Genomic DNA, 127,248 nt, shown 5'->3' on the forward strand with positions numbered 1-127,248 from the left:
CTTTTTCAATACGGAAGCCAACCAACATGCTGTTCTACCCCATTTACCAGAGGCTCACTATTACGACCCCGACAACATGCGTACCGAACAACGAGAAGCTTTCTACGCTTGGTACCAGGCTCACGCCTCTGACCCCTTTGACTTTCAGGAAGAAATGCTAAAGTATTGTCGTTCCGACGTGGACATTTTACGGCGTTGCTGTGGAAAATTTCGAGAACTGTTCATGGAACACGGAAGGGTCGATCCTTTGAAAGAAGCTTGCACCATTGCCAAAGCGTGTTCCTTAGTGTACCGCCAACGATTCATGCCTGAAAACACCGTGGCTGTCATCAGTCCTCAAACGACCCACTATGTCAAACGTCAATACTCGGTCAAAGCCCTAGGTTGGTTACATTACTTGTGCGACAAGGAAGACAAGTGGATTCAGCATGCCCGCAACGGAGGGGGCGAAAAGACCATCGGAACGTATTCGGTCGATGGCTGGGACTTAGAAAACCCCAAGATCGTGTACGAGTTTAACGGTTGCTTATTTCACGGATGTCCCGTCTGTTACCCTGACCGTGACACTAAAAATCAGTTTTTACAACGGACCATGGAAGACTTGTACCAGGACAATTGTCAGCGACGCTTGAAGTTAGAACAGCAAGGATACCAAGTGGTGGAAATGTGGGAACACGAATACGATCACCGTATAAAAACCGATCCCGAGTTTAAACGTGCCGTGGAAAGTTACAAGCTGATGGACCCCCTAAACCCGAGGGATAGTTTGTACGGAGGAAGGACCAATGCCACCTGTTTGCTGTACCAAGCCGACGAAGAGAAAGGAGAAGAAATCAAATACTTGGACGTGTGTTCGCTGTATCCCTACGTGTGCAAATATTGTCGCTTTCCTGTAGGGCACCCGCAATTGCTGACGGAACACATCGACCTGAAAAACATTCGACAATACGAAGGCTTGATCAAGTGTAAAGTTTTGCCTCCCACGAACCTATACCATCCCGTCTTACCTCACCATTGCCAAGGCAAACTGATGTTTCCATTGTGCCGTACTTGTGCCGAAACGTGCAACCAGGACCAACCTTGCCATCACAGCCAGGAAGAACGGGCCTCGACGGGAACCTGGGTCAGCGTAGAATTGTTCAAAGCTCTGGACATGGGATACCAACTGTTAGAAGTGTACGAAATTTGCCACTTTCCCAAGACACAACAATACCACAAGGGTGACCCTACTCAGAAAGGCATTTTCGCCGACTACGTGGATGCCTTTTTGAAACTGAAGCAAGAAGCCAGCGGCTATCCTTCCTGGTGTCACACTCCCGAAGACCAAATACAATTCAAAGAGAAATACTATGAACAAGAAGGCATCACTTTAGACCACATCGAGAAAAACGAAGGCAGGCGATCGTTTGCCAAAGTGATGTTAAATTGCTTGTGGGGTAAAATGGCACAACGACCGTGTTTACCCAAGACGGAATATTTGACAGAACCTTCCCGCTACTTCCAGATGATTCACGACAAAACCAAATACATGAAACACGTGGACGTCGTTCGAGAGAATTTGATCTTGGTCAATTACGAAGAAGATCTGGACTTTGTACAAGACGACCATTTTGGAAATGTCATCATTGTGGCTTACGTGACAGCTCATGCTCGCTTAAAATTGTACGAAGCTTTAGAACTGTTAGGGGAACGCGTCCTGTACTTTGACACGGACAGTTGCATTTACATCCATCACCCGATTCAACATCACCCTGACATCGAAGGAGACCGTTTAGGAGCCTGGACAGACGAGCATCCCGACGACAAGATTCTAAGTTTCGTCAGTGGCGGTCCCAAAAATTACGGCTACGAATACCGGGACAAACAAGGAGAAGTGCACACGACGTGCAAAGTGAAAGGACTGACTCTGAATCATCGTACCAGTCGAGTAGTCAACTTTGGGGTATTGAAAGAAGCCTTGCAATCGGGAGAGGATGGAAACTTTAAAGTGACCACTCACCAACCGAACAAGATTGTACGTTTACCCACTCACCACATCGTCAGTCGACCTTTGGAAAAAGTTTATCAAATCGTGTACCAGAAGCGAGTTCGACTTCCCAATCATTTTACCTTACCGTATGGACACGTTGGTATAAAACATTGGTTGTAAGAGGATAGTCACCCACCAGAAAGATGACTTCGCCACAGCAAGAATCGAGTGAGAAACCCGATGAGAACTCCAAGTTCAAACCCTACCATTTTCCAGTCTTCTTACCTGACTATTGTGATTGTGCCCGTCGATTGGACACGTTTCAGAAATGGCCTACGGATAGGGAAGGATTACCTTCTTCGCATGTTTTAGCTAGAACAGGATTTGTCTACTTGGGACCTGAGTCAGGATTGGGATACGAGGTACAGTGTTTCGCTTGCGGACTGAAGTTACGAATGGATCTATGTATCTATAAAGATTCAGCTATTCTGGAACATACTCGATGGTCTCCGCACTGCCCTTACCTTTCTATGGCCTTTCCACCCATCACACTACGGTACAATGTTGACGGTACCTTAGAGACGGTACCTTCCAGAACAGGACATAAAAAACGTAAAAAAGGAAAGATGTACAAGCTGGAGATTGCATTGCGACTAGTATAAAAAGGGGGGCTATGGTCAAGATCGATAGTTCATTGTGACTACCAAGACCGAACGAACAAGATGAGTACTTTCAGAGAAACACAGAACAAGTTGTTTAGAAGGGCACAATTCAAGTGTGAGGCTTCGGAAGTGGAATGCGATTGTGAGCCTTGCGATGGGTACGATGCTGTACGTTGTGATCTGAGCGATGCCGTAAAGCATCATGGGAACTTTAGTGTCCCTACCCCTATCATGGAAAGTGATGCTGTGCGTGTCAAACCTGTGGGATGCGAAAGTGATGCCGCTCGTCCTCTTGGACATTTTACTGGGTTTCGTTTTAAAGGGGAATGTTCACCTTCACGTCTACCCCCCTACGGATGTCATCCAGCCCTGAGCAAACTCCTGCCCATGTCACTCAACCCTCATCGTAACGAACCTGTGAAAGACGAATATTCGTTCCCTGTGCGTTTGTCGGAATACTGCGACTTTGAAAATCGTCTTCAATCGTTCAAAGGAAAATGGCCAAAGTATCTGGGAGGACCGACCCCCGAAGAATTAGCCAGAGCCGGATTTTTCTACTTGGGCGAAGGAGATAAAGTCAAGTGCTTCAGTTGCGGTGTGTCACTTCACCACTGGGAACCGCAAGATTCGGCCTACGTAGAACATGCTCGATGGTCACCGAATTGTCATTACTTACCCTTAGTGGGACCGAGACATTGAAGTAACTTCTTACCATAATAATCTGTTCATGGATACTTTACAAGAGAACATTCGTGCTTTGCCTGTGGAGTTGAGAGAACGCATTTACCGAGAGCTGGTCAAAATACAAGTGAAACGTAAAGAACAATTGCATCCGTTACGTCACCGGTGTTTGAACCACTGGTACCTGAAGGCTATACAAGGATTGATTCAATTGAAAGTGTTCCATCGGACAGACATTGATCAACGATCCTCTAGTTTTAAAAAGGATTGGTTTGGTATGGACGATTGTAGTTACCTCATTGTAAACGTACTGCATCGAATTCCAGAGGAAGAGTTAACGAATTACCAACATCTTGAACACAATGTCAACTTAGTGAAAGAGGAAACTTCTGAACGAATTGTAATGTGTAGATTAGTGACTCAACGATTTAAATTCGACACTGAAGTGAAACCATGTTTGTGCAAAGAGTACATTTCGTGTGTCAGACCAAAGAGGATTTAGTATGACCTATTCATGGATACTTTGCTAGAGAACATTCGTGCTTTGCCTGTGGAGTTGAGAGAACGCATTTACCGAGAGCTTGTGAAAATACAAGTGAAACGTAAAGAACAACTGCATCCGTTACGTCACCAGATCTTTAACCACTGGTACCTGAATGGTATAAGAGAACTGATTCGTCAGAAATTGTTTCAGTGGTCAGACCTTGTTCAATACTTCCAGGCCCCCGATGATTCACGTGTTGATCATTTTGGTTACTTCGAGATTCACCTAGAGCAACCCATTGAGGAAGACAAGGTAAAGGATTACCAACATTTGTTACGTGGAATCTACTTAGCGGAAGAGGAAACACCTAAACGAACTCTGACGTTTCGGTTACAGTATGCAAGATTTACATTCCCAACTGGAAAACGAAGATCTCTGGCTAGAAAGTACGTGTATTCTTTTCGAAACAAAGAGACTATAAAAACAGGCTGTTATGCCACGACTTATGTCGTATGTAATCCAACAGATTCCGTGGAAGGAACTCAATGACCATATTCAAACCGTGGATCATTATCATCAATTATTACAAGAATTTTATCCATTCAATTTTGGACGACAAGTGGTGTGTGTCTTAGTGACTTGTTTTTTGGGATTTCGTTTACCAGCCGATTCTTTGTGGACTCTTTACGATCAGTACTTACCACCTCAATGGCCTTAAATGGTCACGAAAAACTCCTTTTGCTCAAAGCCTTGCGTTTTCATCTGGATACTTCTCGACCTCAACAGGAAAAAAAGATTCGTCAACTTTTAGCTACCCAAGACGTGTATGACGATGTGTGTGTAGCTTGTGACTTACATCCCCATTGGACAGATGTCCGTGCTTGGAAAGAATGGGGTTTTGAGGCTTGGACCCAAGAAGTGGCCCAGTATGCACGAGAGTTGTTCAAGAAAAAAAGTTACTTTTCAACCCGTGTTAGTGACGGTGCCAGAAGAACCCGTCACCCAGGACGGGACTGTCGTGGACAGGCCTGAAAGACCCTTTCGGGAGGACACTTGTGTGACCTTACCCCCTACTATAGAACTGGTTAGAACATTACCCAAAACATGTGATTGTTGTACAGACACTTGTGTTTATTCCACGTTCATCGTTATCATGTGCCTTTTATTGTTGTACTTAAGCCTTTGGCTTTTATGTATTTTTGTCTTTCGTATTCATGTTTGAAAAAAAAAAACATTCAATAAACGTGTTCTGAAAAAGTATATAAACTCTTGTCTTGTTTGTTTTTCGTGTCACAAGTGACATTTCTCACACCATGGCTACCTCTGCTGTCTCTGCTCCCTCTTCCTCTACTGTCAAAGTCATCGACGAACACTTAGATCGTGCCAGTTGGGAGGCTTTGTATCTTCGCCATCCCTTTAACATGCTCATTGCTGGACCTAGCGGTTCAGGCAAAACCGAATTCGTCAAACGTTTGATCGAACATAAACATCATTTGATCGATCGGCCACCTCAACGGATTGTGTGGTGTTACAAAGAGTGGCAATCGGCGTACAGCCTCTTGCGAGAAAGTCAAGGCGATTCCATCGTGTTTGTGGAAGGCATTCCTAAAGAAGACGACGGCATCGTCTCTGACTCCCGTCAAACCCATTTGGTCATTTTCGACGACATGTTAGGAGAAGACGAAGAAGAAATTAAATTGTGGTTCACGCGCAAAGGGCATCACCGTAATGCCAGTGTCGTTTACATCACCCAAAATTTGTTTCAACAAAGTAAAGCCCATCGCACCATCAGTCTCAATGCGCATTACGTGGTCTTGTTTAAAAGCCCTCGAGATAAATCGCAAGTGCAAGTCTTAGCCAAACAGTTAAGAACGCCTTGGCTGACTCAGGCGTACGACGATGCCACTCAAACGCCACACGCCTATTTACTCGTCGATTTGAAACCTACGACCCCCGAGGATTTGCGATTTCGTACCCACTTGTTTCACCACTGGTGCCAAGATGGAGGGCCTGTCCTGTACACGTCTCCGTCCTCGACTTCATTTCACTCCCCATGAAAAAATCTATAAAAACCTCAAACCCTTTTTCGTCTGTCTCACACAGTGTGAACATGACGTCCCTTCAGTCGCATCTTCCCGTCAAATTGATTCGTGCCTTGTATGGCATCAGTCGAGAAAAAAATCCACAAACACGAGCTCGTGTCTTAGAAGCTAGTCTCAAAGAAGTCTTACGATGGTTCACGGTGACGGCACGTCAAATACTCCAAGGAATCATTCAGATTCCTCATCAAACCCAACGCTTTTTCGATCGAAACAAAGTCGCTTTGGTCCAACTGGCCGATCCCCGCATCGACACTCAAACCAAAAAACAAATCATTTTGAAACCTGGAGGGAGCGGTACTCTAGGAGGGGTCATCATTCGCTCACTCTTAAGATGGGATCCTAATGCCCCCAAAGTTGTCCCCAAGACAAAAGTCCAACGAAGCCCCAAGAAGAAAAAGACCAGGTCCCCAAAGAGAAGAACTTCTCCAGTGGCGGGACCCTCCTCTTACCAGACACCACCCCGGAAAAAGAAAAGAAGCCCCCAGAAAAAGAAAAGTCCACAGAAGAAAACTAGTCGCAAGAGAGGCACTTCGGCCAGGACGCAACCTTACACTCGCAAACCACGACCTGCCACAGCGGTGACTGCGTCTCCGGCAGCCTCACGTTTATCCACTTCTCCGTTGATGTCACCAGGAACTGAAGAGTACTTGGAGACGTTGATCACACCAAGAACTTCTCCGTTGATGACCCCCAAAAGAACTTCCCCAGTGGCAGGACCTTCCAATTTAGCGGCAGTGGCTGCTGCTCACAAAGTACCTTCTCCCAAAATCAAAGTCCATGAAAGATCGGGCATGTTACAAAGTTTACTGGATTTGTCCAAGCAAGAACTGGCTCGATTTAGTCCGTTACGTACCCCTGCACGACGTGTCATGCCTGTCCTCAAACTAATACGCCGTAAAGACAATCAGTGGCGACGCGTTCCAGTATAAAAAAGGCCTGTGACCGAGTAGGGTATCAGTGTTTTTAGGTGCTCCTAAAGACTCAAAGATGTCACCCTCCAGAAAACCCCAAGGAAAGAAAAGGAAAGGACTGCCACCACGTTTAGCCAAACATGGGGACATGTTATCTGTCCTGTCCAAAGCTTCTCCACCCCTACGAAAAAAACTCATTCAAACGGCCTCCAAAGAGGTCATCGATACCGTGTGCGAATGTTGTTTGAACGTTTTGAAAGGCACGATCCCTTTGTCCAAACACCAGAAACAATGCTTAGGCAAACATCGTCACGTTCTTCGGAAAATGGTTCAAAAGAAAATTCCCATTCGTCAAAAAAAGAAGATGTTGGTCCAACGTGGAGGCATTTTACCTCTCTTGTTAGGCCCCATACTGAAAGGAGTCTTGGGAACCATGTTGGGAGGACTGGTGGGAGCAAGATAAAAAGGCCCTCGGAAGTCCCAAGATCTCAGAATTCACCCCTGACAACCCCATGGAAGGATGAAAACTAGCTTTAGTGCCTTACAAACGATGGATGGAATACCATCGGTGGCAAGAACAACGCACCCCGCATTTACCTCCCAATCCCCATTTGAGCGACATGTCCCAGTTACAACACGAATTGCAGTCCTTGATGGATCGCCAAGATTTGTCCGAAACAGAAAAATCGCAAAAGTACGGTCAACTCTTGCAACGACTACAACTCTTTCACCAGAAAGCTTTAGACGAAACAGCTCTACCCACTCTGAAAGATTTTAAGACCTTGATGAAAAGTCCAGCACCATCACCAGTACCAGTACCACTACCAGTACCACCAGTACCCGTGACCAAGACAGAAAAAGGAGAAGAAGAGGAAGGGTTTCAAACTCCACCAGAAAAAGTACGCAAGTTAACAACACCACCTACCTCCAGAATTGGATGGACGAAAAAGATGATGGCCACCCCTTCTTCCTCACAAGAGAAAAAGAAAGTGAAGACAGAAGTGAAGACAGAAATAAAACAAGAACCGATATCCCCTGCTCAGACATCCTCCTCCTCTTCGACACCTATTGCCGGTCGCACACGCAAAGCCTTGCAATCCAAGAAAATACCCCAAGAGAAAAAGAGTAGCCTCTTCCAAGAGTGGGTGCCTTATTAAGACACCAATCAACACAAAAAATGGAAAAAGTCTTAGCCAGCATTTACTACGATCCCTCCCATCCTGCAGGTTACGCAGGAGTTCAAAAATTGTATCGTGCTGCCAAAACGCGACTGAAAAGTCTCCGTTTACCTCAAGTGCAACGATGGTTACAAGAACAAGCTACCTACACTTTGCACAAACCCATTCGACGCAAGTTTGCCAGAAGTCGCACCCGAGTGGAAGGCATCGATCATCAATGGCAAGCCGATTTAGCCGATGTCTCTCATTTGGCCAGCTACAATCGTGGCTACAAATATTTGTTCTGTGTCATCGACGTCTTTTCCAAATTTGCCTGGGTCGTGCCCTTGACTTCCAAATCGAGCAGCGAGTTAGTGCGAGCCCTGCAACGGGTGTTGAAACAAAGCGGTCGTCACCCTCTTCGATGGCAAACGGACAAAGGCACCGAATTTCTGAACCAAGCTTTCCAAAAAGAATTAAAGAAACGTGACATTCATTTTTTTACCACCGAGAATCCCGAAACCAAAGCCAGCATCGTGGAACGTTTTCAACGCACTTTGAAAGAACGCATGTGGAAATATTTTACGCATCACCACACTCTGAAGTACATCGACATCTTACCGCACCTGGTGCAAGCGTACAACCAATCTTACCATCGAAGCATCGGACGTGCCCCGCAAGACGTGACTCCCGACAACGAAGTGCTGGTGTTTGAGCGCCTGTTTGGTACGTCCCCGACTAGGGCTGTCCCCAAGAAAAGTGGAGAGTTGGCCGTAGGAGATTGGGTGCGCATTGGCAAAACCAAACGCACTTTCGACAAAGGTTACTTACCTAATTGGACGACCGAATTGTTTCGCGTCACTGGACGAGTGCATGGCCGTCATCCAACCGTCTATAAATTGGAAGACATGAACGGAGAAGTACTCAAAGGAACGTTTTATTTGCCCGAGTTACAACGTGTCACCAAAAAAGAAGACGACGTGTACGACATCGAAAGCATTCTCGAACGCAGAACCCGTAAAGTGGGCAAACGACGTGTCAAAGAAGTCAAAGTACGTTGGAAAGGATATCCACCCAGTTTCGATTCTTGGATCGACGCTTCGCAAGTCATCGACTATAAAAAGAAGAAGTGACTATCATGCCCTTTCACACAGCAGACGCAGCTACGTCGACCAGTCCTTCAACCCCTAGTTCTTCTGTGCAAGATTTAGAAAAACAACCCTTGTGGGTGTGGTGTGGAGAACGTGTGCCTAAAACGCAAATCGTCTTTTTCTGCCAAATCTTCGTGGTGTATTGTGTCATCGGAGCAGCCATTGCCAATTTGAGTTTGCAACAAGGAGACAAACAATTGTGGACCATTTTATTGAGCAGTTGCATCGGTTACCTGCTTCCCAATCCCTCCCTGAAATTCTCCTCGAACGGGAACGTTGTGTCCAGTGCCAGTGTCAGTGCCAGTCACCACTCCAACCACAATCAGAACCCCATTTTGGGCGGAGACACGCCTCTGACGTCCACTAACCCCTCGGACAGCCACAGAACTCTGGAATTATGAGTCACCAAAACCAATTTTACTTAACCTTACCCAGTGACAGTTCCATGGAGGTGTTTCCCAATAACACGTTGTGCTGTTACACAGCCAAATTACCTCAAGCCATCCCCTTAGATCACGAAGCCCATTGGGAAGTGGCTTTGGTAGAAATGATTCACCCGACCCAAGTCCTCAATGTCATTACCCAGCAAAATTATTTTACGGTGGAAGTTCATGACTCACATTTGCAACAAGAGTTGGATAAGACTAGTAGCACATATACCAATAAAACCTATAATGACAAAACTAAAACGTGGACCTACAACGTGCTGATTCCCGCAGGCTATTATTTCAGCGGTCAACATTTGGTCAACACCATAGCTACCAAGTTTAATGGTGTGTTTGGGGAAGCTTTTAAGAAGGATAATATCAATATCAAGAACAAAAGTGTCACCATGGAGTACCACAAAGTAGCTCGTCGCTTCTTAATAAAATTTGAGCGAAGTAAAGTCGTCTCCATTGTATTTTGTCCTGAATTGTTTGACATGTTGGGTGGAGACATGATCATGAGAAAGACCATGATCAATAATGGCGAATCACCCAGCGTTTACGACAACGAGACTTTTAGCAAGTTATTTCGTACCCCGGTAGAACTGAACCAAGGACTGAATTTGATGTTTGTGTATTCCGATGTGGTGGAGTACAACGTGGTGGGACACACCTCCGTGCCGTTACTGCGTGTCATTCCTTTCAAAGTGGATTCTGCCGCAAACGCTGACGAGGAAGGTGGAAAAACTTACCACGTTCACCGCGAATTTGTCCATCCTCACTATTTGCCTGTTAGCAAGTCGTATTTGGACACCGTCAACATTATATAAAAGGAGATCTGGGACAAAATATTCCATTCACCAAAGGAAAAGTCACGGTGAAACTCCATTTTCGAAAACGGTTCTCTCACGACTCGTAAGTAAGTAAGTCATGTATCCAGTGTACCGAGGAGTTGCACGACAGCGAGGACACAGTTTAGGAGACATGTTAAAATCGGCCTTTCGTTCGGTGGCCCCGGTGTTGAAACCGATGGTGACACGCGGATTGCACGCCTTGAAAGATGCGGCACTGACGCAAGGCAAAGAATTTCTCCAAAATGTCATCATCGACAAACAAAACCCTAAAGAAGCCTTCATGAGGGCAGGCAAAAATGTCTTGCTGCAAACGGGTAAAGACATTTTGGGCCGACGAGACACACCTATAAATGCCCTGCATGCTACCGAGTCAGGCATTCAGCAAGGACAAGGCAGAAAGAGACGACGAAGAAAACACCCTTTCAAGAGACTTCAAGCTAGAAAGGCCAAGAAAAGAAGAACCGTTCGAGACTTAGACGTTTTCGATTATTGAGAAAGAGAAAAAAAATGATGCACCGAGAGTCTTGCGCTTGTTCCTTGGATCTGTTTGCCATGCCCCCCACCATGATGACGATGCAAGAATCCCAATGGGTGGAATTTAACCCCATCTCCTCATTGACCGATTCCGCTCCCATTGAATTTGAAATCAAAGGACAGCCCGAAGATTACATCGATCTGAATAGCAGTTACTTGTACTTGAAAGTCCAAGTTCTAAAAAAAGATGATAAAGGAGTAGAAGAGGATGATAATATAGCTCCCGTCAACAATTTCATGCATTCCTTGTTCAGCTCAGTGGATTTGTACTTGAATAACAAACTAGTCAGCAGCAGCATGGATACATACCCTTACCGTGCCTACTTGGAAAATCTCTTGACGTACGGAACAGATGCCAAGGATAGTCATCTCAATGCCTGTGTGCTGTGGATACCTGACACAGCGACCAAGTTCGACGAAATAGATCCAAGCAATTCCGGCTTTGAGGCAAGAGAAGACAAAATCCTAGGTAAAAAGAGTTTAGAACTGATGGATCGTTTGCATTTGGACATGTGGTTGCAAGAGAAATATTTGCTGAACGGGGTCAATGTTCGCTTGAGACTGAATCGCAGCAGTGCCGCTTTCCATTTGCAGGCTAATGATTTTACTAAGGGTCCTAAAAGCATAATCCATGAGGCCAAACTCTACGTACGACGCGTGGAAGTGTTACCCAAAGTGGGTAACGACATCAGTCAAACGTTGAGCAGAACGACCGCCAAATATCCCATACGACGCGTGGAAGTGAAAACGTTCACCATTCCCGCTAGCCATCATTCCATGATCGAAGATCATCTGTTTCAAGGACAGTTACCCAAGCGTTTAATCCTTGGTATGGTCCTGAATTCAGCCTTCAACGGAGCCATCAAAGAAAATCCTTACAACTTTCAACACTTCGACGTGAAGAAAATCGAAGTCAGTCGCGATGGCAAGACCTTGTGTACCCGACCTTTCGAACCTGACTTTGCCAACAAAAAATTACTTGAGGTCGTACTTGTCCCTGTACGAAGCCACCGGCCAGTTAGGAACCAACACCAGTCACGGCATTGAGTACGAAGATTACGCAGGAGGCTACGCTTTGTGGGCTTTCGATTTCACTCCAGACCAAGGCAGCGACGAGGGACATTTCCACCCTATAAAATCTGGCCAGATTCGTGTGGAACTTCAGTTTGCAAATCCTCTGCCAGCGACAGTGAACGTCATCCTGTATGCAGAATTCGATAATACGATAGAAATCAACAGTTTGAGAGAAGTCATCCTAGATTATTAGAAGCCATGGAAGACTGTTATCCCTCTTTACCTAGTGGAGAAACTTTGGACATGGAATGTGAGGAGACCGTGGAAGGAGAAGAATCTCAAGACAAAGACGAAGAAGATATCATAATGAAGTCAAGATGGCCAGAACAAGAAGCCCATTTAGTCTGCTGTTTTGCCAAACAATTGGTCGACAAAATGACGGAATTGATCAAGAAAAATTGTTATGGATGTCAAAACGATCATCCCAGTCAAATTCAACACGATAAATGCCTGATGTTAAGTCAAGAAGAAAAATTGGACGAGTATCTGGACGAAGCTTGGAGTCTCATCTCGAACAAAGACGTGTTGCATCAGTGGTATAAAGACTTGCGTGAACATTCTTGTCCACCATTAACCACTCAAGAGATCCATCGTATCGAAACTCTCCTGAATCAGAGTGAGGAAACAGAACGAATAACCGTTTATTCGTCAGACATTTTCAAGCAAAAAGTCAGGATCGAATTGACAACGTATTATTACCTGTGAAGAAAAAAAACCACACAAATCAATGGATACCTGGGAACTTTATTACCTTTTGAACCACAGTTCGTATACGGCTTCTTGGAATCCTGTCGTCTGTGCTAAAGATGAACTCCCTCATCGCAAACCTAAAGACCATCAAGCTTACGTGATCAACACGGACGACAGTCATCTCCCAGGAACCCACTGGGTAGCCGTCTACTTTCCTCAAGAAGGATGTGTGGAATATTTCGATTCGTACGGATTGCCCCCTTTGGAAGACGATATCATCGACTTTATGAGAAGAAATGCTCAAACCACCCGATTCAATAACGTGAAATTACAAGGCACAGATTCTTTGGTGTGTGGACAATACTGTGTGTATTTTCTGCATCATCGCAGCCTGGGCTATTCCTTAGAACATTTAGTGACTCATTTTGATCCTCGTTCTTCTGCTAGAAACGATGTGAAAGTAGATCGATGGTTTTGTGACCATTATGCTTATCTTTTGTCTCAAGCTAGGAAACGTAGTGTCCATCAATGGCCTAATGATTTCCAAAAGTGGAAATCACAATTTCATTCACAACGTTGTCAGCCCTGTTCAAAGTAGATTGTCTATTGAGAAAAAAAAATGTTTGTGATTTGAAAAAAAAAATTGTTTGATGTTATAGTGTTGGATTATTGTTAAAAAATGTTAGAAATGTTGTTGTTTAGTGTTAAGTGATTTTTGAATAAAAAATGTTGTGTTTTGAAAAAAAAATGCCTTTGTGGTTTGTTTAGCTATAAGAATGTTGGATTGATGCTCTTTCATTTCTTACTATCCCTCTTATGACACTCACTAAACGTTGCGACTCAAAAACCGTGTGGGGATGTTTTCCTTCACGTCCGCGCTTTGACTTTAAGAACCGGGTTGTTTCCAGTCTAACCATCCATTGTCGACTCATCCTCCTAAGAAGGTGTGCTCCAAACTAGCTAAACTCAACGAAGCCTACGTGAATTTGCATAGGGTCAGACACAGTCTGATACCGAAGCCAGAAGAAATAGAGAATGTGAGAATGTTAAAAATCACTGAAGACCTGATAGAAGAGCTCTTCAGAGAAGAAATGAACAGGGAAAAAGAAGAATGGACAGAGAAGTACAGACTTCAGAGACAGCAGCAACAGCAACAGCAGCAACAACAACAGCAGCAGCAACCTGAAGCTGACAGAGGCTTTGTCGATTGTCGTATCGACACCAAAGAGTTCTTCTTCTCTTTCCGAAGAAGCAGACCTATCGCCAGAAAGTCTATCCTCAGAGGACATCGCATTCTTAGAAACTAAAAAAGAATGCCATAGCAAAACAAAAAAAAAACAGCCCTTTTCAGGGCTACCCAATACTCTAGAAAAGAAATAACCATCAATTTGCCAATGCGTGTAGGTAGAGTAGTGTGAAAATAAACACTAACTCTTTTTTAAAAAATTGTGAGGGTATGTGTTTGTGTGTTAGTGTTAGTAAGTGCTTAAGTAAGTTGGTATGGATAGTAGATTAAAAATGATGTTTGTTTTTTTTGGCTGTTAGAGGTGTATATTTAGGGTTAGATTGGATTGCTTTGCGTATGTGGATAGTCTATTGAAGTGATTTATAAAAAATTTTAAAATAGTGATGGGTAGCATAAAAAAAGTGAGTGAGTGTTTCTTTTAGGTCAACGCGTTGTTGTTTTTTTTTTTTGGTCATGATCTAGGTAAGATTAATTTTATGTTATTAGGGGGATGTTTTCCGTCACGTCCGCGCTTTCACTATAAATTGAAACTCGCTGGGCAGTCTAGCTACCCTTGTTGATTGATCAACACAGCCAGAAGAATGAATAGCAGAATAGTGAAACTGTTAGAACTCCAGATGCACCTGGAATATGCCAGGCGCATAGTAAACGAACTATCAGCGGAGGCTATAGTAGAAGAAGCAAGAGTAAAGAAGGAAGAGGAGGAGAGAAGAGAGAGGGAAGAAGAGGAAAAGAAAAGAGAAGAGAGGATGTCGTTCAATATTTCCGAGACAGAGGATTGGGGTGTTGAAGCGAATCATCCTCCCTCTGCGCTCCCCAGAAGAAAGGTGAAAGAAGACTGGGGAAGAAGATGCGTGTGTGGCGCCAGGCCAGGAAGGTGCAACCATTAGATAGGTGCATCAGGAGTTCAAAAAAAACCAACAGCCCTTTTCAGGGCTACCCCAATACTCTAGAAAAGAAATAACGATCGATTTGCCAATGTGTGTAGGTAGAGTAGTGTAAATATAAACACTAACTCTTTATTAATAGTGGAAGTGAATGTGTTAGTGTGTTTGTGTTTGTAAATGCTGAAGTAGGTTGGTGTGAATAGCAGATTATGGGTTTATTTATTGATTCTTAGCGTATGTAGAGAGTATAGTTAGGGTTATATTATATGAAATGAGAAAGTAGGGGATGTTTTCCTTCACGTCCGCGCGTTGTTGGGTCATGATCTAGGTAAGATCAATTTTATGTTTTAGGGGGATGTTTTCCTTCACGTACGCGCTTTCAGTATAAAACTAACAGTGTTGGCCATTGGAACCCATTCTACGGAATAAGCAAACAAGAAGATGCCAGCAGCTTCAGCTTTATACAACGATCTTATGGGAAGTTGGTATTGGATGGTAGATGGATTGAGTGTAGTAGAAAGGGTTGAACAGGAATGGAGGTATGCAGTGACAAAAGACTTCGTCTCAAGACAAGTAACCAGCCTCCACTTATCCGTAAATATTGTAAAAGAAATGATAGAGGATGAGGAGAAGAGAATCAGAGGTTTAATTAACCCACCGTATGTCAAAGTGGGTAAGTTAAAAGAAGCGATAGATCATGTGACGAGTGCAAGGTGCTTTCTAGAAGACATAGTAGAATGGACAGATTGGTGTTTCGCGAAGTGGGGGTTAGAAAAACTTAAGAAAGCTGAAGAACTAATGAGGAATGTGCTGACCGAAGAGGTCAAGAAGATCAAAGAAAAGTGGTCAAAGGAAAGAAAAGAAGAAGAAAATAGAAAAAAAAGGATGAATTCGAAAAACTGAACACAAACTGGATGAAAATCCAAGAGAAGTTCCGGGCCATGGGCCACCCGGACTGGTTGCCGGAAACAGAAAAGAAAAAGAAGAAAGGAATGATGGACAAAATAAGAGGATGGTGGAAGAAGTTAAGAAGTTAAAAGAAGAAGAAGAAAAACCCAAAGGCCCTTTTCAGGGCCAGCCATATATCTCGAAAAGAGATAGCCTTTCCATTGCCTACCCCTTTTTTTTAAAAAAAAAAATAAAAAAAAATCCCATGTTCAATTTCCCTTGTCGCTAATCAGACCCAAGATTTTTTCTCCATATTAATTTCCCTTGACGCTAATCAGACCCAAGATTTTTTCTCCATGTTAATTTCCCTTGTCGCTAATCTGACCCACGATTTTTCTCCATGTTAAATTTCCCTTGTCGCTAATCTGACCCAAGGGTGTTTTTAATGCTAATTCCCATTGTCGCTAATCCTACCCTCTTTACTACTTAAAGAACAAATAGTATTGTGAATTAAATCCCAAATAGTCATATAGGTTCTATCACATGTCGAAAATAATAAAGTATTCCGAATGAATTCAAGTGGTATTCCGGAAGAATTCCAATCTTAAATTGCCGATTTACCAATAGCATGGAATAGTGTTGATGTGCTAGCAGTCTTGATGGCTCACAGTCATATTATCCAAAATTTTGGTAAATGTATTCACAATAACCTGAAAACAGCGATTTGGTCCGAATGTACTGCTGAGAACTTTGTAATTAGAAGGAAAAAAAATTAATCCTCTCAAATAAAAACTGAACACAACTAAAGAACCGATTCCACTAGTTAAAGTAGGAATGTATACTGACTATAGAAAGTTAACAATGTCGCATAAACACAGATAAAACTCGATCGCAAAATAACTCCAAAGAAATAAATTAAAGTACGTTAATGCAGGACACACAATATCGCTTATGAAAACACCGAATAAACATATACTGCTAACGTATGATGAAACATAACACTGAATTTCGTTTGTGCAAAAAAGGAGCATACTTTTTCAATTATGGAGAGTAGACAAAAAGATCTGTATATAAATATGACCTCTCCCTTATGAGCAAGGTGGGTTTTTTTTTCCTATATACATATCCACAGAAAAAAGGCGTTTGGAAATGAGGTGTGCACTTTGGCCCCTCACGCGAAACGTTTACCCCTGGTCTATTTTAAAGTATAGTGGGCAGAAATATCCCACGTATGTGGGCCTAACCGTTCCGTTTGGCATAGTGTGCGTAACAGGCCCCTTCAGAAATTTTTAGAGGCATGGGCCACTTCGAGATCATGAGGGACTTTAGCCCTATTTATATTGAAAATTAAAATTAATCAAATGCCAAAACAGGCCCATATACTTTACTATATAAAGATTTAAAGACAACTAAGTACGCAGCGAAGTATATTTATATTTTTTATTGTCAGAATTGTTTATTCAATAGACGTTTTTAGAGTTCCCTTAGGAGTTATGGCCCAGGTCATATGGATCCCTGCCCCCTCCACCCCCCAATTGTGCCTGGGGCCGCGACATCACGACCTCATCATGCAAGGACGAAATGGTTTTTGGCCGAAACGATCTGTACCTGTCCATAAACAAATTTTCCAAAATGACACCTATAGCTGCTAAAAGTGACTCAGATGGCGTACATGAAATATGTGTGTTCGATTATAAACCTTAAAACTAGGACCTTTGAAGGTGTACATCCAGTTTATGTTAGATAAGAAAATGTTGCGGTAAAAGTATATATTCAGTAGAGAAGACAAAATTATATTCTCAGCAGAGAATATAAAATTAACATGTCAAAGTGATATTTGTTGTTATGTTCGGATAACAAGACCCAAGACTCAAACGGTCCGCATTGTTGCCTTGTCGGCTATTCACATTGTTGTTTTAGTTAATCACGTGATCGTTGTAGAGGCGGAAGTTGGAAGCTGTACGAGCAAAATACGGAAGTTTTCGAGCAGCGTTTATTCTGAGGTAATTGTTAAAATTATATTTTCACAAGAGTATCATGAATATTATATAGTTTTCTTCCAGCGAATACAAGTGACTGATATAAATTGAAATGAGTAATTTAGTCCAACGAGCAACGAAAATTTCCAGATACTATAACATAGGAAGTGATCTTGTTCAATTTCATGTTCCTGTGTTTTGAACCTGCAGTTTTTACATTTTTTAAAACTATTTTGATAAGATTTAAAATACTAAAATAATATATACGATCGGTCGATCGATATTTTACTCTTTGCGACGTGTTTTTGTTGTTATAGTTTTTTTTGTGGGTGGTGGTGTAATGGAATATGTATATACTCAATACAGTATATTGTTATTTTTATTATCTGGAGGGGGTACTGACAGTACAGACAAACGGTATAGTTTGAAAATACTTTAATCAACAACTTCTTTATCGTAGCAAGTTTTCTCATTTCTTTAAGAATTTTATTTCTTGGGAACTTAGCTTTTGACGTAAATACCAAAGTGACAGATGATTAATAGCAGTGATGGAAGGATAGGGGAGTTAACTGACAGAATTCAGCACTTTTCCAATGTCAGCCCTGGTGTGAATTACTTTAAATGAATGTAATTTATCAAATTATATTAATTTTTGACAATTTTGATCACAGTTACAATTTAAGTTACATTTCAACACTTAAATTGATTGAAGTCCCAATGCTGCAGTTACATAACAAAAGTTGTATATGAAAAATCATCTGAATAATACTGAATCTTTGAAAGATATTGGTCCTAAACATCAATGGGTTTAATTAAAACCAGATAGTATTATAAGCCATGTAATTTCTCCCTCAGACTCAGAAACCTGGCATTTCTCTTGTGTACAAATCAATCCAGCTTGATCAGTGACATCCATGGGTGAACTGATTTAATTTCAAAGCTGGAACACAATATTTGATGATGTCACCATTGTAAACATAAGATCATACCACACTGTGTTGGATTATCATGAGCACCACGCTATGTCAGATTGTCATGAGTCCAAGTTTGTGCTTTACTGTATATTCTAGTGTCCCAACTGGTCACCAATATTCACCTGAGCATTATTTTTATTTATTGCATGTTTCTTCTTGTCAGATCTGCTTAAAAAAAGCCAGCATGCCTCACTTTATTTGCTCTTGATTCAGCATGCAAATGATGTTGTTATTAGGTTAGTCACTAACAGAATTCATTGAATGTATCACGCCACAACTTTTGGAGCACTCTGGATAAAAGTTTGGTTGTTGTTGTTGTTCTTTGGTTTAACGACATTTTTCAGCACAAGATAGGCTATACATGGCGACCAGTATAACTGTTGGAGGAAGAACCCTGGAAAACCCAGGGAAGAACCACCGACCCACGAGAAGCTACTGGCAGGCTTTCCCATGTACCCATGTTAGCCGAGTCTTGGACCCGCAGACAGAGGTGAGATGGCAGTGATCCGGAATGGTGAGTGCTTTAGACCACTTGGCCACTCTGGGCCCCTGATAAAAGTTTGGAATTACATGCGACTTTGATGACTGAATTATAGGGTGGTACCTTTTAATTCTAAACTGAATATTTGAACGTCGGTTAAACCTAACATCTTGAATATTTCAGAGAACGGTTCATGTGAGATAGCTTTTTTTTAAGAAATCATTTCCTTCTTTCCAAACTGTAATTACATTGGAAGAATGGTGAAATTTATTAATAAACGGCACCAGTGGGGCTTTAAGTTACATTGCATTATGTATGGCAAGATAAATTTTATAAAAGCCATTTGCCCTTAGGGCAAGTTGACAGAAATTGTATTGCCCTTTCAATAATTGAGATTTTTCACAAAATTTGACAACATAATGTCATAATTAAAGAAAAAATAAAGGTAGAACAAAATAAGGGGAGTTAGGTTGACATTGTATTATGCATCTTTTACTAATGTCCTTTTTGGTTTTTTATCTCAGTTTCTGATTGAAAAACTTGTATCAGTAATTATAGTTATATAAAAGAATATATTTAAAAGTATGTGCAAACAGATATGTTTGAGGGGCTTGGATTTAATTTTGGAAAATGTAACACATAGATAGAAGACCCAGGGTATTTTGCAGAATTGTACTGGCTATTTTTCTTTGCATCAGATTCACTGCATTTGTTTGTGGAAACTTTGTGAAGTTTCTACTTTTTACCTAGATATGCCAAGAGACTTATTATTTGCATCATCAACAATGATGATAGCTTGACTTGAAAATGAGAGTGGTTTTGTAATGATTTATTATGCTAGACAGTTGAATGATTTTAAATTCATTCATGTAATTATTGCTAAACGGCAAGTTTACAATGGTCTTTGCACAAATAATGGCTGATAAGGACTGCTTGTGAACATTAGATTTTTGACAGCAGTTGTGCTTTTTGAAAGTCTGTGTGACTAATCATTAGCAGTGGGTATCTTTTATATCCAAACATGATTATAACAAATCTTGTGAATTATTTCACCAAAAATATCAGTGACATGCAGTAAACATTATTGACAGTTATACTTTTGAAGGTTAAAATTTCTCAATAGATTTCAAAATTAAAGTTTTTTTTACCCTTTACCCCATAATCTCAAGAGTCAAAATGTAAATCTCATTTAGACTGAAATTTCAATAGTTATTAGTTTATGACAGTCATTAGCTCATAGCTGGGATTGTTTATTATTTATATTTAACATGTTATGTCTGATGTTGAATAAAGAGGAACAGTACAGTACAGTATTTTGCAAGAAACCGACATTCAGATACATGTAGTATGACTAACATGGTCCATACTAATTTTTGTACAAGTGTTCCTCTTTCTAATTATGTATGAATGTGTGCATGTTTATGACTTGAAAGGCCTTTTGTGGCAAGCAGTTTTAATTTTCCAGCATCCTCAAACCAAGTCACCTTTCAATGTATTTCCATCTTTCAGAACATCTTTAACCCATGAAAAATCACTTTTCCACTCTTCCTTAAATTTTGTTACAACTTTAGGAGATTTTTTTTTGTTTCTCTTTAGAATTGTTATTAACTTCCTCTTTCTTCAGTGTCTGAGAATCAGTATGATCATCACTGGCAGGTCATTTCTGAGACTTAGGCAAAAAAGAAAATATACTTATTTAAACCATTGTGATTCAACAGTTCACAAATTCATGCAATGCAACAAAAATCTATTCTATCTCATTGTACAGTCGTGAGTAATACCAAATTTTTTGAATGATAGATTAATTAAAAACAAGCTTTTTAATGTTTTGCTGACTGATTTTTTGCCTATAAAACACATTTATCATCTTACCTCGGACTATTGACTTTATGAGTCACAATATTGGTGTTTTGTCTGATTGACAATTTATCCCCAAGGGGTGCAAGATTGAGAGTAAAAAGTCCCCTTGGTGTCAAAACTGGGAGTATAAAACAAAATTTTGGAATCAAGACTGGGTCAGATTAAAAATTTGGGGGTCACTGATGCACAAAAGAGGATAAAGGGAAACACTTGATTAATTATAATTTGATTGGTAATCAAACATATTCTGATAGTTGATCAAAAGTAATTCCAATAAAGTCATAATTGATTCCCTCTACTTCTATCATAAATGTCAATGATGATACGAAAGCAATCAAATCTTGATCAAATTATACACACCCAAGCATGACATCATTGACCTGTTAGTTGTGCCCAGCTCATATAGATTTTACATTGGTGCAACATTATTGGCCAATAAAGTGTAAGTGAATGTTGATCACTTAATATAGTAAATTTCTTATGGACAGGGCATGCTTGGTAGGGAGTTTTGCCAGAGGCAAAGCATGGGTCATTGATACTTGTGCTCAGACCCAATTCGGTATGCACAGGTTGGAATTTTCATGTGTCACTCATGGGTCACATTTGAATTCTATGTGTCAAACCTGAGGGCACACATCTATTGAGAACCTTGTATTTGGCATTTGTTACATTTTATTTGACCATAAACTTGGTCAGTCAGTTTTGTTGGCCAGGATAAGGATTAAAGAAGGATTAAGGAAGAGCCCACTCATTTCCTATGGCTGGGTTAGAAATGAAAAATATTCAGCAGATCATATACTTAGAAATATTATGACTAAAATGTAACTGATAAATATAAATATTGATTCATTTGCTCAAAACCTGCTTCAAGATAGCAGTCTTTATCATGTTTGTGTGAGAAAATGTGAGACTGATGGTATCAGTGACTTAAGGTGGAATTGACAGGCTTTGACAGAGTATCATGAAATACACATTGGAATGCTGAATGAAATTGTGGGCATTTATGCAAGAGAAGAGTGTTGTACATGGTACTGAATTGAGTACCATAAAATAAACATGTCTGTAATAAATGCCAGTATTTCTCAAACAAGTCCACAAACTTAAAGCATGTGTTTATGTCATATTGATGTGTATTTATTTGGTTATTGCTGTGTTTGTGTTTCTTTAATTTTTAACAGTTTTAGTCATATTGCTGCAATGTTTGTAGTGTTGCAGTTTATGATGATTCCTAGCAATGGGGCATCATGTCGCAAACATTTAGCATTATGTTCCACCCAGTCATATTATCCTGACACCAGGTCAACCAGTCCTAACACTAACCTCTTAATACAGAGTGCCAAGTGAGGCAGCTTCTAGTAACATTGGTATGGCTTAGCCAGGGTTCATACCCACAACCTCCCAAATCTGAGGTGGATGCATTAACCACTTAGCTACCAGAGCGGTTATTACTAAAATATTCCCAAGTTTTATTGTGACAGCATTGAGCATAAGATGAATAATTGTCATCATAATGCCCAGCTGTTCTTTAAGTCAGCTGTAATTGGCATTCAGTTTACTGTCATAATGCCAGGCTGTAAGACCATTTTAACTGGCATTCAGTTTACTGTCATCATAATGCCCAGCTGTTCTTTAAGTCAGCTGTAATTGGCATTCAGTTTGGTGTCATAATGCCAGGCTGTAAGACCGTTTAAACTGGCATTCAGTTTACTGTCATCTTGATGCTCAGCTTTTCATTAAGACAGTCATAATTGGATTCATTTTATTGAAAATATATTGCTATTCACATTTGAAACTATGCAGAGATCCTCAGAAGAAAATAAATGACAAGTGATCAAGTTGTTTTTCACCATGTTTGGATGTAACATTTGTGTTATAAGTGTTCTGTTCCAAAATCAGATACATATTATGCCTATTTAGCCATACGTACATTCCATAATAAAGGTCATACAAAAATAGCAGATGTAGAATTTCCAACTTTTTTTTCTGAATTTTGTAAATCAGTGTGATGCCAGAATGTTGCTTTTGTATTCCTATGTAATATATTGGCAGCAGCTGGAAAAGTAGTCTTTATTAAGCATTGTATATTTTATGACATCTTTGATATCTATTTACAATAGCCTGATGCCATACAAAAGCACATGCTTTTTGCTGACTTGCGAATAAAAGAGGAAGTGTGCCAACTTTCTTGCCAAAGTTGCATGTACAGTGTATGTAAACAACCATTTGTGAATGGAAATTTTTCTCTGTAAAGACAGGAAAATTGCATAAATAGTTATAAATTGGTGATTGAGTTCAAGTGTTGCCTCGGGGTTTTTAAGAACATTTTATTTTTTTTGTAAGAAAAGCAGTAAATGGAAAACTGGCCCATCTTTCATTAATATTATCACATAGAGTAATAAGATAAAGAGCAATTTTTAAAAGGTCCAATAGAAATGAAAAATCATATCAGTTTAAATATGCAAAGTTAATGATTATCAATTCGGTGAGCATTCACATGTGTTTCAAAATCTTTGAAAAGCACAAAATGCGATCCTGTTATGTCTCCAATAATGGATTACATGATAGATAAACTGATCTTAAATTTAATATTCAATATACATGTAGTGTAGGATTGTTTTTTATATGATGATCAAAGTTGGATATTTTCAATATGTTGAGACAATTGTGGGACAAAGATCAAATTGGTATCCTGTTGCCATTAACACTAGTTTTGTCATTGCTATACCTCCTAAATTGCCTGAAGGATTGCAGTGAAACTTTACACTCAATTTGTCCAATGGTATACTTGGTTTTAAGTGAAAATGGTGATGCTGGGGCAGCCAGTTTGTCCGCTAGAGTGGCTATTTTAAAGATTTGATTACACGTCCTCCTGAGTGGATGGTGTTATATATATTCAGATTGTACTGGTTGGTGGCTTTTTACGAATTTTTATATGTTATTACATTTCTCTTTTTTTTTAATTGACCTTAGTCCAAAATCAAGTTCATAGTCAATCTGACCAGTGACATTTATTTTGTAAACAACATAATACATTGCAAAGACTTCTCTATGATTATAGATTAAATATTTAAATGATTATGAATGTAGGCTTTTAGTTTTTCACTTGGAAATTCTTGAACTTGTTAATAACTTTGAATGTTTTAGAGAAGAGACTGACCTACATCCTCTGTTATTGTTTTATCTTTTTATGTCAATGTCGTTTACTTGAAAAATTACTCAGTCCTGCCTTAACATCTGATGTGGAATCAGTCTTACTGTTACATTCAGTTTTTAATTTGGGTTGATTTATTTATTCAGATTATTATTCAGTGGAATTACAAAGCGCTCAATAATATTTTCGGTCTAAACAGGGCTTTCATTAAATTTATATTTTATGGAGTCCCAAGGACCCCCACATGTGAATTTTATAGGATCCTTTCAAGATGTTAAATGGTCCCACTTTATAGTTTCTGCAGTAAGGGGAGTGTGTGTGTGTGTGTGTGTGAGAGAGAGAGAGAGCTCTCACAAGAATTTTGGTGAAAATATGAGTTCCACCAGCTCAAGTTGCAATCCCCTCTCAAAAACATGTTGGGCATACAAGAAGTGGATAAATGTCCGTTATAATGCCAGGAATAAAGAGATGCGAAACCATATCAGTTTTACTTATTTGTAATTCTTTCAATATTCATGTATTAAAATTGATATCCCATCAGTCAACTTGGGTAACGTTACACAAAGCCGTTTTTTAGACATTAATACATCTTTCCCTTCAAAACAAAAATATCGGGCGAGGCGTCTTAATTACAGAACTGGATCATCACAAATTAATTTTAAATTTTGCAGTGAGCATTCATGTGCTCAATCCTGAGTGCTGTATTACAATACTCTCATATTCTTATTTAAAGTTTGTAAAATGGTGTTGATTTGTTTTTTTCTTCTGATTTGACATGTTTGAAGTTTGCAAGATCCATCTGCTCTAACATTTGTTGTATAACATCCACAAGTCACACCGTAGAGCATCTTGCTTATAATCTGGCTCCATTTTCTATAAAACCATAGTCTGGTCCAGAACCTAATTTTATTATGAATATAATGAATCTGTGAGGCAAAGTTCAAATTGATGAAACCCTTCTGTTTTCTTGTAAATAAAATGGGTCATATAGTTGCTATAAATAGAAAACAAGGGAAATTCTTATGCAGTAGTGATGTTTTTAAAGCAGATTCTCAAATTTATACGAGAGAAATTGAAGAGATGATACTAAACATGATAAACACAACTTTTTATTGATGTTTATTTATTATTTTTTTAATTTACCAAAACAGCATTATCAAAATACTGGAGAACATAAAATGTAATTTGTTGAAAAAAAGCTAATGATTAGGACAAAAACATAATGGCGGTCATGTATGCTTTTAAACCCAAAAATACTTATCCATATTTACAAATGGCATTTTATCCAAATCTCAATGTGAAAGCAACAAATGGTAGTAATATTTATTATCATACGGTTTATCATCTAATTTAATTTGAATTCTTTGTATGTTGTCCTTTCAAGATCACATGTACTACACTCAGAAATGAACACAATGCATAATTAACGAATATGACCTCAACAGGTGGAGTAGAAAATCCTTGGGACCTGTTTTTGAGAAATCTTGACTTTTTCTGCAGTGTGGAAATTGACTTGGTCAGCAGTTTTTATTGTGTCCTTCGGGACTCTTAGGCTGGGGTTTTAATGCAACATTTTTAATTTTATTGTGTAAGGGATGCACATTTGTGCATTATTGGAAGCCCTGCTGAATGATTAATTTGGAATTATAGTGAATTCAGTCAGTGATATTTTTTATGACTCTGTGGTCATAAAATAAGGGATAGAAAAGAGTGAGAAGCAACAAGCTTTGTAAACTTCAACAGGTTATTTATTTCCCTAGAATACAGCGTGTAAATATAAAAAAAACCCATAGTTTTGCAAATGAAATCCCAATCAATCCTAGAATTACAGACACAGCTCCTCATGAGTAATGTTCTGAATAAACTCTAATGGAAATCCAATGCTGAAAGTGTTGATGTGCCTGTGGTGGCCTGTGCAGTGATGATGTTCCAATATTCTCTTGTTGTATCACAATAATACAATGCAAGAATATTTCCTTATTTAAAATGTCAGTATAAATTCAAGTCTATGTTTCAATGAATTTTATTTTTGAAGAGTACTTTGTATTCACATAGATGAATCACTTGAATTAAAATATTTAAAATAAATGAATTACTGGATACAACAATAATACAATTTATTCTGCTAAGATCTTAGAGCATGAATGGATAATTTCTAGAAAAAGAAGATTGTAAAGTCCTCAACTTGACCTCAGGTGACTATTAGCATTTTCTAAATTAAACTTTTACCTAATGGAAAATAACCTTCTCGAAGCTTCTTAATGTTTAGTAGATACAAAATCTCAGTTATACATGTAATTAGATTATAATATGTGATAAACACAATGACCCTGACTTAGACAAAGATAATAATCCTGATAACTAACCAATAAACGTAGAGAACATATTTAATCATGTATTATCTGTTTACAGAATTTTTAAAAATCAATGATTCAGGTGAAGCAGAAAATGAATTTGATTTTGGACAAGGTTAAGTCCAACATACAATGATACATTATTAATGGCATATAATGAAATTTAAAAGAAACTTTAAAAAAAAAATCTAACTAACAATGCAAATTAAATATACATAACACATTTCAGATTATATTTTTATGTTGCATCAAAACACACTTAGCACATCACCACATTCCAGGCCATTGGAAGATTAGCACATTTAAGTCTATACATGCACATCATTACATTCAGTGTTGGAATTTAGAACACCATTGGATTCAGTTGGAACTTAATAAATTTGGACTTGTGATAGAATGTTTAGGACTGTTTGGGATTTAATTCACAATACTATAATTTCTTTTTAAATTTTCATTTTGTATTCTGGGGAAATAAACTATTCTGCTACTTAGTTTAAGACCACAGAGTTGTAACAATGGTCAGTAGTCACTTCAGCATCACATTTTGGGCAGAAACACTTGTTAATACTTCTTGTTGGTCCTAGGTAAAAATGGTGCCTGTATAATCTTTTGTGTGGCCACCATGGCAAACATTATTGCTACTCATACTGAACAGAAAGTAATAATATTGACCTTTGGTTTTCATCATAATGCTTTTTGTGATGTCTGGTTGTTAATAAGCGAAAATGGTGACAATCAAACCTGCAAATGGTCACTAAGACAGCCATCTTGAAAACCATGTTATTGCTACTCCACCATCAATAACCATGGAGTTTCACAAAAATACTTTTTGTGATATCTAGTTGGTCCTAAATAAAAATAGGAATAAAAAAAATGGTTCTGATCAGACATCCAGTATGGCTACCATATCAGCTATCTTGAAAATCTTGTTATTGCAATGCAACAGATATAGTAAGTCATAACAGCTTGGGGGTTACACAAGAAGACTTATGATATCTAGATGATTCTCAATTACACTGGTGCTGATCTGACTACCATTATGGTTGCCATGGTGACCATTTGGTAAATCTTGTTCTTCCTTCTCCTAGGAGGAAGGTCAAATCATTATGGGGGTTTGTGTAAAACAATTTCTCAAAGTTGGAATCTTGTTTTTGAAAATTAACAACCTTTTACAAAATTGGAAGAAAAAATAACTGTATTTTTATGTGTTTTATCCAACTAGATCCAGAAATTGTTCCAACAGTCGTTACAACTGTTGCAGTGATGCATGCTTTTGTAATAGCATTAACGCTATCCAATACATGCAAGTACACACATACACACAAGAAGCTGTTAATTGATTTACCTTATTGTTTTAATCACATATTAAATGAAAAATATTTGGTTTGATGAGGGTACACAAAGTGTGTAGAGGTCATCATTAGAGAGAGACCGACTCTAAGGATCACGTGAGTGCAGAGAAAATGATTTTGAGTATGAACATAAACAGTAAGTATGATGAAACTGTAACATGAGGTACAGTACATGTCTGTGACCATGATATATTTTTGTTAAGAACTAATTTGTTACCAAGTCATCAGAATTTAGTTATTACTTGCATTCTACAGGAATTTATTGATAGGTCTTTCTGCTTTGTAAAATATTAACAATAACAGTCTGATTAAAATCAGATCTGCTCTGTCCTACATAAAGATCTGACAGCGACCGCTTCGAGTCATGTTCTGGTGACCTGTGTTATCATAATTGCTGATTTTATTAACCAGTCAGATAAAGTTTGGGAGACTGTACAGAATGGCTGAAGAACATCAATATGTGTTAAATGATTTGATTCACTTTAAAATTTCTGAATGCTGTATTTCCATTGGCTAATTCAAAGGTCACCACACATAACCCCTATGCAGTCCCTGTCAGATCTTCATTTAGGACATTGAAGTTCTGATTTTAATCAGATTGAGAATAATAATAATAACAAAATTACTTGTTTTTGAAAATGTTTGTCAAATTGATGACATGAAATATTGCTGATGTATGAACAAAAATGAATTAAAATCTTTTCTACACCGTAGAGCTTCACCCTCTAAGGTCCCAAACAGACCTTGTAACAGTCATGTGTTCCATTGGAAGCTCTGCTAATTAATGCATTTACAGGAATAACCCATTGCATAATGATCAATGGTTTGTTGTATGAGACAAGGATCCATGATGAGAGAGAATTTGAGATGACGACTTACCTGTTTTATTCTAGCATTTAAAGTATTGAAATACCTGCAGGAATCTTGTCAGATATCTTGCAATATTTATTTTTTCCAGACTGCCATGAGGCATTCACCCTGAAAAACATGTCTAAAGGCCAGTCTGAAATTTGCATGTATATTCCACTTTATAAAAATTGGGTTCCAGAGCTACTTTATTACCTTTTTTTGGTGATTTTGTACTGGACTACACCATACAGCAAACAAGTAAAGAATAAAGTTGTAAATTAACCTCTCTTCCATCAAACCAAAATAGTTAAAATTATGCATGGGCACAGTGAGTGCACAGCATTGATTAAAAAAATACTAATTTCACATGTCTTTCACTATAATAAAAGAGTATTATAGATGCCTGTACACCAAGGACAGTGTTTATCACAGAGTGGCATTTATAAACGGGTTTCACTGTATCCAAGTACTAAAGCCATCTTTTGAGGACATGAGCAGAGACCAAAAGGTCACACAATCCATAGCGCTAATTTTGTATGCATTTGCTGCCCTCGGCATTCTGCATATTTTTGCCTTGTAGTCTCTGATATCCTTGGTAGACAAAATTACTTAAAGAAATATGAAAAAACAAAAGATTACGAAAAATTGCAGAGTATGAGGGGAAATTATGGAAGTAATGCAAATGAACAGAAAAAGTCAGTACAAGGCAGAATGTTTAGGTACATACATGTATTCATACATGGTTTATCATTTGTATAAAGTAGCAAAAATGATGTAATCAGTGCTGTTGAAAAAGAAAATTGCCTTTAAATGAATGCATATCTGACCTTTGTAGGAACTATGTTCATACAAGATGTCACAAATCAACACCACAAAAGTAGTCTAATCTTTAGTCTGAGATTCCTCTCACCTTTCCCTCCCCATTTTAGATATTTTTACATTTATGTTGGAGTGTGGTGAAATAGCCAATAGCCTGTTATTGGCTTACCAGAGGGCCTAGCAAACTGAAATGCCCTCACATTGAGCCGTACCTGCATGGAATCAAAAAGATGATCTATTTTCTCAATAATTACAGTTATAACATTTGTTGTGTATTTAATCCACTGACAAAACTACAGCGATGATGAAATTTGACCTGGTACTTGGAATTTGCATTGCTTGTCACTGGCAAAGAGTTCACTTGTAAATAATTAAGGTTTTTACATGCACCACATAAAATGTTAGAGTCACAGTCTTTAACTTCATTGCCAGTAGCTTCTCTTGGGCCGGTGGTTCTTCCCTGTGTTTTCCAGGGTTCTTCCTCCACCAGTTATACTGGCCGCCATGTAAAGCCTATCTTGTGCTGAAAAATGGTGTTAAACCCTAGAACAACAACAACAACTTTAGCTTCAGCATGACTTATAAAAAATCACAACTTGCAGACATCCATAACCAAGCCAGTCCCTCAGCAAACAAACATGGTTGTTAATTTGTTTTTAACATGAAGCAGAAATAGGGTGTTTTATGTTTTTTTGCTTTGCACACCAATACCAGTAATTAGTCACAAACTAAACAACCAGAAGGAGTGCTGGCTTATCACATTGATGGTTTCATGCATTGTTTTGACAGCAACTACACATCATTAAACTGACCACTAAGCTCCCTCACTTGCTAACCTGCATCTCCTATCCAGCACTATGTTTCAGTAATTTGTTAACCAGGAGAACTCTAGCCTTAACTGTAAGTTGTCTTCTTTAACTCATTAACCCCTTGAAGTTTTTGTCGTTTTCACCTGAAATGCGAGTAGGAAACTCATTTTGTGGGCTATTTGTGAATACATCCTTCCAAGTGATTTCCCATTAACCTAATACCTAGTTGTGTTAGAAACATCATTTTTCATTGGCTATTTAGCTCGTGCATGAGCAGAAGGGTAAAAGATGGAGTTCTTTTTTTTTCTTTCTTTTATTTTGCTTAACAGACCCATCATTTTCGTATCGAGACCACTCTTTATTCCAAATGTCCTCTTATCCTACTTTTTGCAAAGGTTCATCTATCTGTATGCAGTTCAGATTGGTCTTCCTTGGATCTGAGGCTCAAGGGTCTAAAATCTGGACACAAAATCAGATTTCGACCCTGGGCAAATTTTGGGTGGGAAAAAAATTGGGTCCAAAAAATTATGTTTTTCTCTCTGTATTGTGTAGTGTAACTAGAACATCCAGATTATTTGATATCATTGTAGAGCTACATCTGTCTACCTTTCTATAATACTAACCACTTTTGTGTATCGTACATGATTTTGACGCTACAGAGCTCGGCAGTAGGCTACTACCTCCTGTCACATAAACGTGGCACCAGGGGTTAATGAGTTAAAAGATTAGAGAGGCAGAATTACATCATATGTATACTGTATACCATTGTGCCACCACAGTAAATCAAAGGGCTACACTGTTCCTCTGGTGCTGTGTTGTTGTCAATCACTGATCAAAGTTGACTGCTGGGATATGGGACTACAATTGCATGAAAAGAATAGATTGGCTTCTGACACAAATTGACATTGAAACAGTGACATTTTAAGACTTAAAACATTTACTGTTTGTACACCAATACCAAGAGTCAAATATTTTCTTGGTACAGCTAGACATTTTATCAGTAAAAACTGGCATATACCAGTGTAATGGAATCTCTGGTTGAAAGATGTAAAAATTTCAGGAAACGTCAACCTGGTACCCGTCAATCCTACTGATCAGTTACCTGGGTACCTGATTAAAGGGAAATTACATTAAATGTGAGCTGAAATGCTTTGTTGTAAGTTCATACATGTCAACCTCTTGAGAGGTATAAATGTAATTATTACTAATATGAGTGGCAAAAAAGTGCAATCCAAGCATAAAAAGAGTAATCTGTATATTACATGGCATAATTACAGAAAACCCTATAAGAAATGTACATTTATTTTTGCTTTTTCCTGCATCTGAAGTTTGTTGAAATTCTTGTCACAAATCGGATTAGCATGAAAATACAGGCACAAAACAAAAAGATAAATTATTTGTACACAACATTCAACATCCATTTGAACTAGTCTACATCACATGTTTAACTGTCACTTAAAGATTGTTGTTGTTGTAGGGTTTAACACCATTTTTCAGCACGTGATAGGGTATACATGGCGACCAGTATTAATAGTGGAGGAAGAACCCGGGAAAACCCCGGAAAGAACAACCGACCCATGGGAAGCTACTGGCAAGCTTTCTCACATACCCACGTTGACTGAATTCTGAATGCTGTATTAAATCACTGTCAAATTCTTCTTCTAAAATTTGTAAAGCACCGTTGATCCTTTTTCTGATGCAACGTGTTCTTCAGTTTAACAGAATCCCTGTCCTTTGACATTTTAGTCATATAACATCCACAAGTCACATCGATTCTCACTTAATATTTGGTGCCATGTTGTTTTTCTTAAATGTAGACTGGTCTGCAACTTTAGTGTGCATCAGATGATAATGAATCTGTGATACATGGTTTCAAATTCAAGGAAACTGTTCAACATACATAGCCAAATGGTCATACACATTGAAAATGTAAGATCAGTTAATGGAGGTCTATGATGAATAAATGTACAGCAGCCAATATTTACATGACGTGAACCTTGAACTGTAGTTGTTATTATGTGTCTCACTGGTTCCTGATGTTGCCAGATATAATCTTTGATCTGAACTTGGAATCATGGAATTGTTTACTATTTTTGTTGCATGAAATAAATGGGTACCCTATAGCTAATTTTATTACCCAGGTAATGATGAACATGTTGGTACCAGTGGACCTGTTGACACCTTTACTCAGGTTAATGATGTGTAATGACTTGAGCTGAATATATCCAGAGTGGAAAATTTCATAAGGAAGCCTTTTTCTGGCACACAAGAAAATCGTAAATGTACACGTCAATACTTTTCAGGGCAGAATTTAGTGACTACTTTGAAAGTTTGTGTGTCATCCTAGACAAAAGACTGCATTATGCCAGCACCTGAGATATCAAAAGTGCTTCAGATAGCTAGTGAAATCTTTTAAAATTGGTGCAAAACTAAACTTCAGTGTTAGTACACCAAAAGAAAAAATAGGTGCAGTATATGACAGTGTTTGATCCATAGGATACAGATGTACTGGTAATAGTGGGATGGACTTAGCCCCCACTTCCATAACCAGTCTGAAATGTCAGCCTGTATAATTTTTGTTTTATTCTCAGGTTCCTCGTTTGATTTTGTGTCTCATCTCCATTGCTATGTGGAAGGCAACTGCAGGTGCAAATGTCAAGGTGGCTGCCCCTCCCTCAGGAGGTGATGATGACTGGGAGACAGAACCTGATTTTGTGGTATGTACTAAACTCTGGCCATACATGTTTCTTGACAATAATTTCTTCACAATCATGCTGTCTGATGGAAAGGTGTTATTGAATGCAAGGCTTATGCAGGAAAAGTTCCCATCTTATTGTAACATAAACTTGGCTTGCTGCTGAGTCTTTTAAATATGACATTTTTGCAGTTAGTAAACTAAATCCAGTACATAGTTCTGCATAATGAATGCAAATGACTTCCAATTCATCTGAACACGTAAAAGGTTCCTGTGATACTTGGAAATCAGGAAAAGACCAGGAAAAATATAGCTTTGTTCCTGACCTGGAAAAACCCTTTAATTTTTCAAATTGTCGCAGAATAGAAACCATGTGGGTTTTTGGACTAAATGAATAAGGCAAACACAGTGTGAGAAAGATGGAAATTTATGAATGAATTAATAAAGAAAAATATATGATGTAAAAATACAATGATTCTCTCATGCTCTCAACATACGATTTACTCAAATCACTCTACACAACATTCACACATCGAAAATAAACCAAAAATATTAAATCAATATGAAGTACAGATCCAAGAAACCTCATGGACTGCAGTTACGCTTCAAACAGTATTTTACACTATAAGAGAGATTCACATAATCTCGAATATGAATTCTATTAAGATTCAAAATAATCTTATGAACACAACTAAGATTCAAAATAATCTTATGAACATGACGAAGATTCAAAATAATCTTATGGATATAAAAATGCAATGGAACAACAATTGATCCATACATATGCTTCTAGACCCCTTGTACAGTCGCACGATTCCTTGGGTTGGCCCACAATCTTATCGACTGCTCGCACCCTTTATGAATCCACCAAGAGTACAGTCATACGTTACACGTACAGACAGCATACAGCACTTTTTAAAATTTGCTACGTCTACGTCCGTGGCACAGACATATGTACATACATACATACGTATCGACAGCACGCAGCATTAAATATTCTGGAAACTCCAGACAGCTCTAAACAACTTTAGACGGCTTCGGACAGCTTCAGACAGCTCTAGTCATATTCACAGTCACCTTGACAATCACACTTCATAGCGACAGACACAATCACAGCGACAGTCACAATCAGCTACAATAACAGTCAGCTACAATAAAACCAAATTGGTCATAATAATAGTTTCTGTATAATCCCTAGATATATAATAATACTTTAACCTCTAGCAGTGACTTGTAATTCAAAGTTCAAATCTGCGTTGTGATAAATGCATTATTACACGATAAGACATTACAAACCGTATAAGCTTCACATATCAAATGAAAATGTAAATTTAACACTTACCCCTATGGCTGGAGAACAATGGAGAGTGTACACTCCTTGACGTGATCCAAAAATGACCAGTGTCGGTTTTAGAAATTGATCTTACTTAAATCCATAGGAGAGTGAGTACAAGTCGGGGTAGAATACCCGTGCATATCATGTTAGTAATGTTACCTCGTCGCAAGTAATCTATGGCTAGGTACATGTTAATACAGTCTCTTACCTGGAAAAACACATTCATCCTAGATAATGTTGTACGCATGTACAACGAGAAATAGTCAAATAGTTTTAAGACAAAACCAAGTTATTTCTTTGCCTAATTCTCTGACACAAATATTGATGAAAGTCAGGGAAAAAGGTGAATTTTCAGTTGCTACATAATCATATAACAAATACATAATTGAGTCACAACTAACAGTTAAATTTATTGAGTTCTTGTGAGTTAAATTATTTTGAGGTCTTAGTGGAATTTTTGAAGGTTGCAGAACTCTTCAGTCAGTTGAGGTACAGTTGGTGTAAAAATCATTTGGTTGCATAAAAACATATTTGTATAGTTAATCCAATTGCTCGTGTGATCTTATTAATATTAATAATCATATTAAACAGACCCTCAGAAATAAAAAATTCTCACAACCAGTCATGGAGAGAATTGCTCAAGCAAGAAGGCCCCAGTTCTGAAAGTGTATGAAGGTAAATGGAAATTTGTTACCTGGAGGTGTACACAAGAACACTAGTAATTGTAGAAATCTATACCTGAAATAACTAACTTCCAACTCTGGCTGTTCGACAAAATGCAGTTAAGACAAGCACCATCAGAGGTTGCTGTTCCATGATCATTGACTGGTACCTTCTTTCATCATAATGGAAGATTATATTGGATAAAACAAAATGTTTACCAACTTCCTCTCCAACTTTTATATACTGCCAAAAATGTTGGCTCTGCGCCCAATGCGGAACCTATCATGGGGTACTAGCTTGTTTGAAAAAAACTCCATTTAAAAACCACTGCTTTCAGGAGCATCTTTGGCTTACCTTTCATACAAGAACTGCTTCCTTATCACATTAATAAATGGCAGGCAGAGTCAGTGAAATACATGCCCTTTCAGTGTCCCCAAATTACATGCAGTTCCAACAAGACAGGTCAGTTTTACTTATGATGGTTCCCTCTATTATTGCCAAAAATAGACTACCGCCCATGGGTAACCAGACCTTTGTACCTAAATCATTGTCTGTTCTGAACATTTCCATTTAAGGCCACTTACAAGATCTTGTATGAACCTTGAAGTGGTATCGTAAAAAGACAGTCATTCTGTCAAAGGAGATCATGCCATCATGCCTCTTTTTTACCTATCGGACAGGGACAGGACAATATAACCACGCAGACCCTTTTGTCCTGGATTAAATGGATTAAGCGGATTATTTGCCCTGAATATCAAGAAATAACTCCAACTCAGGTGAATTTGTTATGCATTTAGACTCACAAGGTTATAATGGTTGTTAGAAACATCACCTTTGACTGGAACTGTTCTCTAACTTATATTATCCATGCTGTGGGACAGATATCTTTCATCCCAGTTGGCTCAGCTTGAGCTGTGATGAAACAAGTCACCTTTCCAGGTTATTCGACAATTTCATACGATGTGGCTTCATGACTTCCACTGGACTTGCAGGAGGGAATATTTTCCCTTTCCACAGCTGCTCTCTGACAGATGGAGTCTTCTCCAGTGGGGTTACCTAGAAGCAGTCTCACATACCTAGGGGACTGTAGATGGGATCTCTGGGGTAAGGGGATGTACCCCCTTCCACCTCTTATGTATTCTTCTAAGGTATTATGATTTGTGTAATGTATTTAAAAAAGAAACTAATTTTTTCTTGTAAAATTTGTTTCTTTGCTAATATTTACCTAATCTTATTACACATACACCCGCCCACCCTCCCCACAGTTACATCCATATAGAAAGTGTCCGTTACACTTGTGTAGTAACTGAGATATTCACTGATTTTTCTCCAATCTCTGTATTAAGGGATCACTTGGCCAGACCACTACCTTGGTAGGTAGATAACTTTTCGCTCTTTTTTAGCTAAAAGTGTTATCTGGGAAGGCTGGATTAGCGAGGTAGTAATAGTTCTTATAAGATACTATGATTGGGTAAATATTTGCAAAGAATCGTATTTTACTAGAATTTTTTTTTCCAAACAGGGTGTAAAAAGGCAATATTTTTTTTGCAAATGACATTGTTACTTTAAATGGTGAGTTTTATATTCTGTTGTCCTTGTAGAAAAATTTCATATTAATACCCACATTGTTCAGGTAAATTTCATATGACACCAACATTGTTCATTTAAATGATTTCAAACCAGTTTATTAGGAGGTTATACATTAAAAAGTCTGGAATAAAATTTGGCCTCAGTTTGATTCAACTTCCATTGAATTATTAGTGGTAAGATGTGACTAATGGAAGCAGGAACCCTGTTTGACTTAGAAATTTACCATTAACTGTAGGAGCCCTGTTTGACTTACAAATTGCCATTAACTTCAGGAATTGCAATTTCAGTTTTGCTGAGTAAAATTTTGAAAAGCTCGATTGGATTGAAAGCAAATATGGCATAATGCTTTCCATTCTAAATCAGGTTTGATTTTAACATTTCCTAGCAAAATTTAATGGAGTGTTGGCTCCTGTTTGAAATACAAATTTACCCTGAAGGTCCATTAACATTTCATTTCAGCTCAAAAACCGAATTTGGTATGAGACTTTACATTAAGATTAGTTTGTGACAGACCTTTACAGCATCATTGCCATGGCCAATTTGACAGAGTTATGGACCCTGTCTTTGAGTGGGGTTGGTGGGGGATTATATCCTTTAATTGCATGATATTGGCAGGGGCATTCATAGTTAGTTAAAGTAAACTGAGGAGCCAGTGATAATAATAAATATGTTTTTGACCTCATATAAAAATAGTAAAATTAAATAATTGGAGTATTATGTATTTTTTTTTTATTAAATTAATTTCTTACAAAGATAAATCTGAAATTCACCATGTATATTTGTTTTCTCAAGTGTGATTGCCCTTGGTAATATAGAAAATACTCCTGATCATTTAAGGTACATTGCTGTCATTTGAACTTCATATGGTGGTGATGGCACATTATCCTGTCACTGTGTTTACCTTTCAGAATGATGTGAGTGAGCAGGAGCAAAGATGGGGTGCAAAAACAGTGGAAGGGTCAGGCCACCAAGCTTCATTCAGGTATAACGGTCTCTTGCAACATTTTACCTTTAGGAAAATTGGAGAATGCTTCACCTACAAATTAGAATTTTTGTTTCTAATTGGTGTTTTGTCCTTGAAATGAAAACAATTCAGTAGCATAGGACATTTAAAAAAGTAAATTGTAATGAAAATTGAATGAGAAAAATGATCTAACTATGCAAGTATATGAATTAATGAAGATAGAAATATCCATTGACTTATGTAATTTTGACTGATACAAATTTTGCTTTTTAATGATTTTGTATGATTTGTTTAAAATTTCATTGTTTTAATGAAGTTAAAAAATAATGATGAAATTATTTACCTAAAACCAAAAATTAGGATACACAAATGGATAAAATGAATGGTATTAAAGATAAATGAATTACATAATTTTCAATGAAAATTAGAGGTAGTGAAACCAAAAATGTCTTGTTACACGATGTCATCTTACACAACATTACCTGCGAATGCAATTTTTGAGTAAGTCAGGGGTTAGCTGCATAAAGATTTAAAGTTGGATATGTTGTATAATACAGACTACATGGTGACTGCATAATTGACTGAGCACATGGAAAAAAATGTGATTAAGTAGACATTCACATCTGCTAAGTGATGAGCCTAGTCATGAGTCAGTGTTGCACCGTAAACATGGGATTGTGGGTTTCCCAAATCTTTTATTTTATTATGAAGTCTTTGGATGTGCTTTTTTGCCTTTTATTGTTTTTGGAAAAAATTTGAAATTCCTTTGGTACATATTCATTATGAAAGTAAATGTAAATTATTTGTGAAACTTGTACATACTGAATTTTGTGTCCTACATCACTTGTCCGTGTTTACAACAGTGTGGATGACTATGAATGGTATAGTAATGGATACTGAATTCTGTGTCCTTTATCACTTGTCAGTGTTTATAACAGTGTGGATGAATATGAATGGTATAGTAATGGATACTGAATTCTGTGTCCTTCATTAGTTGTCAATGTTTATAACAGTGTGGATGACTATGAATGGTATAGTAATGGATAGTGAATTCAGTGTCCTTCATCATTTGTCAGTGTTTATAGAAGTGTGGATGACTATGAATGGTATAGTAATAGATATACTGAATTCTGTGTCCTTTATCACTTGTCAATGTTTATAACAGTGTGGATGACTGTGAATGGTATAGTAATGGATACTGAATTCTGTGTCCTACATCACTTGTCAGTGTTTATAACAGTGTGGATGAATATGAATGGTATAGTAATAGATATACTGAATTCTGTGTCCTTCATTAGTTGTCAATGTTTATAACAGTGTGGATGACTATGAATGGTATAGTAATGGATACTGAATTCTGTGTCCTTCATCATTTGTCAGTGTTTATAGAAGTGTGGATGACTATGAATGGTATAGTAATAGATATACTGAATTCTGTGTCCTTTATCACTTGTCAGTGTTTACAACAGTGTGGATGACTATGAATGGTATAGTAATGGATACTGAATTCTGTGTCCTTCGTAACTTGTCAGTATTTATAACAGTGTGGATGACTATGAATGGTACAGTAATGGATACTGAATTCTGTGTCCTTTATCACTTGTCAGTGTTTACAACAGTGTGGATGACTATGAATGGTATAGTAATGGATACTGAATTCTGTGTCCTTTATCACTTGTTAATGTTTATAACAGTGTGGATGACTATAATGGTATAGTAATGGATACTGAATTCTGTGTCCATTATCACTTGTCAGTGTTTATAACAGTGTGGATGACTATGAATGGTATAGTAATGGATATACTGAATTCTGTGTCCTTTATCACTTGTCAATGTTTATAACAGTGTGGATGACTATGAATGGTATAGTAATGGATACTGAATTCTGTGTCCTTCATCATTTGTCAGTGTTTATAACAATGTGGATGACTATGAATGGTATAGTAATGGATACTGAATTCAGTGTCCTTCATCATTTGTCAGTGTTTATAACAATGTGGATGACTATGAATGGTGTAGTAATGGATACTGAATTCTGTGTCCTTCATCACTTGTCAGTGTTTATAACAGTGTGGATGACTATGAATGGTATAGTAATGGATACTGATTTCTGTGTCCTTCATTATTTGTCAATGTTTATAACAGTGTGGATGACTATGAATGGTATAGTAATGGATATACTGAATTCTGTGTCCTTTATCACTTGTCAATGTTTATAACAGTGTGGATGACTATGAATGGTATAGTAATGGATATACTGAATTCTGTGTCCTTTATCACTTGTCAGTGTTTTATAACAGTGTGGATGACTATAATGGTATAGTAATGGATACTGAATTCTGTGTCCTTTATCACTTGTCAGTGCTTCTTGTTGTTGTTGTTGTTGTTGTGGGGTTTAACGCCATTTTTCAGCATGATAGGCTATACATGGCGGCCGGTATTAATGGTGGAGGAAGAACCCGGAAAACACCGGAAAGAACCACCGACCCACGAGAAAGTCAGTGCTTATAACAGTGTGGATGACTATGAATGGTATAGTAATGGATACTGAATTCTGTGTCCTACATCACTTGTCAGTGTTTATAACAATGTGGATGACTATGAATGGTATAGTAATGGATACTGAATTGTGTGTCCTTCATCACTTGTCAGTGTTTATAACAATGTGGATGACTATGAATGGTATAGTAATGGATATACTGAATTCTGTGTCCTTTATCACTTGTCAGTGCTTATAACAGTGTGGATGACTATGAATGGTATAGTAATGGATACTGAATTCTGTGTCCTACATCACTTGTCAGTGTTTATAACAGTGTGGATGACTATGTATGGTGTAGTAATGGATATACTGAATTCTGTGTCCTTTATCACTTGTCAATGTTTATAACAGTGTGGATGACTATGAATGGTATAGTAATGGATATACTGAATTCTGTGTCCTACATCACTTGTCAGTGTTTATAACAGTGTGGATGAATATGAATGGTATAGTAATGGATACTGAATTCTGTGTCCTTTATCACTTGTCAGTGTTTATAACAGTGTGGATGACTATGAATGGTATGGTAATGGCCTCTATATGATCTTATCCTTATTCGGAGATATCATAATCAGCTGATCCAAGTATGGTTTCTGTATGTCATTACTGCCTGGAGGTATTGCAGTAATTGATCAAAAACTGGTACCCAGACATTGTTTGGACAGTCAATATGCCTGCCTAGCAGCTGATACAAACACCCAGTCAGCAGGTAAATACTATATTAGCTTTATATGTGAAATAAATGTATACTTGCCAGCTATCTGAGCATTTGATAAGAATTCTATTGTAATAATGCAAGGTCCATAGAGCAAGGTGTTCATGCAGATGACTGAATAAAGATTGTAAAAATACCTGAATGGATGATGCTTCTAATTATTTTACTAGCACAGTAAGTGAATCAAGGGAAGATATTTTCAGTGAGCAGCCAAATGAGAAATCAGATTCAAGTTCCAAAGACAGAGTTTGTCCTAAATCAGACATTAACAAATACCATTATAAACTGCATTACTTCCAGAGAGTAGGAGGCAACATTTCCCTGGCTTAAAACAAATGAGTCTGGTAACATGCCAAATAAGGTTTGTTTTGATTCAAAATTGAACATGCTTGTCAATAATGTATCTGATTATAGAGAGGAGACCATGAGCGAGGCAATGAGTGCTTGTCAATAATGTATCTGATTTTAGAGAGGAGACCATGATCAAGGCAATGGGTGCTTGTCAATAATTTATCTGATTATTGATTGGAGACCATGATCAAGGCAATGAGTGCTTGTCAATAATGTATCTGATTAAAGAGAGAAGACCATGATCAAGGCAATAAGTGCTTGTCAATAATGTATGTGATTATTGATTGGAGACCATGATCAGGGCAATGAGTGCTTGTCAGTAATGTATCTGATTATTGATTGGAGACCATGATCAGGACAATGAGTGCTTGTCAATAATGTATCTGGTTATAGAGAGGAGACCATGATCGAGGCAATGAGTGCTTGTCAATAATGTATCTGATTATAGAGAGGAGACCATGATCAAGGCAGTGAGTGCTTGTCAATAATGTATCTGATTATAGAGAGAAGACTATGATCAAGGCAATGGGTGCTTGTCAATAATTTATCTGATTATTGATTGGAGACCATGATCAGGGCAATGAGTGCTTGTCAATAATGTATCTGATTAAAGAGAGAAGACCATGATCAAGGCAATAAGTGCTTGTCAATAATGTATCTGATTATTGATTGGAGACCATGATCAGGGCAGTGAGTGCTTGTCAATAATTTATCTGATTATAGAGAGGAGACCATGATCGAGGCAATGAGTGCTTGTCAATAATGTATCTGATTATAGAGAGAAGACCATGATCAAGGCAATGAGTGCTTGTCAATAATGTATCTGATTATAGAGAGAAGACCATGATCAAGGCAATAAGTGCTTGTCAATAATGTATCTGATTATTGATTGGAGACCATGATCAGGGCAATGAGTGCTTGTCAATAATGTATCTGATTATAGAGAGGAGACCATGATCGAGGCAATGAGTGCTTGTCAATAATGTATCTGATTATAGAGAGAAGACCATGATCAAGGCAATAAGTGCTTGTCAATAATGTATCTGATTATTGATTGGAGACCATGATCAGGGCAATGAGTGCTTGTCAGTAATGTATCTGATTATAGAGAGGAGACCATGATTAAGGCAATGGGTGCTTGTCAATAATGTATCTGATTAAAGAGAGAAGACCATGATCAAGGCAATAAGTGCTTGTCAATAATGTATCTGATTATTGATTGGAGACCATGATCAGGGCAATGAGTGCTTGTCAATAATGTATCTGATTATAGAGAGGAGACCATGATCGAGGCAATGAGTGCTTGTCAATAATGTATCTGATTATAGAGAGAAGACCATGATCAAGGCAATGGGTGCTTGTCAATGTATCTGATTATAGAGAGGAGACCATGATCAAGGCAATGAGTACTTGTCAATAATGTATCTGATTATAGAGAGGAGACCATGATCGAGGCAATGAGTGCTTGTCAATAATGTATCTGATTATAGAGAGAAGACCATGATTAAGGCAATGGGTGCTTGTCAATAATGTATCTGATTAAAGAGAGAAGACCATGATCAAGGCAATGAGTACTTGTCAATAATTTATCTAATTATTAATTGGAGACCATGATCAGGGCAATGAGTGCTTGTCAATAATGTATCTGATTATAGAGAGGAGACCATGATCAAGGCAATGAGAATTGCAGAGGAGGATGTACCTATTGGAAAAATAAGTCTGTTATCAGTTTGATAGAACTTAATGGTTGTGATTTACAAGTTTGAACTACGTCAGCACAGGCTTAATACGGATCATGTAGGACAGCTGCCAAGGTTTTTATTGTTTATAGCCAAGCTATTGATAATGAAGTTGAATAATAGTTTCTGAAAGTAATTTCTTTTGTCTGTCATGAGGGGCTCAGAAAATCATTTTCTAAGCATTTGTCCCTGGACTAGTGAGTTGCAACATATAGTAATACTTGTCCGTTTATATCACTTTAGTCAAATCAGTACACTTGTCCATTACACAACTTCAAAATCCGCAAGTACCCAATGCAACCTTGATACTAAAATGGGTCCAGACCATGAATACATTGTGTTCTGGTTGAAGATACAGGGTTTACAGCCCTTATCATACATGGATGATTTGACATATATAACAAGAGACTAGGTTTGTAATTTGAGAAATTGTAGTTTTCAGCCAAAACACCATTTCTTAATGGTTTTTGAAACTTAAAAAAAAAATCTTGGTGTCTTTTTTTTTAAATGTTGAAAACTTTTGTAAATTTTGTTATTCAGTGAGCTCTCACTCATCTTATAATATTTGTGTTATAATGAGGGGGTACATCTGTTAGAAGTTAAAAATCATACATTTTTCAAAATAGTATGAATTTTTTTTTTGACTGATCAAATGATGTTACATTAAATGGAAGATATCACTAACTTAAATTTGCAAAAAGAATTTCATATGTCACTACAGTTTTCACCAACTTTTGGCTTCAGTAATCAACTTCAATCAAACTCCATTACTCAAGGGTACATGTCAAACTCTTGATTCATGATAAGCTGAAAGTGTTGGAAAGCCATTACATCATGGTCCCATTTAAATGAATACCAAGCAAGCTGCTGTCTCAACATTATGTGCTTTCTATATATATTTAGGTTACAATGGACCACATTGAGTGAAACTTGGTGGAAATTGGCAGAAACACCAAAAATGCTTCTTTCAAATATTATCTTGACTATTTTTCTTTTGAAAAGTAATTGCTGGTGTCTTCAAATTGCTGTGACAATATATAAGTGTTATCTTGAACACCTTATGACTATGGCAAGTGTAACACTGTCAGACGAGACGAAATATCACAGAATTTTGACATTCTCTGGCTCTTAGCTTGTCACAGGTTCAATTCATGAAGATGAGTGGTAGATTGTTGAAAAGGAAAACTTCTCCACCTTAAAATAATTAGATACTAAAATTGCCACTGAAAACGCCAATAGAATTAAGTAATCAAGGCATGGTGTGAAACTGAGATTTTGCTGATAAATAAAAATTTTGTTGCAGAGAATTAATCTAGAAATCCCATACTACTTTCATGCCAATGAGCGACACAAATGATGGGTGAGTTCCATTGGCTGCATTGCTCTGTGATTCACCCTGAAGATCCTAATTATATCTTTTTCTTTCTTCAGGAATGTGTTCCTGTCTCACTGAATATTTCCCATTTCTGCCTCTACATTTATCTGGTTTTTCTGCAGATAACAAATATGATTATCTTACTTTGCATTGTATATCTTTTGATTTTATATTGATTATCTCCGTTTTGTCTGGTCTTTTAGTCTTGACAAATTAAGGAGTGAGGTGCAACACGATGATAAAAAGAAGAAGCAGGAGGAGTTTGAGGAAGGACCCAAGGCTTCCTATGGATATGGAGGGAAATTTGGAGTACAGAAAGATAGAATGGATAAAGTATGTCTTTCCCGGAGGGAGATTTGATTTGGGTTTGGTAGAGAGTGTGAGAGAGAGATGATGATGTGGATGATGATGTTGTATTTAACTATTATCAAGTAAAGTTAAGATAAAAAGTAAATTTACATTGTAGTCATGCCTTATTATTGAATGGACTGGTTTCAACATCATTTGTCACTGATTTTCAGTCTGTAACAAAGGACCTGTTTAGGTGAAAGTAATCTTGGGTTAAGTGTCTCAGACTTTAAGGATGTATTGTGAAATTCATCTAATTCAGACGTAACTGCCTCAGAAAATCCATTTTATATATTGATTTGGGGTCAGATGGGACTTTATTTGCTAACTTTATCAGCTGATTTGGGGTATAAAGAACTTTATTAACTTTCTAGGTCGATTTTGGGTAGAATGGTCTTTAGTTGGTTACTTCAGCTACATGAGCAAAACTTGTGAATAAAATTGACAGAATATTTTGGTATCAATGGTTAAGTTATCACAAGTAATATTCACCTCTGATTTGATAACTAACACCAAATAACTCAGTAATATTCACCTCTGATTTGATAACTAACACCAGATAACTCAGTAATATTCGCCTCTCATTTGATAACTAACACCAGATAACTCAGTAATATTCGCCTCTCATTTGATAACTCACACCAAATAACTCAGTAATATTCGCCTCTCATTTAATAACTCACACCAGATAACTCATGAGCCAGATAACTCATCAACCAAGTAACTCATGAACCAGCATATAACATCAGATCAGGCATGGTTCCCATTTTTTTTCTAGAAAACACATACAGAATTGGCCCCCATTTGTTGAACATGAAGAAAAGTGCAATCAAACTTTGACATGTTGCTAGTTTTATCATCAAAAATGGCATTTCAGAAATCTGATATTGTATGAGGAAATTGCAACTTTTAATGAGAACTTGTACATTTTTTAAAGTTTTCTCGACAGAAAAAATCTTTGTACACTGTAAATAACAATATTTGTCACTGTTTGTGACCATGAAAATATCAGTGATACCTACTGGTGTCAGCAGTTTAAGAAATAAATGCCAATTAAATTACTGAAGTCAAGTGAAATTTGTTGATATTTTTTATTGTTTAATTCAGTTTCAGTGTAATAATCATGAATGCTGTATGCATTCTTGTATTGAAATGTGCAGAGTGCGAGTCTGTTGTCATAGCTATGTCCATAAGTATTTTTGAGAGGTGAAGTATGTAAGGACTTGTGTTTTGATATCAGATTTGTGAAAATGTTTGTGGCAATTAATTAAAACTAGACATGCTTAGGCTTATCACATTAATGACATCTTTTGTATCAAAGCTAAAATAGGAAGTAGAATAACAAAACAAGAATGATGAAAGGTATCCAGATCCTACTATAGTAATGGCTAATGGTGATGATGATGTGTCAAGTCAACTCATTTCAATTTACCAGTCATACACTGTTTTGAATATTGTTATTTTGGTAACATATCCAGCATTAATTTGTGGTTTATTCTACTAATTTGCAAATGTGGTCAGTAATAGCAAGAGAAATAAGCAAAAGTGGTATTTGTGGATGAAAAGCTTTGTTTCACAGATATGGTTTATTGTGGAATAGTGAGTTGAAAAATTTGTAGTGGACTTCAAATTCTTGAATTGACACTCATAGGTTTGTTCAGGGATGAGCAGAAATTTCACTATTTCCTGCAATGAAGTCATCAACATCAGTATTTTACTAATATAATAATATTTTTTTAAAAATTGATTTTCAACATTGTGTCCCTAGTTTATGAATAAAGGAAATTTTATTTTGTTGTGAATCAACAGTAACAGTCTTCATTCACATGCAAACAGGAGTTTTTTTGGAGGTACACATGTCATGTGTTTTGAATCCTGTTGATGTTATGTTTTTAACGATCTTTCAGAGGTTGGCTGTCTTGAAAATAAAGGCAATTTATGCACAGAAAAGTGAACAAGTTCATTTGAAAAAGTATCTTATTGACAGCTATTTCCAAGATGAGTATTAAAAAGAGCATTAAACCATTTAACATCACTGGCCCTCATCATCTTCTCATTGTCAGTGTCCAGCCAGGATGGCATCCCCTGCTTAAATTTGCAGCATTTCCTGTGTAATTCATTCCCTTCATTATATTGTGGTCTGTGTTTTTTGGACCCTGTTGTGCATGGGTTATTCAGGAAGAGGTATATCCTATTATATCTCTGCATATTGCAAAAAAAAATTATTGTGATTTTAAGAAATTATAGTTTTAGCAGCTGTTAAATTTATGTATTTGTCTGTGATAAAAAGGCATGTTTGAGAATTATATTTCATGATAGGGCTTGTTGTAACCACCACATCCCAAAACAGTTGCTGTCATGACTAAAAACCCATCCATGGTATTTTAAGACTGACACAGAATACAATAAGCAAATAGTCTAATGGTTTGTTTGTTTGTTTGTCCATTTATTTACAGAAAAACCTCAATACAACGTTGTAAAAACTAAATGACTTGTTTTGATTATCAGAGTGCAGTGGGACATGAATACCAGGCTGAGTTAGGGAAGCACAGTAGTCAGACAGATGTGGCGAAGGGATTTGGAGGAAAATATGGTGTCCAGACAGACCGCGTTGACAAGGTCAGTCCAAGTTAATTATGGTGCAGATATACTGTTTATTATCCCCAAGTATATGTGCAGATATAGCTATCATTATGTCCAACAGCCTGTCTGTAAGCATTTTCCTTACTGTGATATAGCTTACAACCCTTCAGTGAATTTCATCAGACTTGATATTCATGTCCAGCAAGTTCTGTAGAGGTGTCATTTCATACTTAGAATTCTTTAGGTTCATTATAAATGTTACCAGAGAAATAAAGTGATGCATAAGTATTTTATACAATGACAGTAATGGACCATAGAGTACTAGCATAAATATTATATACATTGACAGTAATAGACCATAGAGTACTAGCATACGTATTATATACACTGACAGTAATAGACCATAGAGTACTAGCATAAGTATTTTACACCTTGACAGTAATAGACCATAGAGTACTAGCATAAGTATCATATACATTGACAGTAATAGACCATAGAGGTATTGTATACATTGACAGTAATAGACCATAGAGTACTAGCATAAGTATTTTACACCTTGACAGTAATAGACCATAGAGTACAAGCATAAGTATTATATACATTGACAGTAATAGACCATAGAGGTATTGTATACATTGACAGTAATAGACCATAGAATGCTAACATAAGTACTATATACATTGACAGTAATAGACCATAGAGACCTAGGATAAGTATTTTATACAATGACAGTAATAGGCCATAGAGTAATAGGATAAGTATGATATACACTGACAGTAATAGACCATATAGTACTAGCATTAGTATTATATACATTGACAGTAATGGACCATAGAGTACTAGCACAAGTATTGTATACATTGACGGTAATGGACCATAGAGTACTAGCATAAGTGTTATATACATTGACAGTAATAGACCTTAGAGCACTAGCACAAATATTGTATACATTGACAGTAATAGACCATAGAGTGCTAGCATAAGTACTATATACATTGACAGTAATAAACGTTAGAGTACTAGTGTAAGCATTTGATACATTGACAGTTACAGAACATAGTGTGTTAGCATACATATTATATACATTGACAGTAATAGAGCATAGAGTACTAGCATAAGTATTATATACATTGACAGTTACGGAACATAGAGTACTAGCATAAATATTATATGTATTGACAGTATTACATCATAGAGAAATAGTGTAAGCATTTTATACATTGATGGTTACAGAACATAGAGTACTAGCATAAGCATTTATGCATTGACAGTTATAGAACATAGAGTATTAGCATAAGCATTTTATACATTGACAGTTACAGAACATAGAGTACTAGCATTAAGTACTATATACAGTGACAATAATAGACCATAGAGTACAAGCATAAGTACTACATACATTGTCAGTAATAGACCATTGAGTACTAGTGTAAGCATTTTATACATTGACAGTTACATAACACAGAGTACTTGCATAAATATTATATGTATTGACAGTAATAGGTCATAGTGTACTAGCATAAGTACTGTATACATTGACAGTAATAAATCATAGAATACTAGTGTAAGCATTTTATACATTGACAGTTAAAGAACATAGAGTACTAGCATAAATATTATATACATTGACAGTTATAGAAAATAAAGTGCTAGGATAAATAGTATATACATTGACAGTTATAGAACATAGAGTACTTGCATAAATATTATATTATTGACAGTAATAGGTCATAGTGTACTAGCATAAATACTGTATACATTGACAGTAATAAACCATAGATTACTAGTGAAAGCATTTTATGCATTGACAGCTACAGAACATAGAGTACTAGCATAAGTATGAAATACATTGTCATTATAGAGTACTGGTATAAAGATTATACATTGGCAGTCATAGACCATAGAGTACAAGCGTAAGTTGTTTTGGGGTTTAATGCCATTTCTCAGTGTAAGGTAGGCTACACAGTTTGCCAGTTTAAATGGTAAAGGAAGAACCCAGGAAAACCCAAGTAAGAACCATCAACCCAAAGCAACTTTTAGAAAATTGCTTAATAGAAACAACAACCAAAACAGAAAGCATTATGGCATAAAGCTCTTGCAAGTTCACACAAATTAGGTCAAACTCTCAGCTAGTATGACTGTCATTAATAAAAATAGAAAAACCCTAAAACTACATCTTTTAAATTAGTGACAGAAAATAATCGTGTATATATAAAGGTCTTAAGATTTAAACAAAGACCATTGATCTGCTGTTAAATAAGACTGTTGTTTCTAAAATATAAAAAAAACTTGAAACAGACTTTCAAAAACTGACTAACAGAATTTTACCAAATTTGGCCATTATCATCCTGGAATAAAGGCCTTTAGGTTAGTATAAACAATACAGAGCTGCCATAAAATTTGCCAACTTCACTGTAAAAAAAGACAAAATTTCTAAAAATCAGTTAAACAGAATCTGACCATATTAGACTAGAAACACTTTTGTATGAAGTCCTTTCACAAATGATGCTGATCTGGCATCCAATATGGCTGCTGTTACTAACAAATATAAAGCTTTTAAATGTCAGAAGTATGTTGCTATTAAACTCAGAATTCTTTGCCAGCTGTCCTTGCATTTTAGATAAATGTCAGCCAGGTGTGTGGTCTAAGGCCCACTTGGGCCTGTTGTCTTTGTATAACATGCATCCCACTGCGTAAGCATAGACCCAGATTTGCCATCACAAAAATGCATTTGCAGATAAGGATTAATGCTGTTAGTTTGAAATCATAAGTGGAGCAAACAGTGTATTCCTTGATTTCCCATTGCATTATGCAATGGCCAGTCTTGGTGTACACTGTTTTGCAGTTGTTTGCAAGCTTATAAGGGAGCAGATATAGTGGTGGATTGAATCAGAGCCCACTGTCAGACATCTCATTTTCATGCCAGAGCAGCAGAACTCAGTGGTTAATATACTGTACTCACTGCCAGAAGGATATTAGTTCAATTTCTACCATTAAATTAGCCCAGGTTGGCTACTGTGGCATGTCCTTATGCAAGGCACTTTACACAATTTGCCATGGATGATAAAACCTTGATGTGTTATAGTACCTTATAATTAAAAAAAAACAAACAAAACATTTTCAGGTTGGCTAAAATAACATCTTTTATTGTAATGAAAATCAGTCTGCTAATACCAACATCAATATAGTGACCACAACAAAACTTAAAATATGTACTTGCTTTGGTCAAATTGTGTCCATACATTAGGATTAAATCCAAATCATAGCTTAAAGGAGACCAGAAACCAATGGAATTATTGAATAATAATAAAGGTACTATAGCTGTAAACCTTATTCTGAAATATCATCTGCGACCGTAATGCCAATATTAAAATATTGGCCTATCTTCTAGGAGCTGAATTTCCGTGACCTCGTATGCAAAATTTCCGCGCCTATTCGGTTACTTTCGGGATGTGACGTCATAGTAGCGACTCCAGCAGCCCAAGTGGGAGTTGCCAGAGTAAAAGACAATACCGTTTTGCATTGCTTACGGGTGTAATAAAACATTAAGAAAAGCCAGTGGACAACATTTTTTTTCTTTTCCGAAAGATAAAGGCATAATGAAAGAATGGATACGTTATTACAAACGAGTCGATTTCAAAGCAACACCATACAGCCCTATGTACTCGTTACATTTCTGAAAGAACTGTTACGAGAGGGATTCTGAAAAAATGGCAGCTCAAGGATACACAAATGCTAGGCCTAGACAAAAAGTTGGCGCTGTTCCAGACATAACGTTGAATATTTTAAATCCTGGGGAAAGTGCTGAACGTGCGAGTTACGAAAATAGGCAGAAGACCGAGTAAGTGACCACAAAATGCAACAATCACTTCACAGATCTTTTATCTACACCAGCAGTGCTAAAAATAAATCGGATAGCCCGACACCCTGGGCCCCTCTGGTTTTAGTTCCGGCCCATCCTGTATTCAAAATGAGGTGCCCGTCAGGCTTGTCGAAACAAAAATTGTTTGCCTGAGGAAACTTTGATCGTGCTGGTGAAATTAGTAAATGTATTTTCAAGGTGTTGACATACATGCCTTAACACGGCACAATCTAAATCAAATCACTACTGTCCAAGGTGAAATTTAGATTTGATTTTAATCAAATGGAGGCTTTGCCAAAAATAATATTCTAAACCTGTCGTGTTTCGAGAAAACACAATTTTCAGTAATCTTATAAAAATTACAAATTTAAAAAAAAAATCATTGTATACATCTAGTATGTATAAACGGTAATCTGTAATGATTGGAACTGATATAAAACTATTCCTTGGGCAGTTTAAATAACAGCGATTAAAAGAAAAGAGGTCAAAGTTTCACATTAAATGGCTGACCATAGAAACGGGGAGGGGGGACTATTGACCCAACCCCTTGCCCCAATGTGCGAGCGCCGGTGGAACGTACCTTTTCTCCATGTGATACGCCTTATTATTCCCCCAGGACAAGCCCATTTTGTATATTCTGGTCAGCTTTGGCTAAATTGCAAAATAGCTAAAGTTTTGATTTAAGTACGCAAACAATAAAGCCGATGTGACTAATGAACATACTCCATCCTTGCATTGATCTTGTGAAAAGGACTGCCCTTCGGACATACTTCAAAGAAACCCTGTTCGACCGTGTGTGTGTGTGTGTGTAAGCACCAGCAATTGATTGCCAAAATAAACGATGCCTATTTTGTTGTTACGTACGATGCCATGGACTTCAGGTTTAAGTCTTAATGCATGTAACACTGTTTGCTGAACAAAATATTTATTCAGAATTAGTTCTTTAGGGCCGCATATACTGCATCAATCATGGTAATTAAAGTTTACATATACGGTCGAGGGAATGTCAGGTGTTAACTGGCCAAGTTTCTTCGGCGGAAATGGAGATGCGATTTTGTTTGCATAGAAAATTTCACAGTGATCATTCATTTAAGCTAATTGGTGACAATTGTATTTTTTTAATTTTGTTATACTATAGTACTGTTGTAGTTGTTTAAAAACATCTGAAATTTACTTGAATAATGTGTAATTTTCACGTTCTATTTACTGAAGAAGTAAAAAAAGAAGAAAAAAACTGTTGTGTGATATTAATTATTTCGTCCAGTGCCGGATTTAGACGTGTGTGTGTGTGATTTGAATTTTTAACGTAGCTTTAACAATTTTTCAGTCATACCACTACGATGTCTGCAGTGTGGCAGCTTAGACTGTGGATTGCATACGTTATATCTATTTATAAACGGTTTGGGGTTGGTTTTTTCTTATGACAAATGAAAATTGACAGACATAATGTAATTATCGGGACTTCGCTGCGAAAAATTTAGAGATATTACGAGATCGGGATGTAGATGAGGAAATACCCCCAAAATCAGGAGGTTTTTCTCCCGGCTTGAGAGTTGACAGGTATGAACTGTCCGGGCTTGTGGAATTTCAGTCAGGGCTTGAGTTTATTTAAGTCACCAGCCAGGGGCCTGTGCCTAAAAAAATTGTTTTAACACTGACCAGTACAGTACATAAACTATTATATCAGACTGCAGATTCAAGTTTTGAATGTGCAACCCAAATGTGGTCTCCTTCCGTCTGCCTCGCTCGCCAATGTTTATGTTTGTATTCGAGGACTGGCTAGTATTGCGTCAAGGTACCACGTGATCTGTCGTCTCATTAAAACTCGGAAAAACTCGGCAATTTACGGAATCGTGGTATCTTCCATGCAATAAAATCACTACCCGCTTACGATATTTAATTTATAAACATGTCAGTCGAATTAAAATCTGTAGAGAATTACATACGTAGAAGGAAAATTTTGATTTCTAGTCTCCTTTAACCTTATTTATTTGAACCTTTTTCAAATACAAGTTCATCTGAATATATTTAGTTCCTCTTGCTGACTGGTTAGGTAAAACCTAAACGTGTTTTGAAAAACTGACAATTTGAAATAAATTCATGTCTTCCAGGGATTTTAGATAATCAAGGCTGAACTTGATATGTAAAGGAGGTATTTGGTATTAAATTGTTTTTACATTAATTAAATAGTATGCTATATAACACAAGCTGTTTGTGATGAGTGGTATACTGCATTATTGTTATGCATATCTGTATTTTGTGTTTCATTTTTAATTCATGATTGTAGATTATGGGGGTTATTTTAGTAAACACTTTATTTAGTTTCATGATAATGGGTTACACTTTTAGTTTGGGTAATCATGTTAATGTGGCCATTTGACCCTGGAAGGTGCAGAAGTGATCTTGTGTACCAATTTGATGGGATTTGAGCCAGGTCACCTGATTTCTGATTGGTTTGCTGTTAAAGAACCTACATTGGAAAGTTCTAGAAATAAATTTCTGACCCTCATTCTTGTTCTGAAATTGTGTCCTAGATTTTTTGTTATACAACATAGTGAGTAATAGTTAATTATTCCTATCTTGACCTCTTTAGTGAAGTCAGTCATTTAGTTGTGTTCAGTCATTATTTGAGAGAATTTATTTATTTCAATTATTCATTGGAATTAAAAAGTGCTCGTAGACTTAGGACTAAATATCTATTTTGGAATTGCTATGAATTCATTTAAAGACATTCTTGATTATATCATTTTTGTACATCAAGACTCTTGAGACATTATCACATTGGAGGATACTGGCACATCAGAACATTCAAAATTTGAGTTCATTCAGAAAACCATTGGAACTCATTGAATTCTGTCTACTCTTGGACTTGGGGTGGGACATTTAGGACTACTTGGGATTTCATTCGTGATAAATATTTTGAATTTTTCACTTTGAATTCCTGGAAGTATATTGTTTGTTGAATTTTACAAACCTGATGGTTTTTGCTTAGTTTTATACCATAAAGTTGTAATAGTTATTCAGTGATTTTGATTATTTCATGTCAGATGAATATGAGTTTACATAATTGGCCATACAACTTGGATATCCTGATAATCATGACTTGTCTATTCTGTCAGACAAGTTGCAATAATGTGCAGTTTAGATTTGACTTTTAGTATATGTCATTATGGCACAGAAATGTGATTTAACATACATAAATGATGCGTTTGCACAAATATTGTTGTTTATATGTTGAGGTTAGATTAAACAGAATGTTTGATTAAGTTATAGATAAGTCAGCTAATTGATAGTGATGTTTATCAAGGTATGATGTGTTTTAAACTTTGTTTTAAGCCAGCTCAGTAATCGGTTGGTTTGTCACAGTAGTGGGACACTTGTGCCAGAAAACTTCATAGTACATTTGATTCTTCCCAGTTTATTAGCGCATTGAAATCCATTCTTACATTTCCTGTGTGGAATTTATATTGGTTTTGTGAAGAATATGAAGACATGAGGTGATGTGAGCTGTTGCCTACTCATGAGACCATGCATACAAAAATTACACAGCTTTTATTAGCATTAGCATGTTTAGATGTGTGATTAATTTACATGGTAACAGAGAAATAAACTTAAAGAAGCTTAATTACAGACTATAAGTGATATATTTTTATGACTGAAATTGTGTACTGAGCAACAAGTGTTCTGAGTTCAAGAGTTGTAACACTTTTATGATTTGGTTTGGTTTGGTGCTTCACAGCACAGCAACACAAATAGGTCATATTAGTGCTGAGGCAACTGGAGTAAAATGCTTGTAGCTGACTCAGGCTGGTCCAGCTAGAAGATTTGATCTGACACTCTATTGGTTGTGAATCTGGTATGCTAACCACTGAGCCACCAAGACTCCCTCAGAAGGAAGGACAGGAAATGAAACTTTAAGCTGGAGAATTTATGCAGTAAATATTAGCCATTTATTTATACAAACATGATATACAGCTGACAAATTTAAACAATAAATATTAGGCTTTTGTTTTTTTACAGATTTGATATTACACTGGCAGATTTGAGCACTTTATATTGTCCATTCGTTTAAACAACAAAAATGCAAAATTAACAGGTATGGTTATTGTAAAAACATTAAGCACATTGTGTTATACGTATAGTTATTGTAAATATATTATTAGGCACATTGCATTATAGGCATACTTATTGTAAATATATTAAGCTCATTAGATTACATGTATAGTTATTGTAAAAATCATTATTAAGCACATTAGATTACAGGTATAGTTATTGTAAATACATTATTGAGCACATTACATTACAGTAAAACAATAACTAATAATTAAGAGTACATTAGTAATTAAAAATGTTACCTTGCAGATTCTAGCTTAGACATTAGACAAATGATGAGTTATGAGTATGAAAGATGTAACAAGTAAAAATAACTAGCCATGATTAATCACTTTTTAGAAGTCATGTCCTGGAGTCATGTCCTTGACAAATACTTAGGAAACAAAATTGTACAGACCTGCTTGACTTTAAAGATGTGACATAACTCAGTGTTATTGCTCTGTGATGTTGTAGAGTGTTTCACCATAGAGTGGCAAACAATTTCTATGATATAATGTTCTCATGCAAATGAAGGTGAGTTTTGTGTGATAAATAAGTTGTGTGTGTTGTGTTGTGTGATAAATTAATTGTTCACGTATTTTATAACAGGTTGCTATCAGCATTGGTGGGGATTGTTGTCCCTGCTCTTTAGCATTCATTTGGAGGAAATTGTTACCTTACATGTACAGACCCTTTGTCTGTTTTCCCCACTGTATAGCATTGGTAGGGATTGTGATACCCACTCATGAGCATTGTGTGGGATTGTGATACCCACTCTGTAGCATTGATGGGGATTGTGATACTCTTTCCATGACATTGGTTGGGATTGTGATACTCACTCTATAGCATTTGGTGGGATTGTGATACCCACTCTGTAGTTTTAGGTGGGATTGTGATACTCATTCTGTAACATTGGTTGGGATTGTGATACTGTATAGCATTTTGTGGGATTGCGATACCCACTCTGTAGCATTGATGGGGATTGTGATACTCTTTCCATGACATTGGTTGGGATTGTGATACTCACTCTGTAGCATTTGGTGGGATTGTGATACCCACTCTGTAGTTTTAGGTGGGATTGTGATACTCATTCTGTAACATTGGTTGGGATTGTGATACTCACTGTATAGCATTTTGTGGGATTGCGATACCCACTCTGTGGCATCATGTGGGATTGTGATACCCACTCTGTAGTATTGGGTGGGATTGTGATACTCACTCTGTAGCATTGGGTGGGATTGTGATACCCACTCTGTAGCATCATGTGGGATTGTGATACTCATTCTGTAGCATCAGGTGGGATTGTGATACTTGCTCTGTAGCATTCGGTGGGATTGTGATACCTACTCAGTAGCATTGTGTGGGATTGTGATACCCACTCTGTAGCATTGGGTGGGAGTATGAAAGATGTGACAAGTAAAAAAAACTAGCCATGATTAATCACTTTTTAGAAGTCATGTCCTTGACAAGTACTTAGGAAACCAAATTGTACAGCCCTGCTTAACTTTAAAGATGTGACATAACTCAGTGTTATTGCTGTGTGATGTTGCAGAGTGTTACACCATAGAGTGACAAATGATTTATATGGTATAATGTTCTGATGCAAATGAAGGTGAGTTTTGTGTGATAAATAAGTTGTGTGTGTTGTGTTGTGTGATAATTAATTGTTCACGTATTTTATAACAGGTTGCTATCAGCATTGGTGGGGATTGTGATACTCTTTCCATCACATTGGGTGGGATTGTGATACCCACTTTGTAGCATCAGGTGGGATTGTGATATTCGCTCTGTAACATTGGGTGGGATTGTGATACTCACTCAATAGCATTTGGTGGGATTGTGATACCCACTTTGTAGCATCAGGTGGGATTGTGATACCCACTCTGTAGCATCAGGTGGGATTGTGATACCTACTCTGTAGCATTGGGTGGGATTGTGATACCCACTCTGTAGCATTGTGTGAGATTGTGATGCCCACTCTGTAGCATCATGTGGGATTGTGATACCCAGTCTGTAGCATTGGGTGGGATTGTGATACCCACTCTTTAGCATCAGGTGGGATTGTGATGCCTACTCTGTAACATTGGGTGGGATTGTGATACCCACTCTCTAGCATCAGGTGGGATTGTGATACCCACTCTGTAGCATCAGGTGGGATTGTGATACCCTTTGTCTGTTCATTCATCTAACCATCTGAATCACACTCTTTCTCCACTTGAGTGGAAATACAGCTAACTTGGTAAGTTAGTTGCTGAGTTGGAAATGTTTCTACAAAATGGATTTGATATGTTTGACATTTGGACTCATTCCTCTTGGGTCCCTGAAAGAGAGTTAAAGGTCAGTCTGTTTTTGCTAAAGTTTTAAATATGCAATCATATATAAAATAATATTGGTTATGAAGCATGGTTTTGGTATAGAGGAATATGCTATTAAAAGCATGAAATTGACTATGAAAGCCATCAATGTAGTTATACCACTGTCAATTTTTTTAAAATGTCTTTATATTGATAAGTTTAAATTTGCATTTGTTTACTCTTTACCGATTAGGAAAAAAAATATATACAGTCGTGTATGTGAGACTGCAACATTTACACATCTAAATGGCTTAGTTTGCTTTACTGCTTGTCACTCTTGACAAAATTGGTGTGAATAAACATGCATGTTGTACATTTGCATGTCTGGGCAATACCTCTGATTGTATTATCAATATTTTTCATTTTGCATATACATGTAACAGTACTAAATAAAATCTAAGGATGTTGTAACTAAATTATTGGCTGTTTTCAACAAAGACATATCTTGCAAACTAAATCATAAAAAGAGCTCGATGACATAAAGCAAATAAGGGTGTCCTGGCTGGCCAAGTGGTCTGAAGTGCTGACCTTTAGCAATCACTGCCATCTAACCTCTGTCCATGTGGGTTCAAGTCTTGGGATTGGCCAATGTGGGTATGTGAGAAAACTTGCCAGTACTTTCCAGTGGGTTGGTGGTTCTTACTCCACCAGTTATACTGTCCAACATGTATAGCCTATCTTGCACTGAGAAATGGCATTAACCACAAAACAACAACAATGTTCAGCGAGGAATATAATCGCAGTTGAAAAAGGTACACTATTGCCCATTGTAAATGTCTTACACATAAATAGTTGTAAGCCTAACATGCAGATTGGGTGAGAAAGTTGAGTTCTGAAACTGTTCAATTAAATGACATCATTTTGGTTAATTTATACCAACTACATGTTTAAAACTTTTGGTAAATATTGCAGCCATAACAGTAGGATGCTGTCAGAAATTGGTAAGAATGTTGAAGCATATACATATGTGGAAAAACCTTCTATTATTATTGTGTATTCCATTTACAGTCAGCAGTGGGTTTTGATTACCAAGGGAAAACAGAGAAACATGCATCACAGAAAGGTATGTGTTATTGAAATGAACTTGCACATGAGCTTTAACGGTTGTGCATAGTGTTTATTTTTTTATTGGTTATATTTGAGAGTAAGAAAAATCCTTTGAATCAATTTGCGTAGAAAAATTGCATCTATTTGTTATGATTATAGAAACTGTTAGAATTAACAGACATTACCAGTCATGAGGGAGCTCAAACAGAAGAAAGTGACTCTTACTTTTGTGAAATTATATTATTGTAAGCATCAACAGCAAACTTTACCACTATAGCTAACTTTCCAGGCTCTTTGATGAGAAACAGTTAGCACTCATCACAGTTAAACTTACTGGCCCATGATAACTAGTACAGTGTGCTATCATAGAAGAGAGGGTACCACACTAATCAATAACCTTTCTGATCTTCTGCTGATTTGGATTTCACCAGGCCAATGGCACTGGACCCTTGCCAAGTGGACTTTTCATGGGGATTAACCTGGATGGACAAGACCAATTGAACTGCTCTCAAGACCTTAATTAGTTCACCTATGATACTAGTTCTCCTCACAACTTTGGTAGTTGGCAGGCGAAATCAGTAATGCATTTCTTGGTGGATCCATCTACTTACAGTTCCAACATGACGGATCAATATCGCACATGAATCCCCCCACTTGCAAGGGCGTCATTGACTAGCCTTGCTTACAAGGCCTGCTTCGTCATTTGCATTAGCTACAGCAGGAAGAATCAGCAAAATATATTTCTTATCAGTGGACCTGAATTCCAGAGAATTCTGACAAGATGGGTCAGTTTGATGGTACCCTCTTTAATTGCAAAGAACAGACTTTTGTAATCACTCTCTACTTTGGACACTTCAGCTCAAGACCACCTACAAGATCCAGTATGAGCTTTGATGTGGTTTCTTTCAAGGACAGAGCCCTGTGTTGAGGGAGATCACAATAATTTTTACCTCTCAAACAGAAACTGGAAGATGTATCGGCACAAACTATTTCGTCCTGGATTATGTGGGTTATTCACTATGCATATTAAGAAATAACCCCAGCTCAGATCAATTTGCTATGCATCGTGAGGTTAGAGCAGTTGCCACAAGCATGGCATTTGACCAGAACTGTTCTCTAACTGATATTATCAAGGCATTGGATGGAGATTCAGGTCAATATTTTCTAGCTTTATCTTAGAGAACTTTCACCTCAAAGGGCCCAACTTGATCTTGTTGGACCTATAGCTGTGGTGCAACAGGACACCTTTCCCAGTTAGACAGCTTTATAAATTGCTGCTTCAGAACTTTCACTGGATTTGTGGGAGGGAAAATATGCCCTTTTTGAAGCTATTCCACAACAGATAGTCTTCTCCAGTTGGGTTACCTAGAAGCTGTCTCACATACCTTATGGGACCAGAGATGGCCTCTTCATGGTTAGGGGATGTATTTCCCTCCACCTCTTATCTATTCGCTGATATCATGATAGGGTAATGTATTCAAAAAAGAAAGAATTTTTTTTCTCTTAAAATAAGCTTCTTCCAAATTCTTAACCCATCCATAACACACATACTCCCTCCAAGCCCCCCACCCCATCACATGCATATAGAACATGCTTTTTGCACCAGTAGTAACTGAGATATTCATGGGATTTGGAGCCAATCCCTGTACCTAGAGAAGATCACTCTGCTGGGTCACCACCTATATGGGCAGATAACTTTATGGGTTTTTGGCTAAAAGATTTTAACTTAGGAGGGCTGGATTTGTAAGGTAGTAGTACTTCTCCTTAGGTATTATGATTGGGTATGCATTTGCAAAGAAACATCTGTTTATATCCTGCAAAATAAGGAGAATTATATGCTTAAATCATATCATTGGTTTATTTAGAATTACTTTGATGGTGAAGTACATTTAATCTTAAATATCATGTAAACTGTTGTCAGTCACAGCAATTGCCACTGAAACTCTTTTGGAAACTAAGTTTGCATGCCAAATTATACCAATTCCAAGCACATACCTGTCAGATGTTCTTTTCCCTTCACTGTCATATTAAATTAATGCCTGTTGAAATTCAGCATAAATCATGTCAGTTATAAAGAGCTTAATAATGGATAGTATGGTTTGTGATGGGTGGAAAAAGTAGTCTTCCCCATGCTTGTGAGGATGATTTGTGGAAGGCACATTTCATTCCTGGGCACAGTCTCATCCCTTTGGTTTAGATTTTCCTATCCTGTCCATATACATGTATCAACCCCAGTAATTTTTCTGACATTGAAATAACTGCAAACACTTCATTTCTTCATAAAGATCTGTTTAACAGTATTCCAAAACAATTTAATGTTTTTTAAATATCTCTATTTTAAGAAAAGTTATGCAACTTTTAAGTTCAAAAATATTTACAAATTTCTAGAATTTGTGTTTTATATAAACGTATTCAGATTATGTGGCAGTCATGGAACCGAAGTAAAATGTTCTTTGCATAAAATGTCACAACTTTCCTATTTATTGCTATTATTATGAAATTTGATAATCTGATTGCATTTTTCCTGCTGAATTCCATTGCTCTCATTAAATCTGTTGTCCGACTTCAGTATTTTCATTTGTAAATGAAAAGCATATAAACATGTCACAACTTTTATGACATTTAATTTAATACAAATATATCACATTAGCAATAGTTCATATGTATGTAAAACAACTTCAAAAACAAAAAATGCAATGTTTATTCATAATTGTCATTGAAACAATGTTGCAAGACCTAATTTTATGAATAGGATTCAAGTTGGTTTCATCTTCTAAATCCTGTGATGTTATATTTAGCTCCTTGCAGAATGGACCAGGCAATGCTGCCATCGTTGACTTAGAACTAACGCTTCAATATCATATACCTGCAAAATAATGTATCACTTTCAGACTTTGTATTTTTTTGTTTTGTATTTTGAAAACATTATTGATCCTATCAAATATTATCAATGCATTGGGAATTTAAGAACCCGCTTTAAGTGTGCGTGTAATTACTTTGCTACGCTCGTCAAAATAAAAGAATTGCTGTACCGAAACTTTGCATTTGTCTGATAGTGATGTGATTTTTTATCGTTATTTCATCAGACAATGTCCCATTACAAAACAAATGCAATAACATAATGAATATAAGGTTTAACATTTTAAAACTGATAAACGTTTGTCAGTTCAGATATTTACAGCATTGACAACTTGAGCCTATTTATAATGGACGACTGTATACTGTCTAAACCGTACAACCAGCGTTAATATGATAAAACTATAAAAAAAAATTATCTTAGCATGTTCTTCTGACACACCAATTTGTACAGAATTAATAATAAGTTTAGTTTTGGAACAGCAGTTGTGGAAAAGTTAACATTGTTATCAGTTATTAGAAAATTCAAATATGGTGGACAATGTCAATACTGGGAGATTCAGATGTTTTACAGATTCAATGCTCATTGTGGTTGGCTTATAAATGTTTCCGATATATAAATTTGGTAGCAAAATAAAGCTTGGAATATGCCGAGTTTGATGATATATGATGCATTTATTTAAATTGCCAAACTTTTGGTCAAATCTGGATAAAGTTTGAGGGATTATTTCGTTGTGTAGGAATATCACAGGAACGTGCTACAACCAATGACCAAATTGTTTACATCTCCTCTGATTGGATTGAAAATTTCATGAATTTTCATGAAGTTTTAATAACTCACATTTTGTAACAAACAAGAGAGGTGTCATGCGACTGCGGCATGATCAACACTTTTTTCCAATGGCACATGAAATCTGTTACTTTCATTGATTATGAAGTAATAATTCCATTAATATAGTGTAAGATATAAAAAGAAAACATGCCCATTATAGATAATTATATTAGCTTTTACAATATATAAAATGTGTTGCAATCAGATGACATGTATTGATGCTACAACGAAAATTCTACACTTGGTCAACAGTTTCATCAGATTTCCAGGTAAACTGTCATCTTGTCCGTGTTAGACTGGGGTTGCTAATACATGGGTAGATTTTATTAATCTGTGTATATGCCTTAAAAAGTATATGATATAACGTGTCACCTGAACCTCTAAGAATTACCGGAATGAAGAGTCCACGAGTAAAGCTCTACCCATGATTTCAGTATTATTGTTTATCTGGTGTCAACAAAGAATATACTATCCCACCACAAAATAAGGCAAAATTGAGGTTAACTGAGTGTGTGCTACAATTTCCCAGTTAGTCTCAAAATTTTGCTTAGAAAAATACTTGTATGTATAGTTATCAAGTGTTACAGGCAAGGGCTGCCATCTGGAATTTCCAGTTGTGGAACTGAATCCTGTACTACTTTAGTTATTGTGTATTATTGATTAGTATTCTCCTTTTTGCAGACTAACAGAATATTGATTTACTGTCAACTTAAGGTAAAAAATCCACAGACAACAGGGCAGGCCCATAAATTGGTTGTCAGCAGATATGTTTCTAGTACTGAAATAAATTCTCATTTGAAAATATTGATTGCCTTTGCGATTTTATGAGGGGTGATCACTGGCACCACCATAGGGTTAAATAGATGAGTCTTCCATCTGTAGTCTCATGACCTTAGAAATCATTTGCTGTCTGGAGTTGGGGTTGGGGTTAGGTCAGTGGATATTGTGTTGTCAGTGGATAGTGTGTTGGGCTCTGAGTAAGTGGTTCTTAGTTTAAAATTCTGTCCTGAACAACCTGTTTTTGCTGCCAGAGTATGTCTTGGGACAAGGCATTTTATTTAAATTGTCTAAATGCCTAATAGTCTTTTGTGTGTTGATGTGCCATCAAATGCCAAGCAATGAGTCAGTCAGTCAGTTGCTGATTAATATGAAAAATGCCATAGTCAACTGATTTACTTATTTAGATTATTTGTTTCTGCATTTATAGCATTTGATTGTGATAATAAGCACACACCATTTTAATCTACACATTTGAAACATTACATTTACACACACTAAATGCATACGCTTATTGTCTGATCATGTGATCTTTAACGTTACTTTTGTTTGTGGTCATGTGGTAGAATTATCCTGAACATTGCACAGACTTTTATAAAACTTGTCATCTTGTGTCTAACTTAAGAATAATGAGAGATAGTTGTTGTCAACAACATTCCTTGAAAGTCAAATATTTTTTATTTTAGTTGATTTTCTCAACTGCAACTTTATAAAATATATAAGAATATGACTAACGTTGCTGACGTTAGGAGCTCCACAAATGTGCAAACAGAATACTGTGTAATAGTGCTATTAAAAGGTAGTAGTATGCTTTCAATGGAACACATTTTTTCCATTTACATTCTCAGTTGATTACAACCATTTGGTTTCAGACTATTCCACTGGGTTTGGAGGGAAGTATGGTGTACAGAAAGACCACATGGACAAATCAGCTGTAGGATGGGATCATAAGGAAAAACTGGAGCAACACGAATCACAAAAAGGTTGGTAATGGTATCATATATGTCATCCACTGGAAAATTCCTTCCCTAAATTTCTTATTGGATAGGTCTCTTGCAATTATTCAGACAGTATTATGATCACTATCACATACAACTTCACCATTTCTGCTTAATCTTCATTATTGGTAATATGTTTGATATACCTGAAAGTAAGTAAGTACTTATAAGGAAGGAAAAAAGGAAGGAAGGAAGAAAGAGATTAGAAACACAAGTGCCATTTAGTAGATGATGGAGAAGAAAACCAGTCACAGAAAATTCCATATCTTCAAACATATTTTAAAGAATATTGCTGCATTCTTTTGTTAACTTTATTCCATTATAGTTTGACATTGGGATATAAGCCTGCTACCTCCCAAATTAAGCCCTACTAAAAGATGAAAAATTGTCTTTCTGTCTATATACTATAGACAAATGACAATAACTCTTAGCCATTATCTTCCCTTGCCACCACTATGTATTGCCAGTTTTTAAATTTTGCTCCCATACAACAACTGATGTCAATACAATCCAAATCTATGTTAAAATTGAACCATCCACACATGATTTTGGATTTATTTGGATTTGTTACAAGTTTAGGCTCTTGCAAAAAGTAACAAGAAAAAAGTGAAGACATCAAGCTTTGTAAAATTTAATAATTAATTTATTTCCCTAGAAAAACAAGGTAAAAATGAAATAAAGAACTTAACGGTTTTACGAATGAAGTCCAAAATTAATCCAAGAATTAAAAAATGGAAGTCCTGGTAATAAAATGTCCTAATGAAACTGAGTTCGAATCCTGATGAGATCCAAAATGGAAGGTGATAACGTATGATGTGGTCAGCGTCGTACTGATATGTCAACAGTTCTTTGTTGAATCACAGAAAATAATATTCCATTTTGAATTCTGTATAATTTCGATAATTGTCTTTGTCCAAGAACTAATTTAGAGCACAAGCATTTCCAGGGAAAAATAATCTCTTGCAATCCAAATATTTTGAAGAAAAATAAAATAAATTAGCCCAAAATTTGGTCACAACATAAAACACTTGGACGTCTCCAGTGTTATAGCAAGAATGACTATTATTTCTCAAAACATCTATAATAAGTCAAGCTACAATCCAAAACAGATGCCCAGATATGGGTCAATCCTCCAGAGTTTGTAACAACTGATACATGATATTTGACATGTAGGCCAGATATGACCTTGATTTCACTTTATGAATCTTACTCTGAAGAATATTTTAAAAAATTTAAAAGTTGTTCGCTATAAACCGTCACTGGTAATCAATCAAAGTCAGGAACTAGGTCAGCATTAGATACAAAGTTTCTGTTATTCTGATATTAGTTGTTTAGTTTGAAAATATAAAAGAAACAGTCAGATCTGAACTCAGTTCCAGTAAATAAAGTTACTTTAAAATAGCATGTAATGGAATTAAAAAACTTTAAAACTAACAAACAAACAATTAAATTAAATCAATTGTAAATTAAATCAGTTATAGATAGCAGATTAATATTCATCCCAAAACAAGTAGTAAATATTTTTTTCTAATTTAGCAAATATTTTGTGAAATTTTTCACTTTCTTGGACTTGGTCAATTTTAAACAACATGATACAACTTGCTATTGCTCATGCTTGTTATTCATGATTTTCTAGAAACTTCATTTTGCTCACTCATCCAGTTAGTAGTGGGTGTTGTTTTAGTGACTTAATAACATGCTTCAGCATTTATTTATACCTGTTTGTGATGTTTTGTTATATCTTGTCAATTCAGTGATACTGTCAGTGAAGTATAATCAGTGCAGCAAGTTAAAGGCAAAGGAAGGCACAAACAAGTCATGCCTTGTTCATACAAAATGTACTTTGTTAGTAGTATGCAGTATGTGCGCCGTATGTTCAGAGAATGTTTGGACTATGATTTTGCGAAAGTCAGCCAATGAAAAGAAAGATGATGACGTAAATTTTAAATTCATACAGCTCATTATGATACAGTGAGGAAATAGTGCACCCTCGTTTTTGGGCAACCCAAGTAGTGTAAGTCTCCCTCCTTGGCAAGTCTGGAAGATCTGTTCATCTTTCCAAGCCTATGATCAAATCTTTCTACAGTTGCCAAGATCTTAGTTAAAGATCTGTCCATTAGTATACTATGGCTTTATACAATTGCAATTACTGGGATCTTATTGATGAATCCATCTGTCTCACCAAGTCTACAGGTTCCTCTATCTACAATTACAGAGATCTTGATGATAGATCTGTCTGTCCTAACAAGGCTACACTCTATACAGTTAACAATCTTGCTGATTTTAAGGCTATGCAAACACGTTATGACAGGGATTTTAGTGATGGATCCATCCTTCCAACCATGGCTCTTACCTGCATCAAACAGCCCACCTTTTGCTTGGTCAGTAACCATGCCAACCATACTCAGAGCAAAATAGTTATCTGTACTGCTACAGCACAATTGTCCCGTGCAGAAGGGTTTTCCAATATTAATTGCTTAGCCACAGGGTACTGACCATGAATTATACAGATGATGGTATTGTGATATTGTTGCCCCAGGGAATGGTTGATCCAGAGAATGGACAGGACCAGATTAAACACATTGAGTGTGAAGGTGAGCAACAGTCTTGCTCCAATCCGACCATGGAGAGTATGGAGTTTAGTTTTAAGGCTACCACTGAGGCAATATACCATGTGTTGCCAGCTTTGAAATGCCCTCCACCCCCCTTACCACCATACATGATCATAGTCCAAGTGTTGGCCAACATTGATGATGAAGAAGAAGTCTCTATCCTTCTGGTTACTTCCCCAGTCAGCAGAAGTTAAGGAAATTAAGAACAGGCCATCTGGACATATTTTTGATCCTGGTGAATGTTAAGGCTTGCTTTCCCGAGAGCCAAGTACCAGTGACATTTTCATTGTGCTGATACAAGACACATTCCATCGCCTACCATATGCTTTAACATGTCTGGTCTATTTTTTCCTTCAAATACGTTCCCCAGTCACATTACAATAGGAATATGAGCCTGTCACCTCATAAATCCAGCCCTTCTAAAACACAAAAGTTATCTTTTCCTGTCTATTTCAATAAACAAAGGGCAATAGCTTGCCCATTACCTCCCCTTGGCACCACCAGGTGCTGCTGGATTTTAGCTTCGCTGCAGTACAGAGCACATGTTGTACAGTTCATCCAACATTTCTTTTGGATTTATTGTGCAGATTTATCAATCTGCTGCAGGTTGTTAGCAATTTTTTACAATATTTACCAATATTGAGTGACTTTTCGTCACCTTTTGGGACCTCGTCTTTTAAGACCCCTGTCCCACCACATTATTTTTGACCTTATATAAGGTTATTATGAGTTAGCATGCCTTTGATTTTGTTCGCTTACTCCATCCATTACGTTAGAATGTCCGCCTTGGATGCTGGAGGTTGTGGGTTCAATCCCCGGCCGAGTCATACCAAAGACTTACAAAAATGGTACTAACAGCTTCCTCGCTTGGTGCTCAGCATTACAAGTTTAGTGTTAGGGCTGGTCGGCCTGGTGTCAGGATAATGTGACTGGGTGGGACATCATGCTACATGTCTGCGACATGATGTCCCAGTGCTAGACATCCCTAAAAACTGCCACACTGCAGACATCATAGCGATATGACTGAACAATTGTTAAAGCTACGTTAAAAAAAATCCAAATCACACGCACTCACCATCCATTACAGACCTTTTATTGGTGAAATTCTAAAGTGCTGCTTGAAATTTTTGCTTAGTATATTCATATATCAAGCTATTTTGATAGAATTGTGCTTTAATTATTAACTAAGCATTGTGCATAAGTTCATTAAGGGTCATCGGTTTCTGATACAACACTTTCTCTTCTCTGTTAGTTACGACTTTTAGTGACATAGTATGTGGTCATAAAATAAGTAACAGAAAAGAGTGAAAAGCAGCATGCTTTGTAGAATCAACAAATAATTTATTTCCCTAGAATAAAAAGTGAAAATGAGAAAAAAGAACTTACAGAATTGTGAATTAAATCCCAAAATAATCCAAGCATTACTGACACAGGTCCTAGTAATTTCAAGTCCTGAATAAAATCTAGCAGAGGTCCAGAATAAATCCAGAAACTGAAGGCAATGATGTGTTCATGATAGCTTATAAAGTGTTGATGTATGAAGTCTTTTGTTGAATCACAATAATATAATTCCAGGTTTGAGTTCACAATAAATTAGAGTGAATGTCTCTATCCAAGAATTTTATCGGAGCACTTTTGTATTTCCAGACAATATAGTTACTTGAATTCAATAATTTTAAGAAATAAAATGTCCAGCCTAATAATGAAATATTGAACACAACATAATACAACTTAAAAGTGCTGGATCGAAAAGCACAACTGAAAAATAACCTGTCAGCTACAAGATTATATAGTTCTCTACTTGACCTTATGTCACAATTAGCATTTTCTATTAAAAAAATTACTTAATGGAAAAAAAACCTTCTAAAATAATCCTGATTTTTACAAAATAAAAACCATAACCTAGATAATGTAAAATACACTAAGAAAATTCCAAAACCTATAACTAGAGCGAAATAAACATATTTACTTTTATTAATAATAATTCAGATTTTAAACCCATATGCATAGATAAAATAAAGTTTAGCTATGTATTAATTATTTACACGGAATACAATTTTAAGAAGTCAATTCATGTCATGCATAAATTAACTCCGTTTTGGACAAGGTCAAGTCTAACATACTATGTTACATTACAGTAGCATGTAAAAAAATTAGAAGAAGATAAAAAAATCTAACAAATAATGTCAAATTAAATATACATAATACTAGTTCACACTTTAATTTTTTTGTTCATGTGTTGTCTCTGCAGATTGTGTGTGTGTTTTGGATTTTTAACGTAGCTTTAACAATTATGCAGTCATATTGCTACAATGTCTGCAGTGTGACGGTTTATAGTGATGTCTAGCACTGGGGCATCATGCCACAGACATGTAGCATGATGTCCCACCCAGTCACATTATCCTGACACCAGGCCGACCAGTCCGAACACTAATCTCTTAATGCTGAGCGCCTAGCGAGGCAGCTGTTAGTACAATTTTTTATAAGTGTTTGGTATGACTTGGTGGGGTTTGAACCCATGACCTCCTGCATCTGAGGCAGAGACTCTAACCACTAAGCCACCAGAACGATCTCTGCAGATTGTCATTTAAATGAAATATATGCAACTTCAGAGCATGGAAGTCTACCATGACTCTTGTTTTGTTTATATTAAGTATACACCTTCTTTGAAAAGTAGTGTCTATAATATTAGGTCAGAGGAAGTCTGGGCTACTGTTTTAACTAGTCACATACTGATTTACTAATCTATGCTGTTATCTAGTTAGTCACATGCTAATTTGCTAATCTGTGCTTGTATCTTTTCAGGAGAAATGTTTACTAAATGCATGCAATGCACATTGAGAGCAAAAGTCCTTTTGGCATTGGAGGGAAGGAAAGAATGAATATTTCAGGGTAGACAACCTACATTTTATTGTTGGTGATACTGATTCATTGGGGAGTATTTTAAAATTTTAGGTAGCTCAGGGAGCATAAGTCCATCCTGCATGTCCACATGTCCAAGCATGGCCTTCAGGCCTGTATGTCAGGGCGCATGGGGTTTATGCCTAATCAGCAGTAAAGTTACAAGCCATCCAACTGTCCCGACATCACCAACCATCCAGCCGAAACTTGTCTCGCTCTAGCGATAGATCTACCTAGGAAGATTACAGGTAAACTGAATCTTCTTGAACAACCACAGTCACAGGTGTTCCACTCCTGCCCAGACTGTCTTCTCCTTCATACCTGGCTTATCTCTGGATAGCCATGAGAAAGAAAGAAATTAGACCTACAAGTTTGTGAGAATCATCAGATCAAGAAGGCTTATCTGGGAAAGTGGCTTATTTTCATGGACATGTGTAGAGACAATAACATCATCCTGTTTGAGTGCCTTGATCCCTCACTTAGCTGACTATTTTCTTAGGCTTTATGAGAGAGAAAGCTGGCACTAATTACCATCAAAGGCTACTGCTCCATGATATCTGACACATTCAGTCATCATGGCAGAAGACATATCAGTCATGTTAAAGATCGATCTGACCTACTAGCCAGTTTTGATTTGAATAGACCAAAATCTTTTACCCTGTACTTCATGTGGACAGAGTTGATTTTTTTCATTTCATTTTAAAGCTCAAAGCGTTATATACAGAAACTTGAAGCAGTAATTGATGTGAAAAATCCAGAGGGATAATCATTTTGTACATAAGCTCATTGAATTTTTATCATGATATATGTGGATTACTCTTTTTTTCTGCTCGGATTACTCTTTTTTCTCCACTTGGAGACCGCTCCAGTGGCCTAGTGGTTAGAGCATCCACCTCAGATGCAGAAGGTCGTGGGTTCAATCCCTGGCCAAGTCATACCAAAGACTTAACAAAAATGGTACTAACAGCTGCCTCATTTGGCACTCAGCATTAAGAGGTTAGTGTTAGGACTGGTCGGCCTAGTCTCAGGATAATGTGACTGGCTGGGACATCATGCTACATGTCTGCGCCATGATGCCCCAGTGCTAGACATCACTATAAACTGCCACACTGCAGACATCTTAGTGATATGACTGAAAAATTGTTAAAGCTATGTTAAAAGTCCAAGTCACACACACATTGTCCACTTGGATTACACTTTTTCCTTGCCAGGGGTTGGCATGTATGCTCCTAATATTAATTCCCCTAATGTAACATGTTCAGGGAATGTATTCAATTGGAGGAAGCAAATTTTTATAGTAAATTATGTGAGAATACTTACCGAATCACATTACTTAAAGACCCTCCCATCCACCCCATTATGTGAGCATTGAAAGTTCATTCAGCTTAAAAACTGGTGATGCAAAGTGGTGGCAAGAGGAGATAATAGGCAAGAGTTATTGCCCTTGGACTATTTGACATTGATAGACATGGTGAATTTTAGTAGGGTTCTATTTATTAGGTAATAGTCTAATATCCCAGTGTTAATGTGAATGGGTAAGTATTCTCAGAGAAACATAATTTACTTGAAAAATTTGATTTCTTTACACTTTCAGCAAATAGGAAACCTCACAATATTTCCTGCTAGAAGTCATCTTAGAAAGCAGTTTATTAGCTGCATTCTTTTGTCTCTGTTGTAAGTTTATTGCTTTCAACCTTGTAAAATGTAAAATGTTTATTACTGATTGTACTCAGATAATATGCTCAATTTCCTTCAATATATCATTTCCATTCTTTGGAAGTTGTTAGCTCAAGTTGATAATAATAATAATCAATAAACATGCATTAATATTGGAAACTTTTCTCTTATATTGCAATATATCACTCTAGATTATGCCAAAGGGTTTGGAGGAAAGTATGGGGTACAGACAGATCGGCAGGACAAGTCTGCTGTTGGATGGGACCACAAGGAAAATGTGGAGAAGCATGAATCACAGAAAGGTAAGGGAGGTAACTCCAACTGAACGACGGGTATTTTCAAAAATCAAGTTCTCTTTGAACTTATTATTGCCTACCACTGCAATAATTTGTTGTACTTTGCCTACCAAATCTCCAGTGTGCCACATTAAAGTAGTACAGTGAATCTTGTGTGGTACAGAGTACAATGACTGAGCAGTTGTGTTAATCTTTTATGTTCCATTAATCTTGATCCTGTACAGCAAGTAAAATTAGACCACATCTTTTTCCCTACCATTTCCTAATCATGCATTGATTTCAAATTAAATGTTGTTTTACTAGTACCTACTGAAGAATGGTAATTTCAAAACAGAAACAATGAAAAACATGTACAATTAGATGCAGAGCAGAGAAATTATCTGACTTTACTCTAATGGTGAACTTCTGGAATTGACAATAACCTTGAAATATCCAATAAAGAAGAAAACAGAAGTAACAGGAATGAGGGTGTAAAAGATGAAGAGAAAAAAATAAATAAGAGGATTGATTGATTGATCATTAATGAGAGAACCCATGTCCACAAGAGGCTGTTCATATTACCATCACCAGGACAAACAGTGAATGCAAATGAATTTGAATATTTTCAAGCATTTTTATTTCAGTGTGTTGAAGATTGGGTTGTTTATGCTGTGGAAATTTTCAGTGAATTTTATTGAATTTATATAGATTATTTACATCAAGATGACCAACATTGCAAAGTAAAATCACTCTTTTATCATTCTGCATGAATATTTCATTTCTGCATATTGCATGAAATATATATCATTATCTTCATAATTGTATTAAGAACTACTTTGCCAATTTTCATTTAAACAATACAAAGCAGAAAATAATCAAATTCTTTTAATTAACTCATTAACATTTATGTCAGGAGGTAGTAGCCTACTGCCAAACTCTGTGGCATCAATGTCATGTACGATACACTAAAGTGGGTGGTATTATAGAAAGGTAGACAGATGTAGCTCGACAATGATACCAAATAATCTGGACGTTATAGTTGCACTATAAAAACAGAGGGAAAAACCTAAAAAATTTACCCAATTTTTTTTCCACCCAAAATTCACCCATGGCCGGAATCTGATTTTGTGTCAGGATTTTAGACTTTTTGGCCTCAGATCTAAGGCAGACTGGTCTCAACTGCACACAGACAGGTGAGCCTTTGCAAAAAGTAGGATAAGATGGGCATTTGGAATAAAGAGCAGTCTCGATATGAAAATGATAGGTCCATTAAGCAAAAAAAAACAACAAAAAACTCAACTTTTACCCTTCTGTTCATGTGCGAGGGAAATAGTCAATGAAAAATGATGTTTCTAACACAACTAGGCATTAGGTTAATGGGAAATCTCTTGGAGTTTGATGTGTTAGGATGTATTCAGGAATAACCCCCAAAATGTGTTTCCTACTCACATTTCAAGCAAAAACAACAAAAACCTCAAGGGGTTGATGAGTTAACCCCCTCTTAATTTGAGTCAGTGAAAAATGATCAGTGCATCTCAGGGATACATTTACTTTTAAAGCTCTCGTCATAATTGATCCCTCTACCTGTATATTGTAAGGGGCTACCTAACTACTTGGCTTTGAGAATGGTGAATTGGGTACATAACCATCATTCTAGTTAAACATAAATATGATTGAAAATCTCAATTGCTAGCTGTTACACCATCCCTGTACTGGTATTGTTTTTTATTTTTTTCAGGGTGGTCTATTGAGTATATGGGAGACGGTACAACTGAAATAGTTAACTTGTTTGTTTATTAAGATTCATCATTGTTGAAACATCTATCTTAATGACTGATCTCTCTCTCTCTTGTAAATGGTCTGCCTGGTAGCAACAATGTACATGTTATAATCATTAGCATATCACTGCAAACATCATAAATAATAGTCAATTTAACTATTACATATGCCCATTTATAATAAATGGGATATTTGAACCCAAAAGACAGATTTAATAGATTGAATACGTTTTTACTCTGTGTGTATGCAAATGTGCTACAGTTTGGTTGCTTCTTATGGACTCTTATAGTAAGGTACCACTGTCCTTAAGATGGTTAGAAATCAGTTAGATTGCAATTAATTTGTATATATAAGATATTTGCAAATGTGAGATATAGCTCTCCACTGGACTATAAGAATAGATTTTACCATGGTTTTCTTTCTTCTAGATTATGCAAAGGGTTTTGGAGGTAAATATGGTGTCCAGACTGACCGCCAAGACAAGTCAGCAGTGGGGTGGGACCATCATGAAAAACTTCAGCAGCACGAGTCCCAGACAGGTATAAGTGTCCAGCAGTGTTGTTGAGATGTTCAGATTCTGCTAGGGCAATTTTGTTACACCTAGCATTATACTTAGATGTTGAAGATTTTTTTCTTTTTCTTCCATCTCAGAAAATTATTAAAACATTAACAGATGCTTAAGAATTTTAAATTTCAACATTTATGACCATCATAAATTTACCAGTAATCACTCAGATTCATATATTGACCACTCCGGTGGGCTAGGGGTTAGAGCATCCACCTCAGATGCAGGAGCTTGTGGGTTTGAACCCCAGCAAAGTCATACCAAATACTTGTAAAAATGGTACTAACAGCTGCCTTGCTTGGCACTCAACATTAAGAGGTTATTGTTAGGGCTGGTTGGCCTGGTGTGGGTGGGACATGATGCTACATGTATGCAGGATGATGCCCCAGTGCTGGACATCACTTTAAACTGCCACACTGCAGACATCATAGTGATATGACTAAAAGGTTGATAAAGCTGCATTAAAAATCAAATTACATACACAGACATGCACACACACATACATGCACACACATTAAGTGTTATGGTTTAGAAAATCAGCTCTAATATATATAAAAAATCGATATTTTCTATCCTCATGTAAAGACAAACTGTGTCAACAGTCAGAGTTCTAAAGGTCCCATTTATACATAAATCTAGAGATATTTAACTGAACCTCAGAACCTTCTGTTGATAAAAATTCCTTGGTCTCCTGATGGTTCATTATACTCTAGTTTCACTGTAATTGAGTTTTAAAAATTAATCAAATTTGTGCAGAATGAAGATCATCAAAAACACAAAGAAAAGGGTATATTGATGAGTGATTTTTTTCAGTATGATTCAGTTATTCAGAGCATGTTGGTTTTATGAAAGTGAAAGCCTTTGTGGCTGATTAAAGGAAGAATGTAAATTGTTAAAGATTGTCTGTCCATTCCTTCTGTTTTTGCATCATTGTTAAAATTTGTGTTTAGGTCAGTTTAGGTATGGAGATGGTTTGTCATTGTTCCATGAACTCATTTCTAGTTTAGGACTGAAATGATATGTTTATTTTTTTTATTTCCATCACAATTTCACATCTTATAGATCACTCCAAGGGTTTTGGAGGTAAATTTGGTGTACAAAAGGACCACATGGATAAGTCAGCTGTGGGATGGGATCATCAGGAAAAACTGGAAAAACACGAATCACAGACAGGTGGGTATTTTAAAGACCTGCATTTTTATCAGCTCAGGATTTGCTACAATATTCCCAAACATAAATTGATTTACTTAAGGATTATTTTAAACACAGTTTAAAATCAAAATAAGGATCAGTGGCATGAATTGCTAACATTTTTATTAAGAAAATAGTTTTTGAACAGTCTGGTTTTAAGTATCTGAGTATTGGGATGGAATGTAAGAAGCTTTCATTGATTTGAAGCATACCAAGTAGACATGAATGCATTGTAAAACTGACTCTGCATTCAACAATTTACAATGTAATTGACAAAAATAGGGACAAGTTAATTGATGCCAGAAAGATTTACTTACAAAGTGGTCAGAAGGTGGGGAATCCTACCTAAGTGGTCAGAATTCATGTTTTGGTGTTGGATAGGGGAATTCCACCTAGGTGGTCAGAATTCATGTGTTGGTGTGGAATAGGCAAATTCTATCTAAAGGGTCATAGTTCATGTTTTGCTGAGAAATTATTAGCATCATTGTATTTATGTGTATTGTTCTGTCTTGAATAAATTTAAATTTAGTTTAAAATCATTTGGTTATGTATTTCTGCTAGATTACTCAAAAGGATTTGGTGGCAAGTATGGTGTACAGACAGATAGACAAGACCAGTCAGCAGCAGGGTATGATGCAGACACACGGACAGAACTCCATCCATCACAGACAGATATGAAAAAAGGATTTGGAGGAAAGTTTGGTGTACAGACAGACAGACAGGATGAGGTATCTAGCTGTAGATTTTGTAACATTTGTATTACTAGACATGATCATTGTCTGTTTCAGAGAATAGGATAATCTGATGACTGGGTGCACATTTTAATACTAGAATACTGTATATTCATTATTAATTTGTCAGGGTACCAATTCTTTTGACATTGTGATTGTTACAAACTATGATTTTAAAGGATAAACCAACAGTGATCATTGGAATAAGACAATGTGACCCCATCCCAAATCATGAATTAAAGTACTGACAGAGGGAAAATGGGACCCCATCCCAAATCATGAATTAAATAATGACAGAAAGACAATTGGACCCTATCCCAAATAATGAATTAAAGTACTGACAGAATGACAAAGGTACCCCAACCCAAATCATGAATTAAATAATGACAGAAAGACAAAGGGACCCCAGCCCAAATCATGAATTAAAGTACTGACAGAAAGACAAAAGGACCCTAACCCAAATCATGAATTAAAGTACTGACAGAAAGACAAAGGGACCCCAACCCAAATCATGAATTGAATAGCTGACAGAAAGATGATGGGACCCCTTCCAAATCATGGATCAAATAATGACAGAAAGACAATGGGACCCCTTCCCAAATCATGAAGTGAAGTACTCACAGAAAGACCATGGGACCCATTCCCAAATCATGTAGCAAAGTATTCACAAAAAGTCAATTGGACCCTTCCCAAATACAAATTAAATAATGACAGAAAGACAATGGAACCACTTCCCAAATCGATAAATTAATGTAGTGCCAAAAATATATTGTTTTGGGTACAGCAACAAAGTTTGATACCAACAATAATAAACTTAAACAGCTGTATGGCTTGCCATCACAAGTTACATTGGATATTCAAGCCTCTCTCTCCCCTGCACATCACCCCCCAGACTGTCGCTCTAGGGTCATAATGCATCATATATTTGATGTATCAACTTGCTTTGGTTGCATACACGACAGTTGGAATATGTGATTGTAATTCAAGTCTTTGTATATTTGAACTCTGACTTCTTCCCAGGATCCGTGACGATGCCTCTGTTGCAGATATCACCACATGGGCACCGTAGCTAGAAAGTTGACATAATTTCCATGTAGCAATTTAGGATTTGTGGTAACGGTCAGGTGAACAAACAGATAGAGGACAAGCAGACAAGAGATAAAGAGGGTATTACAACAACCCCAATACATTTTAAAAGTGTGTGTGTAATGAATTTACAGTATCATGGACAAATTAAATTATATAACTTAAGATTTACTTTACACTACTCCAACACAATAATGGACAAGTTAAATTATATGATGTAGGATTTAGTTTACAGTAGTTCAACAGTATGGTGGACAAGTTAAATTACGTGACTTAGGATTTACTTTTATTAGTCCAACACAACTAAACCAAAGCCAGTAGAGCTGGGAAAAGAATTTTCTTTTATTAATAATGCAAACAAACTACAGTATTCTAAGAGGCTAGCAGAGTTGTCATTATTGTTTTGACTTGTCAAGTTTTGACATTATATGAAAATAAAAATAATTAGTTTGAGATGTAAGAAAATAAAATAAAACCGTATACTACATATATTTGCTCTGTTTATGCTAATCGTTGTACAAGTTGTAATGTAAAAACTCAGTGATTAAGCTGACATTGGAGAGTTTGTTGATAAATATGACATGTTGAACATAGGCAGAGAAATTTTAAATAAGATGCCAACATTCAGGCAAGATGATTATCAAAGAGTGCCAGTAAACATAAAATGCACTTACTCAACAAATGAGAAAATACTTAGTGGATGAGAAGTTACATACATTTCAGAATGGAAGCAACAGCATTCCTGAAAATCATAGGATGATTCCCAGTCTTGCAGAGGAATAAATGTACTTAACACATTCACATACACTAGTAAATAACTTAAAAATGGCATGGTTTATTAATCCGATGGTAGTATTCCCTTACCAACAAGCGAGTATTGTCAATGTGTAAGTTGAGAAAAGCTTTTTAGGGTGTCCCAGAACTGTACTCAGATTTCATGTCCCAAGCTGTATAAAACATGAATCTAATAATTTTGAAAATAATCAAGAGTAAAAAGCAGTGACCCAGTTCTACATCACATAATGTGGGCTGGCAGATTAGGGTCAGGTTGTTTTACTTGAAGCCATATTCAGAATAAACAGCAAATACCCACAAAACTTGCCAGCGATTCTGTTTACAGTTGGATGCATGGCTAAATATGATACTGGGCTATAGTCTCAAAAATGACATCTGCCTTCCAGACTATCTTTCACTATGCCTGTTACATTCTCAGTTTTTGCTTTCAGGAAATTAATCCTGTGTTTCATTGTCTCTATAACGGTGTCTATCTGTTACCATCAGTGTACCTTTTTTCTGCCTGTTTGTCTGTCTGTCTGCTCTTCCGTCAGATCCCTTGTTATAGCTTTATACTGTACATTACAGTCTGCTGGAACTTTTGAAGATATGCAGGGAGTAACTACATCCTACAAGAAAACACGAGCAGATTCAAGTAAATATGACTTGTTATTTTCTGTATTATCTAACAGTTTTCACATTCAGTTCCATGTAGATATCTTTGCCATTATCATATTTGTTTCTTCTTCTGAGTTTTAAAACCAAGTGAGTTTATGATGTTGGGCCCCACTTGTATCAGTAATCTTGAATTGTTCTTCATCCATCAATTTATATTTACAATTTTAAATTTCTTCACTTTAAGAAAAGCCTTGACCAAATTCAGCCAAATTTATTAGGAAAATATCTGTTATCAAGACTTTTTATTTGTCAAAACGGTGCTGATTTGTTTATGTTATCAAGACTTCATATTTTGTCATAATGGTGCTGATTTACTTATGTTATCAAGACTTCATATTTTGTCAAAATGGAGCTGATTTGCTTCTTTTATCAAGACTTCATATTTTGTCAGATGGTGCTGATTTGCTTCTTTTTTCAAGACTTCATATTTTGTCAAAATGGTGATGATATGCTTTTATTATCATTAGTTCATATTTTGTCAAAATGGTGCTGATTTGCCTTTAAATGTGTCTGCTACTACTGAAACTAAGAAATCTTTGAACAACTTCTCTACAACTGCTTATCCAACTTTGATCAAATTCTACTAGGAGTAGAATAATGAGTCAAGATTTTTAAAATTTATACAAATGATTTTATTTGATACAGCCATAGTTACTAGAAATAGAAAAGTCTCAATATGGCAGACACATTCAGTTTTTGTACAAATAATGTTAATCTGCTTTCATCGATGTCCTCCAAACTTATAATAAAAAATTGGCAGAAACTATTGACCAGATTGTAGAGACCATCCTTGTACGAAGACATTCAGTATTAAAATTTTCATTGTTTTTATTCATTGTGGAAATTACTGGCAAAATGGATAGAATACCAACATTGTTAATACAAAGATAATGCAGAAATTAGCAGAGTGATTCTTAGTAAAAGAGTAGTCATTAGACATTTCTTGAGTTTGAAAAGTGTGAAGTTTAAGTGGAGTTTCAGTACATATTAAAAAGTTGAATAGAATCTTTGTGCACCCTTTCCAGGTTCTGATGGCGCTAAAAACCTGAAGGCCAAGTTCGAGGGCCTTGCGAAGGGTCAGGTGGAGGATGAGGGGAAGAAGAGAGTTGATGAGATGAGGGCACAGAGAAAGGCAAAGGAGGAGGCAGAAAAAGAGGAGCAGAGAAAGCAGCAAGAGGTAAATGTTTACATTTTATATTATAATTTTGTACTTTTCTTTCAATTGGTAACCAGATCAGATTATGAGTAACTAGATAGGAAGTCAGATAGCAGTATCGGTAACCAGATAGCCATATGTCTAAACAGACAGGTAACCAGACAGCAGTATGCATAACAAGATAGCCAGATAGCAGTATCAGTAACCAGTAGGGGTGAAACGATACGCCTGTGCCACGTATCGATACGATACACGATACACAGCCTATGATACGATACATATCGATACATGTATCAAACTGAAATAGGGATTATCACAGTACATTTGATTAATCATGTGAATGTATATGTTGAATGGTATTTTCAAGTTCAAACAGTGTCAAATATGCAATGTATCAGCAGTGAGTCACCTTGTTAACCTGTTATGTATAATGATAACAGAGAAAAAAATTGAATCAAGATACAATGTCACGACTACTAACATTGTTGTTCTGTGTAACCAAATAAAATATAACAAAATCTTTGATGTGTTTCTTTATCCTTCATTCGATAAAAATGAAATGTTACAAGTTTTGTGTCTGATTCATCATGCAACAACATACTAGAACAAAATAATATATTAAAAAGTACACGTAACACAAAAATACAACAAAAATTTAAAATGCTTAGGATTAGGAAATCATAATTATGCAACCTTTTCTAAGCTGTATACTTTCCTCCTTTCTTCAGTTCAAGAAAGATCATCTTAGAAAATACAAATGATAAACTTCACTGCAGCAAACACTAATTAATTTCACATAAATTGCCATGTGTGTAATTGAAGTCTATAGATGAATTAAAGAAAGTTCCTAATAACTTAAGATGATATCCTCATCAACTTAAATGCATCTTCCAGCAAATGAATAAATCTTCTTAAGTCACAAACTCAGTGTTCTAAAACTAGCTGACAATTGTGATGACTGTAAATGGCATAAATGAACTGAATTAGATAATTCTGCCTAACAGATGCACAGGACTATTACAAGTTTTGTGTCTGTTCATCCTGCAATAACATACTGCAACACAATAACACACTAAAAAGTAAATGTAATACAAAAATACAAAATAAATTTAAAATTATTGGGATTCAGAAATAATAATTATGCAGTGTTAAACCTGAGATCTGTTATATCAATCTATATCACACAAACACCCAACTGCAGTGTAATAACTGAGATCTGTTATATCTATCTATAACACATACAAGCACCCAACTGCAGTGTCAAACCTGAGATCTGCTATATCAATTTACAACTTGCAAGCACCTAACTGCAGTATTGAACCTGAGATCTGCTACATCCATCTTTATCACACAAGCACCCAACTGCAAACAACGTTAAGCCTGAGATCTGTTATATGAATCTATAATACACAGCACCTAACTGCAAACAACGTTGAGCCTGATATATGCTATATCAGTCTATAACGCACAAGCACCTAACTGCAAACAGTGTTAAATGTAATTTCACATAAATTGTCATGTGTATTTGAATTCAGTAACTGAATTAAAGAAAAGTTCATGATGATTGAAAATGATATCCTCATCAACATAAATGCGTTTTCCAGAAAATGAATGAGTCTTCTTAAGTCACAAACTCATTGTTCTAAAACTATCTGGCAATTGTGATGACTCTGTAAAAGGCATAAATGAACTGAATTAGATCATTCTGCATAACATATGCACAAGACTGTCAGACTACTCGTCACAACTTTCAAAGTTTCATATTCTTCTTCAAAAAAATCAAAATATCCACATTCTCCCCAGTCAGAGAGGCTCTTTGTGCTGATACAACATCTCCAGCAGTTGAAAAGACTCTTTCAGATGGCACTGATGTTGCTGGAATAGTCAACAACATCTTGGCTAGTTTGGCCAGCAAAGGGAATGATGTTTCGTTGAATTTCCACCACATCAGTGGGTTGTCACCAATATGTATACTAGATGTCTCATTCCTATAACGTGTTATCTCTGTGTCAGCCCTCTGAAAGAGGGACTTTGATGGCTCCACCTTGACCACGTACACATCTCCAAAAAGATCTTCAAGTGCACCCTTTTTCACTGGAGGCTCATCAACTTCAACCTTCGCTGTTGCTGCTGGTCTGTTATCTCGTTCTGTAACTTGTACTGCAGGAAGCTGTGGTAGTGGGGGAAGACTAGATGGTAGTACATGAGTGAGTTCATCAGTCTTCTGTGTCTTCACTACTGTTTCACACTGTAATAAAAATCAAAATTATATCATATGTACTCCTTAAGTTAATATGAATCTCACAATTTTATGTTAATTAACATTTTAGCATTAATTCACTGGCATTTAATATAAATAAAACATGATTTTATCAATATAAGATCAATATTGAATATTAAGAAATATTTGTGTATATGAAGTTATGAACTTTAAACAATAAAGTTATGTAATAGTTTGTGTGTTTGCTCTATGTGTGTGTGTGTGTGTGTGTGTGTGTGTGTGTGTCAGTGTTTCAAAGGGAGATGAAGAGAATCGGATGACATAAGAACTTTGAAGGTGACTCTGGGGCATACCAAGATCAGTGGTGCATCTAGGGTAACCTTTGGGGACAAGTGTCCAATTTTAACTACCAAAAGAAATTTCATATATCCTTAAAATCTTGAAAGGGGACAATAATATTATGTTATACTTCAACTGCTGCACGTAGATAACACAACGATACTCGTATGTAAATTTTTGACTTACCTCATTGACCTTCACTGTTTGCATGACAATGGAAGCATATATTTGGATCCTTGTAGCATCGTCTACATCAGTTAGAGCCCTAAATCTTGGATCTAGGGCACAACTCTGCAACAGAAACTGCTGCGTGTCCTTGTCATTGTATCTTTTCTCTAGGTCTTGGGAGATTGCCACCTTGACTGCCTTCACAAGTGCAGAGTCACTTTCTTGCACTTCCATTGCACTAATAATACGATGTTTAAGAGGAAAAATCATTGATATGGTAGGTGCTGCTTCATCGCACAATATCGTTGTAATGGTTTTCATTGGTTTGAGCAGTTTGAGAATATCCTCTGCATTTGATACATCATCCTCTGATAAAGTGTTTAAGTCCGTCTCCCTCTGTCTGATTTCCTTACTTAATAGAGTAGCTACAATGGCAGGCTGCTGCTCTAAAAATCGATCAATCATATCATAAGAACTATTCCAACGTGTCTGGACATCTTGGATAAGTTTGTGTTTAGGAAGCTGCAACAGCTCTTGTTTGGATTTCAGCAGAGTAGTAGCAGTTGTACTGCGATGGAAAAACGAGACAATGTGCCGGATCCTTCCAAGAAGGCGTGACATCTGATGAACTTGCAACCCTCTCTGGGTTGCTAGATTTATAGTATGTGCAAAGCACTTGATATGTGGTGTGAACTTTGCCTCTTGAATAGCAACATCCATGTTAGCAGCATTATCTGTTACTATGGGGAGTAACTTGTGGGGCCTTTCCAGTTGCCATTCCTTACTGGCATCAACTAGTACTGCTCCTATATTTTTACCAGTGTGAGACTCGTGTAAAGGTCTCGTCTGAAGAACAAAGCTTTTCATGCACCATTCCTTATCAATCAAGTGAGCTGTGATTGTTATGTAACTCTCTGTAGCCCTTGAAGTCCAACCATCTGTAGTAATGGCCACTGATTCTGCATCTGATATGGTGCTTTGCACTTCTTGTCTGGTGTGAAAGTATAGGTCTGGGATAACTTTCTCTGCAAAGTGTGTTCTTGATGGGATGATGTAGCGAGGTTCCAGGGTACGAATCAGATTTCTGAAACCTAGCGAATCAACCACTGAGAAAGGGCGCATATCATGTGCAATAAACATCGCTATATGCTTAGTGATTGTCTGTGATCTTTGCGATGATGGAATTAATGGAGACTGAAAAACTTCAGTCAATCTGAGCTGACCAGTGGTTGTTGGATGTGATGGCTTAGGAGTAGGAGAAACACTGACCTTGGGAGCTGAAATCTTGTCATCTTTAAAAGGAATTCCAATGGCAATGGTTGGGTGGTGCCGTTTTAAATGTGTAGACATATTTGTGGTGTTTCCAGTATTCCTAAGAGCTGTAAAACAAAGTTTGCAAACACACTTGGACTTGTCTACTTTTCTTACTCCATTCTCATACTCCACAGGATATCCAAAATAGTTCCAGGCCGATGATCTTCTAATCGCAGGTAACTCGAGTTCAATTTTTTCGGCCTTTTGCGTCTGCTCCATTTGACCGGATGTTGGAATCACCTTGGTCACCCCGCTGTTTGTAGTTCATTGCATGAAAGCATCCCAAACGTCTTAGTGATTAAGAATAATCATAAGTTCTATCACCGGTTCCACACCCATACCGATAGTTTAGTCCCACGCAAAGAGAAAAGAATTGACACTTACATTATTATAATAATTTTAAGAAAAAATTTTTCCTTCAGAAACTATTATTAATTTATGTCTTTGATTATATTTTTAAATTATGGTATTATTTAAAAAACAAAAAATAATGTAATTTCCTAGTACAAGGAAACTCTTATCTATAGAACTGGTCCGGGTGCGGGAACGGAGATGACTAACTGAATCTCACACGCTATACTTCCTGTGTATACAAAACAACTACCGCGACAGTTTGGTCTAATGAGCTCCTAATTTAATTATCATAACTGCTGAAGATTTATGTAGCTATTATAAGGTAGATATCGTTTTGTATCGATTCTTCACCTTGTGTATCGATATGTGTATCGAAATGGCAAAAGTATCGATGCATCGATGTATCGATGAATCGTTTCACCCCTAGTAACCAGATAGCAACATTGTGGACAAGAATATTTTTCATGCCATGTCCAAGCTGGTTCATAACATCATGGCAACATCCTCCATGTTAAATTTGGCATCATTGGCAATCTAATGGTTTGCCAAATAATCCAGCAATAGCCTGGGATGTGATGGTCAGGATTGCTCAGGTCCTTAACCAAGCAGCTCACCATACTGTGGCCAGTGCCATGACAGCTTTAGCCAACTTAGACCTAACACAGCAGGATGCATGTCTGTCGTTTGTGTCACTCCTACTCTTGCTTTACGGATGATCCCATTTGGGTTGCCATTGCTCTTTGGAGAAAGAATTGGAAAAGTTCAGGGCAGGCAGCTTGGGAACTGACCCTCCAACTGGACGCTCCCTTCACACAGGCATTTGACACCACACAGCCCCTGCCAGTATGAAGGGATGTTCTACAGACCCAGGGCAAGGGATTTTCTCAGAGGTACACCAATATTGGTCCCAACCCATTGCCAGGAGACCACAGCCTAACTAACATAGGAGGTGATCATACAGAGGCAGGAAGAAGTTTCTTTCAGGCCTCCAAATAGTAAGCATTCATCTATCCCCCCCCCACCTCAAGTGCCTGTGGACAGCCCACCTGTGGGTGACTAACTCCTGTGCTTATGAGCTCACTGGATCTCAATATTCCCTCTGAATGTGTGGTGATCTAGGTCATTTCGGAGGGGCTTTGGGTTTTGTTCATCCAGCCCTCTTCCCTCTTTCTCTTCATGGATGTACTGTAAGATCAGGAGAAAGATGCCTTCCAACAACAGGAGATATGATCGCTCATCAACAAATAGTAGGTGCAGATTGTGCAAAGACCACAATACCCAGGGTTTTATTCAAGGCTGTTTCCAATTCAGTAAGTGAATGGCAAATTGAGCCCCATCATTGATTTGAACAGTCTCACCCGATTTACTGCACTTCCATCCAAAAGGGTGGGTATGCTGTCAGTCTCAACCTGTGTCATGTATGTTTCTCCATTTTGCTTACCATGACAGAGTTCTTCTCTTTGGCCTCAACATCAGCCTTTGGGCTTTTACCCAAGTTATGGATTGCATTGTTTGAAGTACTCACAGAAAGACCATAATTTAAAGAAGGCTGACTGGGCCAAGTTTGAAACACTTTGCAAAAACTAAACTTAACAGAGAGACAAAATTAATAACATTACCAGATGTTTGGCAGAAGTGAATTAGCCACCCCTTTCACATCATAGAGAAACATTATCTGTACAGTATGCCCTAAAACTAAGGCCCAATCCCTAAAACCCTATTTTCAGATCTGTTTTCCATCCTAAATATAAAACAGTATACCAGAATCGACCAAATGCCATTCAAAAATCCAAAATTCATTTGTTTTTGACCACCACCTCCCTTGGTATCTTAAACAACCCAATGTACTTTTTATGCTGCATGAAGGAAAAAATCCAGGACAAGTAATTTCCATTTTTCATAACTTTTATAAGAAACTTCTCTCCAAATTTAAGAACTACACAAGAATTTACACTGATGATTCAAAGGATGATGATAAGGCTGCTGCAGCCTTCGTTAGTGGAAATCACAAAACACACGTTTGCTTGCCGGATGGCGCATCAGTTTTTTCAGCAGAAACCAGGGCAATAGACCTTGCTCTGAAAGATACAGAAACCAAACATATTTTAACTCTTTTCATCTTCTTTGATATCAGTACTTGAGTAACTACACAATAGGAAGTCGAAAACCCCATTACTGACCAATATTCTCATCAGACATACTGGGCTGTGTACCTCTCACAGTACAGTATGACGTTGGTTACCCAACCATGTTGGCATTAACAGTAATGATAAAGCAGATCGTGCTGCTAAAATGGCCATATCTGTACAACCATCTGATTTGAAAATACCATGCATAGATTTTAAATCTGGTTTCAACAAATTCTTATTTAGTAAGTGGCAGGCATCATGGAATTAATCTGTCAATAACATGCTCTGTGTAATCAAGGCATCTTTAGGTGAATGGTCTTCTTCCAACATAAATATCTATAGGGATGAGGTAGTCATTGCAGGAATTAGAACTGGTTATATTTTTATAGCCCACTCCAACATGTTCAAGGGTGAAGACCCACCTGAATGTGTACTTGCAATGAACTCATCACTGTGAAGTATGTTATGATTGATTGTTTCAATCTCCAACCTATGCTCAGTCATTACTAGTGTTCAGCACATGAAGGAACTTTTTGATACAGTAAATTTATCTTGCATTTTAATTTTGTTTGAAGGAAGTTAACATTTATTAAAAATATAACTTGTGTGCAGTCATATTTCCTTCAAGTATTTTTAACCAGTGTGTTCTGTTGTTAATAAGTTTGACTTATTTAATTACACATAACATTTACATCCCCCATTGAGCAGGATCTTCATCATGTTATCATTGTGTTTTTGTACTTTTATTGATAATAAACCTTTTTGATTATGCTTTTTATCGTATAACCTTTTTGCATTGCTATATAGTCTTATGGTGCTTGTGTGCCATAAAATCCACAATCACCCAACCAACCTGGATGAGTAAAGCTTGCCATTCTGTGTCAAGATTAGAGAAGATTATCACTCAGGAGCTCAGCTCAAGACAAAAAAAAATCTTAAATTAATAAATTCTGCCCAAACAGAATGGCACCAAAGTACTTGGTGTTGAATTTTGGATTATTTTTTTTTTTATTAAGTAGGTTTTTTAGTGTATTCAGCTGGTTCATACTGTTAGGATAAACATCATAAATGGCTATGTGCAAGATTATGAGAATAAAAAGAAATTTAGCATGATGTATAAAAGAATATCTTTGGAATTTAGTATGATGTTGTTGTTGTTGTTGTGGGGTTTAACGCCATTTTCAGCACACGATAGGCTATGTATGGCGGTCAGTATTAATGGTGGAGGAAGAACCCGGGAAGAACCACCAACCCACGAGAAGCTACTGGCAAGCTTTCTCACATACCCACATTGGCCAAATCCTAGACTTGAACCCATGCAGACAGAGGTGAGATGGCAGTGATCCGTAATGGAGAGCGCTTTAGACCAATCTGCCACTCCGGGGCCCCAGTATGATGAATGAAAGATTATCTTTAGAATTAAGTATGATATGTTAAAGATTGTCTTTAGAATTTAGTGTGATATGTAAAAGATTATCTTTAAAAGTTAGTATGATGTGTAAAAGATTATCTTTGGAATTTAGTATGATGTATGAAAGAATATCTTTAGAATTTAGTATATGTTAAAGATTATCTTTAGAATTTAGTATGATATGTTAAAGATTATCTTTAGAATTTAGTATGATGTATAAAAGATTATCTTTAGAATTTAGTGTGATATGTAAAGGATTATCTTTAGAATTTAGTATGATATGTTAAAGATTATCTTTAGAATTTAGCATGATGTGTAAAAGATTATCTTTAGAATTTAGTATAATATGTTAAAGATTATCTTTAGAATTTAGTATGATATGTTAAAGAGAGATTTAGAATTTATTATGATATATGAAAGAGTATCTTTAGACTGATAACAGCAAAATGAACTTTGATAGGAGCGTTTGAACAAGGAGAGATGGGAGGCAGAACAGAACCCTCAACAGCCAGAGCCCAAACCCACACCACAGCCAGTACAAAGGCAGCATTCTCCAGAGCCTGAAGTATCAGACGAGCCTGGATACTATGATACTGCTGAGGTAGATTTGGTGCCTTGACCTGTCTGTCTGTCTGTCTCTCTATGAGAATGTCTGTTTCTCTCTTACTTTGAGCTGAATAGAGCATCATGATCAGTAGAACACCAAAGCATGGTTCTGAAGAACCTGGATACAAAAAACTCTAAAGGTACATGTTTTGGCTTACCTGTTTATTTATTTGTTTTTATTTTCATAAGTGCCAAATATGATAAGGGAGTCAGTGCAACTGCAAAAGGCACTTCAATCTAAGACAGCTCAGGAGATGGATTACTGGGAGATATGGAATTGATTAAAGTCTGTCTTCTAGGCTGTCTCTTTGTCTGTCTCTTGTGCTTTCCTCAACCACTGCAGTGGCCATTTTGAAAATCATGTTACTGCTACTTCTTCTGAACTGAAAATCAGATCAGAGCGGTTCACAGAAAGACTTTGTTTGGTATCTAATTGGTCTTAAATAAATAGTGTGCCAATCTGATATCCAGTATGGCCACCACAGCAGTCAGCTTAAAAATCTTGCCATACTCCACCTAGAAAGCCATATCAACATTGGGTTTTCACGAGAAGGTGTCTTATGATGTCTAATTGGTATTTAATGAAAATAGTGCTGATCTGACATCTGTAACAGCCACCATGATTGGCAGCCATCTTGAAGATCATGCTATTGCTACACCTAACTGGGAAAGCCTTTAACCAGATCATTGTTATATCTAGTTGATCCTGAATAAAATGATGCTGATCTGAGCTCATATATGGCCACCATGGCAGCCATTTTGAAAACCATGTTGCCACTCCTCTTAATGGGAAGGTCTTATTGGAATGGGATTTTCGCTTCCTGAGGTGTCTGGTTTGGCATGAATTAAATTGATGCAGATCTGACATTCTGTATGGTCACCATGGTGACAATGTTGAAATTTGTATTATTAAATTATTCATCTAGAATTGATGGTCTTATCAACACACAGTTTTTGTCAAAAGACTAATGATATTTAGTTGGTTCTAAATGAAAATGGTGAACCACGGACATCCACTATGGCTGTCTGAATAAACACATTCAAAATCTTGTTGCACATGCTCCTGAATGGATGACCATATTGACATGGAATTTTCACCAAATGGTGTCTAATTTGTCCTAAATGATAAAAGTACCAGTATTACATCAGTTATGGCAACCACAGTGGCCAATTTTAAAATCTTGTTACTCAGGAGTATCAGAGATGGTTTCAGCACTCAGCATTTGAAAAGAAGAAATAGTCTTATCTTGAACTAGACTAGATCTTGATAAATCTTTAGGTTGCAGTAATTAACGTACAGGAAGTTTATGGTATGCTTTATTTGCATTGAGTTATCTAATGAAATTTATACATACTTCATTTGTGCATTTTAGTTTGGGGAAATTTTATTTGTAAAAGAAGAAAAAACAAGAAGACTGGTTAATTATTTCATTACATTTTATTCATCATTGAAATATAAACAAGAAGTTATTAATATGGTCAGAAACTTCAATTGTATGGATATATGGGCAGTGTTCTCATTAACAGCAAGGAAATGTCTTTATAACATTTTAATTGTATGGATATATGGACAGTGTCCTCATTAATAGCCAGGAACTGTCTTTATAACATTTTAATTGTAGGGATATATGGACAGTGTTCTTATTAATAGCCAGAAACTGTCTTTATAACATTTTAATTGTATGGATATATTGACATTGTTCTCATTAATAGCCAGAAACTGACTTTATAACATTTTAATTGTATGGAAATATGGACAGTGTTCACTTTAACAGCCGGAAACTGTCTTTATACCATTTTAATTGTTTGGATATATGGACAGTGTTCTCATTAATAGCCATGAACTGTCTTTATAACATTTTAATTTTATGGATATATGGGCAGTGTTCTCATTAACAGTCATGAACTGTCTTTATAACATTTTAATTGTTTGGATTTATGGATAGTGTTCTCATTAACAGCCAGAAACTGTCTTTATAACATTTTAATTGTTTGAATATATGGACAGTGTTTTGTCATTAATAGGTACAACTGTTTTTATAACATTTTAATTTTATGGATATGTGGATAGTGTTCTCATTAATAGCAAGCAACTGACATTATACCATTTTAATTGTATGGATATATTAATTAACAGCCAGCAACTGACTTAATAACCATTTAATGTTTGGATATACTGACAGTGTTGTCATTAACAGTCAGGAACTGATTTTTGTATAACCTTATAATTGCATATATATATTTGTATAGTGTTCTAATTAACAGTATGGAACTGATTTTTGTATAACCTTATAATTGCATGGATATATGGACAGTGTTCTAATTAACAGCCAGCAACTGACTTTATAACCATTTAATGGATATATGGACAGTGTTCTCATTACCAGGCAACAACTGACTTTATAACATTTTAATTGTATATGGAAAATGTTCTCATTAATTGGCAACAATTGACTGTATAACATTTTAATTGTTTGGATATATGGACAGTGTTCAAATTAACAGCCAGCAATGACTTTATAACATTTTAAATGTTTGAAGATATATGGACGGTATTTAAATTAACAGGCAACAACTGACTTCTTTCCTTTTACAAAACATAATAAAATTGTAGTGATTTACTTTTAAAAACTGGGGCATCTTACTTACATTTTTGCATTGACCTTGTCTTGTACTTTTGATTTGCTTGCTTCAAAAGATAATGAGAAGGCTGATGGCAGTAGAATATACATTGACCCAAGATTTATTCTTTAGTGTTCTATAGTACCATCTCAGTTTGTGACATGCGTATTGGTTAGCAATATAAAACATGGTTCCTGGCAAGTAAAAACACCTCAGAATTCAAGACACTTTGTTTATGTAGATTTTCCAGTGTTGAGAAATGATGCTATTTGTCTGTACAGTTGTACCACACTATCAGGTTTTGATGCTATGATGCTATTTGTCTATACAGTTGTACCACACTGTCGAGTTTTGATGCTATTTTGTATATATACTTGTCCCACACTGTTGAGTGATGATGCTCTTTGTCTATGTAGATTTTCCAGTGTTGAGAAATGATGCTATTTGTCAATACAGATTTGTGCCACACTGTTAAGTGGTTCAGTATAAATGTAGAAAACGTATGGTCATGAGTTCTTTTACATGGGAAAACATTTATTTTTTAAAATTGCTATTAAATTAGTTGTATAGTTACTTATTTTTAATTCTTGGCTGATTACATTTTATATTATTTTTTCATAATAACAAACCACTTGTTTTGTTTTGCACATATTGCAGTGCTATATGTCCATTATAACTTGATATTGTTTGAGGTGACCTGGTCTATATCACAGTTAAAAAGACCACTGTATTCATATTGGATGCAATTTACCTGCAGAGTGCAAGGAGAAATATTCCCCCACCTGCTGAGGAAGTGAATGAGTATGAGTTGGAACAAGAAGATCCTCAACCTTCACGGGCAGAAGAAAATGAATATGAACTGGGATCAGAGACACATCAGACAACAGATGATTATGAGAATCCCCCCGAACCAGTCTCGGCACCAGTAGGAGGCAGCACTGGGATCAAAGCCATTGCTCTTTATGATTATGAGGCTTGTAAGTATCTGTATAATATGTTTGTCGTCAGCCAGTTTTGTCATAAGGCTTGTGTTTTCTCTGATTGAATCTGGATATATAATGCCCCATGTTTTTCTTGACTTGCTGCATTGGGTCATAGCTTGCTTATAAGTTTAAAATGTGAGAATTTAGGACCAGAAATTGGAGGTCCAGGAAGCAAGTAAAACAGACAACTGAAAAAGTCACGCATTTCAATTTCATGTTGCGGTTTCCATTGATTTGCTTGAAGAGAAAACATTGCAAGGTAAATTAAACAGAATAACAAAGAAATAACTCCAAGAGGTTCAGTGGTGTTTTAATCTCAGTAGAGAGGATATAAAACCCTGTAAATTTTTTGTGCACAGTCTGTTTCTAGTGATCAGCACAGCTTAAGACATGATAGAGATTGCCTTTTTTTCCATCCATACTCTGCTGCACCTTGACTGCCAGTAAAATTGGAACTGTGTGATAAAGCATTGGACAAATTATAAAATGTCATAGCTTTCTGGAGTTGAATTTTGAGTATGCACTCGGGCATGTTTTTGTCACTACTTTTGATCATTGGCAAGACTTATGTATCACTTATTCTACAGTTAATATTGTCAGCATTTGTTAAGGTCAAGGTTAAAGGTTTCTCTGTATGGTTATAAGTCCTGAACCCAGGGAAGGATAACTGTCATAAAGAAAAATCAGGAAGCTCTACCCTTTCATATCTAACTTCATTCCACCTTGCAGCATATAAATTAACCCTCACCTAAGAGCTTCATTCTGCAGACAGTTAATTTCCCATCCCCCATCACTATTTTTGTAGTCAGACCTTTAAAAGAATATTTGATTTTTGACAGTTAAAAGGTCTTCTTCCAGTCCTCTCATTTTCCAGAGTAAATTCAGGAAAACAAGAATAAAATATCATGGCCATACTCCTTCATTGTTTTCTTTTTTTAGTTTAATGCCATATTTTATAGGACAAGATAGGCTAAACATGGCAACCAGTATAACTGATGGAAAAAGAACCTGGGAAAACCCCGACCCAGCCCATGGGAAGCTACTGGCAAGCTTTCTCACATTCCCAGATTGGATGGGCCCAAGTCTTGAACCCATGCAGAGAGGTGAGATGGCAGTCATTGGTAAAGGCAAGCACTTTTAAACCATTTGGCCACCCAAGGCCCTCATACTTCTATATGTATAGATGGTTTGATGCATGTAGAGCTTTGTCCCCATACTACCACACAATATCATGAGCTGATTACTGGAAAAAGCCTTCATTTTTTTCTGCACAAATTACAGCCATACTTACACATGTGAATTACATTGAAAACTCTCAAAAGTAATTTATTTTTTTAAACTTCCTTTTGGCATTGTAAGCCTTACAAACACTCCACTTTGACAGTTTATTTATATTGCAAGCCTTATAAGCACTCCACTTTGACAGTCCATTTATATTGCAAGCCTTCTAAACGCTGCAATTTGACAGTTTATTTATATTGCAAGCCTTATCAACACTCCACTCTGACAGTCCATTTATATTATAAGCCTTACAAACACTGCAGTTTGACAGTTTATTTATATTGTAAACCTTATAAACACTGTGATTTGACAGTCTATTTATATTGTAGGCCTTATAAACACTGCAATTTGACAATCCATTCATATTTGACAATCCATTTATATTGCAAGCCAAGCAAAACATCGCTTTCTGATGAACTCCATGAAACTTGATCATTAGCGAGTTCCATTGCTCAGTGCATAAATATCTTAAGAGTTCAAAATTTTCGGCAATATCACACTGCCTTTATGAGTAACTAATGTTGATCACAAAGCTGCCCTGCAATGAGCCATTTCTGAATGGGAGATCTTATATGGTAACTTTAAGTATTCTGGATTTTTTTATCTCCTGTGTAGAATGAAAACTCAACAGAAAGGCCTCATGACATCAAACCCATCACTGGAGAAAGGCATACCATGTACAGAGATGAGGTGATATTGTGGCATTTATATATAGGACAAATAGACTCTTACTTACCTTTTTGAAAGGTGAACCTCATCAGAGTGCATACTTTGCTTGGTATTGCTACTCCTTGTGAATGAAGGGAAACCAATCGTGCTGTGTCCTTTTGCTGTTAAAACTAGTGTGGTAATTCCTTATCTTAAATGTAGTGAGTAATGATTGTGTGGTAATCACTCCAAAGTGCTTGTGTTTAAACTGTTGAAGTATACGGCCAAACTGTTAACATTTAAAAAATTTGGAAAGATGATAAATGAATATCTTAACATTTAGGTTGGCCTTTAATTGTCAGGATGTTCAGAATTTAAAGAAACTTGAATTTTGTGGAAAGCAAATGGACTGCAAGTACATATCTCTCCATCCAGCTCTGGTTAGCTCGTTAGCATAAACTTGCAAAAATATTTTGATCTAGATGAAATTGGTAGAAATTTTCATGTTTATATGCATGTGTTCAGATTAAATTTTCATGCCATTTAAAGTTTTTGCTTTCCTTAATCAGTCTTTTGCATTCACCTATTGAACATTTTCTGAAAATCATGTTTGCTTGAAGCCAGGTAAATGAAATCTAATATGCAGGTGGCAGTGTGGTCTCTTCTTTGTTGATCACTGTCATCTCATCTCTGTAAGTGTGGGTTCAAGTCTCGGGCTTGGCAAATTTAAGTATGTGAGAAGGCTTGCCAGTAGCTTGCATGGGTTGGTGGGTCTTACTGGGATTTTACAAGGTTCTTGCTCCACCAGTTATACTGGCCACCATGTATAACCTATCTTGTGCTGAGAAAAAATAGCTTCAACCCAAAACATAACAACAATTTCAGTGATTCTCACAAATATAATCAGTTTTGTTTTTACTTTGTGGGATTTGGTTGTTTTTTTCTTTGCTGTTGCTTTGGGGGACATATTTGTTTTATTTCTTTTAGCTGTAATTTGTTATTTATATTATGCATTATAACCTTTTATTACTTTCCCAAATTCTGATTGACTGAAAAGTGATGTACTCAGCAGTAATACATTTTATTTTTTTCATCACAGCAGTTTTTAACCCCACAGAACATATCATGCCCATGTGGGGATATTTAAAGATTATGATATATAATTTAAAAAAAAATACAATTTGGGATTTTTGTCGAGTTCAGTCAATAGCTTTTTTTAGTTGGCTTCCACTTGATGTCAGCCAATATCTTACTTCACAACTCAGTTAAACAATGTGCTAAACTCAAAAAAACCCCATCTAATATTCTTGTTTAAAAATGGCATACATTTTCTTTTATACAGGGAATTACCATATATGCTCACTTATAAATGCAAGCATCATAGACCCTGATATGCTCTCAGATAATATGCCAGTAGACCCAGGTCTGTGTTTTTTGTACTGATTACTCATAACAAACTGTATAGATCTAGATCAGCCAGTGCATTATGCAGATCTGGGTCTGTGCAGTCTGTAGTTGGACTCAACTTATATATGGTGTTTATACCATTTTCATAAAAATAGATCATACTACCTTGCTAATGAAACTATTTTCTCAACAGTGGCAAAATTTAAATTGATCTTATCAATAAAACAAACTTAGATGTGATCAATTTCTCTCTTATTTTTAGCTGATGCTGATGAGTTGACATTTGACCCTGATGACATCATAACAAATATAGAAATGGTGAGTAAGCACAAAAACATTCTGGTAGTTTTATGAAACAAGCTGGATTTTAGTTTGAAGTAAAACTATTAAAAATATGAAGAAAAGAACATTAACAAAAGAATGTATATCAATTGCTAATGATTGATAAAAATTTGAATGGTTGTAAACAAACCCTTGTTTTCAAATCAAGTTCTGACATGTCAGGTAAAGGCACCATGTATTCACTTGGAAAACACAGTCTGTACTTGGCAGATTTAGATTTATCCATAACATTTATTACTTGATCGCATTAATATTAGGATTACCAGCTGCTACCTGTGAATCCAGGGACCCCCAAAAGATGAAAAGTCTTTGTGTATACAAAGGGAAATAACTCTTAAGGTTACCTGCCCTATCTACTGGAGAGATGACTAACTTTGCACTGATATGTAAAAAGTTTTAAACTTGCACCTAATGCTGTAATATTGACCTCCAGTCTATCTTATTTTGAAATTCAATCAACCACTTCTTTATTTCAGTGCTATATTGAATCACAATGTTGTTTGTCTGGTGCTTAAAACATTTTCATGAAATTCAGGTGACTTTATTTTGACTTTGCACTTCTTGTACCATTTGTTATTGACACTTATGTTTATGATCAGTAACATAAAGTTTCACCATTTAAAATGTTTGGTTTTCCATAATTACACTTCAAAATCATTTTATTTATGTCGGTTGACATTTATTTCAGTCATTTATATCTAATTATTTTATGCACGTGTTTTCTATCATCATTATAGCCATGATAACAAGAAGTGTAAGCATTTCATAGTTGTGCTTGATTTGTATATTGTGTCCTAAGTGTGCATCAACACACACATATTCTCTTTTGTCTGAAAATATGTTGTCCAACATTGTGAAGAAATGGCTCAAGGAGGCCCAAAACAAGCACAGAAGTCTCAAGCAAAGGTGGACATACTACAGAAGGAAAGAAAGCTCTTACTTATGAAGTGGGAGGTTGCGGTAGTACAGACTGCATTCACTTGGCTTATATTCCAGGGTCTTTCTGGTCCCAAAATCCAGTGGAAAATTGAGACCTGTAATATATCTAAGCTAACTCGATCAATTTATTTCTGCAAACAAACTTGACATATTACCTTAAAGACCCATTAAACTTTAAAATGCTATGTTCTCCCCCTTCCACCAAGGAAATGGTCAGTTCCAAATGTGATATATTTTCATTTTGCTATAGAGACAAGCATATCTCATGGTCAGGCTGCATCGGATACAGTTCTGACAATACTAACGTTATGGCTGTCATTAACAAGTCAGTTCTGACTTCGGTTTGCTCAGAGACTCTAGCAGGGAAATTTGGACAACAGTTTGTCTCTAGTGAGTGCAAAGATGAACACTAATGATACTTGAATTACCTTCAATCTCTATTGAGAGCAGCATACACTACATCAAACTGAGCATATATTTTGGAATCCAACGGATATTAAAGACAGAAATTTTGATGTATATTTTTATATAATGTACTAAAATAATTTGCTTTGATCAGTGATCATTAAAACGAAATGGGGCAGCTGGTTTTCATAAATATTTCAGTCTATGTTCATTCCAAATCGAGTTCTGACATGTCAGGAAAATGCACCATGCATTCACTTGGAAAACACGGCTGCTTCCATCACTTTCTTTCACCTATAACATCTGGTTTATGGAGGATGTGAATGAAAATAATGTTTATATCTGATATTGTAGGTGATCATAAATGAAACCTTTCACTTGATTATATAGGTACCTAAATATTGCAGAGACCCTGAACTTAGCTGACCCCACTATTTTTGGTTTGTACACACAAAGTTTGTTACTATTAACAGCATACAGATCAATGCAGAGACTATAATGTTTATAGCACATGGAGGTTGTTTTACTGTGATCTACATGCTGGCCATACAGTGGCACAAAGTTTTTTTGTCATTCTGCATGTGAGCCTTTCATGTATTGCATGTGATATTTCAGGGTTACAATAATTTGTCAAAGCAGACAATTGAAATTGCCTATAATTTATTTACATGTGCTGTACAAAATCAAATGGAAGATTAATTGCAGCATGCATAGAAGTTCCAGTATGATTGAATTGATATGGATTCATGGCTCAACAGGCAGACATGTTACACTGGCATTGTGCTGTTAGTAAAAAAGCATGAGAATCATCAGAAAATTCTCTGATTTCAGTGATTTTTACTAAAGGTTAATTATTGAAAACAGTTCCCATGTTTTACTCCAGGTTTAATGATTGAAAAGAGTTTCCATTATTGAAAACAGTTCCCATTTGTTACTCACTGTTTTACTACAGGTTAATGATAGAAAACAGTTACCATTTTTTTACTCCAGGTTATTGATTGAAAACAGTTCCCATTATTGAAACCATTCTCATTTGTTACTCCATGTTTTACTACAGGTTAATGATGGAAAATAGTTCCCATTTTTTTTACTCCAGGTTAATGATTGAAAACAGTTTCCATTATTGAAAAATTTCCATTTGTGACACCAGGTTAATGATTGAAAACAGGTCCCATATTTTCATACAGGTTAATGATTGAAAACAGTTTCCATCTTTTGCTAAAGGCTAATGATTGAAAACAGTTTCCATTATTGAAAACAGTTCCCATTTGTTACACCAGGTTAATGATTGAAAAGAGTTCCCCATTTTTTTCCTCCAGATTAATGATTGAAAACAATTCCCCATTTTTTACTCCAGGTTAATGATTGAAAACAGTTCCCATTTTTTACTCCAGGTTAATGATTGAAAACAGTTTCCATTATTGAAAACAGTTCCCATTTGTTACACCAGATTAATGATTGAAAACAGTTCCCATTTTTTACTCCAGGTTAATGATTGAAATCAGTTTCCATTTGGTCCAAAATGATAACATTGGAGGAATGTTTAGAGGGAATACATAACATCAAATGACTGACACTTTAGGAAATTCTGAAGTTTGTCATTCTCATCCATGATTGTCATTTCATATGTCCTGAAGCCTCTAAGTGAATACAGTTTGCTGACAGTCATAGAACACAGCAATGGTGAAATGGAGTCAAAACACAGATAGTAATATCAAGTTTTGTTGATGCTCAACTTTTAACTGTAAGCTGATGAAAGCATAAACTTTTCTAGTTGTTGGCATCATAAGAAAATTCTACTTGCTTCTGGCATTATAAGGTATTTCAGTTTGTTTTGGCATTCTAAGGAAATTATATTGGTTCATGACATTTTAAAGAAATTAGACTGATTTAAGAATAGGCAAGAGCAGCTGTGAATATCAAATAGAATAGCCATAAATTCTGTATACTAAAATAGAATAGCCATAAACACTGTGTACTAAAATAGAATAGCCATAAACACTGTATTCTAAAATAGAATAGCCATAAACAATGTATACTAAAATAGAATAGCCATAAACACTATATATTAAAATAGAATAGCCATAAACACTGTATACTAAAATAGAATAGCCATAAACACTGTATATTAAAATAGAATAGCCATAAACACTGTATACTAAAATTAGAATAGCCTGTCTTGAGCCGAAGAAATTTTTTTTTTGAGTAGTCCACCATCTAGTTACCAAATATTGTGGATGGCTTGCACTTGAGGTAAATTTTTGGGGGGTCATAGGTAGGTGTCACTTGGACTGAAAGAAGAAAAATGGTTTCTGTACAATAACTCAAGTTCTGTACTATCTGTGTTTACAAAACTTTGTTGATGGCCTACACTTGGGATAAAGAAAAACCCTATCATTTGGGGGTCAAAGGGCAGGGTCATATTGACTTAATGAAGAAAAATGATTTCTTCACAATAATTTTTGTTTTATACCTTGAGCCTTGACCAAACTTTTGTGGACGGCTCACACTTTAGGTATTTAAAATGACTGTTGAGTTTAGTCAAAGGACTGGGTTATTGTCGCACAGAGAAAAATGGGTTTTGCAGAGGAAAAGTAACAAGTTTCATGACCAGATTTAATGGATGGCTTTCACTTAGTGTAATAAACCTGTAGATTCTGTGATCTACAGGTCAAGGTTACACTAATTCTAATCTGGTTTGATTGGATATTACATGGCACAGCAGGCACATGTTTTTTAGTGCCAAGGTAAATGCCTTGCCCGAAGAAATACCATGGTATCTAACCAGTGTTGATTTTAAGGTAGTATTCAAATCCAGCATCTAATCACTGTACAACAATGACTCCTGCCAAAAAAGAGAATAATGGTTTCTGCGCTTTTATATTTAGTAAAAGACTGATTGCCATGACCAAATGTCAATGTCATTGTGATCCTTTGCTATGTATTCTCCAGAGTCAAGCATTCTCTACCAGTACCAAGATAGACAACTATTAAACAGACAGCCTTACTCTACTAGTACCTAGATAGACAACTATTGCACAGACAGCCACACTTTACTAGTACCTAGATAGACAACTATTACACAGACAGCTTTACTCCACTAGTACCTAGATAGACAACTATTAAACAGACAGCCTTACTATACTAGTACCTAGTTAGACAACTATTACACATACAGCCTTTCTCTACTAGTCCCTAGATAGACAACTATTACACAGACAGCCTTACTCTACTAGTACCTAGATAGACAACTATTACACAGACAGCCACACTCTACTAGAACCTAGATGGCTATTAAACAGACAGTCATACTCTACTAGTACCTAGATAGACAACTATTACACAGACAGCTTTACTCCACTAGTACCTAGATAGACAACTATTAAACAGACAGTCATACTCTACTAGTACCTAGATAGACGACCATTAAACAGACAGCAGTATTCTACTAGTACCTATAAAGACAACCAATAAACAGACAGCCATACTCTGCTAGTACCTACCGCTCCGGTGGCCTAGTGGTTAGAGCGTCCGCATCGGATGCGGGAGGTCATGGGTTCGATCCCCGGCCGAGTCATACCAGAGACTTAAAAAATGGTACTAACAGCTGCCTCGCTTGGCGTTCAGCATTAAGAGGTTAGTGTTAGGACTGGTCGGCCTGGTGTCAGGATAATGTGACTGGGTGGGACATCATGCTACATGTCTGCGGCATGATGCCCCAGTGCTAGACATCACTATAAACTGCCACATTGCAGACATCATAGCGATATGACTGAAAAATTGTTAAAGCTACGTTAAAAATCAAAATCACACACACATCTGCTAGTACCCAGATGACTATTAAACAGACAGCAGTACTCTACTAGTACCTAGATAGATGACCATTAAACAGACAGCCATATTCTACCATTACCTGGATAGATGACTATTACACAGTCAACCATACTCTGCTTGTTCCTAAAAAAATGACTATTCAACAGACAGCTGTACCTTTTGTTAACCTTTGGTCCTTTAGGAACTTCCTATGAACTGTTAGTATAATTTTCAACCATGAATGCAAAATCAAGAGAGATCAGTGTAGGTATTGTTTGATAGACAATAAACAAAATGCTTAGATAGGTATGTTTCTTGTAGTGTAGAATGTACATATAACTTGGTTTGCATGTGGTTTCCATATAAAGTGGAACTAATTTCAGTAGTTGTAATTTTATCTTATGGCTTGTTAATATTGGCTATTATTTCTCAGACAGTACTTAGTGATATGAATTCAGGGTACACATACATTATTATTATGCCAAGTTCATAATTGTTAGATCCATAGCTGATGAAAATAAAGACTAAATGGTACAATTTATAATAATGTGAGTAGTGGGAGAGGAGGGGTAATAAGGAATTATGAAATTAATGTAGATATAAATGATTGTGAGACTAATATTCATAGTAAGCTTCTGATAATCAGTTCCTACACTTTCATTCTTATCCAATCCTTGTAGTGGGATATAGTGTTTGGTCTCCTTCCCCTTCCTGGGGTCCCTGGCAAGGGGTCAGAGGTCAGAGAGACACAAATGTCAATTGCAGTGGCATTTTGTTAATATATTTTTTACCAGATTTTAAGCATATTATCATAGCATGAGGACACATGTAACAGTTTTGTCTTACAATCCATGGAGCAAGGGTGGTGAAGGGCTGGGTTTGAGATTGATGTGGATTTGTAATTTAAAGCTTGGAGATCTGCCTTAGTGAGCCATGTAAGTAGCTCTGGCATTTAGCTGCTCAAGCTGACATCAATATTTTTACACATCCAGGTCATCGTACCATACATCTGTGATCGTTTCTGTTAACCAGTGAACATATCATCGAAAAATCACATTGTCTTTGCATGATATTCATTTTTTAAATATGTCAGATTTGAGACACTAAATATCCAGAATATTCATTCAACATGTTTGTCTTATCACACCTGTTAAACCTACACTTGTTGACATGAGGTAGTCTGTGTTTGTAATGAAGGACATCCCATTGTATTCCTTACTCTTGTTTACACGAAATGTGTTGGTAATGAGGGACTTTCTATTTGCATCCCCTACAACTATTCACATGAAGTAGTCTGTGTTTGTAATGAGGGCTATCCCACCTGCATCCCCATCTCTTGTTGACATGGATTAGTTTGTGTTTGTAGTGAGGGCTATACCACCTGCATCCCTACTCTTGTTGACATGGATTAGTTTGTGTTTGTAATGAGTGCCACCACACCTGCATCCCCAACTCTTGTTGACATGGATTAGTTTGTGTTTGTAGTGAGGGCTATACCACCTGCATCCCTACTCTTGTTTACATGGATTAGTTTGTGTTTGTAATGAGTGCCATCACACCTGCATCCCTACTCTTGTTGACATGGATTTGTTTGTGTTTGTAGTGAGGGCTATACCACCTGCATCCCTACTCTTGTTGACATGGATTAGTTTGTATTTGTAATGAGTGCCATCACACCTGCATCCCTACTCTTGTTGACATGGATTAGTTTGTGTTTGTAATTAGTGCCATCACACCTGCATCCCTACTCTTGTTGACATGGATTAGTTTGTGTTTGTAATGAGTGCCATCCCACCTGCATCCCTACTCCTGTTGACATGGATTAGTTTGTGTTTGTAATGAGTGCCATCCCACCTGCATCCCTACGCTTGTTGACATGGATTTGTTTGTGTTTGTAATGAGTGCCATCCCACCTGCATCTCTACTCTTGTTGACATGGATTAGTTTGTGTTTGTAATGAGTGCCATCCGACCTGCATCTCTACTCTTGTTGACATGGATTAGTTTGTGTTTGTAGTGAGGGCTATCCCACCTGCATCTCTACTCTTGTTGACATGGATTAGTTTGTGTTTGTAATGAGTGCCATCCCACCTGCATCTCTACTCTTGTTGACATGGATTAGTTTGTGTTTGTAATGAGTGCCATCCCACCTGCATCCCTACTCCTGTTGACATGGATTAGTTTGTGTTTGTAATTAGTGCCATCCCACCTGCATCCCTACTCTTGTTGACATGGATTAGTTTGTGTTTGTAATGAGTGCCATCCCACCTGCATCTCTACTCTTGTTGACATGGATTAGTTTGTGTTTGTAATGAGTGCCATCCCACCTGCATCCCTACTCTTGTTGACATGGATTAGTTTGTGTTTGTAATGAGTGCCATCCCACCTGCATCCCTACTCTTGTTGACATGGATTAGTTTGTGTTTGTAATGAGTGCCATCCCACCTGCATCCCTACTCTTGTTGACATGGATTAGTTTGTGTTTGTAATTAGTGCCATCCCACCTGCATCCCTACTCTTGTTCATGAGAAGTAGGACTATCTTACCTGCAACCCTTGCTCTTGTTGACATTAAGTAGTCTATGCTGACCATTTCATTGACATGTACTTTAAAAGAAAGCAAATTTATATTACAGGTATCATGCATGGTTTAATATGTTCTTATCCTTATGTTTCAGATTGATGAGGGTTGGTGGCGGGGAGAGTGTAGAGGAAAAGTGGGACTGTTTCCTGCTAATTATGTGGAAATTGTTCAGTAGTAGGTCATACACTGGTCAACAATGAAACCATTAGACAGATATTATTATTGGCTTATACAGTTCATTCATTACAGCCAATTACCCAAATGAACATTATCATCTTTGTTCGAAACATTTTGATGTCATTATCACAAGGAGATTTGCAAATTGTTTTAATACAATTAAGTGTCACATGTAACAGTTCTTTTTATATAGGCAAGTTTTGTATTACTTTATCGTTATTGATAATGAGTAAATTACATCTTATTCATTGGTGAACATTGATTATATCTATACAAGTAAATGAACTAATAAAATATTGCTTCCAAGTTGTTCAAAGGTAAAAATAACTTGCTCCAAAATCTTACTGAAATTTGTTAATGTTGTGAAAAAAGAGACAGTACATTGTCAGATACATTGCAATATGTGCTAATCAAATGTTATTCAATAACAGGTTATTACAAGATTGTTTATTCCCAAGTTATGATTAATATTACTTGCATCATTTATATTATAAAGGAATATTGAAATTCATCATTATGAAAAAAAATAATGTTTCAACAGCAGTGATAACAACTGTATCAGCAGTGTTGTGATATCACCTCTGGAACTACTTTTCTTTTGCTATGTAGAAAATATATCTACCCAATGATAATATATAATCTTCATAGTTAACTCATTTTCCTTTCTATCATTCTATGGTGACTGGAGATCATAACACTCTTGAACATGAGTCAAGGATTGTGTTTCCACTATTAGCCAGTCAGAAATGAGCATTCAAGAGTAATGTCATTACTGATTGGTTGAAAAGAAATTGCAAGCATAGACTTCAGCTTAGAAATTATATGATATCCAGGAACCTCCTTAATAAAACAGTACTCCAAATCTTACTTGAAAATATTCTGACCAATCAGAAGGCTGCAATTGTCAATCTAGAACAGTATTACCAAGTCTAGAAAACAAAAATTACTCATTTCATTTTTTGATTAAAAAAATGATAAACTATAATTTGTTAAACAAAAACGATTATTAGAAGCATTAAATGTTGTAGAAAAATGCGTACAAAGTTGTCCTAAATTTTAAAATTTCATTTTTTTATTATTGATGTATTAATAATTGGCTTACTCTTTAAAAGTGTTTACCCACCACATTGGCTCAGACAGTTGGGGGAAAGTTTATGCAAACCGTTATTTTCTACCTTGCAATATATAATATGAAAGAAAACTAGCAGCTTTGCCATTGATGACAATGCAGTATTTCCATATTTTCTTATATCTGCTAAAAAATATATAGATGTGTCTATGTACATACACTTCCTAGCTTTCCCATGAAAATTATGATCATATGTTAAACAAAACTAAAATGTACAAAAAGCTGGACTTTGAATTCTTTGATTTGGATGACATTTACTGTTTGTAGAAGACTTTTAAAAGTTGCCTTTTATATATTTAACAAATGGATATGCTAGTTTTGTTTCTTAGTATTTATCACAAAATGAAAAGTCAAGACTTTTTTACTTAAATAAATTTACTGGATATTGAACAGTAAATAGTAATTCTTTTTTACACTTGTACAATATATACTCATATGCTTGAATCCACAAAGATGTACATGACATTCTTTGAATTTGACAACTGTGCATATTAATAATGTATACATTTGTATTTGATATAGAGTATATTTAAATCATTCCAGATTGAGTAAAAAAAAAAGTGCTTTATTTTTCTATCAAATGATCAGCAGAGAATCATTTACATAATATGTATTTACATAAGTATTGGTATTTTATACAATAACAAAGGTAATTTGCACATATTATTAGCTACTGTAGGATTGCTGTACAGTAGAGAAATTGCATTTGTACACTATCCTGTAGAATCTGATATTTTATGTCTGTTTTTGGCCTCTTATAAAATAATTCATGTATTACTAAACACTTTACTAGAAATTTTGCCAATCTGTCCATTATAAATTTGTGCCATGTATTTTGAAAACATTTTTAGCTTTTAAGTCAACTGAGGCTCAAAACAATGAATTATATTCTGATATTAGAAGTGCATCTTCATCATTGAAATGTAGCAGCCATCAAGAGGAATATAAACTTAAGAAAACAAAAGTTACATCAAAAAGTCCTATTCTAAATCTGTTGTGAACAGAAAGACACGTTTTTAACTCTTTGTTCTCAAGTTTGATTTTTATGTACAACAGTGACTTGCAACATCTAACATTGAATATTCCTGGTGCATAAACATGATATCATGTGACACCTTTTAGATAACACTTAGTTCTGCTTCTTTTCAAAGACATGGCTTTTAGATTAATAGTCAGTGACAACATGAAAAAGTGTTTGTTAAATAATCTTCCATTCCTCTTATGTCTGTAATTATGAGTGTTTGGTGATATTTAATATTTTTGTTTTGTTATAAATATTCAGATGTTAATGTTATTCGATCTTTTGCATTTACATACATCATCCTTTGACAACATCTTCTCTTAATATACTGAACTACTTTGATTTTTTGAACAGGCGGAGTACCAGATTTTCACTTTTCATGTATGGATGTTTTATTGATTTAGTCACATATCGTGCTGGAGAAACAAGCACCTGTCTGACTAATTTGGCCAGTTTCACATTGTTCATGACTGCACTCAATAAGAAATGGTATTTTTCCCTGGTTATATATCAATTAGAAACTAAGAAATCAAGCACTTCTCATCAAGATGGACATGCTTTAGTAGATTCACTGTCAGAACCATCTGATAAAAATAACTTGAGAGTCTCTGAAGCAAGTTTGTTTAAAAGTATTGAACAAGCTTTCATCTGCTGTAAAATGACACAATTACTCAGTTCTGTAAGCAGAAATTGGTGATATTCTCTATTATTACAGAGACATTTCCCAAAGACCAGTAGTGATTGCTTCTAACTAGACTGGTTATTGTACATATCATGGTATCTAGGACATGCAAGTCCACCATTTTGTGTTATTTTGACAGAGATCAAGAGTGTTCACACTATTTTTTCTTTTGAAGCCAGTGAATAGATGGATGAGGTATGAATGTATTTGAACCAGTGTATTAAATTACATCTGAGTTTTAATTCCTTTAGTTTTCCCCACTTAAAACTATACAACAAAGAATCCTTTGAACACCACAGTCAGGTGCATAATTGTATTTTTATATTACCTACTTGTTATGCTTGTTCAGATCAGCAATGCAAGTTTGTTCAGATCAACATGGCTAAGATATACAGTAATCTTGTCCATATCAGTTAGATATAAAGCAGCTTGTGTTCTCATGGATAGTTTAAAATATAGAGCTTTTCCCAGTTGCTTCAAGACAAATTATGTTGGACTTGTTTGACAAATTTTTTACACTATTTGAATATGATGCTCGCCAAATTTTGAAGACTAGTTTTTATATATGTATATTTGATGAACTGACATCTATGCTCTGATACAATAAATACAAATGACTATTTTTACTTTTTTTTCTTTTTTTCTTTCACAGTTAACCTTCAACTGCACCCATAATTAAAGGGAAAATCAGGGCTAAGTTTTAAATGTACTTAATAGAGTTAACTTTATATATTACTTTAAAAATATGTGCACATTTGGGAATACTAATTTTGGAGAAATCTGCTTACATTTCTCAGTTTTTTAAACAGGATATTTGACATTTTCTCATAAAGGGTATTACAGTTGTGGCATGGACCATGCACGTCCAGTTATTGCCAAGTTAGAGCTATCAGGTCTGTTGAACTAAACATGATTGTCATAAGTTTGTGTTTGTGTGTGTGAAAGAGAGAGAAATAGAACATATTTGCGGTTGTTAGTAAGCAAGTTGCCTGCATTTTCAGTTGCATAATTATTGATAACCAAGACCTACTTAAACTAACAGAAAAAAGCAAATAAAAGAAAAAACTTTGATCCTATTGTATATTTTCTCTGCTGAATAAAAATAAGGATGCCATGATGGTTTTCGTTTCAATTAACGACCAGATTTCGATCACATTGGTGACTTGTTCTGCATACCAGTAGATCGTCCCACTATATGTAAATTCATATGGGCACCAGACAGACTTAACTGTCCATTTCACCATCTCATCCATCCAGCTGGATTTGGAGTCGATCATCCAGAAGATTTGGATTCAATCATCCAGCTGGATTTGGAGTCGATCATCCAGAAAGATTTGGATTCAATCATCCAGCTGGATTTGGAGTCGATCATCCAGAAAGATTTGGATTCAATCATCCAGCTGGATTTAGAGCTTTGTCCATGCTGCTGAAAATGATTCATGCTGACATGGAGGTGATGTCTTATGAGGACAGTCTTCACAGTAAGTAACAGGTCAAGCTCGACCAGCTGGCTTACATGACTCAACAATTTAGTTTATGAGTTTATTTTAAGGGCAGCTGTTGAGTAGATTTGTAAACTCATATTTTTTAGTGTCCACAGACACCATCTGTGAGCCAGACCTATATGGCTAAGGCTTCAGTAGACATTGAAGATGTGGAATTCCCAGTCTACTGCTGCAGCCTGTAATGGTTAAAAATATATACCATCTTCTCCAGGACCCAGGGAATTTGAAGGCTTCCTTTTCTGAAAGCCAGTTACCAGCATCATTTTGGCTTGCTGGTACTGCACATACTCGAACTTGTAAAGTGCTGATTTGCCAAGCATGGATGCGGCAGTTAATGTGTGAGCCAAGTTGTTTTATTTGGTGGATCACCATGAGTTTTACATCAACCTACAAATTGATGTGGAATACAGTGACCACTTCATCAATTGTTGATCTGGTGTCTTTAGCACATTCTCTCCTTGCCAGAGGATAATGCAGTGATTATACTTGGGCATTCACTCCCACATTACCATAACTCTATGGCCAATGCCCAGACTGCTTATCACTTAAACGTCACCTTATTGGCTTGACTGTCATTGCCCTTTGCCATTGCATTTGGTTTGGCGACCGTACTGAAGATGATCGTATGCAAAAGGAGAGAAGTCTAAACCAAGCAAGAGAGCAGTTTAAACCACAATCGAATTTAAGTTTTGGAGGCAGTTAGAGAAAAGATTATAAAGTTTTTCCATCCACAAATCTGTCTACAGTTGCCAATATGTCTTGACACTAGGACCATCCATCGACAACCTGCCAGACATCATTTTCAGCAGATTTGAATCGACCCTTTTCCGGAAAATGAATGGGTGAGCTAAGCTGTTTCAGTGGGGCTTTGATTTCTTTTATCCAGCTCCCACCCCTTTCGCTTTCCCCCACCATGGCAGACGTTGCGTCTGATCTGCAGAAGGCGAGAGTTTTACAGACGGAGATCTGCTCTTTATTTGCTAGGCTGACGAGGGAGGAAGTTCTCAAGCCTAACTCTCGAGTTCTATTTCAGGCTTTTTCTTGTGCCCAAAACCAACGGAAAGCAGAGGCCGGTCATAGATCTCAGCCGGCTCAGCAAGTATAAAATGGAGATGGCAAGGTCGATGAATCGATCCAAATATTAGACTCTGTTTCAAGTATGTCAGTTAAAGTGTCCAAGACTTACGAAAAATGACACAGTGTTAATATCACCATATTTATATAAAGAGCTATATTTAATAACTAAAAATATCATTAATGAAAACATTAAAAGAGTAATGGACCGATGATATATACCCGATGAACCCTTTCTGAATTTAAGCCCATCTATTCAAGACGCACTGCATCTTAAGTTGATGCTTTTGATTGATCAATAACTCAGTAAGAAACATACTGATCCGTCTGGCATACAGTAAGTTGATAAGCCCTTAGATCGCGAATGAGAACATCACGAGGGAGACGGTCAAAAGCCTTAGATAAATCCACCAGAATTGCAGTCAAATAAACTTAAGAGTGCTATCCAACTTTTAATATTTGAAACTATCCCTATCCACCCAACTTCACGAAAGTTCCTTCGGTTTGGTTTGCAAAGAACTATATATTAATTTCCTGCACTCCCAATGACAGTGACTGCAGAGTACTTAGACAACATCTTCAAAAATATAAAAATAAAAAGCACGGTAAGTTCATCTTTGGTGACGGGCAGGAACAGTCTTCTCTCCCTTCTCGCTCAATTTGGTTTTCTAGCGAATTGGGAGATACATCCCACCTCATCCGAGGATTGCTTTCCATCTTAGTGTGAAATTTTGAGCGGCCTAACCTCTTTCGCCTTCCTCCAGTGCGTATTGTGCAGATTTTCGAAGTCGCATAGTGTGGATTTCCGCGACAGAATTTCTGCAACTCCTCGGTTAGCTAAATGCACCAATGGGTTTCATTCTTCTAGGTGGCAATTGGCAGCACTGGCTTTGTGGCGCCCGTTTCTGGTCATCTAAAGCACCGTGTTACGATCTCGACCAAGATAAAGCAATTCCTGCATCATTGGCAAGACATCAATGTCTTACGGCAGGATCTCCATTGAAAAACCCAATCAGAGATTACTGTTTGCATGGACCAAACTCGGTGGCAGCTGAAGTATAAAGGAGAGATTACGTCATATGAACATTGCAGAAATGAAGGCTGTATTAAATATTTTTCATTGCTTGAAGGATCAGCTATGCGTAATGCTAATTCTCATAATGTGAGACAACTCGGTGATAGTACATACCTCCTGAAAATGGGATAGGGTTGTCGGTCAGGGACTTATGCGTTCTTTTCTAAAAGTTTTTTTTTTTTTAGTGCGTCCTGCTCAAGATCACCGTCTAGATCAGACGCATTTCCAGGCAAGCATAATGATAATCCATCGAAAGACCTTTTTGTGCGACGAGGTGACACTACAAAGTGCCTACCTTCGTCTCTCCAGTCCCAAATCCAGAAACCTGGGCTGTTGATGTTTTATTAGTTGGGGCGGTTTTAGGGCTGTCATCCACCAACTGTTCTGGTACTGATGGCAATACAGAAAATGAGTGACAAGACCATGCAAAGTAGTTCTAATAGCCCCTCTCAGATGTGGACTAGTCATTTGTGAATGATCTGCTTGATGTAGCTATTGACCAGGAACATCCTAATGAGGAATAACCTGTTAAAATAATCCTAACCTCAGGTATTTCGTCGCTATCAAGATATGTTACTCCTTTATGCCTGAATCTCGTCATAAGAGCCTTGCTTGAAAATAAATTGTAACCTTTGATCGTGGAAAAAATCTCACGAGCTATAATACCCTCCACTTTAAAGACATACCAGGGAAATTCAGTTCCCATAGTAAACCTATGCAAACGACATGATATTAAAAATTAAATAACTTTAAATTTTTGAGTGCTCATGATCAAATCTATATTTATCAGTATAGATGAAACCTGGATGTCAGCTTCTGTGTAGAGGAAGGATATGAGCCGCGGCATTTTCTGGACCTGCATGTGTTTGAAACATGTGCTTTCAATTCCGCACCAAAGAGATGGGAACAGGGTGACCTAAATAGATCTCTGGGACGGAACCACCTGCAAGCTCTTGCATTATAAGCATCTCCAGTTCATAATTATGCCATCTAATTGCAAAGAAAATTTACTCTAAGAACTTCCGATTTTCGGGGGCAGGGGATGCTCTTGCAGACTCAGCCCATATCACCCGAACTCGTTCTAGCCGCCTGTGAAAGAAAATATTTACAAAATCATAGATAAACTTCATGTTGGATCTTAAACGTTTTATTAGGTACCATGTGCAAAGGTTGATTTTATGGAATATTTAGACCATCTTTCAATCATTTATGATGGTCACATGAAATTAGAAATACCAATAATTATTGAAACTGGAACTGTCTGAAGGTGTGATCCATTTGGAAATAATGATATCAGACATTAATCCAGACAATTCCCATATATGAGAAGTATCTGCGTTCCATGAAAGTGCTTGAAATACATCCAGGTTTTACGCACACTTTTAAGTCAACCCGGAAGTATATCAGAGAGCTTGATAATGATAGTAATATGTGGCACTTGAGGAAATGACTGGAAGTTTAACATTACACAACGCAAGTGAAACATTACGCCTGTGTCGCGTTTCGATACGATTCACGATACACAGCCTACCATAGCATAAAGTACGTCATCAATACATATATCAACTTGATGGTCTTTTTATCTTTAGAAGGTCTGTCAGTGGTAGGTGTTACCCTTTTTTATGTGTGGTAACAACATATTGTTTGTATTTTCGGCATAAATATTACACACAAATAGGCCTGACATCTATTTATAAGCTATTCTCATCCAATGACAAGAGAATGAAAATACTTCAACAGACTATCAGTTAGATGTTCGCGATTTCAATTCAACTCTTTACGTCATTTCAGGCAGTTCCATTTGATCAGATTCAGGGCTCAACTTGACAATTATGCCCATTGATTTGCACTGCATGGATGTTTTTAAAGCATTGTATTATCAGTTTTTATCATCACTTAAACTTTCAGCACATTACGTTGTTATCTTCAAAAGAGAAGAAATAGTATAATTACCTCATGTAAGGAGACTATCATCTAGAATAGTCATGGTATGTGAGTAATGATGAAAACCACTAAAATCCATCACATTGTACTTCCTGCAGATGCAAAACAATGGCACGGACACAGGCACTCGTTCTTATTGACCGAAAAGGGCATCTAAGTATCTAACCCCCCTTCCCGATTATGTGCTAATACAGCTGACAAGTTCAGTCACTGATTACATATATTAAGATTAAAAGAGACATTCCAGATTTGTCTCCATGTATGATTTAAGCACTTTACAGATCTATGTTGCTTTGTATCTGCTTGGATGAATTTGGATGGTAACACTTATCTGTGTCTCGCATTAAATCTGGTTGGATGTTATTGTTTACCCTTTACTGGAACATATACTAACCACCAATTATAACGGAATACATGCTGTTTCACTGCGTGAGACATCGGAAGTGAAGCCTTTAAATTAAAGGGAGGAGACAAGATACGAAAGAAGCAGAGACACCTCACGTAAAAGTGGTTACTAAAGGGTAAGTAAAGTACTTCATTATGCAAGGAAAACATAGAATGTTTCCTTTATGTTGTTCATGCTGACGAGAAAAATTAATTAGTATGGAATCGGCGATTGTGGGAGGAGAGGAGTGCAATTCTGGTTCAAGGTCTGTAGCTCCAGTGTGGATGCGACTGCACCAGGTGGAACTATCCGATGCGAGAACTTTCCTCTACACAGGGTCAATGTTGAAGTGTTTCAAGGATGACTTGAGGAAATATTGGAAGCATTTTTTCTGACCAACACTGAGACTACTTTTCTTTCTTCAGGTGTTCGTAAAATAATTTCTTCGGTTTCTTCTCTATTGACAACATGGCGATGTGGACTGCCCATCTCAACTGTGATTTCATCAGCAGAGTGCTGATACCTGGAATGCTTGCCCGTGTGAGAACCTCAGTGTCTGGGACCTTGTCATGCCATCTTATCTGTATCAGTTTTCTCTGTGAAAATGGCTCGGTGTCTTAGCATCTTGTCTGCACACCATTCAGGCAGCGCAAGCGAGCAGCTGGGTTGGCAACAAAATGACTGATCCCAAAGACCACACTTGCTTTAACAATTCTGGCACTGGTTTCATCATCGATGTGGACTGCATTTGAAAATATGCTGCTGAGATAGGTGATCTTATTCACTGCCTGGAGGGTTTGCCCTTTACTGTGAGGGTATTCTCAGCGTAAGACCTTTAATGTGCAGATTGGTGCATTATCTTCATCTTCCTGATTTTGATTGAGAGACCAATAATTGTCACAAGTTGAAAAGAAATTGTCCATGCTCTGTTGCGTGTCAGACCAAGATTTGACATTCAGGAAACAATGGGCAGCAAATAGAAGATGACTTGGTATCGGATGTCATTCCCAAAGCCATAGTCACAGAAGGCAACAGTAAGCATGGTAGAGAACATCATACTGAAGTGGATTGGGCCAGTAAGTAGCCTTGTTTGACTATTGGTGACTGGGAATGGTTCAGATGAGTTGCCGTCGCCCAAGGCACGAGCGAACATACAATCATGGGATTGCAGAACCATCACGATGAATTCCTATAGGCAACCAAATTTTGCCATAATCTTCCAAAAGCGCCCCCTCCCCCCGCCCCGGCTGACTGTGTCAAAGGCTTTTGTCGGGTTGATAAATGTCGTTTAGATCTTGGAGCTCCTGGCATTTCTGCTGAAGATAGCGAGCTGCAAACACGATGTATGTAGTTTCTTGTCCTTTCCTGATGCCACATTGTCACTCGGGCAGGTACTCTTCATCGATCGGATACAAAAGGTGATTCAGCTGAAATCTGGAGAGGGGTTTGTCGGTACTAACACGAAATAAATGCTCCAGTGGTTGTCTCGTGATGAGTCTTCCCTTTCTTCTCGTAGTGGATGATGGATGGATCCTTGTATAAGTGGGCATAGTTACCTGGGTCCACATTGAAAGAATTTAGTCAAGTTCTGCTGCCAGTGGGTACCTTCAGCTTTGTAGACGTATCCTGGTATAGCATTTTCTCCTGGAGCGTTGACATTGGACAACAGGTCAATTGTTTTTTTCAGTTTCAGACAGCGTTGGAGGATTAACAAGTGATATGCTGATTTCTATTTGGGACAGTCGATCAAATGTCTCTTCACTGATAGATGGATGCTGATTGAATGCGCTGTTGAAGTATCATGCCCATCCTTTGAAGTATCTTTTCTTTGTTAGTAAGCAATATGGTGCTGTCAGCATCCAGTGTTGGAGACTTCCAGATCACTGATACCCCTAGATTGTATTTAAAGCGTCGTAGAAGTTCTTCGTGTCATTTCTTTCTACGTGGGACAGAAGTCGCTGTTTTATCAGCATCGTTCTCAGCAAACAAACCTTATTGTTTACACGTAGTGGGACGGAGGGTTTTGGATGCAGGTGAGTACAGAGTCTCTGAAATATGAACAGTTTTCCCTTTCGGAACTTATCGATTATATCTAGTTGGCTGCACAATTATTCGAGACATACATATTCTCTCGTTTCAGTTGGAGATATAAAGCTTTTGGAGCACCATTGTAATGTGGTAGTCTGCTTGGCATAGTCCCGATATTGAGTCTGGAAACAATAAATCTTTGGTCGGTCAAGCACATCTAATGACCTTCGTCGCTCAAACAATCTGCCTTACTCTTCTCCCGAAAATGACGTTGTCACTGGTATGCCAGTGCTTGGAGAGTGGATGCATCCAAGACGTCTTCTTGCGGTTTAGCAAGCACAAATAGAGTTACGACATTTTACGCGAAAATCAATTAGCCTTTCTGTTACATCGATAAAATAAATTTCATCATATAATCGAGTGACTGATCAAACTCAAATCGCTGGCATGTCAGCATCACATTGTCGCTTCCGGTCACTTCCAAGTCACTGTTGGTGATAGGTCGGGGTTGTTACATCTTGGTTGTAGATCATGCTCTTTTACAGTGTGAAGTACAGGTGTGTAGCTATCTAATCATTCAAATAAATATAAGACTCGACCTAAATACGTGTCAGGTTTATTCTTCTCCTCGGATCAAACAATATTCTCAATCTTTTACGTCAGATATCGTCTATTATAATCAACAGAACTAAGCTATTTACAGCTAGTAACCATGGCATAATTAGACCTTGTAGACAAACCATTACACACAGCTGTGGTTATAAATTACAAGTTGATTATGTAAGTCGGCACTCGGTCCTAATGCTAACGCATCGATTTTCGTTTGAAAAGAACTCACTAATAAATTGCACAAACGAATTAATGGACTTCATTTCTTGTCTTAACTATTTTACTTTGCTAGTTAGCGATTCATCGGCATAATAATAGTAAAATCAATTCTTGGCACAAATGTTACGATTTTTTGGCGATAACTTTATTAATGTCATCCCTGCATTGACATGACATATCTGTAGGACAGTTATCGAAAGTACCTTTATTAAATTTCAACTCAAGACCCAAACAGAGCCCATCCCTTGCAGTCAGCAATTTATCGCAGGTCTTGCCCATACCGCAATCTTAATAGTTACGTGTCACACTGACAAAGATGGAATGTGATGCAATTTGGGAGATTTTGGACCCTGTCGACTAGCTGTGATTTGATGGCAAACTCAGCACCACACCAGTTTGAAGTATCTTTTCTTTACTTCGGCTGCTCGAGAAGAAGGTGGAACCCTATCATACTTCTACCTGCAATGTCGCAGTGATATTCAAAATTCGATGGAATGAAGTCCACGCACAGTTAAAAATCTTACAGGTACGCAAAGAAATTTAAAAGAAGTATCGCCTCAATGTTTTTTTATAAACATGTTTACTTAGATTCTGGATCAAAAAATTGGTTTTCCCTGGAAAAACATGGACTGCCAGATATTTGCTAGTCAGTTTTCAGTTTTAAAACACTTAAGTAAACAGAGGTGACCTTGTTTACAATTTGATGGAAATTTCCATTGTGTGAAAAATCAGGTGACAATCTGTATATAAGGATGTTTGCATCGAAATTCTTCATTTATATTTTAACATCTGTCGAGAAATACGTGTTTCAATTGTGTTCAGTTATATTTTAAGAAGATTTATTTATGTATATTTTTCATTGGAATTACAAAGTGCTTATTGACTTTTGGACTAAAACACTATTTTGGAATTATTGTGAATTCATAGAAGGACATTTTGGATTATATCATTGTGATACATGAAGACCGTTGGCACATTTACACTTTTAAGAAAATTTGAACAGCAGTACATTCAAGATTTTAATTCATTCGAACATCAATGGAATTTATTCTGAACACTATATGTTTGGATTTGTCAAAGAACTGTTAAGATTACTTGGGATTTCATTCACAACACTACAAGTTATTTGTCCAATTTCACTTTGCATTCAAGTTGAAATATTGTTTGCTGAACTTCACTAAACGTAATGGTTTCGCTTTTTTCTGTTACGTAGTTTGAGACCAAAAAGTCGTAACACTTGAAAGACGCACATAACTGTGAAAATCTTCAGATTGACGCTTGAACACAAGTGGTTGCTATTTTTGCCAAAGATACCGAGTCCGATTGATCAAAGAAAAGAATTTGACTTAGATCCAGTGTGAGAAGATATATAAGTGAAATGAGCTTACGAAACTTTTTGTAGAGGAAATTAGTTATTTTTCGTTAGGGCCAATACAGAAAATTAATTGAGAAGCAGTGAGAGAAGAATAAAAAAAAAACAGAGGAAGAAATACTAGAAGCCCATAAAGGTAGTAATTTATGGATAGAAGAGACAGAGATGACGTACCGGAGAGGTTAGGAAAGATTTATTTCACAGACTAACACAGAGCTTTTACAGAAAGGTAAATGTGTTTTTGTTGGTGTTACACTACTATGAAGAGAAATAATTAACGTAAATAAAATGTCTTGTATCGTTTGCCATCCCTTGAACGTGTTGATTAACCAAGTGGCTAAATTGTGCGTATGATGATGCCACTCAGTTGTCATTTGGTGTATTTAGTCGTTGATCATCTTACCAAACTGACTTTATACATTTGGGCTTGTGATAGAACTGTGAAGATTACTTGGGATTTAATTCACAATCCTTAAGTTCTCTTGTAATTTTCACATGGTAAAATTCTAAGGAAACAAATTATTTGTTGAATTTTACAAAATTTGTAGGCTTTCGCTCCTTTTTTTACTTAGTTTAAAACCACAGACTGGTAACAGCATAAATAATCGGAAGGGTGTTTTCCTTCATGGCTGCGCTTAATATATATATATATATATATATATATATATATATATATATATATATATATATATATATATATATATATATATGTAATGGCTGCGCTTAAGATATATATATATATATATATATATATATATATATATATATATATATATATATATATATATATATATATATATATATATATATAATGTGGATGACCTCATTGATCGGGTTAAATAGTTCTAGTGTTATCCAAACAAGAACCAACTAAAGATCTGGACGAACTCTTTTGAGAAAAAAAAACGAAAGGATTTCAACAGAGAAGTGACGAACAAAGAAATGGAGAGAGAGAGACAGAGAGAGAGAGAGAGGTTGCATTGCCTCAACAACAACTAAATGAATATCCTAGAAAAAATGAGGCTAATGGGAGAAAAAATTGGATCCCTGCATAGGTGGGGAAAGAGGATTGGAAAAAGAGAGCCAACGAATGCCCTATAAAGCTTTACTGTTTGTTATGCGATAGCTGATTGTTCGTTGTGCTAGACCGAGTCATCAATTGACCCAGGCACAAAATGTACATCAGTATGGCGGCCACTGATGGAATACAAGAAAACCAGACCATTTATTTGCAACTATTCTTGAAAAACTCTTCATTAACCTCATTAGCTTAGCTTGATTTAACATCTTTCGTGTTTGTTTTCGTACAGATATAACTTTAAATAAATATTATTTTTGTTCTTCAACTTTTTTTTCTCTCTTGTTTCTAATATTAAAAATGTATCTACATCTAATAGTTCAGTGTAACCATCATTGCCAGATATGTTAACATCGCGTAGAAATTCCGCATATATACGAAATGGAGTTATCTTTTTTGAGAATCTAAATATAATATATGTCAACAGATAGCATAATGATAATGTCAATCAAATGTACGTACTTGGGTAAGAAATGGAAAAAGATCTTGCCAAATATGTGGCACTCAGAGTGATCTTGCCTTGATACCAAGATTGGCGTCAAATTTCGTGAATACTGCAGTTACTACTGGAGCAAAAGGCATTCTCTCTCTAGCTACGGCGAGGCTTGGAGGATGTATGTGTGCTACGATTGGGTAAGTATTATTGAAGAAACATTTCACAATAAGAAATTGGTTTCTTCTTTAAATACGTTACCCAATCACAATACCTAAGGACAATAGGTTAGAGGTGGAGGGAGTCACATCCCTTACCACGGAGATGCCATCTCTAACTTTATGAGCTGAAATGCATAGCAAATTCATTTGACCTGTGGTTATTTCTCAGTATGCGCAGCGAATAACCCATTTTATTCAGGACAAAAATGCATGTGCTGATATGCCGTCATTTCCCTCTTTGAGGGATTAGAAACGGCGAGATCTCCCTCCAAGTATCGGCGCAGTTCTTTTCAGTTACCAATTCAGAGCTTGCACTGGGTCCTGTAGACGAATATGAAGTATCCAGAGTAGACAGGGATTTCATTACAAAAGTGTGACTCCCTAGGAACGGGAGACTGTTCTTGACAATGAAGCAGGAACCATCATGAGTGACACTGACCATCCCGTCTGAACTGCAATTAATTCAGAAAACTGATCAAGTATGAATCTGTCTAGTTCTGCTGCTATCGCTAGTGCGAGTTGGAAATAAGTCTTATATGAGGGTTGAGCCAATGAAGCCCTCGAGGGCAGTTCAAATGGTGCCTTATTCAGCCAGATAATTCTCATGAAAGATTACATTTGACAACAAAGCCAAAGCCTTCGGACATGCGAATTGAAAATTTACAACAGATCGAACGACTCTCGTTTGATATCTTATTTTCCACGACGATAATGCGTGTCAAAGATTATGTAACGGTAGCCGTTAATCGTGATTGGTACTAGAATGTTCTTTTCAAAGTAGGAAGTTTGCTATCTGAGGTATTTATGTTTTCAGCGGCTCAATATTTACAAGTGGAGTTCCATCTTGCTGAAGCAGCTGTCTCCATCACTTGTTGAGAGGACTGTTTGTCTGGGGAGTTCTGTGGAGTTCGTCCCCCCTCCACCAGTAGAGTTGTTGGACAGAATAAGAATGCCCTTTCCATGTACATTCGCCTGCCACCAATTGAAAGCTTTCCGTATGGTTTTCATTTCTATGATATTGTTATACAGTAGACAATTCTGAGCGACCCCTGCCTCCCGGAGTGATGTAAGATGTGTACCACAACCCATTTTGCTGACGTCCGTACAAACTGTCAACTCGAAGGTTGTATGTGCCAGGGACCACCCAACATAAGCCAAGTGATGTTTTCTTATTCCCTGAGATGGGACCTACTATGCTTTGTTTGTTCAAAGAAGGAAAGTTTCATGCACCCTTTGTGACAACTGTTTCGTTTGTAATGGCCTCATAACTAGGCAACCTAGAGCAGTGATGTCGGCTGTCGCATTGAGTAAACCCCGCAGGCAAAGGATTCTCAGGCTGACAGACGGTTCATTGTAACAACTGAAGCCCGGATTGAAATGACTTCAGTGTATGTTACTGTGGGAGACATACTCTATTCAGGATGAATTGTTCGTCAGAAATACTATTCTTGCAAGGACTGAAGCTATCTTTGAAATGATCGGCACTTACTTACAGTAGCCACATAGGACTAGTACTGGGCAGAGACCGTCTGATTGCGATGTGAAAGCCCAAGTTATGGTGATGGGAAGGGATATAGAACATTGGATCCTTGTCACCTTTCCCCTTAGGTGCAAAATATGGCTGTTTCAGAATATGCCATGGCCTTGCGTGATCTGCATCAGATGACAAAAGTTCAGTCTTGACGAAACAGAACCACTGTTTCCTTCTTTGTGGACAAGAACTATTGTGGTAGTATACAGTATATTGTCATCAACTGGATGTCTTTACGTAGTGAGTCTCTACGTACAGATGCGGAAACATAGTAATATGATATTAGATCATGAGCTGTCTCCCAAGGCGTTTTTGAAAGCCAGATTGGTTTTTGGTATTGACTGTCAGTAATCTCTATCTGATTGGATGGCACTGAGATAGAATGATCCCCTTCTTTCTGTTTTTATCCATAGCACTGCGACTATGAACTTGTATTGGATGTGTAGGATTGTTTCCCCCGAGAAGAGTCCATATTAACTAGGTAGTGTGAAACAACTAGCCATGTAGCAAGCTGGGTGCATTGTGGCCCAACATGAGATGCTGAATAATGTATTCCGACCCACCATTCCATCTTATTTCCAAGATCTTTGGTACTGACCTGGTGCAATCTGATTCGGATGCTAGAGTATGATCGCGGAGAAACAGGACCATTTCGTTGATTATCATATCAACGAATACAGTGCCTTTTCTTGTAATAGTGAGATCCAGCAAAGGAGATTGAAATTAAGAGCATAATGTATCGTCCCTAGGTGAATAGAGAAACATTGACGCTTCCTAATATGAAATGAAGCTAGAGAAGATTGAAGTTGCGGCCCACCATGCTAGCAGAACATCCTGACTGGGATACAGTTTCTTCCAAACTATCAACTAGCGATTGCTTCTCTCGAGTGGGAAAGGTATGGAAAGATAGTGAATCCATATCCTGTGTGTTCTGGGGCACTTAAATGGGCACCAGGTGCATAGAGTGACCTATGGCTGATCCATGAAAGTGTCTTGTGGTGTGGGGTAGGCAAACTGGACAAAGACCTCCTGTATTTTGGCAAATATGATATGATTGACTGATGGTAACTTGTTGCAATCCGAGATGTATTCAGAGTCCGGTTGTGACGAAACAGTGCAATTTTTATCTTGCATCACATTATCCAGTTATTTATGTTGTGTCGGTACAAGTTAGGGGTTATTTGATCCACAAAACCGGTGCGCACAGATGATGTGTGACCATGGTTTCAACGCTTTTTAAGGATAAATTTCTAGATCAATTTCAGGATGAAATTTATTTGCTCAATGTTCACATATGACCATTATCTGATGAAATTCATGAACAATTTGACTTATAAAGCACGCATTTAATCAAAAGATGTTTTTTATTTCAAGACTCTCCGAAAACATGGCAGAAAAGATGACCATGCACTAAACCACAAAATATATCACAAGCAAGTTTGGCTACTATATATTCATATAAATTCTAACTTTGCTGAATTGTTTCCTTCCAAACCTTCAATTTTAAAGAAAGTACAAGGATCTTATCTTGTAAAGAAAGAAAGAAAAAAAAAAACCTGAATTAATCTGTGCCACTAAAATCCCAAACTAGCAGGATTTTTCAAACAACCTGAATTCATTAAGACGATTTGGTTAAAAATCCATCATATAAAAAGACCAATTTACCAAAGTGTTGATTAAATTTTTGACAAAAAAAAATTCAAATTAATATATGTTATAAGGAAGGATTGAATTGTCTGTAAAATCAACACGTGTCTGCTTGTAATGGCTCGCATCGTTCTTAATATATGATACAAAGGACGACAATCTCCAATTTCTCCTTCGACCTATTTCAGATTTTAAACCAATGCCTCAAGCTAAATGTCACAGTGTAATAATTTAGCACTAAATTTCAGCTCAGAGATTCGACATTTTAGATCATAAATTTGACTTACGAGCGGCAGTCCGTTTTCTAATCCAGGTTCCTTCCGAACATTCCAGCCTCATTTTTCATATTTGGACATTTATGTTGGGGTGTGGGGTCAGAACCAACGGTCTATAAATAACAACTGGTATAAAGTAGCCCCTTACCAGCGAGCCTAGTAAACTTAAACCATGTTACGTTGAGTCATACATGCATTAAATCGACAGGAAAATGAGTTATGGTCTCAGAAATTGTAAGTATTATAATCATTGTTTTTTATATACTGACAGACTAGACGAAACCACAGCATAGAGGAAACCTGATCTGGATCTCGCCATTTGCATTGCATTGCTAATCACAGGGCTACTCAAATCTCAACCTACGACAGCGAAATTCCATATTCACGTTATACCAAAACAATAAACCACTTACTAATATTGTTGTACAAAACTTCAAATATATTAAATGGCAGTCACATGCCTTTAGTAAAAAAACAAACCGAAATAACATATAATTCTCAACATATTTATTCCGAGAACAACCAGAAACCCACCTATTTGGTTGTCGGGCAGAGTGATCTCCCCTTAGGTATAAGAAGCGGCAAAGTCTAAGAACCTCTCAGTTACTACTGGAGCGGAATGCACGCTTTGTTTGGATGTATCCTTGGAGAGGCTGTCTGTATTATTATTAGATAAGTTAAAAAAAAAAGGTACTAGGAAAAGTTGGTTTCTTCTTTAAATACGTTACACAATCTTAATACCTTAGGATAATAGGTAAAAGGTGGAGAGAGGTACATACCCTTACCCCGGAGACACCAACTCCGTTCCCCTAAGGTATGTGACACACCTTCTAGGTGACCTGACTGAGCTGATTACATATTTTGGGGTGCAGATTCAAATAGGGAAAATATTACCCTCCGCATATCCAGCGGAGGTCGTGAAGCCACGTCTTATGAGGCTAATAGGACATGTATTTTGCTAATTCTGCCTTCAGTCGCCATTAGGAAGCAGGTCTTGTATGAAAGCTGTGCTAGAGATGTCCTTGAAATTGGTTGAAAGGGTGTCTTGTCAGCCAGGTTAATACATAAATAGGTTCCATCTGAACATAGGGTTAATGTTTCTGCTGTGTATACTCAAGGCTGACGAGTAGGTCTGATAAGTCCTTGTTTTGTCCGAAATTCTCTCTTCCATGATGAACGAAAGTGTCAGCGATCGTGGAGCGGTAACATTTTATAATACTCGGTGCGAACTTTCTCTCTTCGAACAGCCAGAGGAGGAAATTAGCTATCTGAAGTATAGATTCCCGGAGAGGCAGGACATGTTCATTTGCGCACCACTGAAGAAAAATGTGCCATTTGCCTTCGTATGCTTCAGAGTGGACTGCCTTCGTGCCTGAGCTGATTCTCTCCACGACTGGTTACGAGAATCGTTTAATTCTGAGTGCCTGTTCAATATGATGCAGACGTGCAGGTTTAGTAGCTCTGGGCTGGAATGAAACAACTGCCGCCGTAGCTGTTGGAGTAGATGACGGAAAATCAGAAGTTTCTGAGGTGTTTCCGATACAAGATTGACGATATCGTTGATCCACGGCTTTTTCCCATCTGAGTAGTGCAATGAGGATAAGGGGGCTAATTATCTTGCTTTCTGTATCACTTTTGCAATCAAATGTGTTGGAAGTGGGCGTATGCGTCCAGGTCGTTCCAATCTTTTGGGTTCTGAACTGGAGAGACAAAGGTTGGGAGTTTGGTATTCCACCTTGTCGGAAACAGGTCCACCAAATGTCCGTCCCATCGGGTACATATCTGTGTAAAAGTCCGAGGGATGGAGATACCGTTCCGTCTGTATTAGTTGATTGTTCCAAGACATAGAATCAGTTAGTACGTTTAGGAATCCCGGGATATGAAGAACGTGTATGTGGATTTGGTGTTGACAACATCACCTTAGATAGTCCCATACCACGACGCCAAGGTCTGGGGACTTGGTTCCTCCTTGCCATTTGAGAAAGGTCACTGCTGTAGAGTTGTCGCACAGAATGAGATTTCCCGTGCCATTTAAACATTCCCGCCACCAGTGAAATGCTTTCACAATGGCTTCATCTCCAGAAGATTCATATGCATATGGCGTTTTTTGGGGAGATCATGCACAGCTGGCTTCCAGAAAGGATGGTAGCAGGTGGGCTCCCTAGCCTTTCGTAATTACCTCGGTACAGACTGTAACCTCGGGCGGTTGTACATGCCAAGTTATACCCGCCGTGAACCAAGTTGGATGCCCCAATTCTGCAGATGGTGCCTCAAATGTGTGCAGATGAGGAGAGGTTGGTCCAGTGGGCTCACTTTTGGCTTCTATTGGGACAGAAAAATCATTTGCAATGGGCAGATAAAATGGGGAACTAGGACGGGGTCCGCTGCCGCCGTTAGAAAGCCAAGTAGGCTACAAAATTCCCGTGCGGATAGAATTTTACTCGAAAGTAAAGAAGCCAACATGGTTCAGATTTTCAATGCCCGGTCCTGAGGGAGGCAAACTATGATGCCTGTGTATTGAACTCCATACCAAGGTGAACACAGCGTTGAGATGGTACTAGGTCAGATTTTTCCTTGTTGACGAGAAGCCCAGGCTGGTAAGAGGTGCAACAAGGGTTATCATGTCGTGGACATAACTCACCTGATTTTTCTGCCAGAGGTCGTTCAGGTAACTTGATGTCACCGCTGTAGAAAAAGTTCGGACATGCACCATTACTCGATTCATCATACGAGTGAAGATCCATGGGATGATGTTGAGTCCCGATGGGAGTACTCTGAAATGGTATACAATGCTGTAGGCGAATCGCAGGTACGTCCAAGAAGCCTTGTGAATAGGGACATGAAGGTATGCATCTTTTAAGTCCACATTGATGGCAAAGTCTCCCTCTTGGACAGGGGCCCCGAGTGGCCAAGTGGTCTAAAGTGCTCTCCGTTACGTATCACTGCCATCTCACCTTTCTGCGTGGGTTCGAGTCTAGGCTTCGGCCAATGTGGGTATGTGAGAAAGCTGGCCAGTAGCCTCTCGTGGGTCAGTGGTTCTTCCTCCACCAGACTGGCCGCCATGCATAGCCTATCATGTGCTGAAAAATGGCATTAAACCCCACAACAACAACCCTCTTGGACAGCATCCCAAAATGCACATTGGTGTATCTATTATGAACCAAGGGACATCAATGGATTTATTGAGGGCACATAGGTCGATGACCGGAGGAAGAGTTCAGTTGCCTTTGGTACCAAAATCTGCGATAAAAACCCAAAGAAACGTTTAAATGAATGATACGACTCTCTTGCTGCTTTACCTGCTTTGGCTTGTGAGAACTGTGAGCATCGATGGGTGGAGCTTTGACAGGACGGTTTCCTATACTATCCCTCTACCATCACTGTGGTTTTGGGGCAGAGAAATTGGTCTCCTTGTTAGCTTGTTGCAGACTTCTTCAGTCTGACCGTTAAAAGGATGCTTAGAAGAAAAAGGCTTTGTTCTTAACTTGGCCTTATGATTTGTCCTTCAGGAAAGTGCAGGCAGAGAGCACAGAGTCGCATTCCGCCAAGTGTAGCTGTGGAAACAGCACTGGCCAAAATGTGTTCAGCGGCTCTGTTCAGAACTCGGCCCATTCTTGAGACGCATTTCGATGCATGCCCTCAAGTATTTTTTGTGGGAAGAGTGAAGCTATGTTCCGCATATTGGAAGATAGCCACAGAGACGAAATCCAAGATCGAAGCCATGTCAACAATATAGCGCACTAACTGCAGAATGTCACCAAAGGCCATCTGATCTATACGTATTGAGTGTGGCTTTGTCAGCCCCAAAGCGGCGTAATCACTGCCGACGGCTTAAGTTTCCAAATGAAATACTGGTGTATGACCAATGTAGAACTGCCGACAAACTGGTGATGAATACTGGTCAGAATGGCCGTAACTCACCCAGACTGCAAAAGTAAATTACATTGGACACTTCTGTTTCCTCATAAGATCAAGATATGCTGGAGCTCTGATCCAGGTCGCTGATGAAGTAGGAGGCGGCTAGAACTCCGAGGATCAAAGTCGGAAAATGTCCTCATTAGAGGTTCGAAAGGCCGAGTCTTTCTGTTACATTAGAAAGTCTGGAAGTGATGACATAATTTGAGAACAAACAACATCTTCTGGTTGCATGATGCAAGGAAAGGACTCCTGTAATGCATGAAACTCATAGAACGCCCTGAATATAAACCGTGACTTTGAGACAGTTGCAGAGTAAAGAGTCTCTTCTTCAAGCAGAGTGTCAAGAAATCGTGAAGAGACATCTGTTGAAGCATGTGGAACTATTCTTGGCATCATGACAAATGAGTGTCTCAAGGCAGTACGAGAGTTACACTGGTCCCTGCATGTCTGCAAAAGTCGGGTTCGACATACTTGAAGCTGGGCTGTTATTCATTGAGCCTGTAATATTGATGTTTTGGCCATACATGATCCCTAGTATATGACCTAGACCAGTCACAACAGAAATAGGCCATCCTTGTGGGGTGGATGTCGTTAAGATCATCAGTTTGGGATGGGATATGACATGTCTGGTCTATGTAATATGTGGTCTGTCTGCTGAGTTAGAGTTAATTTGGCTGTTTGATAAGCTCTGTCCCTCGCTGTTCTGTAATAATCAAGTCGAACCAGGAAAGGCAAGGTAGAGGGAATTGCCAATAATGCCAAGTCCAGTGGTGGTGACTTGTGTGCCAGAGCTGTTTCAGAGAGTGTCAATGTCCAGTGCATCATGGCTGAAGGGTAAAAGTTGATTTTATCTCCCTTGTCTGCCAAATATTCTCACACTGAAAAAGGTCAACATGCAGACCAGTGTCGTGTTCGTCCTGAGCTGTGCGTTTTAGCCACGACTGAGTAAACTGTGTTTAGAAACCTTATCTGTACTTACCCAACCAGATTGGAAGCAATACAGAAATGTACACAAGTGTCTATATTATGCAGAAAAACCTTCACCTTTATAGATAAACACATAAAATAGGTGCCTTGGACAATAAAGTCACCGATATGTACCCGATCATAATGGAATTACACGTATATTAGGAGTTTTTAAAAGCGCTAGAGACTTGCACATACAAACTATTTATAGCCTGAACTGACTGCGAAGTCACTTAGACTCCCCATGCAAGTACCTCAATGTGTGACAATAACAAAGTGTTAGCAAACTGTAAAAGCAAAACTTCTAAAAGTAGCATCTGGGAGGGCTGTATTTGCGAGGTAGTAGTAGTTCGCCTAAGGTATCATAATTGGGTAATGTATTTAAATAAGACATGATACAACAATATTATACAAGCTTTCTATACCAAATACCAAACCTGCACATATTTAAATGTAGTTATAACAATGTAAGGGGATGCACAAGTGACTTGCACAGTTATGTACCAAGGGTGCCTAAGTATGTGAGGAATGCAAGTGATACTAAAAATACAGAACTCTGTCGTCAAAGAATGAAAAAAATCAATTGGAAACTTTTTGAATGAGTTAGTATGCTTCCCTTCAAAGAGAACACGCTTCCAACCTTTGTTATAGAAGAAAACTTCCAGAATATTTGTTTGTTGACTGCATGACCTCTCTGAAGTAACTGAAATATTCACAGGATTTTGCACCAATCCCTGTGTCAAGGCAACATCACTCTGTCATCCAGAGGGCAGATTATATTTAGCTTTTTAGCTAGGAGGACTGGATTTGCAAGGTAGTAGTAGTTCTCCGAAGGTATTATGACATGATAACATACCTGAGGAAAATATGGAGATGTGCCATGATGGTGAAGCTGAACATTACTTAAC

The 127,248-nt window shown here is 36.9% G+C and overlaps 2 protein-coding genes across 2 annotated transcripts; one reads left to right on the plus strand and one right to left on the minus strand.

Annotated features, from left to right (window-relative positions):
• The first annotated feature begins 17,633 nt into the window (after window positions 1–17,633).
• On the plus strand, window positions 17,634–106,686 carry LOC149786183 (uncharacterized). Its single transcript, XM_089976539.1, has 17 exons — window positions 17,634–17,718; window positions 32,935–33,060; window positions 37,536–37,609; window positions 44,517–44,646; window positions 47,170–47,280; window positions 58,561–58,615; window positions 63,937–64,047; window positions 71,444–71,554; window positions 73,735–73,845; window positions 74,934–75,044; window positions 75,624–75,790; window positions 78,242–78,308; window positions 79,357–79,508; window positions 87,884–88,024; window positions 91,409–91,628; window positions 95,233–95,288; window positions 103,146–106,686. Exons 2-17 carry the CDS (start codon window positions 32,971–32,973, stop codon window positions 103,224–103,226), a joined length of 1,788 nt encoding a protein of 595 aa, XP_089832665.1. The 5' UTR covers window positions 17,634–17,718; window positions 32,935–32,970; the 3' UTR covers window positions 103,227–106,686.
• On the minus strand, window positions 80,008–83,493 carry LOC149786184 (E3 SUMO-protein ligase ZBED1-like). Its single transcript, XM_089976540.1, has 2 exons — window positions 82,234–83,493; window positions 80,008–81,735 (listed from the first exon to the last, which is right to left on the minus strand). Exons 1-2 carry the CDS (start codon window positions 83,353–83,355, stop codon window positions 81,238–81,240), a joined length of 1,620 nt encoding a protein of 539 aa, XP_089832666.1. The 5' UTR covers window positions 83,356–83,493; the 3' UTR covers window positions 80,008–81,237.
• Window positions 106,687–127,248: the final 20,562 nt, after the last annotated feature.

Source organism: Sinohyriopsis cumingii, chromosome 12, assembly GCF_028554795.1.
Source record: "Sinohyriopsis cumingii isolate HCF-2022 chromosome 12, ASM2855479v2, whole genome shotgun sequence".
Taxonomy (NCBI): Eukaryota; Metazoa; Mollusca; class Bivalvia; order Unionida; family Unionidae; genus Sinohyriopsis; species Sinohyriopsis cumingii.

What these genes read in the sequence shown, in the direction of transcription:
- LOC149786184 (XM_089976540.1), bottom strand. Translation starts at nt 83,355, where the DNA reads ATGTTTATTGCACATGATATGCGCCCTTTCTCAGTGGTTGATTCGCTA. An exon ending in AAACAGTGAAGGTCAATGAG is followed by an intron (nt 81,736 to 82,233) that starts GTAAGTCAAAAA and finishes TTTTTATTACAG; the next exon opens with TGTGAAACAGTAGTGAAGAC.
- LOC149786183 (XM_089976539.1), top strand. Translation starts at nt 32,971, where the DNA reads ATGTGGAAGGCAACTGCAGGTGCAAATGTCAAGGTGGCTGCCCCTCCC. An exon ending in GGCCACCAAGCTTCATTCAG is followed by an intron (nt 37,610 to 44,516) that starts GTATAACGGTCT and finishes CTGGTCTTTTAG; the next exon opens with TCTTGACAAATTAAGGAGTG. An exon ending in AGAAAGATAGAATGGATAAA is followed by an intron (nt 44,647 to 47,169) that starts GTATGTCTTTCC and finishes TTTGATTATCAG; the next exon opens with AGTGCAGTGGGACATGAATA.